Here is a 144,179-nt window from a genome sequence, read left to right as displayed (position 1 = left end):
TTAGCATATGGTATTTGTTTTTCTCTTTCCGACTTACTTCACTCTGTATGACAGACTCTAGGTCCATCCACCTCACTACAAATAACTCAATTTCATTTCTTTTTATGGCTGAGTAATATTCCATTGTATATATGTGCCACATCTTCTTTATCCATTCATCTGTTGATGGACACTTAGGATGTACCACATCTTCTTTATCTGTTTGTCTGATGGGCATTTAGGTTGCTTCCATGACCTGGCTATTGTAAATAGAGCTGCAATGAACATTGTGGTACATGACTCTTTTTGAATTATGGTTTACTCAGGGTATATGCCCAGTAGTGGGACTGCTGGGTCATATGGTAATTCTATTTTTAGTTTTTTAAGGAACCTCCATACTGTTCTCCATAGTGGCTGTATCAATTTACATTCCCACCAACAGTGCAAGAGAGTTCTCTTTTCTCCACACCCTCTCCAGCATTTGTTGTTTGTAGATTTTCTGATGACGCCCATTCTAACAGATGTGAGGTGATACCTCATTGTAGTTTTGATTTGCATTTCTCTAATAATTAGTGATGTTGAGCAGCTTTTCACGTGCTTCTTGACCATCTGTATGTCTTCTTTGGAGAAATGTCTATTTAGGTCTTCTGCCCATTTTTTGATTGGGTTTTTTAAAATATTGAGCTGCATGAGCTGTTTATATATTTTGGAGCTTAATCCTTTGTCTGTTGATTTGTTTGCGAATATTTTCTCCCATTCTGAGGGCTGTCTTTTCATTACACCTAGATTTTTGACCTGAGTGATTTTGTGAGTGGTTGTGCTGCTGTTTATGGAGATGCAAAAGACTGGGGAAGAGTAAGTTTAGGGGTCAAATCAAGAGTTCTGTATTGTTCAACATCTGGAAAAGGAATAGGTAGCACTATTGAATTGTAGGTCATTCATCCACTACTAGGTTGTCAACTAGCGCACTAGCTTTCTGTGGCTTTCATGATCTTTTATGCTCCTCCTGTCTTTTTTTTCTCTTCCTTTTGGGTCACACCACACGGGATCTTTAGTTCCCTGACCAGGGATCGAACAAGTACCCACTGCAGTGGAAGCACGGAGTCTTAACCACTGGACCACCAGGGAAGTCCAATGCTCCTCCTGTCTTAAAGCTACCTCTGGAAGGCATGGCCATGCGCAGCTCAGATGCCCCTTCAAGAAAGGGCTAGCTGCCCAGATGCAAGGAGTGTGCTTAGCTGACCAGCTCCAGCTTTTTCTCCTTCAGGGTCCATCTCAGTTTTCCAGCTGAGGTCATGCTCTCTTCAGGGCAGCTCCCAGCCCATGACTGACCAGGGCACTCTCTTTCCTGGGCAGTCCCATGTCAATGACGGGGTCAGGGGGCAGCTTGAGGGCCTAGCCATTTCCCCTGGCGCAGGACTTCTTTATGAAGCAGTCTTTGCTCTGGAGCTCCCTGCTGGGCCAGCAGAGATTTTGCCAGGTCTGCACTTCTGCCCTGTTGTCTGATGGCTCCCCCTCACATGTGTTATTCTTTTTTTAAAAAAAATATTTTATTTATTTATTTGGTTGCGCCAGGTCTTAGTTGAGGCCAGCGGGCTCCTTAGTCGTGGCATGTGAACTCTGAGTTGCGGCATGCATGTGGGATCTAGTCCCTGACCAGGGACTGAACCCCAGTGCCCTGCATTGGGAGCTGAGTCTAAACCACTGCACCACCAGGGAAGAACCCCTCACCGGTGTTATTTTTCAGTAAATCTGTACTCCTAACTCCGTCTTAGCATCTGCTTCTTGGAGAACCCAACCTGTAATACTATTTGAGACCAAAATACAGTCTCAGTTTTCGGCTCTGTGCCATGTATTAGGAAGATCACATGAAAGCTTAACTCGCGGTATGTATTAATCAGATATTGACACAATAATGCTGTGTAACAAACAACCAGAGAAGCTTGGCAGTATAAACAACAAGCATTTATTTCTTGCCTACACATGTGAGAGTTAGCTAGGGCAGCTCTGTTTCACGTGTCTCATTCTGGGATCTGGGCTGAAATTATAACAGGGAAGCTCTTTTCATGGCAGAATACCAGAGTGTAAGAGAGCAATCCCAAATGCCCATGCACAAGCACATTTCATGCCTTTGCTCACATCACGTTCACTAGCATTGACCAAAGCTAGGTCACGTGGCCAAATCCAAAATGAAAGGGTAAAGGAAAACCTGACCGCCCTGAGGTCACGGCAGAGGGTTTGGATGTATACTCCTCCTCCTCCAGAAGACCAATAATTCACTTACTGCCAATAATAGTCATATCAAGTCAGTATAAGACTTGACATAACCATACATAGTCAGCTCATACTTCCAGGTTACACACCCTTTCTGTAAGACTGTTAGTGTTCACTTGCAGGGTTTTCTTGGCTTTAAGGATAACTGAGGATTTCTGAGGGAGTTCTGAAGATTATTCAGATTAAAATGGCTTTCTGAGTATGCAAAGGCAAAATCTAATGCTTCTTTATTACCAATGTCATATAAAGATTGATAATGCTTCTTGGTTCACTGAACTCCGATTAACATGCTTGGTGGAATGTATTCTGTGAATCTGTCTTGCTGTTAAGTAGCTCTTTCAGAAATATATATATACAGGCAGACCTCAGAGGTATTGTGGGTTTGGTTCCAGACCACCGCAATAAAGCAACTATTGCAATAAAGCTAGTCACACGAATTGTTTTATTTCCTAGGGCATATAAAAGTTATATTTACACTATCTTATAGTCTATTAAGTGTCCAGTAAATAGCATTATGTCTAAGAAATGTACACACCTTAATTTAAAAATACTTTATTTCTAAAACACACTAACCATCATCTGAGCCTTTAGGGAGTCATGGTAGTCACATCAAAGATCACTGATCACAGATAATAACAAATAATAATGAAAAAGTTTGAAATATTGAAAGGATTAGCAAAATGTGACACAGAGACACAAAGTGAGCAAATGTTGTTAGAAAAATGGCATGGATAGACTTGCTGGATGCAGGGTTGCCACAAACCTTCGATTTGTAAAAAAAAAATGCTGTATCTGTGAAGCACAGTAAAGCAAAGCTCAATAAAATGAGGGTGTGTGTGCGTGTACTTAAACCACTTTACCGAGGTATGTTTGACGTAGAGAATGCTGTACTTATTGAACGGGTACAACTTGATGCTTGTTTCAGGATGTTGATGGTAGGCCTGATCTACTGTCAGTATGAAAATGTAGACCTCTAAGCTCTCATCTTCTGATGTTCCTGAATCTGATCTCCTGCACAGATCACAAACACCTATCTTGAATCCTGGATTTCCAACTTTATGGAACAGGGTTATTAGAGTATAGCAGAATTCTCAGAACTTGTTACTGCTTTCATAGTTCTTATTATAACCTAAAATTATTTTTAATTTTTTCAAAGTAATATATAGTTTAAAAATAAAATTGTGGGGACGTCCCTGGTGGCACAGTGGTTAAGAATCTGCCTGCCAATGCAGGGGACACGGGTTTGAGCCCTGGTCCGGGAAGATCCCACGTGCTGTGGAGCAACTAAGCCCGTGCGCCACAACTACTGAGCCTGCGCTCTAGAGCCCGTGAGCCACAACTACTGAGCCCGCATGCCACAACTACTGAAGCCCGTGTGCCTAGAGCCCGTGCTCCACAACAAGAGAAGCCACCACAATGAGAAGCCCACACACACCGCAACGAAGAGTAGCCCCTGCTCGCCGCAACTAGAGAAAGCCCGCGTGCAGCAACGAAGACCCAATGCAGCCAAAAACAAATAAATTAATAAATAAACATAAAATTGTGAACTTATTTACAAAACAGAAGCAGATTTATAGCTATTAAAAACAAACTTATGAAACCAAAATTCAAAAAGAGTCAATTACCAAAATGTTCATTGCAGCTCTATTTACAATAGCCCGGAGATGGAAACAACCTAAGTGCCCATCATCGGATGAATGGATAAAGAAGATGTGGCACATATATACAATGGAATATTACTCAGCCATAAAAAGAAACGAAATTGTAATGAGGTGGATAGACCTAGAGTCTGTCATACAGAGTGAAGTAAGTCAGAAAGAAAAAGACAAATACCGTATGCTAACACATATATATGGAATTTAAGAAAAAAAAATGTCATGAAGAACCTAGGGGTAAGACAGGAATAAAGACGCAGACCTACTGGAGAACGGACTTGAGGATATGGGGAGGGGGAAGGGGCAGCTGTGACAGGGCGAGAGAGAGTCATGGGCATATACACACTAACAAACGTAGTAAGGTAGATAGCTAGTGGGAAGCAGCCGCATGGCACAGGGATATTGGCTCGGTGCTTTGTGACAGCCTGGAGGGGTGGGATAGGGAGGGTGGGAGGGAGGGAGACGCAAGAGGGAAGACATATGGGAACATACGTATATGTATAACTGATTCACTTTGTTATAAAGCAGAAACTAACACACCATTGTAAAGCAATTATACCCCAATAAAGATGTTAAAAAAAAAACAAAAAAAAAACTTATGGTTACCAAAGGGGAAACATCGGGGGCAGGGATAAATCAGGAGCTTGGGATGAACACATGCACACTACTATATATAAGCTAGATGACCAACGGGGAACTACTGCATAGCACAGAGAACTCTACCCAATATTCTGTGATAACCTATATGAGAAAAGAATCTAAAAAAGAATGAATATATGTATATGTATAACTGAATCACTTTGCTGTACACATGAAACTAACACAACATTGTAAATCAACTATACTCCAATAACATTAAAATATTTTTTAAAGTAAGGTAAAATTGTTCTAGAAAGCTCATAATGAAAAGGAGCAGCCCTCGTTCTACCACTCCTCTTTCCTCTACGCTGCTACACACAGGCAACCCCTTTCAACTCTTTTAGCAGGTTCCAAATAGTCCTATTGCAGCTACTTAAAAAATTACCAATAGATACTACTGACCTTCTGTTATGATAGATGAAGATTTACCTCTTTTATTACCACTAACCCTAGCTTCTGCTTCCCCATCTTCTCATTATAGTTTACGATAAATTTTGGTTAAATCAATAATCAGTGTTTATATTTTTAAGGATATGTAAAAATAGTTCAACGATGAGCCAGAAGGGTATCATTACATGCCTCCCTCCCCACCCCTTTATTTTTTGGCCACGCCATGCAGCATGCAGTATCTTGGTCCCCCACCAGGAATCGAACGTGTGCCCCCTGCATTGAAAGTGTGGGGCCTTAACCACTGGACCACCAGGGAAGTCCCCTCCCTCCCCTTTTTGATAACTTCTAGTTATTCTGCTAATGATTGCCTTGTATTTACATTTACACTGTTTTGGTTTTTTAAAAAAATTTTTTTCCTAAATTCTCCAACAGATACTTCAAATACCTATCAATATAATATTTTCAAACCACTTAAATGCAGTGGGTCAACTATTAATTTCCTGGCATCCTCCTTCCCACAACCTCGTATCCTTCTGCTCCAACCTAGCCCTGCCACACATTCTGGGAATTCCTTTCCTACTTTCCTGGGCTAGAATCCTTGCTTCTTAGATCACGTGTCTTCCTCTTTCTTGGTGTAGCCCCTAGTTTTGCAGAAGCACATTCTCCAGGGACGTGGCAAACGCTAGTGAGGATGCTGGTGGGAGTGTCAGCCGGCGCAGCTGTTCTGGACGGCCATCTGGAAGTGTCAATCAAAGGAAGAATATGTGAACCCTGTGACCCAGCCATCTTGCTCCCCAGCACTCCTCCAAGGGAAATGGTCACGTGGGCCCATAAGAGGATACACGTGAGGATGCTCACTGTAATGCCTTTGTGTATTTGTGCGTATGAAGTTTTCTGACCTCTGTAGATAATTTATATCCTATCACTTCACTGAATTCACTTAATAGCAGTTTTTTAGCTGATTCTCTTGGGTTTTCTAAGTATTTGATCATATTATCAACAAAGAGTAAATGTTTTACTTCCTCTTTTCTAATTTTTTTTTTTTTTTTTTTTGGCGGTACGCGGGCTTCTCACTGTTGTGGCCTCTCCCGTTGCTGAGCACAGGCTCCGGACGCGCAGGCTCAGCGGCCATGGCTCACGGGCCCAGCCGCTCCACGGCATGTGGGATCTTCCCGGACCGGGGCACGAACCCATGTCCCCTGCATCGGCAGGCGGACTCTCAACCACTGCGCCACCAGGGAAGCCCCCTCTTTTCTAATTTTTATACATCTGATTTCTTCCTCTTGTCTGATTGCTTTTGCTAATATCTTCAGTACAATGGTAATGGTAGTAGAGTCAATGGCCATTCTTGTCTTGCCCTGACTTTAATATGTTTTATTTATTTTATTTTTATTAGACAATTGGATTTCTTTACTTTTTTTTTATTAAAGTAAACTTACATAAAGTGCTCAAATCCTAAGTGTAGAGCTTGATAAAGTTTTTCAAATGTACACACCCAGATAAAAATATAGAATTTCCAGCACCCCAGAAGGGTCCCTGTATCCTCTCTCAATCATTATCTCCCTCAAAGATAACCACTATTCTGATACTATTCATGAGTTTTGTCTGTTTTGTCTGTTTGTTTTAAATTTTATATTATTTGTTTTGGTTGCACCGGCTCTTAGCTGCGGAAGGTAGGTTCCCTAGTTGTGGCTCACTGGCTCCTTTAGTTACGATATGTGCTCCTTAGTTGTGGCACGTGTGCTTCTTCGTTATGGCACACGAACTCTTAGTTGCAGCATGCACGTAGGATCCAGTTCCCTGACCAGGGATCGAACCCACATCCCCTGCATTGGAAGGCAGATTCTTAACCACTGTGCCACCAGGGAAGTCCCGAGTTTGGTTTGTTTTTGAACCTCATATAAATGGAATTATATAGTATGTACTCTTATGCTGGGTACTTCCACTCAACATGTGGGATTCACCCATGTTGTGTGTGTAACAGTAGTTATTTTTTCATTTGTGCGTGGTATTCCACAGAAATATATGAATATACCACAACCCGTTTAACCATTCTACTGCTGATAGACTTTGGGTTATTTCCAGTTTGGGCTATTATAAATAAAGCTACTTTAAAAATGTTTGTATACATTTTTTTGTTGAACATAGTATGCATCTCAATTAGGTCTAAACCCAGGAGAGGAATTGCTAGGTCATAGGACATGTGTGTTTTAGCTCATGCTTGCGCTTAGTTTAGTAGATGTTGCAGAACCATCTTCCAAAGTGGTTGTAACCAGTTTACACTTTCAGTTGTTCCATTTCCTCACCAACAGTTGGTTTTTCAGTCCTTTTAATTTTAGCCATTCTGTTGCGAGTGCAAGGGTATTACTGTGCCTTTATTTCGTATTTCCCTGATGAGTGATGACGTTTAGCACCTTTTCATATGATTATTGGCCATTGGAATGTTATCTTTTGTGAAGTGTCTGTTCAAGTCTTTGGCTTATTTAAAAAATTGAGTTGTCTTTCTCTTGTTGATTTGCTCTGTAGATTTAAATTTTTCATAGATAATGTAAAATTATACTCCAAAAAGTTTAGATCAATTTACATTCCTATCGAAATTTATGAAGATGCTAGTTTTGCCACACACTCTCCAATGTTGGATATTATCAAACTTTTTCATGTTTGCCAATATGGTAAGGGTCAAATGGTATTTCATTATTACTCTATTTTTTTTTTTTGCTGTACGCGGGCCTCTCATTGTTGTGGCCTCTCCCATTGTGGACCACAGGCTCCGGACGCGCAGGCTCAGCAGCCATGCTCATGGGTCCAGCCGCTCTGCAGCATGTGGGATCTTCCCGGACCGGGGCATGAACCTGTGTCCCCTGCATCGGCAGGTGGACTCTCAACCACTGCGCCACCAGGGAAGCCCTATTACTCTATTTTTAACTTTTTTAAATTGTGGGATGATTCATACATGCATATATACATACAAAAGTGTGCATGTGTGTTTAAAAGAATAAGAATAAAACCAATCAATACCACTGCACCCATCACTCAGGTTAAAAACCAGAATATTTTTGGATCTTAGAAGCTCTCTGTGTGCCTCTCCCTGAGGTAGCTACCACCTTGTCTTTTGTGTTATCATTTTGTATTAATTGGGGGATGGAGAGGATAAAGTGCTGAAATAAAGATATTCAACATTGCATTAGGAAATAAAGAAGTTCTGGGGACTTCCCTGGTGGTACAGTGGGTAAGACTCCATGCTCCCAATGCAGGGGGCCCAGGTTCGATCCCTGGTTGGGGAACTAGATCCTGCATGCAGGCTGCAACTAAGAAGCCGCAACTAAAAAAAAAAAAAAAACAAGAAAGATCCCGCAGGCCGCAATGAAGATTCCGCATCCCGCAACTAAGACCTGGCGCAGCCCGAATAAATAAATAAATAAATATTTTTTTTAAAAGAGTTTTTCCCATGCCAGTCCGATGTGCACAGTTCAGGCTGGTGGGGCAGCTCTTATTTTATGTGGTCATTCTGGGAACCTCATTCCTTACACCTTTGTTTTCCGCTATCACTAGGGCATTTCACCATCTGTATGGTTGAAGCTGTCACTGGCACTTGTAGGCACCAGCGGCAGGAATGGTAAAAAAGATGGGGGCGGGGCGCCCGAAAGTCTAGACCCAGACCCAGGAGCAGCACGTCACTTCTACCAGGCCCCATAAGCAAGACCGTAGTCACATACTTAGCACCTCAGAAATGCAGTCCACCTGGACAGCCCTGTGCCCAATCACAGCTCTGTTACCAGGGGAGAAGGGGAGAATACGTTTTGAGATTTTATCACCTGGGTGTATACCTTGCAACAATATCTTTCAGTAAATAAAACAAAGAGAAAACTAAATGGCAAGAAGATACCTAGCTGTGTAAAGAAAGGACAATGTTACCGTGATCCAATGGAAGGTTTCCAGGAAAATATAAACTAAAGAGAGGTTCTAAGTCATAGCCTGGCTTCAGCTTCCGGAATTGTTTACAGGAGCCCCTTTTGGGTAAGATCAGTGGGCAGTTATGCAGAAAAGAGTTCACAGAGCAGGCCTGAGACTGCTTTCCTTAGAAAGAAAGGTTGGCCCTTGCAACGTTGGCCCTTGGCTGGCATCTGGGAACTTGGATTTCAGGAGGGTTTCCACCCGTTCCTAAGCGATAAGTGTGGTTCGTGTGCGTAAACTATTTATGCAAACAATATGGCTTGTGTTGAACACCAGCTTTCCTTCTGGGACTCTGGAAGTTTGGTGTGTGCTAGGTGGAGGGTGACTCCAATCAAAAGTCTGGGTACTAAGTCTCTGATGAGCTGCCATGGTTGACATGCTTCACATGCGCTGTCACAATTTGATGCTGGAGGAATTAAGGTAGCCTCTGTGACTCCACTTGGAGAGGACTCTTGGCTCATGCCTGGTTTCCTCTGGACTATGCCCATTCCTTTTTTCTTTTGCTGATTCTGCTTTGTATCCTTTTGCTGTAATAAATCACAGCCTCGAGTACGACACTATGCTGAGCCCTGTGAGTCCTCCTAGTGAAACCCCAAACATGCGGGTGGTCTTGGGGAAGCTGACACAGTAGGGTTATGAAAGTATGCTGGGAAACCCAAGTGTCACTGAGGTTGGAGCATTTGACTGGACTATAGGGTGGGTCAGTTTCAGGATGTCTCTCGTGACCAATGTCAAGATGAATGGGCTTTGCTGTATTTTTCTGCTTCTTAGTTCGTCTTGGCCGACCTCCAACTCTCAGGAGTAGTTCAGAGAAGAGTATTTCTACGGAGCGAAATGAATGCTCTCAGTTCATTCAGGTGGCAGGGGATGGGAGGGAGGGCGAGAACTTCATCAGTGCATGGTCCAGGCAGCTAAGTACAGATAAGAGTCTGGGTCAAGATAACCAGAGCACTTTGTTCTCAGGCAAAATGGTACTACAATGTTGGTGGGCATCTCGGAGGCTGCTCCCATCTGAACTGGTTGTCCTTTACATCAGATGCAGAGCTATTCATCCTGGGATCTCTTTTCATGTCTTCCTAGGGGCTTCTCATGTCTCTCCCCCAGCGTTAGGTCTCCTATTTCCCGTACTGTTTGCCTTTCTATGGTTACTCTCTTCTTTTGGCGGACATATCCTCTCGTTGCTTCCTGAGAGAGGGCACAGGGAGGGTAAATCCCATGTCCAAAAATGTCTTTATTCTGCTCTCATACTTGATTGATATTTGGCGTGGGTTTAGTTACAGGCTGGAAGAAGTATTTCCTCAGAATTTTGAAAGTATTTCTCCACTGTTCTCCTTCATTCAACACATTTATTTTCCCAAATATTTATTTATTTATCTAGGCTGCACTGGGTCTCAGTTGCAGCATGCAGGATCTTTTAGTTGTGGCATGCGGACTCTTAGTTGTGGCATGCATGCGCGATCTAGTTCCCTGACCAGGGATGAACCCAGGCCCCCTGCCTTGGGAGCGTAGAGTCTTAAGCACTGGACCACCAGGAAAGTCCCAAAACATTTTTTTTTAAATAAATTTATTTCTTTTATTTCTTTTATTTTTGGCTGCCTTGGGTCTTCATTTCAGGCTTCACTGCAGGCTTTCTCTAGTTGCAGCGAGCAGGGGCTACTCTTCGCTGTGGTGCGTGGGCTTCTCATCATGGTGGCTTCTCTTGTTGCGGAGCATGGGCTCTAGGCGCGTGGGCTTCAGTAGTTGTGGCACGAGGATTCAGTAGTTGTGGCTCGCGGGCTCTAGAGCGCAGGCTCAGTCGTTGTGGTGCAAGGGCTTAGTTGCCCCGCGACATGTGGGATCTTAGTTCCCTGACCAAGCGTCTAACCCCCATGCCCTGCATTGCAAGGCAGATCCTTTACCATTGGACCACCAGGGAAGTCCCTTATTTTCTGAAGTTTCTTACAAAAAAAGGTCATCCTGGTTTTGATTCATGGATACAGTATCTATTTACCTAAGAATACTAGCATTTGTTTTCAAATTTCATCTCTTTGCATGACCTGTTTTCTCCAACAATGCTTCTTTTAGTTCATTTGTTTCTCGGATGTACGGATAATCCTTGGTGGTCTGTTTACGATTAAGAGACGGAGATTAAAAAGCTGGTAGGTCTGAGCACATGGTCTTTAGGACTTTCAGAGTTTGGGGTTCACTGCAGGATAATCGGCATGGGCCATTTCTTGGGGGAAGCTTTTATGCCTGTATCTCGGGAACTGCCAGGTTCTCCAGAAAAGAATCCTCTAAAATTTCTGTATTGAGAGTAAAGGCTTGGTGGCCCATATCCTGGGAGCCTAGTGGGGAGAAGGAGGGTTCAGCATCCTCAGTGGTCACACGCTCACTTAATCCTCATATTCAAGACACTACTTGGGACCTTAATTTGGCTTAGAATCCCCTGTACAGAAACTCTTTGTTTTGCCTTTTCCAGAGAATAAACTTTCAGATTTCTGCTAGGAGGGGGAATCTAGATTTGCACGGGTATACGTAGGATAAACTCCAAGAAGTGGGATTGCTGGATTGAAGAGTACATAAGTTTTAGATTTGTATTAGTCATTGCCAAATTATTCTCTATTGAGCTTGTACCAATTTACACCACAACCAGCAAGATATGAGAGCATCTGTTTCTTCAGACCTTGTAAACAGCAAACTTTTTCACTTTGAAAACAGATGGAAAATATTTTATCTATGCTATTTATTTTATTTTATTTTTGTGGTACGCGGGCCTCTCACTGTTGTGGCCTCTCCCGTTGCGGAGCACAGGCTCCGGACGTGCAGGCTCAGCGGCCATGGCTCACGGGTCCAGCCGCTCCGCGGCATGTGGGATCTTCCCGGACCGGGGCACGAACCCGTGTCCCCTGCATCGGCAGGCGGACTCTCAAACACTGCGCCACCAGGGAAGCCCTATCTATGCTATTTTAATTTACATTTTTCTTAAGTCTGAGATTATCTTTTCATGCTTGAGACGTACTTCCATTTTGTTTCCTCTTAAATGTTTGCTCACATCCTTTTGCCCACTGGATTGTTAGCCTTTCTTTGACTTCTAGGAGCTCTTTACTTTTTCCAGTTTCTTGTTTGTTGATTTTGCTTACAGTGGTTTATCAAAAGGAAAACTTTTTTTTTTTAAATAAAGCAAACACTTTTCTCTGCAAAGGTGATTCAGAGAATTCATATAAAGGCAGGAGAGGGGCAGCTGACCGGGAAGTTTCTGGTGCAGCTTGCGTGATACAGCCGTGGGATCAGGCGCACCTGCTGGGCCTTCTGTTTTCCCTGGTGGGAGTGGCCGACTGGATGGGCAACCTCAGTCTCCACCGTGCCTGCCCTTCCCTAGGTGCCCAGTTAGCAGGGCTTTGGGCCTAGCCTGAGCTCTATCTATCACATCTGAGTTTGGGGGTATTAGATACAGGGGGAGAAGAAGAAAACTGCCTGTGCTGAATCATGTCTTTCCTTGTTTTTTTTTTCCGTTTATTTTGTTTTGGAGGGAAAGGTCCCTGCAAGTCCCCTTCCTGGGCTGGGAAGGGACCAAAATGCCATAATAGCAGTAGGGATGACAGCGTCCACCACAGATGAACTTTAAAGAACGCAGGTCTGAATTGGGCCGGTCCACTTATGAGATTTTTTTTTCAATAAATACCTACTACAGTACTACACAATCCGTGGTTGGTTGAATCCAAGGATGCAGATCTGGCAATACAGAGGGCCAACTGTAGAGTTATACTGAATTTTTGACTGTGCAGAGGGTCAGCAAACCCCTGAATTGTTTAAGCGTCAACTGTATTGAGGGGGGAAAGCATTTTTTAATGTGGTCAAATTTCTTCTATGGCTTCCAAGTCTTGTGTCATATTGAGAAAGATTTTCTACTTCTGAGATTAAAATTGCCTCCCCTCATTGCTTCTATTATTTTTTCTTTCTTTTGGCCACACCCCACGGCATGTGGGATCTTAGTCTCCCAACCAGGGATCAAACCTGCGCCCCCTGCATTGGAAGCATGGAGTCTTAACCCCTGGACCTCCAGGGAAGTCCCTATTTTTTCTTTTTTATATTTTAATTTTTCATCTATTTGGACTTTTTTCTCCCAGATGGCTACCCAGTTGTCCTAATTCTCTTTATCAAACATTCATCTTTTACTTACAGATTTTAAATATTTTTTAAAAAAACATACAAAATTTTTACGTGTATTTATTTCTGGAATTCTTGTTCTGCTCCGTTGATCATGTGCCTTGCTACATTATTTTATTATAGTTTTATCAAACTTTTAATATTTGATAAGGCTGATTCCCCATTTATTCTTTCTTTTAGAACTTTCATGGGTCTCCTTGTTTGGTTTTTTACTTTTTCCACTTGAACGGTGAAATCATCTTGTCTAGTTTCCAAATACAGTTTGGAATTTTGGAATCACATTAAATTTATAGATTAATTTAGGAAGAACGAATACCCTTATCACGTCGAGTCTTTCTGTTCAAGAACATTGTGTGCCTTTCCACTTGTTCACTTGTTCTTTGGAGTCCTTCTGTAGCATTTTAAAGTTTCTACCATAAAGATCTTGCAGTTCTCATTAAGTATATTTCTAGGTGTTTTATCTTATTCATAACTATTGTAAATAAAGCCGTTTATATCTCTGCTAACTGGTGTGGCTTGCGTACATAATGACTTCTGTACAGCAATTCTGTACCTAGCTACCTTACTGAAATTGCTTACTGTTTGTAATGGTTTCTCCATTCATTTTCTTGCATTTTCCAAACAAATATCATTTGTAAATAATGATAACTTTACCTTTTTCCCTAATTTGTGAGTTTTTCATATCTGAAATTCACTTGTTTTTAGATATCCTGATTACCTCTAGCATCTGTATTCGTCTCTTACGGCTGCTGCAACAAAGTACCACCAACTGGGTGACTTAAACCATTTATTGTCTCACAGTTGTGGAAGCTAGAAGTTTCAAATCAAGGTACAGGCAGGGCCATGCTCTCTCTGAAACTCGCAGGGGAGAATCCTTCCTGCCTCTTCCAACCTTTTGGGGTTTGCTGGCAATCCTGGGGTTCCTTGAATTGCAGCTGCAGCACTTTGCTCACTGCCTGTCTCACGCGGTGTTCTCCCTCCCCTGACTCTGTCTCTTCTTCTCATGAGGACAGCAGTCATTTTGGATCTGGGCCCACCCTAACAGTGTCATCTTAATTTAAGTACATTTGCAAAGGCTGTATTTCCAAGAAAGATCATATCCACAAGCACCGAGGGCTAGAACTTTAACATCTCTTTAGGGAGGACACGAGTCAACCCATAACAGCATTGAAATGTTTTCCTCCTTTTTTTTTTTATAAATGCATTTATCTTATTTATTTTGGGCTGCGTTGGGCTTCCACTAGTTGCGGCGAGTGGGCTTCCTCTAGTTGTGGCGAGTGGGGCTACTCTTTGTTGCAGTGCACCAGCTTCTCATTGTGGTGGCTTCTCTTGTTGCGGAGCATGGGCTCTAGGCACGCGGGCTCAGTAATTGTGGTGCAAGGGCTTAGTTGCTCTGCAGCACGTGGGATCTTCCCGGACCAGGGCTCGAACCCGTGTCCCCTGAATCGGCAGGCGGATTCTTAACCACTGCGCCACAAGGGAAGTCCTATGTATTTGTTTTTTAACAGCTGCTATGTATGGCATTTCCATATTTTATTTATCTAATTCCTTACTGATGGCTATTTAGGGAATTTCCAATTTTTCACTATTAAGAACAATGCTTCAGTGAAAATCCTAATATAAACTTTGCACATTTGTGCAGGTAAATTCCTAAAATTGGAGTTGTTGAGTCAAATCTCATAACTACAACAGATATTTTGATAGTGATTAACAAACTGTCCCCCAGATAATAGCAATCTACATTCCTACCAACGGGGACTGTAAGTGCCTTTTTCTTAATACTCTTGCCAACACAAAAACCTGTGGCAACACTATTATCAAGTTTTTATTGATAATTTGTATTTTCCAATGTGACAGTAAAGAAATTTTTGTTTTAATTTGCATTTCTTTCATTATTAGAAAAGGTGAGCCTCTTGGAGCAGGGAAGTTCTTTCTAGGCATGACAGGAAACTCAGAAGTCATAAACAAAAACTCTGATAAATGCAACTTTTGTGAATTGCTTACTTATGTCCCTTGCCTATTTTTTAAACTGTGTTATTTTTCCTTTCTCATTGACTTAAAGAAGCATTTTTATTTTTAGGGACATTATCCCCTTGCCATATGTGTTACAAATATTTTTTCCCAAGTTCGTTATCTTTTTAAGTGGTGTTTTGCGCCATGCAAAATATAGAATAAAAATAGACTAAGACTTGTGAGTTTGGGCTGATGTTCAGACAAGACTCCCCTATTTCACGGTTACCAATATATTTATTGAAGTAGTTTCCTTCTGGACTCGTGGTTAATTTTTATATTTAAATCTTTGATCCATCTGGAGCTTATTTTGGATTGAGGAAGGAATTAGGAATCCATATTTATTTCATTATAAATGGCTAGTTGGTTGTTCCAGTACCTTTTATTAAATTAACCCTGACAACTCTATTATATGTCTTTTTTGTTGTTGTTGTGTTGGGTCTGCGTTGCTTCATGCGGGCTTTCTCTAGTTGCAGGAGCAGGGGCTACTCTTCGTTGTGGTGCGCGGGCTTCTTGTTGCAGTGGCTTCTCTTGTTGCGGAGCACGGGCTCTAGGCGTGCGGGCTTCAGTAGATGTGGCACGCAGGCTCAGTAGCTGTGGCTTGTAGGCTCTAGAGCACAGGCTCAGTATTTGTGGCGCACGGGCTTAGTTGCTCCGCAGCATGTGGGATCTTCCCGGACCAGGGCTCGAACCGGTGTCCCCTGCATTGGCAGGCGGATTCTTAACCACCGCACCACCAGGGTAAGCCCCAAAACAGATTTTTAACTTAACAAATGCATCTTACTTCCTATCACAGGCCCCCAACCACTGTTCTACAGAAGCCTATGGCTAGAAATCACTCAACTTTACTGGCTGCTTCTCAACAGCCCAGTAATATTACCCCAGAGAGTAGCTGAGAAGTTCTACTAATCACGTATAAGCAGCTTGTTAATTTTTTCTTTACATACAGCATACCAACTCTTTTGTTTTCAATCTCCTTCTCTCTCTTTCCTGTTTAAGGTTCTCAGACAACAAGTTAGAAATTGTTACTGAGGCTATTAAGCTTGAAGGTCCTCACTCTAATCTCTAAAGAGATAAAACCCACAAAGTTCATTGGGCTGCTTGGACAGGCTGTCATTGAATCTGTAACTGGAGGAGGTTCACAATGAAAAACAAAGCTAGCTCAAGTTCTAGCCATGAAAAGCGATGTCTTAATTTGGGTGAAGTTCTAAGAATACTCTAAGAAATAATTCAACTGGTTCTGTGTCTGTGAGCGACAGAATGTCACAGCCTTGTGACGACTGATTCTCTCATTCTCTTCCTATATTTTTTCCTTCATTACTATGGTTTGGAGCCCACATTTCTGTCTTCTCTCTAGAGTCTAAGATAATTAAAACAGCACACATGGAATTGTATTTATATGAGGTGGGGGAGACAGCTGTGAGTCTTTTAAGGCTGGGAGTAGAGAGACTGGGCAATAGATAGAGGTGTTTCGTTTTTAAGTGGAGAAAAAGAGCACTTCTGTTGACTAGCATTCCTTGCTTAGCACATTTGCACTGCATGGAAGGAAGCAGTGGAGCAGCAATGTGGGAACTTGTCTAGGAGACAGGGAACATCACTGCTGAAGCATGCTGTCCTGGAGTGCACAAGAGGGACTCACTACCAGAGCATGGTGGAGAAATTTGTTTTGAAAAGAAGAGATGCCTCTTCCCTTGATTCTTGAAGAAAAGAGTAAGAATGCGTTCAGAGAGAGATAAAAATGCAGGTACAACTTGGAAATTGAGGGAGGTTCATGCCTCATGGCAGATTCCCAAACTTTCTTGTTTCTCAGAGCCCTTAGCGTCTCAGTAATTTCTTCACCTCACCCTTAGACCAAAAGAACACCTAACAGTTCTGTTTATTGTTTATTAGGTGTGTCCAAACAACCCAATACGTATTTATTCCTAATAATTTAGTGGCTGTTCGAAAAATAAACTGGGCCCTGTGTAGTTTGCTCTAGTTTTGATTTAATAGCACATACAACCTACTCATTTAAAGTGTAAAGGGACTTCCCTGGTGGCGCAGTGGTTAAGAATCCGCCTGCCAATGCAGGGGGCACAGGTTCGAGCCCTGGTCCGGGAAGATCCCACATGCTGTGGAGCAACTAAGCCTGTGCGCTACAACTACTGAGCCTGCGCTCTAGAGCCCGCAAGCCACAACTACCAAGCCTGCATGCCACAACTACTGAAGCCCGCGCACCTAGAGCCCATGCTCCGCAACAAGAGAAGCCACCGCAATGAGAAGCCTACACACCACAGCGAAGAGTAGCCCCCACTTGCTGCAACTATTGAAAGCCCGCGCACAGCAATGAAGATCCAATGCAGCCAAAAATAAAATAATTAAAGTGTATAAAATTCAGTGGTTTTTAGTATATTCAGAATTGTATGGGACTTCCCTGGTGGTCCATTGGTTAAGAATCCACCTCCGATGCAGGGGACACAGGTTCGATCTCTGGTCAGGGAACTAAGATCCCACATGCCCTGGGGCAACTAAGCCCATGCGCCATAACTAATGAGCCCATGTGGCATAATTAGAGAGCCCACGCACTGCAACTAAGATCCCACATGCAGCAACCAAGACCCGATGCAGCCAAATAAATAATTAAAAAAAAAAAGAATCGTGCAACGATTGCAATCAATGTTAGAACATTTCTGTCACTTTAAAAAGAAAGCCTGTACCCATTAACAGTCAGTCCTCCTTCCCCCTCACCCTTCCAGCTCTAGGCAACGACTAACCTATTTTCTGTCTCTATAGATTTGCCTGTTCCTGACATTTCATATAAATGGAATCACATGATATGCAGCCTTTTGTGTCAGCCTTCTTTCACTCGGCATGTTTTCAAGGTTTATCCATGTCGTAGCATGCATTGGTACTTCATTCCTTTTTATGGCTGAATAATATTCGACTGTGTGGATAGACCACATTTTGTTTATTAATTTATCAGTCAGTGGACATCTGGACTGTTTCTACTTTTTGGCTATTATGACTAATGCTGCTATGAACATTCGTGTACAAGTTTTTGTGTGGACATGTTTTTACCTCTCTTGGGTATAATATACCTAAGAGTGTAATTGCTAGGTCATTGGTAACTGTTTAAACTTTTGAGGAATACCAGACTATTTTCCAAAGTGGCTGCACTGTTTCACATTCCCACCAGCAGATATGAGGGTTTGAATTTCTCCACATATTCATCACTTGGTATTATCTTTTTTTTTTTTTTTTGCGGTATGTGGGCCTCTCACTGCTGTGGCCTCTCCCGTTGCGGAGCACAGGCTCCGGACGCGCAGGCCCAGTGGCTATGGCTCACGGGCCCAGCCGCTCTGCGGCATGTGGGATCCTCCCGGACCGGGACACGAACCCGTGTCCCCCGCATCGGCAGGCGGACCCTCAACCACTGCGCCACCAGGGAAGCCCTATCTGTCTTTTTGATTATAGCCATCCTAGTGGGTGTAAAGTGGGATCTCATTGTGGTTTTGATTTGCATTTCTCTGATGACAATGATGCTGAGCGTCTTTTCATGTGCTTACTGGCCATTTGTATATCTTCTTGGAGAAATGTCTATTCAAGTCCTTTGCCCGTTTAAAAGCTAGGTTGTTTTTCGAGTTGTAGGAGCTGTCTATACATTCTACATACAAGTATCTTATCAGATATATGATTCGCAAACATTTTCTCCCATTCTCTGGGTTGTGTTTTCTAGTTTTGAATTTTTTAAAAAGAAAACCTTTGAATTTAAAAAAATACGTTTGCTAGAGAACAGACTTGTGGTTGCCAAGGGGGAGAGGGGTGGGGGAGAGATGGAGTGGGAGGTTAGGGTTAGCAGATGTAAGCTACTATATATAGAATGGATAAACAACAACGTCCTACTGTATAGCACAGGGAACTATATTCACTATCCTGTGATAAACCATAATGGAAAAGAATATAAAAAAGAATGCATATAGAGGTATAACTGAATCACTTTGCTGTACAGCAGAAATTAACACATTGTAAATAAACTATACTTCAAAAAAATTTTTTTAATTTAAAAATACATGTTTGAGGGGCTTCCCTGGTGGCGCAGTGGTTGAGAGTCCGCCTGCTGATGCAGGGGACACGGGTTCGTGCCCTGGTCTGGGAAGATCCTACATGCTGCGGAGTGGCTAGGCCCATGAGCCATGGCCGCTGAGTCTGTGCGTCCGGAGCCTGTGCTCTGCAACGGGAGAGGCCACAACAGTGAGAGGCCCGCGTACTGCAAAAAAAAAACAAAAAAACGTGTTTGCTTCATCTGAATTGCTATTCTTCCCCTTTTAATAATGTATAGTTTAAAAATCAGCATATTGGAAAAAAAAAAAAGAGCATATTGGGACTTCCCTGGTGGCGCAGTGGTTAAGAATCCACCTGACAATGCACGGGACATGGGTTTGAGCCCTGGTCCGGGAAGATCCCACATGCCACGGAGCAACTAAACCTGTGTGCCACAACTACTGAGCCTGCGCTCCAGAGCCCACGAGCCACAACTACTGAGACCTCATGCCACAACTACTGAAGCCCTCGCGCCAACAGCCCGCGCACCACAACAGAGTGGCCCCCGCTCGCTGCAACTAGAGAATGCCCGGGCACAGCAACGAAGACCCAATGCAGCCAAATTAATTCATTAATTAATTTTAAAAAACAGTATATTCTGTTACTTTACTCCAACAAGTTTCTCTTTTGAGACCTGAATTCGAATTTTGTTTCTGCTAATAGCTAACTCTAGGGTAGTAACTTGGACAAGTCACTTCATCACTCTCTTTTCTCAAGTGTGGACAGGAGATAAGGGTACCTCCTTCACTAGCTTGTGCATGAAGACCAGAGGCTGCGTGAGCACTCGGCATAATGCCCATATAGTAGGCGCTCCCCAAACGAGCTGTATTGGAAAACCCTAAACGAGCTCTTTAAAAAGCACTTTTATTGCAAGACGTGTGAAATATTAAGTATTGCATCCACTTAATAATGATTAAGAAAGAATAAGATGCTTTATGCAAGATCATTTTGTACATACCATAACTGAACAATCCCAGTGGTGTGTCAGTTTAACCATTCTGCAAATCTGAAGCAGAAAGCTGGAGCGCTCTATTAAGGACACTATATTATGCGATGTTTTCCAAATTTGTTTTCAAGTCTCACAACGCTGTTATAAGGAAGTACCAAGTCATTATGTACTAATAGAATAAACTCATCCACCAAGATAAATCTGGGAGATTGGTTGCTGTACATAATGAGTCAGTAAAGAAGTCGAATGTGGTTCCTAAAGACACCCGTCTATGCCCGTTTCTCTTTATAAGGTCACTGTGGCAAACACTATTTCTCTTCAAGGTTACAAAAAAAAAAAGCTTTTCAGCATCTTAATGAATTAATCTCTGAATCAGAAAAACAGTAAGTTTGGTCTAAAGTGAATACTCCGTATGTACTAAGCTGCAAAAAAATCGTATTTTTTCATCAACAAATATTCCTCCTCTTCTCCTCCACCTCCTGGATTGTCCCACTGTTCCCACTTGCTCCCTTGGTGACCAGATCCAGGCTTTAGAGACCATCAGCTAAGGTCTGCCAAATACATGCCGGCGGGCCAGACTTCTCTCCAGACCCGAATATTCAACTGCCTCCCGGACATCTCCTGTAAATGCCTAATAGACACTCCACACCCAACGCGCTCAACACTGAACTCCTGGTCCTCCTTTCAAGACCTACTCTTCTCCAGCCTTTTCATCTCAGTTCACGGCACTTCTATCCTCCAGCTGCTCATGCGTATTGCGGAGTCATTCTTGACTCCCCCATTTCTCCCACGAGGTCTGCTGGGAAATACCATTGGCTTTGGCTTTACCTTCAGAAAACGATTCTCTAGCCCTTTTTCTGGGGGCGGCGGGGGGGGCGCCCTGCACTGTGTGGCTTGTGAGATTTTAGTTCCCCGACCAGGGATCGAACCTGGCAGTGAAGCTCGGAGTCCTAACCACTGGACGGCCAGGGAATTCCTTCTTTAGACTTTCTTATTCTCAACTGCTACCACTCCCTGAGCAAGCCTCCATCGCCCTTGGCCTGGGTGAACACCGCTAACCTCTGAAGTGGATTCCCCATCCACTCTTGCCTCCTTTAGTCTACACTCAAGCCAGCAAACAAATGGATTCTTTTTTATTTTATTTTTTTATTCTTGGCTTCGTTGGGTCTCCGTTGCTGCGCGCGGGCCTTCTCTAGTTGCGGTGAGGGGGGGCTACTCTTCGTTGCGGTGCGCGGGCTTCTCATTGCTGTGGCTTCTCTTGTTGTGGAGCACGGGCTCTAGGTGTGTGGGCCTCAGTAGTTGTGGCACACAGGCTCAGTAGTTGTGGTGCATGGGCTTAGTTGCTCCGCAGCTTGTGGGATCTTCCCGGACCAGGGCTCGAACCCGTATTCCCTGGATTGGCAGGAGGATTCTTAACCACTGCGCCACCAGGGAAGTCCACAAATGGATTCTTAAACCCTGCAATGGCTTCCCTGCTCACTCTGCTCTAGCCACACTGGCTGTCTCGCGATTCCTTAACATGCTATGCACACTCCTGCCTTGGGGGCCCTGGAGGGCTTTTTCCTCTGCTTGGTCAGCTCTTTCCCCAGATCTTCCCATGGCCCACTCCATCACCTCTTTCAAGTCTTTGCTGAAATGTCACCTCTCAAGGAGACTTATATTGGCCACCACATTTTAAACTGCGAGCTAGTCAGCACACTCCCAACCCCCTTATCTCGCTCTACTTCTTTTTCCTAGCACAATCATGGCATGATTTACTTATTCATGTTGATTGTTTATCTTCTGTCTTCTCCTTACAAGAATATAAACTCCATGAGTGAGGGATTTATGTTTTCTGATGTATCCCGAAGGCTACAACAGAGTGGCATATGTAGGCGCTCAAATACATATTTGAGGAGACAAAGAATTTTAACAAGGTCCCTCATATGTTTGAGTGTGCATAACAATCTTGCTGAAAGGCAGCAGTGCATCCTAAAAGATAAACATCAATACAAGACAATTAGCATATGTTGATAAGTACCAAAAGAAAATAACATTTCAGTATAGTACACAGGACAAATGAAAGCTCAGAGAAATGCCAAAGAAGTTTAGAGTGGTAATTTTTAAATTTGGGAGGAAGGTGGTCACACCTCTTTGAAAATCTGATGAAAGCTATAGACTCCGATGATATAATGAATATGTACACAAAATTTTGAATACTATTACAAGAGGTTCAAACACTCCCTGATGCTATGAATCCTGAATGGAGAACCCTTGGTTTCAAGGATTGTTTTATCACCCAGGGCTTGGGAAAGGCTTGGTGAAGATGGGACTCAAACTAGTTCTTAAAGAATAGGCTATGAAGAGGAAACGAGGAGGGTCTTTTCAAGCAAGAGAAAGGGCTAAGGATGATGGCAGAACAGTCTGACTGGAATGGAGGATTCATGCAAAACGTAAGGACAGGCTGAGAATTGCTTGGTGTATGACTTAAATAACATGGATAGTCAAAGTCTTTGAGAGTGTTTGGGCAAAAGAATGTAATGTCTAAAGCATTGTTTTAAGAAAATTAATTTGGTAGTTGTTTATAGGATGAAAGTTGAGAGAAAAAAGTGAAATTAAGGAAATACTCATGAAGCTATAATGATTCAACTTTGAAGATGTGGAAAGGGAACTGATAAGGTTTAGAGGCGGATGAATTTGAGGCACGAATCCATGTAGAAATGCCTGGTTTGAAACTGAAAATCAGAAATAAACTTTAGGTCAGGCCCAGTTATATAAATTTGGTGTTATTTATTGAATCTATGAGTGTGGGGGGGAAAATGACAAGAGAAAAAGTATTAAGAACAGAGATTATTCAAAGGCTTTGGATAGGACGAAGTGAACAGCCTATTATTACTGTGATCTCAGTAAAATGTTAAATTTATGTAGAATAAAACCTTAAGAGAAGACTAAGGTATACAGGTATTATGGGTAATTGAAAGTTGGTAGTTAATTTGAGGGCTGCTAATATAATTTTTATATTTTTGCGGTACGTGGGCCTCTCACTGTTGTGGCCTCTCCCGTTGCGGAGCACAGGCTCCGGACGCGCAGGCTCCGGACGCGCAGGCTCAGCGGTCATGGCTCACAGGCCCAGCCGCTCCGCGGCATGTGGGATCTTCCCGGACCGGGGCACGAACCCGTGTACCCTGCGTCGGCAGGCGGACTCTCAACCACTGTGCCACCAGGGAAGCCCTAATTTTTATGTTTTAATTTTTGCTTGCTGAGTTTTTTTTTTCCCTCCAAAATGTATTATTACGCTTTTTTCTCCTTGATAACTAGGGAACACAGCTGACTTACTTTTAGATGATTCAGGATGTCACTATCCCTCAAGGAGAGTATACACATTTCCAATGTAAAATAACATGGTTATAGGAAATTTGAATAAATCCATGGGACCGCAGAATACATCCTGGTCATTTTAAAAGGCTTCTGATATCTTTTTGACCTTTAGCAGAAGACAGATAACATCAAAACAACTGTAACACAAAATTTTAGGTGTTTTAGGTATCTATTCTTTTTTAAAAGTTTACTTATGTATTAATTTTGGCTGCGTTGGGTCTTCGTTGATGCGCACAGGCTTTCTCTAGTTGCGGGCGGGGCTCCTCTTCGTTGCGGTGAGCGGTCTGATTATTGCGGTGGTTTCCTTGTTGCGGAGCACAGGCTCTAGGCGCACAGGCTAAGTAGTTGTGGGGCACGGGCTTAGCTGATCGCGGTGGTTTCCTTGTTGCAGAGCACAGGCTCTAGGCGCGCGGGCTCAGTAGTTGTGGTGCACAAGCTTAACTGCTCTGTGGCACGTGGGATCTTCCCAGACCAGGGCTTGAACCCGTATCCCCTAGCACTGGCAGGCGGATTCTTAACAACTGCGCCACCAGGGAAGCCCATAGGTATCTATTCTTTAAGTAGGATTTACTCCACTGCTTTTTTGCCAGCATGTACAAAGGATACAGAATTTTACTGTCAAATGCATTATTACATCATTGGCACAGTTTCCACTGTCATTACCTGCTTATGTATATAAGATGTTTAGGATTCGGACTCCTCTTTAGAACCTACCGCCCTCTACTTCTTTTGTGACCCTCCAGCTATGATTTGTACTTAGAGGGATAAATCATTCTTGGTGTAACAGATGTTGGCTCCCCACCACCCCCACCTGAAATTCTATCAGGATGTTTCTGTCACTTTAGAAACTTTCGTATTCTACTGCAACATGCCAAGAAACCCAGCTACAAAACGGTGATTGTTTAATCTGCAACACGTGTGCCGGCCTTAAATTTGTTTTTCTGCCTTACAATCTAGACCTAGTACAGTATATCCACACAACTATGCCTAGTAAACAATTCTGCAGATTCCACTTGAGCCTTAAAAAAAAAAAAATCAACAGCCTCAAACTTCACTAAGAACTCTTCATAAACTGTTGAGCAAGAGAAGTGAATCATGCTTAGATTCAGCCTCTGGTTCCCAAAGCCATTTCCCGACCTGACCCGACCCTCCCTTCTCTAAATACCTGGTGGAGACAAACTTAAGAAACAGAAGCGCCAACACAACCTGCTTTCCTTAAAATTAGCCAATGCTCACTACAGATAGGTATTCAGATATTTGACTTGCAAACACAGATGCTGTGTAATCTATACGCTCCTCTCCCCCTGCACCCTACCTTAAAAACAAAACAAAACAAAACATGGTGAAGCGGAAAACTGAGGTCCTTCAGTACCTTCTCGGAAAATGACTCGGGGAGGTGCACAGGGGTTTCCTGACCCGGGCATCCAGACGACTGTGCGGGGTGGCCGAGGGGAGACCCCAGAACAGGGGGACCGGCCCTCTCCCGGACTCGGGGCTCCCCCGCACCCTCCTGCGGGTGTAACACTGGGGCTTGAGCGCTCGGTTCACGGCACCCCACGTGCTGACCCAGAATCTGCGTTGTTAGAGGCGGCTCTCTCCTCCGCTCCTCAGGGTCCCGGGACCTTTCAGGACAGGGCACGAGGCAGCCGAGGAGGCCGCCGCGAGCTCCCTTCAGCGGCGCGGACCGCAGCCCGCTGCGGCTTCCCCTTGCCGGCTCAGCCCGCCGGGCGGCGGAGTAGGCGGCACTACTAGGCAGCCCTCGGACCCCGGACAGCAACACCTGCGCCGCAGCGGGGTGGCCCGGAGGCCCCGCCCGCGGGAGGAGCCTGCGGACACCCTGCAGCGTGGAGCGCGCCAGGTGAGCACGCCTGCGCAGTCGGGCCGTAAACAAGCCCGCCCCTTCTCCTCGCCGGCCTCCGCGGGGCCGGCTCACGGGTGGGAGGGGCCAGGAGGAAGGGGCGGGGGGAGGGCGAGAGCCCGGGACGGCGCCTGCGCGGTGGGCGTGATCCGGGCACTTAGGGCAGGATGAACGCTGCTTTCCAAGATGGCGACGGAGGGAGGAGGGAAGGAGATGAACGAGATTAAGACCCAATTCACCACCCGGGAAGGTCTGTACAAGCTGCTGCCGCACTCGGAGTACAGCCGGCCCAACCGGGTGCCCTTCAACTCGCAGGGATCCAACCCTGTCCGCGTCTCCTTCGTAAACCTCAACGACCAGTCTGGCAACGGCGACCGCCTCTGCTTCAATGTGGGCCGGGAGCTCTACTTCTATATCTACAAGGGGGTCCGCAAGGTACCGACCCGGGCGTCACCGGGGCTCGCCAGCGGCGTGAGCAGAGGCCAGGAGCAGGGCGGTGACAGCGGGGGCCAGGGTGACCGATGGGCTGGCCGTCGCTCTTACTTTTGAGTGGGCCGGTAACTCCACTGGAGTGCTCCTGAGGAAGGGGGATTCGGGAGTGAGGAGGGTGGTGGCGGTGGTGTTTCGGGGGGAGGCGGTGGAACGGGACCGCGGGGCGCGGGGCTCCGGCTGGGAGGCCCCAGAAAGGGCCGGCTGCCGCCCCTGCGGGTCCGTCAGGCTCTGACACGGCCCGGGAGCGGGCCTGCGAGTCCCCGGAAGAGGTGGGGTGGCCGTCTGGTCTGCTGAGACCGCCTCGCCTCCCAGGAGGGTGGAGAGTCTCGCTCTGGGTTAGAGACCAGGGGCGCGGGGCGGCTTGGGAAAATCTGTAAGGCGGAACCGGGTCTGGGAAGCGGAGGACTTGAGACTAGGTCAGAAAGGACCTGCTCGGCACGAAGGGCTACTCCACCTGCTGCCACACTGACACTTCCTAGGAGCCTCTCCTTCTGGTGTTAACACTTTGTTTCCGAAAACATCCGAGGGAGGACGGCTGTCACTGCCTCCTCGAAGGGAACCTTCTCCTGAGAGGATGTTAAAGAGGGTCCTTCTGTCCCTTATAGGTATGGGAAGGGCTGAGTACTACTACAGTTAAGAGGTCCAAACGATGTTTCCAGTGGACTGGGCTGGTTCATAGGGGTTGTGTGTGAGCGTGCCCAGATCAGTCTTGTCCAACAAGTCAGACTGTGTCACAAACAGGGAGGGATATGCCTTAAAAGCTACTTCACAAGAACCATTATTCTTGGCGGGCGATTTAACAGGAATGCTGTCAAGCATGTAATCATCCTTTAAAAATATCTCTTTAAAAGAAGCAACTTATTAGAGCTGTTCTTTCATTGGCTACATAACTTTGTTCTCATTGAGAACTGCTTACTTCTGAGATATGTGGTCTTTGAGTTGACTCTTGAAAGAGTGAGGAGATTAATGCCCTCCACAGTACCTGGACGTGGGAGAAGGTGATAACAGATTAATTTATAAATAGTTAGTTAGTGTGAAAATAAATTGTGTATATTGAAAAGTGGACATTTTCCAGGATTTACTATATCCAGAAGCAGTAGGTTTTTGCTTGGTTACAAGAACTAGGGACGTGACGGTGGTATCTAAATGTAACAAGTTGTCTCATTTGTTCGAGGTGAGTCTTTTTGTTAGTGTTTATAAGTGTACTACTGTGTTTGAGGTATCTTGATATAAATTACTGAAAGTAAATCTCTTGACTTTACTTTTTCGGAATTGGAAAAGTGTGAAGTAATTAGTAGTCTAGGAGCTGAAGTTTTAGTCCTATCCCCAACTTTGTCACTGACTTGTTCTGTGACCTTGGAGGAGTTGCTTAACTTCTATCTGCAGCTCTTTAGAAAGAGAATATTGGGATGCACCCGTTGTGATTAATAGCATAATGACTGTAATGAACTTTAAAGCCCCGAAACACTCAGTAGATGTAAAATATAGTTAAAATAGTCATTAAGAGCATCTGTCAAACAGGAGCTGCTATCTTGACATTGATACAAGGACTGAAAGGATCAGCTTTTTCTCTGGTGACAAGTTTAAAATTTTAAGTTATTAAATGGATTTACATACAAATTTAAAAGTGCATAAAAACTAAATATATTAATGATTACTAGTGTAGGTGTTACCTTTTTAAACAAGTTTTCTTTTAAAGTATATTATTTCTGAAGCATTCTAGTGGCAAACCTTATCTGGATCTGGTAGCTCTGGTTTGCATCATAAAAACACGTCTCTTGCCTGGAAGTATCATAATAGTGTCCTCTTTTAGTGGGATACTATTGAATGAAGAATAAACTAGGAGAGCTTTTCAAAGCTACAGCAAAAAATTATTTTAAACAAGACAAATCTTAAACATGGAGATTTGCCTTCAGCTGCATAATTTACTTGAGCACATTAACTTTTTTGTAAAGTTTCATGGTAGTATCTTGTAGATATATTTGCATTATATGGTGGACATTTCAACTGTCTCCTAGCCACTGTAATTTTTTAAAAAATTCGTTTTCCATGAATGAGTTTGCATTTATTTTTTGTTATTTCTGAATACAAGTGATTGTTTTTGTGACCTTTTTTCTGATTTTAAAACAGAGCAGATACTTTTCCTTAATCAAAAAACCAAATTTTACTTTTTGGGGTTAGGAGTTATAAATCCGTTTTTGACATTTGGTCGTTTTGACTCTTTAAAATTTTTTTTTCTTTGGGGCATATAAAGTTTTACAACAATTAATCAGATTATTTAGAACATTCAGAAGGTTTAAATTGGATGAATACATTCAACTTAAATCTGCATGTGAAATCAGTGGAAACTAGGTCTTTTTATTCTTTTATTAAAGTATAGTTGATTTACAATATGATATTAGTTTCAGGTGTACAGCATGATGATTCAGTATTTTTACAGATTATACTCCATTAAATGTATAAGATAATGGCTATAATTCCCCATTTTATGCAATATATCCTTGTTGCTTGTCTATCTTATACATAATAGTTTGTATCTCTTAATCCCAGATTTAGGAGATAGTCTAAAATCTAAGCTAAGGAGTGTAATCTTCGTCCCTTTAAAATACTTACAGGTCAGTTTCTAGAGCTAGAAGGCACCTTCAGTTTATGGAGTCTCACCCTTCAGAGAAAGCCAAGGCTAGAGAGCGTGTGCAAACCTGTGATGCAGTTTCTTTCTCATGGTAAAGAATTCATTGTAAAGAAGCACAACTGAATCTAAAGAACTGTCTTAGAAGAGAGTAATCTAGCTTTTTGGTTACACAGATAACCGTATACTCCAAGCACTTCAGAATTTACCCCAGCGTTTTACCCTATGTTATCTCATTGAATCTTGCAATCCTGTGAGGTAGATGAAAGCATCTTCTTTTCTTTTTCTTTTTTTTTTTTAATTTAATTTTATTTATTTTTTTATACAGCAGGTTCTTATTAGTTATCCATTTTATACATATTAGTGTATATATATGTCAATCCCAGTCTCCCAATTCATCACGCATCTTCTTTTCAAAACTGAAGTTCGGAGTAGGGTTTCTTGTGTGAGGACATCTAGCTTTGTGAATTTGTTTTGCTGAGCTAAAAATAATATGAACATTGATTTAATATGGAGGTGAACTCAGCATTTCAGCAAAGATTTGAGTGACTACCAAGGGGATGTGGGGTAACCAAAGATGAGTGAGACACTGCCCCTCCTCCCAAAGAACTTTCAGCTACTAGCTTTCAGATCTCTTTATAGCATACTTTGCTTTCCTCTTTTTAAAAAAGAGGTGGTTTTAGGATAAAGATGCCAAAGGTGCTGGGCTTATTGTACCAACCCTTTCATTTTATGGAGATCTGTTTTTACGTAAATGCAAATGGCTACCATTCAGATCTAAGTTTAAACATCACTTCCTCAGTATGTCCTTCTTTGAATTCGCAGGCTGGATCAGTTTTCCCTGTTACACGTTTTTATAGCATCCTGTACTTTGCCTTTCTAGCACTTTTCTCAATTTGTAATTCTCTGTCTCTTCTGTAAACAAAGCTCCCTTAGAATAGGATGTCTTTTCTGCTTTCTCTGTCTTCCTGGTGCCCAGCACAGCATCCAGCATAGAGTAGACCCCTACTGTTAATTTGTTGAGTGAATGACTGGATAAAGCATCTCTGTCCATCTATGTCTTACTTTAAAAAGATCTTTAGGAGCTAAAAATCTGTTCAATTTTGGGCCCAAAAGTAACAGGTATTTTTAGTAGCTCACATCTTTTAAAAGACATTTTTATTTAATTAAAAAAAAATTTTTTTTGGCTGCGCTGCATGGCTTGTGGGATCTTAGTTCCCCAACCAGGGATTGAACCCAGGCCCCTGGCAGTGAAAGCACCAAGTCCTAACCACTGGACTGCCAAGGAATTCACAAAAGACATTTAAAATTATTGGTAACAAATTTAGCTTCTTATAACTGGGAAATTATGTAGCAAGAGACAGTGAAGTAGTGGAAAGTAGGCAAATGGTGCGGATTACTTTTGATCTACTTCTGTCAAACCATGTTACCTACCAGATCTGTGTACTGTCAAACAACTTTTCAAATTAAAAGAAATTGTTTTATTGAAGTATAGTTGATTTATAATGCATTCGTTTCTGGTGTACAGCAAAGTAATTCAGTTATACATATATATATATATACACATATCCTTTTCATATTCTTTCCCATTATGGTTTATTACAGGATACTGAATACAGTTCTTGTGCTATACAGTAGGACCTTGTTGTTTATCTATTGTATATATAGTAGTTTGTATCTGCTAATCCCAAACTCCTAATTTAACCCTCCATGACCCCACCTTTTTTTTAATTGAATCAAGAAACTTTTTAAAGCTATACTCAGAATTACTTAACATTCAAATCAAAGAGCCTTTACTTTTTTCCCCCCCATCTTAACATTCTAGGCCACAAATACACTGTCCAGAGATTGAAGCAATTCCTACAATAGATGAAAGGTAGAATTGGATGGTGTCCAGGGCCTTTTCAACCCTTAAGGTTGTATAATTCTGTGCTCAGTAATTTTTAAATGAAAATGCATCTTTGTACTGGGGAGATGTCTTCATGTCTTGGATTCTTTGCCTACTTCTCTGAATGGGAATTGGGAAGAGTGAGGTGTGTTGTGAAAGCAAGTTGAACACATAGTGACTCTAGGTCTTTGTGCTAGAAAAAGCTTGGGTACTCACCAGGCTGAGATGAAGCTGGGGCCAGAAGTCCAGTTAAGAATAACAGCTAAAGGGCCTTCCCTGGCGGTCCAGTGGAAGCAGACTCCGTGCTTCCACTGCAGGGGGTGCGGGTTCAATCCCTGGTCCGGAAACTAAGATCCCACATGCCGCAAGATGCGGCCAAGAAGTAAATAAATAAAAATTAAAAAAAAAATAGCAGCTAGAATATTTTTAGAGCTGGAGTTATCCAGGAGGGTAATGGGTTGACTTGAGAGAGAATGAGCATTCCATATAGGAAATATTCTGTCTCTTTATCAAAGACTGCAGGACTACCTGTTGGTGACTGAGGGATTCATGCTTTGTGTGGGAGGGTGAACTTAAATGCCTTTTAAAGGTTTTTACCCACAGACTAGTTTTAGATACTGGATTGCTCCAGAGAGGATCATGTTCGCACCCTTCTGCCCATTTGTTATTTTCACATCTCTCTGCTCTCCATTTATTATTTAGAAAAAGGCTTAGAAGTCTAGAATTTTTTATATCAAATTCACTTTAAGAAATTTTGTACCTAATTTAGTCGGGCATATGTGGAATTGGATGGGAATCTGTTTTGTTTTGGTTTTGTTTTCCCCATTAAGGGCCACTTAATGACTTCTGAAGTACTGATATAAAGATTTAGTTATTTGACTATAGCATCTTCTATACTGAGGGAAAAGCATGTTAATTTATCCCTTAAAGCAGGCTTGAGAAACTTTCATATGATACCTTGGTTCTCTTGACCTTGAAGAGGAGGATGGTGATGAGATTTTGAGAGACTCCATGGGTGGATGTAAGCAATGGTAAACTCCCAGAGTGTGTCAGTGAGATCCATGAGCTAGTCATGAATGTCATTTTTTCAGCAAATATTTGTGGGGCACACCTACCAGATATGAGGTACTAGATATGTTTTAGATGCTTGGTATAGACAAAGTCTTGCCCTCAAGAGACTTGTCATCTATATTTATTAACATTCAGTTAATCATCTCGTGCCTTTATTTGTTTATTGTGCTCTGGTAGAAAACTTGAGCAAGAATCAAAACATAGTTAGTGGATTTTGTCATTGAGTACTTTGGCTATATGCCTAAAGAACCTTATTTTAAAATTAATGTAGGGCTTCCCTGGTGGTGCAGTGATTAAGAATCCGCCTCCCAATGCAGGGGACACGGGTTCAAGCCCTGGTCCGGGAAGATCCCACATGCTGCAGGGCAACTAAGCCCTTGCACCACAGCTACTGAGCCTGCGCTCTGGAGTCCGCGTGCCACAACTACTGAAGCCCGCGTGCCTAGAGCCGGTGCTCCGCAACGAGAGAAGCCCGTGCACCGCAATGAAGAGTAGCCCCCAGTCGCTGCAACTACAGAAAGCCCGTGCGCAGCAACGAAGACCCAGTGTGGCCAAAAATATATAAATAAATTGAAAAACAAATTTTTTAATAAAAGTAAATGTAAAGATTTTTGTAGTTTGATATTTGATGTCTTAGAGAACAGTTTTATTTGTATTTCAGCTAGGTTAGTTTGTGCAGAAATATCAAATGTCTTATTTGTTTATTCAGGAATAGATATCAAAAACAGAAATAAATTGGCAGACATTCTCAGTTTTAATTTTCAGGACATTTAAAATTCAGAATATCAATGACAAGTTATCCTCTGAACATTTGGCATCTACTTTTCATAATAGAGTGCAAGATGCGTCTTGCTTTGAAAAAAGTAATCCTCATTCATCAAGTGTTTATTGCTGAATTGTTACATGCAAGTTACTACTGTCTGCTGTGGGTGATGTGAGGGTAAATTAAGACACTACTTGTCTGTAAGGAGCTTGTATTTTTGTCTTGATAATTGTAAGGTAAAGTAGGTGTGTGCTCAGCACATGGCATAAGCAGTATAGGCATCAGGTGGAATTAAGGAGTAAAGGTGAAATGAAGAGGTATTTCTCTGCCTAGTGGAAGAATTTTGGGTTGGATTTCAACTAGATGATTTGTCCCAAAATGTTGTGTACAGATCACATTTTTGTAAATTTCCAAATGGGTAGCCTTGTATTTTTCTTCTTTTTTTAAATAGATTTATTTATTTATTCAGTTAGGTAGTTAGTTTTGGCAGCGTCGGGTCTTCGTTGCTGCCCGTGGGCCTTCTCTAGCTGCAGCGAGCGGGGGCTGCTCTTCGTTGCGGTGCGCGGGCCTCTCACTGCGGTGGCCTCTCTTGTTGCCGAGCACGGGCTTTAGGCACGCGGGCTTCAACAGTTGCAGCGCGTGGGCTCAGTAGTTGTGGCTCGTGGGCTCCAGAGCACAGGCTAAGTAGTTGTGGCACGCGGGCTTAGTTGCTCCACAGCACATGGGATCTTCCTGGACCAGGGCTCGAACCCGTGTCCCCTGCATTGGCAGGCGTATTCTTAACCACTGCACCACCAGGGAAGCCCAGCCTTGTATTTCTAATTTCAGAAATGTTTTATCTTCATTTCTGATTAAGCCTTACTTGGCAGTTACTCTTACCTTTCCCCACTTTCCATTTATTTATGTATTTATATTGGACTGTAGTTGATTTACAATGTTATGTTAGTTTCAGGTATGTAGCTAAGTGAGTCTGTTATACACATATCCACCTTTTTTAGATTCTTTTCCCATCTAGGCCATTACAGAGTATTGAGTAGAGTTCCCTGTGCTATACAGTACGTCCTTATTAGTTATCTTTTTTTTAAATTAATTTATTTTTGGCTGTGTTGGGTCTTCATTGCTGCGCGCAGGCTTTCTCTAATTGCGGTGAGCCGGGGTTACCCTTCGTTGCAGTGCGCAGGCTGCTCATTGCGGTGGCTTCTCTTGTTGCGCAGCACGGGCTCTAGGTGCGCAGGCTTCAATAGTTGTGACTCGTGGGCTCGGTAGTTGTGGGTCATGGGCTCTAGAGCGCAGGCTCAGTAGTTGTGGCGCTTGGGCTTTGTTGCTCCGCAGCATGTGGGATCTTCCCGGACCAGGGCTCCAACCCATGTCCCCTGCATTGGCAGGCAGATTCTTAACCACTGTGCCAACAGGGAAGTCCTATTCTACGTATAGTAGTGTGGTATATGTCAGTCCCAATCTTCCAATTTATCCCTCCCCCCCACTCTTATAGCATTTTTCTCAACTTCACAGCTTCTCTTCCAATTGGTAATTTGTGAACTGAGTAATGTTTTGCATTGTCAATTCTATTTGGTAGTATGGAATTTTTAAAAGTAGGGTATATTGTACTAAAAACAGGCCAAATAAGTCTGTGCTACATTTTATCTTGTTTTGTAGCAGTAGGAAAATGTACTTGAAACTATAGAATTTATGAGAAAGAAGCAAGAACCATTCACGAGGAAGGAATTTTTAAGGTTTTTGTATTTTAAAGTAAGAATAGGAATATTTTAATATATTTTCAAGTAACCAAATTGTAGGTTATCCCTGTGACCTTAAGCTGTTTTTCCTTTGGTTGGTTCACAGCCAGCTCACTGTTGGGCTGTGTGTGTTTTTTGTTTTCCTGCTGCAGCAAAACTGGTACAGGTGCTCATTCTCTACTTACTTTGATCTTCGTTTCAGAGGCTCTGTCATGTCTTAATGCTTCATTTAATAGATATTTGAGTGGTTTTATGTGAAAAGCAGTATACTAGACTATGGGAAATCAAAGAAGTATAAGACATCCCTGACCTTAAGAGGATATCTTCTAACCAAGGAGGCAAGATATCCACACACTCATTTATTCTACAAGATTCAAGTGCCTGCTCTATATTGTTGTTGAGACAGAATCTCAGCCATCAGGGAGTTCACAGTCCAGTAGAATAATAAATGGCTTGTCCATCCACCTAACATTTATTGGACCTATAGGCCAATAAATGGCCTATATATAGACAAATAAGACAGTCCCTGGCCTAAGGTGACTACAATCTAGTGGGAAGATGGATGAGTAAATAGTGGTGAGATGTACGGTGTCTGCTATTTTAGACAGTATTCATTTCTTAGGGCTTTTTTTTTTTTTTTTTTTTGCCACACCATGCGGCTTGTGGGATCTTAGTTCCTTGACCAGGGATTGAACCCGGGCCCTCCACAGTGAGAGCACCGAGTCCTAACCACTGGACTGCCGGGAATTCCCTAGGGCTTCTTAATCTGATTAGAATTTAGGAGGTATGTCAACCTAGATGGAAAGAAATACTTTACATCCTTATTTTTAACTGAACTTCTAACTGAATTTTAACATGTTCTTCAATTATGAATATAGGCAACAAATCACAGTAGTAACAGACCTGTGACTTTATCACCAGTGAAAATCACAGATGTTTGCATATCACATTATGGTTGTTGCAGACATATCAAATATCATTTGTACTCATCACTGCTTTGAAATTACAGTAGTTAGTGGATCTGCTGCTAGAGCCTTTCAGTGTGAAATAAACTTTTAAAAATCCTAAATTTGTTTAATGTAGTACAACTGTATTTTAATATAATTGATCTCCTTTGTAATCTTTTGTATTTAAAAACATCATTTTGAGAAGGAGTCCACGCACAGAAAGTTTCAGCACCCTGGTTAGATGTCTTGGCTTACCTTCTTTAGTGTCATGTGTGTGATTGAATGCGAGGAGGGTAACTGGTTTCTTCTGTCAGGTGAAACTTTTAGCTCTGTGGAGAGGTCTTTGTGGTGCTTGTGGTGGTGTAATGTTTTACAAAGCAGTTGAATATGTAGAATTCTGAGTTGGTTGTGCCATGTGCTTCCTTTCGTTTTCCTCCTCATCATTCTTTGCCCATGCCGTGCTAAATAGAGGGAGAAATACAAGAACTGCTCTACCAGATTGACTCTGTGTTCCTTTTGGTTCAGATGATTGATTACATTGTAATGTTTGTTTGTCTCAAACGCAGTGGGAACTTAGGTTTTAACAAGGTGACCTTTGAACTGAATTCTTATGGGTGGGTGCACTGAAGGGGGAGAGGATTCTGAACTAGGGAACTAGAAGCCCAAGGCCTAAGGTTGTGGCATTTGATGGCTCCTCCTGAAAGTCGTGAGCCGCTCTGTGAGGGTTGAAGCTTGTGCAGGTCTTGGGAGGATAAGATTGTCTTCCTTGGGGCTTCCCTGGTGGCGCAGTGGTTGGGAGTCCGCCTGCCGATGCAGGGGACACGGGTTCGTGCCCTGGTCCGGGAGGATCCTACATGCCGCAGAGCGGCTGGGCCCGTGAGCCGTGGCCGCTGAGCCTGCGTGTCCGGAGCCTGTGCTCCGCAACGGGAGAGGCCACAACAGTGAGAGGCCTGCGTACCGCAAAAAAAAAAAAAAAAAGATTATCTTCGTTAGTGGTGATCGTTTAAGTATTGGCTATATCCTAGCTTCTAAAACTTTCAGTATGATTTTTTTAAAGATATTTTTAAATGTATTTTCTTTCTTTTGGTACTACTTCTGAGGTGATGTACTATGTTAGTGTATTATCCTCCTTCAGGATTCCTAGTGTATTATCCTCTTTCAGGACTCAGCCTATTAGACTGTGTCACCACCACCTGTCATTGGACCCTCATCACTTTCCTTCAGTTCTCCTGCCACCCACTGCTGTCTCCAGCACACTCCTATCTTAAATGCTGTGGCTAATCACTTTAACTTCCTTTGCACACACTCTCTGTTCTAGCCCTGACTGAATCAAATTTTACAGCAATCATGTTGTTATTCCCTCCATCTTAAGAAAGGAAGGGAGAACCCTTTTCTGGCCCCCACCCACTCCCTACAGGTCCTTTGTCTGGGGTAGCTACTGCCCCATTTCTCAGCAGCTGCTTAGAGCAAAGCTCCTCTAGTTGTCTGGACCCTTCGAAGTGTGGTCCACAGACAAGCACCATCAGCGTCGTCACCTGGGAGCTTGTTGGAAGTTCAGAACTGGGCCCCACTCCAGACTTACTGAATCCAAATCCACCTTCTAGGAGGGTCCCCAGCTGACTCATGTGCTCACTAAAGTTGGAGAGGCGGTGGTCTTTACAGCTTTCTCTCTTTTACTGCCTCTTCAGACTTAATCCAGTCAAATTATTGTACCTTCCTGCCCTCTATTGTAAGTGTCCAATTCTTTTTTTTTTTTTTTAGTAAATTTACCAAGTCGTGCAACTGTTACTGTAATCCAGTTTTAGTATGTGAGAGATCTTTTTAGAGTTTAATTTTGTGTAAGTTCAGTTATGCTAGATGCATGAATTCTAGAGATCTGCTGTATAGCATAGTGCCTGTAGTTAGCAGTACAGTATGTGTACATCACAATTTGTTAAGAGGGTAGATCTCATTAAGTGTTCTTACTACAAAAAACAAAAATGAAGGGACACAAGGGAACTTTGAGAGGTGTTAGGTATGTCTGTTACCTTGATTGTGGTTATGGTGTCATGGGTGCTTGCATATGTCCAGGCTCATCACATCGTACACATTCAACATGTGCAGTTCTTTGTATATCATTATACCTTTATAAAGCTGTCAAAAATACATTTTTTGTGTGTTTTAATTATGTAAAACATTTATGTGGCTCTAACATCGGAAATATAAAACAAGGTGATATTCAGAGACCTCAAGTTTCCATTTCTGTCCGACCCCTCACTCAGTTCCCTTCCTCTCCCTGTAGTCATTTTATTTGTTTCTGACTCATCCTTCTCTTATTATAAGAATAAGATGATATTTGAGCACAGATTTGAAGGAATTGAAGGAGCATACTGTGTATGGTATTTTGCATCTTCTTTTCTTCTGCTTAATGGTATATACTGAAGATCTTTCCATATTAGTAAATAGAGAGCTTCTTCACTCTTTCTTATAATTGCTTTATACTCCATGCTGTGCATGTACCATAATTTATTTAACCAGATGACTCTCGACTTAATATTTTTTAAATTACAAATAATGCTGCAGTGAATAGCTTTGCGTGTATATTATTTTGCACAGCAGCAGGTATGTCTGTAGTATGTATTTCCAGAGGAGATACTGCTGAGTCAAAGGGTAAATGTGTATATGTTTTAAATAGATATCATCAAACTGCCCTCCACAGGGAGGGGTTATACTAATTTGTGTTGCATCACAGCCACAGCCTCACCAACAGTGTGTCACCAGACTTTTGCATTTGATCTGGTAGGTGAGAAATTAGTGTAAGTTTGGTTTTTTCCTTGTACCAAATGAGGTTGCGCATCTTTCTATATATTAAGAGTGAAACATACTTCTTTTTCTATGAACTCTTTCGTATCCCTTACCCATTTTTCTGTTGGGTTTTTGGACATCTTGGGTGGGTTTTTTTGTTTTTAAGGAGCTCTTTATACATTAGGGAGATGAGTCCTTTGTGACAATGAATGAACAGATTTTTTCCTTCTCAGTTTGTCCCCTGTCTTGTAACTGTGCTCAGGGCTGTGCACGTGTAGGTATGTTTGTGCTTGCTTGTTTTTGCTATGAAGAAGTTTCATATTTTTATAGTTAAGTTTATAAATTTGTAAATTTCCTTTTATAATTTTTTTATAATTTTGAGCCACAGTTTTATTATTTAGGTGTTAACCAGTTGCCCTTCTCCAAGGTTTAAATAAGAGGGAAAAGATTTACATTTTAAAATTTAGCCTTAACAGACTTTTCTGGAAGCAAGAGATGAACATTAGAATGTGCTATACAGCAGCTGGTGGGCAGTGATTCACTAGTGGTTTGGGGGTTTAGCACACCTTGAATATATTATAATGTTAGGTATGTTTTGGTTTGCAAGTAACAGGAAACCCAACTCAAACAAGTTTAAACTTTATAGGGGATGCGTTGACTTATGATATTGAAAATTCCGGAGGTAAGGTGAGCTTCAGATGTGGATTGATTGTGACACCAGCTCTGTTTTGCTGAGAGTCTCCGGGTTTTGCTTTCTACTGTGTATCAACCTGTCTTCGGTGGCAGAATAGTGGTGGGGTGCTAGGCTTCACATTTCTGTGCCACTGGACCACATTGAGAGCCAGTACCCAGGATGAGGATGAACAGTTCTTCTAATCACTTTCTCAGAAGAATAAAGAAGATTGTTTCATAGAAGCCCCCAGCAAACCTCCTTTGACTCATTGCCCCAAACTGGATTACCAGCCCATTCTTGTGGCCAAGGAAATTTGCAGTGTTTGACCGGGAGTCTTGGCTAACCCACACCTTTAGCATGGGGATTGGATTATCTGATATCCTGATTGCTCTGGAGCTCATGCTGGAGCTGCAGTGTGGGTAGATACCAGCCAGGAGAATAGATCTGTAGATCAATACTGGGTGGGCAACCAAGAGATGCAAACTACACCGAAGGTCTTACACTGTGTTAGGTATTGGGGATCCAGACATAGTAGACACAGCTCTTTCCTCAAGAGAAGAGCTCATGGTGAGATGAATCAGTAAAGCAAGGAAGGAATACAACCCACTGCAGCTGCACACGGAGCACAGCTTGGGCTGTGTGGTGCTTCTGCGTGGTTTAGAAACCTCTCTTTCCCTTGCTCTTGCTGTTGGACTATTATGAATGTCCTCCCACCTTTTCACAGTGTTGGAATTTTTTGTTTGAATCTTTGTCTCCTCCACAAAACGGTGAATCTTGAGGGCAGAAATCATCTTATTCATGTTATATCCATTGCAGTGCCTGTGCATGGTAGGCATATTGTGTTTGATTTTAAATGAATGAGTTGGTTGCACTTAGAATCCCCTAAGGATTTACTGGAGTAAATTCAGTAATCTCTCAAAATCCCTGTCACAAGACAAACATGGTTAGTGTTTGTTACTAAAGCTCATAGAGCTAGGCTTGCCAGCCCCTTTTCACTGGTTGAGAGGCTCTTAGAAGTTAGTCACAGCCTCGAATCTTGTGCTGTTAGAGTTCTTCTGGGCAACCCAGGAGGCAGCTTCATCTGGTGTCTTGATTGCCTGGTGCTAGCCTTGTTCAGAAGCGACATCTTCCTTTTCCTGGTGTCCTGGAAAAAAGTGCTCAAACTCTCCCTCCCAGTCCCTTCTTACTTCCCACTTAATTCTAGGAATTGTACAACTCCTTACATCTTTCCCCCCTCTGGATTTTGGAATAGGTGTACATGTAGCTAGCAAGACTGAGGGCGATATTAGCTCAGCTAATTAAAAATTGGTAGGTGTTACGCTCAGGACTTTACTTGTTTGCAGTCCCACAGTTTGCTGTCCCAGAGAGCTCAGAGGGCGGGGTGCGTGCGGGCTGCGCTGGAAAGGCTCCGCCAAGTCCTGACTACTGCGCTGCACCGTGCACAACAGTAGACGAGGAGTAGGTCCACTTGCCACTGCTCCTGGCGTCTCTCTGGAGCCTCTGCCCTTAGACTCGTGCCACCTTTCTCTTTCTTCCTCACGGCCATGAGCCGACTTCCTAGCCGCCTCTGCTCATTGAACACCTTGGTCCCTGCCTCACAGCCTTCCTTTCCACTCCAGTTCCTGCCACCATCCTGGGTGGTTTCCTATCCACTGCATAACCCATCAGACACCTTGGCATCTCGATTTCTTGTCCTCCACGTCCACCCCAAGTGACCTCCTGTAGTCCACATCTGGCGCTCTCTTCTCTGGTGACACTCTGGGTCTTGTCATCAGCTGACATGGCTTCAGCTCCACAATTACTAATTCAGATGGAAACAGTTGTCCCCCCGCTCCAGTGTGTCCTTGGCCCCCACTGCTCTAATTTCTTCAGGATACAGGTCACTCAGTGTCACGCTGCCGGATCCATTGGACACCATGCAGCCCACAGCTTCCTTGACCTCTCAGCAGCATTTGACACAGGTGATCATCTTCTCTTTATTGAAACCCTCCTTGTCGTGACACTTTAACCTTGACTTCCTTTCTCCCTCTCTGGTCCACGTGCCTCTGGCCACTCTCTACTTCACCTCTGTCCGTTCCTTCTGCTCTACCTAGTCTGTAACTGGATTTCCCTATGGCTCAGTCCTATTCCCTTTTCTTTTCTTACTCCCATTATATGGAGTACAGATACTCCTCTGTATCTGTATCTTTTGTACCTAAAATTGTTTGCTTGTGCCTTTTCTCACCGCCCCAAAGGAAAAAGTATTTATTGCAGCAAATTAATCCAGCGGGTATTCCCCTGAAAGCACACATCCGTTTGTTAGGGCAATTAAAACTCACACTACATGCGCTCCAGCAAAGCTCCGTCTCTGTCACTGTCAGCTCTAGAGCTTCCTTCTTGATAGTGACTTTTGCCAGTTCCTTCTTCTGCTCCTGTTGTCTTTTGCTTTCTGGGGCATCTGTCAGCCATCATGTATGTGGCCATCTCTGGGTTGGAACTGTGGCCCCCTCTGCAGAGGGACCTGCTGTGGAGTCACTGGGACACTCATGTTTCTGCCATTCTTAGGCAGCTACTGGCCTTAGTCACCAGCTTGAGCTTCACCCCTCATTCATATTTTAATTTTTTCTTGAACAGACTTGTAAGAATTTGTCAATTAAAATTTTGTTTCACAGAATCAGCTGTTTCTTTCTTTTCTGTTTTGTAATATCTGTTATCTTTACTTCCTTTGTTTTCTTTAGATTTACTCTATTCTTTTAATAGCTTTCTGAATTGAAAACATAGGTTATTAGACTTTCTTGCTTTTTTTTTTTTTTTTTTTTCTGTACGCGGGCCTCTCACTGTTGTGGCCTCTCCCGTTGCGGAGACGCGCAGGCTCAGCGGCCATGGCTCACGGGCCCAGCTGCTCCGCGGCATGTGGGATCTTCCTGGACCGGGGCACAAACCCATGTCCCCTGCATCGGCAGGCGGACTCTTAACCACTGCGCCACCAGGGAAGCCCGACTTTCTTGCTTTTTAATGCTGTGCTCAAGGCTGTAGAAATCCCTCTTATGTATTGCCTTAACAGTCACCCATATGTTACACATGTGGTAATATCATTGTCATGAAGAGCTAAATATTTTGTAATTTCCATTTTTTTCCCTCTTTAACCCTGAATTTCTAAACAAGCATTTTTTTTTTTTTGTTTCTATTCATGGTGTTTAGTTTTGTTATTAACTTATTCACATGGTATGGTCATAGAGTATGTTTTTTTGATACCAGTTACTTGAAACGTAATGATCTTTTTCCTTGTAACCTAGTTAAAATGTTCCATGTGTTTTTTTTAAAAAAAATTATTATTTATTTATTGAGCCACACTTTCATTTATTTATTTATTTTAATTAATTAATTTTTGGCCACATTGGGTCTTTGTTGCTGAGTGCAGGCTTTCTCTAGGTGTTGTGATCAGGGGCTACTCTTCACTAAGTGCGCGGGCTTCTCATTGCGGTGGCTTCTCTTGTTGCGGAGAACGGGCTCTAGGTGCCAGGGCTTCAGTAGTTGTGGCACGCAGGTTCAGTAGTTGTGGCATGCAGGTTCAGTAGTTGTGGCACACAGGCTTAGTAGTTGTGGTGCACGGGCTTAGTTGCTCCGTGGCATGTGGGATCTTCCTGGGCCGGGGCTTGAACTGGTGTTCCCTGCGTTGGCAGGTGGATTCTTAACCAGTGCGCCACCAGGGAAGTCCTATTTATTTAATTTTTGGCCGCATGGCATGTGGGATCTTAGTTCCCCGACCAGGGATCAAATCTGTGCTCCCTGCATTGGAAGAGCGCAGTCTTAACCACTGGACAGCCAGGGAACGCAACGGTGAGAGGTCCGCGTACCGCAAAAAAAAAAAAAAGGTTTTCTTAGAAGGAGAGTCTGCCGATCATTCAAATTACTAAGCTTGCCCTGTAGGAATTTTTCCTTCATTGGCAGCAGTAAAAAGGAGAGATTTTTTTCCTCCTTAAAGTTAAAAGTAAGTTATGTTTATGGTAGAAAATTTGGAAAATTCAAGGAAGAAAAAAACCTGTATGCCACAGCTATTAATATTTTGGTGTTTTTCCTCCCAATCCTTTTATGGTGCTCAGTTATATAATTTAGGTCTCTAGTACCTAATACTCTGCCTGGCACAGTGTAAATGCTCATTAAGTATTTAGAGAATGGACCCAGGTGTATGTTCTATTTAGTATGTAGATAAGCATTGCTTTTTGTTGATGGTATTTATAACCCATTTTAGAGTAGCTGAGCTTTGTATGAAGGTGTGACTTTTTTTTTTTAAATGAACCTATTAGATCATTGTAAAAAGTTGCTTGGGTAAATACTTTGGAGTCACCTTTGACTTCTTTCTTTTTCTTAGTCTACTTGCAACCGTTCAGTAAAGCCTGTTGGCCCTGCCTTAAATTATATCCAGAACCTGATCACTTCCCACCTCCACCCACTACCTTGCTAGTTTGAGGAAGCACCATCTCTCACTTGGATTGTTACAGTGAGCTCCATGGGCTCCCTTCGTCTACCCTTGCCTCTTACGGTCTCTTCTCCTGATGGCAGCCAGAGGGATCTTTTAAATAATACAGGTCACAACACATTTCTCCACTGTTTAAAAACTTCTAGGGACTTCCCTGGTGGCACAGTGGTTAAGACTCCACACTCCCAATGCAGGGGACACGGGTTCAATCCCTGGCCAGGGAACTAGATCCCACATGCATGCCACAACTAAGAGTTTGCATGCCACAACTAAGGAGCCCACATGCCGCAACTAAAGGAGTCCGCCTGCTGCAACTAAGACCCGGTGCAACCAAATAAATAAATATTTTTAAAAAAATTTCTAATGCTTTTCCATATCACTTAGAATAAGACCTAAATTCCTTATTATGATCTGGTACCTCCCGCCCGCCCCCAGTGAGATTTTCTGCCACGCTCTCTCTCACTCCCTCCGTTCTCCTCCTTGAAGGGGAGTACATCCCACCCTCAGTGCCATTATGTGTGCTGTTGCATGCATTATGCATTCCTTCTGACAAGAATCCTTTCCCTAGGCAGCCAACAGGTCTGGCTCCCTCACTGCTTCATATTTCTGCTGAAGTGTGTCCCTGTCAAAGAAGCTTTCCGACACCTCTACCCAGAAAGGCTCTATAATCACCCTTCCACCTCAGTCCCACAACTCCCTTTTCCTGACTGAATTTTCTTCATAGCCCTTTCCACTCTGATGCTCAGTTGATTATTTGTTTACTGGCTGCATCCCTCCTAAGTCCACGAGAGGAGGGTATATCTGTCTTCCCTGCTGGGATGCATTGCCTACAACAGTGCTTGGCACACGTAGAACTCAATAAGTATTGAGTGAGTAGTGAAAGGAACTTATTATCTTAGGTAACCTAGTGAGAAAATCTTCATTTAGAACATAGGTATTATCACCCCAAAGTTCATAGCAGCACTATTCACAATAACCAAGACCTGGAAGCAACCTAAATGTCTGTCGACAGATGAATGGGTAAAGAAGATGTGGTACATATATACAATGGAATAGTACTCAGCCATAAAAAAGAATGAAATAATGCCATTTACAGCAACATGGATGGACCTAGAGATTATCATACTAAGTGAAGTAAGTTGGAAAGAGAAAGGCAAGTATCATATTATGATATCACTTATATGTGGAATCTAAAAAAATGATACAAATGAACTTATTTAAAAACCAGAAACAGACTCACAGACTTAGAAAACAAAGTTATGCTTACCAAAGGGGAAGGGGGGAGTGGGGGTGGATAAATTAGGGGTTTGGGGTTAACATATATACACTACTATATATAAAATAGATAATCAACAAGGACCTACTGTATGGCACAGGGAACTCTATTCAGTACTCTGTAATAACCTAAATGGGCAGAGAATCTGAAAAAGAGTAGATATATGTATATACATATAAACTGAATCTCTTTGCTGTACACGTGAAACTAACACAACATTGGAAATCAACTATACTCCACTATAAAGTAAAAATTTAAAAAAGAGCATAGGTATTCTGACTTCTCATAGGCATATTGTATTTTTTAAGTAGGTAATACATGCATGTGGTTCAAAGTTCAAATGGCATGCAGTGAAACGTCTCTCATACCCTGTCCCCTAGCCACCCTGTAACCAGGGTTATGTTCATGTGTATATTTCCAGAGACAGGCTATGGTTCTACACATAAAATCACAGATATATTCCTCCCTCCTTTAAAAAAAAATGTAAGTTTTAGCATCTGTTCTGTTTTGTACCTTATTTCTGTTTTGTTTTATAAAATATATTTTGGAGATTATTCTTTGTCAGTGTGTAAAGAGCTCTTTATTTTGTGAATAGCTGCACAATATCCCATTGTATGACTGTACGATAGTTCCTTCTTTGATGAACATTGAAGTTGTTTCCAGTCTTTAGCTGTTACGGACTATGCTGCAGTAAATAACATTGTACATATATCACTTTGCCCTGTTGCTAGTATATCTGAGGAATAAATTCCTGTGAGTGGAATTGCTGCGTCAAAGGGACGTGCGTTTGTACTTTTGATAGACGCAGATTATCTTACACGGGTTGTACCGATTTATACTTCTGGCACAGTGTGCTATTAGTTGATCTTTGCCACTTTGATAAATGATAAGTGATATAAGCATCATTTCATATATTTAAGAGCCATTTATATTTTCTGTGCGTTGTCAATATCCTGTGCACATTTTTCTACTAGGATTTTGGTCTTTCTTTCTTTCTTTCTTTCTTTTTTTTTTTACTTGTAGGAGCTCTCCTTTATGTAAATTAGCCCTTAATTTGTGATCTGAGTTGCAGACATTCGGTTCCATTTGTCACTTGTTTTCTGATTTTGCTCGTGGTGGTTTTTCCTAGGTAGAAATTTTATTTTTTAGAGGAAAACGTATTAGTCTTTTCCCTTTTGGCTGTGGGTTTGGGGTCATACTTATTAGCCCTTCTAATTTTTTTTTTTAAATCCTCATGGTTTCTTCTTGTACTTCTGAAGTTTCATTAGTTACATTTGACATCTCTTTGATACTGCTGAGATTTATTCGGGAATAAGATGTGAGATGGAGTTTCAACCCCCCCTTATTATTATTATTTTTTACAACAGTCTTAGCATTTTTTTATTTCTTATGTCTTACGTGGAAAATAATCTGTCAGCAGTTTTCTGCTGAACTCTGAGTAGATCATGATGTCCTGTGTATTTTTTCATTATAAGTTATAGTTATCTTTTTTTTCTTTTTTTTTTTGTGGCACTGCGTGGCTTACAGGATCTTAGTTCCCCAACCAGGGATTAAACCTGGGCCATGGCAGTGAAAGCACCAAGTCCTAAGCACTGGACCACCAGGGAATTCCCAAGTTGTAGTTATCTTTATCTTACCAATGTTGACTTAAAAATAATGATTGAAGTATAGTCTATTGGTGAGCATTGTTTTGAGATAAATTTTGTAGGATTTTCAGTTGGTAAATTAAGATTAGTTGGACATATATACACTACCAAATGTAAAATAGCTAGCTAGTGGGAAGCAGCCGCATAGCACAGGGAGATCAGCTCGGTGCCTTGTGTTCCCCTAGAGGGTGGGATGGAGATGCAAGAGGGAGGAGATATGGGAATATATGTATATGTATAGCTGATTCACTTTGTTATGCAGCAGAAACTAACACACGATTGTAAAGCAATTATACTCCAATAAAGATGTTTAAAAAAAAAGATTAGTAATAATAGGTATAATGATAGCTAATTAATATCATGTACTACACTAAAGGAACACGTTTAGTAAATGATATAAAACTAAAGAAGTAAGAGATTTTACCCTCTCATTTGAGTGAGTCGTGGTTGAGGTCTCTTGGCTTCCTTCATTAATGCATGGCTGTGCTACGTTAATAAATAGGGTTTACTGGGGCTTGATTCTCATGTCTGGTAGGCTCCCTTTATGGGTGATCATCTCGCAGACTGAAGGCTCTGAAGGTCCTGGCTGTAAGTGAAGGAGGATGCTTTGGGATCACCTGCATAGACTCAATGGTGGTCCTTCACTACTGTTGCTCTTTTCTTCCTATTTCTATGCCACCTTGCCTGGCCTTATCTATTGTTGCATCTCTGCTTGAAGTTGCCTTTTTCACCATGTGGTTAACTTTTTCAAGGTTTGTAAATGGCTCACTTTACTAAACTATCAAAAATCCAAGCTGAGCCTAGTAAGAAATTTAGCCTACCAATGGCCTCTTCAAAATCTTTCTGACAGTTCTCGTAATGAGATACTTAACTGGCCAAGCTGACACCTTGTTGTCCCTGTACATTTGTTTTGTCTGTCTGTCTGTCTTGGTCTTTTCTCAAGTGCCATCCCACACCTTTTTGCTCAGCTATACCATTGCCTAAATATCTGACCTGTCACATTTTCAAAAACAGAAGGGTTCCTCTTCTCTCTTCCCTTACATCAGAGGTTCTCTTACATGTGGTCCTCAACTAGCATCAGCATCTCCTCAGAACTTGTGGAAATGCAGATCTCTGCCCTCCCCCTTGACCAACTGAATCAGATACTCTAGGGGTGGGGCCCAGCTCTCTGTTTAACTAGCAGGTGATTCTGATGTGCTAGTTTTGTTTTTTAAAAAAATAATTAATTAACTTGGCTGCATCGGGTCTTAGTTACAGCATGCGGAAACTTCGTTGTGGCGCGCAGCTTCTCTCTAGTTGAGGTGCGCAGGCTCAGTAGTTGTGGTGCGTGGGCTTAGTTGCCCCAGGGCATGTGGGATCTTAGTTCCCCGACCTGGGATTGAACCCGCGTCCCCTGCATTGGAAGGTAGATAGATTCTTAACCACTGGACCGCCAGGGAAGTCCCTGATGCACTAAAGTTTGAGAACCACTGCCTTATGGGATCTAATTCAGGGCTCTCCTCATAGCTTTAACACTCAGTTAAAGCTTATTGGCCATTTAATTTGTGGAGTATATTAATAGCCATTGATTAATTTGTTTATCATCACAGTTATCATTTATTGAACACCTACTCAGTGCTGGGCACTAAACTAGGTGCTTTCACATACATTGTCTCATCCTCACAAACACTTTGCAAAATAGGGAGTGGTGTTTCCCACTTTATATATGGATGAGAAAGGGGAGGCTCTGAGGAATGCAGTAACTTGCCAAGGCGGCTGGCTACGCGGCTGGTAAGCGACAGCGTGAGGTTTCAGTGGGTCTGTCAGACTCCTAAGCCTGTGTCCTTTCTGGCACATCACGCTGCCTTTCATATAAAACCTTGTTCCCAGAGAGTACATGTGAGTCTGTGGCTGTCATGTCATATGAAAAATGGTTGTAATGCACATGATTCTGGACTTCTCCCCTCACATTCTTTTTTTTTTTATATAACTTTATTTATTTATTTTTGGCTGCGTTGGGTCTTCGTTGCTGCATGCGGGCTTTCTCTAGTTGTGGAGAGCTTTCTCTAGTTGTGTTCGTTGCAGTGCGCAGGCTCCTCATTGCAGTGGCTTCTCTTGTTGTGGAGCACGGGCTCTAGGTGCGCAGGCTTCAGTAGTTGTGACACGGGTTCTACAGCGCAGGCTCAATAGTTGCGGCGCGTGGGCTTAGTTACTCTGCAGCATGTGGGATCCTCCCGGACCAGGGCCCAAACCTGTGTCCCCTGCATTGGCAGGCGGACTCCCAACCACTGCGCCGCCAGGGAAGCCCTCCCCTCACATTCTTAACCTGATCTACTAAGCAACAACCTTCTAGCTTTTTTTTTTTTTTTTTTTTTGCGGTATGCGGGCCTCTCACTGTTGTGGCCTCTCCCGTTGCGGAGCACAGGCTCCGGACGCGCAGGCTCAGCGGCCATGGCTCACGGGCCCAGCCGTTCCTTAGCATGTGGGATCTTCCCGGACCGGGGCACGAACCTGTGTCCCCTGAAGCGGCAGGCAGACTCTCAACCACTGCACCACCAGGGAAGCCCTAGCTTTTTTTTTTTTTTTAGTAGAAACACAGACTTCTATTTCCTTTTCTTAATATTCATTTACTTAACAGTATATCAGAGAATTGGGAGGTAAAAGAGACTTTGAGATCATAGTCCAGCCTCTATGTTTTCACACATCTAGTCATTACATTATATGTGCTACTCAGTATTTTTGTCTCAGAAATCAACTTGTATTTTTGTTGAGGTATAAATTGGTATACGACACAACTCTGGCCTGTGCACTTGTATTATTTTTGCAACTTAAAAAAATATGTTACATTGAACTTAGAAAAATTTTAATTGGTTGGGAAAAGTAATTTTGCTGGCTTTGCTTTAGTCCAGCTGTGTTATGAAAGTGAAGTGAACACGTGTTAGCAGATTGAGCACCTCTTTGACCCAGGAGACAGCTGCCGTCTCTGGTGAGGGGAGAGGCCTTGTTATTTAGGCTGTTTGCTCCTCTCACCTCTTTGACCTTCGCTCCCTCACTTCCAAACCCCCACCCCTCCAAACACATTTTTGGACAGGCAGTTGAATAGAAAAATACATTTATTTTTAAAATTCCTACAAGGAGTTAAGTGCTTATTTCCAAGCTTACTCACTGTACTTTTTGGTTTGAATGCATTTATCAAATGTGAATTGATATTATTTACTTAATAATGATAATAGCTAATACTTGGGTAGCTTTTTGAGTGAGCACTATTCCAGTCGCTTTACATATTTTAACTCCCTAATCCTCAAACATTGTATATAGTAGGAACTATTGTATTATCCCCATTTCCCCATTTTGTGGAAACAGTAGTGTGGAAAACTAAATAACTTGTCCAAGCTCACAGCGCTAGGAATGGCAGAACCCAAATCAAACCCAGGCATCCTAGCTCCACAGTCTGCGCTCCTAATCACTCCTCAAAGTGTAGTGTAGGTTTTCAGCCAGAGCTTTCTCAGTAACATGTCACTTTACATTTTTGAAATGGTACCCTATTCAGTGTTTTTGTTTTCCTGCATTAGGACCTGTGTGGAGGATGGGATTGATGTGTGAGCTTCCATAGAGAAATAATTTAGGCCCTTCAAAAATGTCAAATAATTGAGGTGTTTGCTAGGGACACAGGCTGTGCTGAAGGCAGGTGGCCTTCTGGAGTGGGACACACCAGGCTTGAAAACAGTCTCCCAGTGCCTTTCTCAGCCTTGTCCTGCACCAGGACGGGCCCTGGCTGGCTCTCTGTGCTTTGCCATGCTCTCCCTCCTTTGGGGTCTTGAGTGTGCCGTGGTTTTTCACCGCCCGACGAGCATGTATGTGCTTGAGGTCTGAGAATTTTGTGAGAACAGCACAAGTACTCAGACTTGCTGTGGACAACAAGAAAATTTGGGGATGTCATGTTACTGTGTGTCTCTTCTAATTTAAAGACAAATCTAGCGGCAGTACTCTACATGGAGGAGAGATGAGGTCTTTCCATACCACCCTGAAGACTGCCTTTTAGTTTATGGTCACTTATAAACTTATAAATGCTGCTTATTGGACCTGCTGGTATTTGGAGCCTCAGCCTTTGTCATAACCATGGGTACCACCAAGCTGAGCTCCTGGCCTGCATTTCTTAGCTTTCAGTGTCTATGCAGCCTAGCTTAAAATTGCTGCCTATTTCTGCCATCCTTCTTGTATTTGCATACAAAATTTGGGTACATCCCTGCTGGCCAGAATTTTATTAGTGGGCATTTGACCTGGCTGCAGAGGGAAGATTTTCTGGAAGACAGTCAGGGGCTTTGGAAAGAGCTGTGGGAGTGGGTATTGGCCTTAGTTGCTCAGGACACAGCAGCTCCAGAGCTTTGACTTATCAAGAGGCAAGCAGCTCCCTTTCTCCCTCCTCCCTTCTCAGCCTGGAGAAGGCTCGCAGCAGTTGGAACTTGGTGCCAACTAAATGAGCGTCATTTGGTTATGCTAAGCTTAATGAGTTTTGAGAAGTCTTGTGTATTTCTTCACTCTATGTTATAAATAATGTAATTTCAAGTTCTGACAGCTAGTTATTACGTCTGATGTAGAAGCAAGAAGACCACAGGTGAAAGGAAAGGAGACGGAAATGAGGGCGTTGGGTTAGGCTACTCTAGTGCTTTTCCTGAGTTATAGAGCTCCACGTTCAGCTGCGGTATGAATTGATTTTGTGATTTTAGACAATTTACTTCCTCGGTCTTAAGTTGTAACATCTTGAGAGCAAATGTGACTTTTTTAAAGCTCCGCTCCCGCTGTTTGTCTGTTTTCTGATTCCGTGAATGTGAGACTTAGGTTACCTATGTTCGCATAAGACCACTGTCTATAGAGATATGTTACAGAATTATTCATGCTGGGAAATAAATGAGTTGCTTCTTCAGTCCACTTCTTTGTGAATAGCTTCATATTTAACTTTTTAAGCTAGTAGTTGCAAGTTTTAAATTATGTATGTTTTATTATGTGAGATGATGAATGATAAGTGCTTAGAGTGAAGCAGATGTGCGATTGTCGCCAAGTGCTACCTTTTGGATTATGGTTGATTTCAGGCTTCAGTTTGAAACTGCTTATTCAGCTGGTTGGCCTGCTAACCTACATTTAAAATGCAGTACTGTCCCCATGGAGAGTACAAATACAATACTGTCCCTCTTGAGCCTAATATTTTTATTTCAGGCCTCCAGATTTTAAATGTTAAAATATTGCCGAATACCAAAGGAGAAATTCTACTGTGTAACCCTTTTAGCTATTTCTTCTGGATTGAGGATAATTTAGGGCCTAGAATCTCTAGAAAATCATGGGATTGATGATAAATTTGCAGCTCAATTCTTGTGAGAAAGATGGGGATTCAACTTTAGACCTACATTGGAGGCAAAATTGGGAAGTAAACTTGGAACAGATTGAATTTCCCAAACAGGACTCTGGGAAAAGTTATCTGTATTTGCCACTGTAGCAAATTAGGAGCACACAGTGAATGCTTCTCACACTGTAGTACTATTTGAAGAGTGAAACAATAGAACCAGCCACCGCCTCCTTATCTGTCCCCTGAATGGTTGGCTTCTTTAAAGAATTTTCCTGTCCTGTCTCATCTCATTGAGTGACATCACTGGTGCCACAGAAATATTATTAACAGACACCAGCAGTCGTAATTGGTGTGAAACTTATGATTTGGCCAGTTCAAAATATATCATCACCTCTTGGCGATATATCATCCCTGCTCATACATTTACTTCGTGTAACCGTAGGCTTCATTTTATGGTGAATTTTACTGTTTGTTCACAAGGCATGTATTTTCCTGTGACTCTCTGCTAGGCCATGACATGCTTTTAAACTACCAGAATAATTTTCAAATAGTTTCAGTTGGTTTTTTGGCCTGTGTTTTCTTCTTTTTCTATTTAAAAAATTACACAAGTAATATATAATTATTGAGGAAAAGTTAGAAATTAAGATAGGCAAAAAATGGTCATCTAAGTACTACCCTCCCCTTTAGTAACCACTTTTAATACTTTACTGAATATCTTTTCAAATTATTCTCTTTGCAAACATATACATCTCAAACGGAATGAAACTTTTTTAATTACGGAAAATTTACTTACACAGAAGTAGAGAGAATGTCTCCCGGCTTCACCAGTTGTCGACATATGGCTAGTCTCATTTCATCTATTATCTCACCCTTACTGCATTATTTTAAAGCAAACCCCGAACATCATCTGTTTTCTTCTGTACTTTTTCTACAATTCATAGACTGGAGAAATAAAACCATATTTTCACATGTAAAAAATTTACATTCGATCAAAGTCTGTTCTTTGACAGATTCATAAATATTTTTTACAGTTGGTTTCTTGATACATAAGGATCTTTTAATTATTTTATTTATTTTTTAATTTGAAATAAAGATTCATGGGAACTGGCAAAAAATGTGCAAGGAGGTCCCATGTACCCGTCACCTAGTTTCCCCCAGAAGGTAATAGTTTGCATAACTATAGTATAATATCAAAACCAGGAAATTGACATTGGTGAAGTCTGCAGAGCGCATTTGGATTTCACTAGGATCGTGTGTGTGTGTGTGTGTGTGTGTCTGTGTATATTCCATGTGGTGTTATCCCACGTGTAGATTCATGTAACCACTGCCACAAATAAGTGTTGTTTCATAATCAGTTTATTCAAATTAATTTTGTAATTGGTTTGTTTAAATTTGTTTCCAAGCAAGGACCACACATTGCAGTTAGTGTCCATGCCTCTTAAATCTCTTTTTAATAAAAAATTAGTTGGTTGTAATTTCACTTACAGAAAATGACAATCATAGTACAAAGAACCCTCAGATGGACTAATTATTTAAAATTTGCCTATTTTATCATTTGTGTTTTCCCTCCCCCTCTTCTCCTCCATTCCTCCTCCCTTCCCTCCATGTGTATGTATGTACATATATAATACAAATCATTTGAGAGTAATTTGTAGACATCATGTCCATTTATTCATATAAACCTCCGTTTCTATTTCCCAAGAACAAGATTTTCTCTTACATAACCCCAGTACTGTACATTTATCAGAATCTAAATATAACTGATCTGATCTGCAGTTCACATTAAAATTTCACTAGTTACCTCCATGCTGTCCTTTAAGAACCATTTTCCCCTGGTTTGGGAGCCAGTCCAGGTTCACAGACTACAGGTAGTTGCAGGCTCTTTAGTCTCATTCAGTGTTCAGTAGTTTCTTCTTTGTTTTCACGACCTTGACGTCTTGAAGAGTTCAGACCAGGTATTTTGTAGAATCTCTCAGTTTAGATTTGTCTGATATTTTTGTGATTAGATTCATAGTCTACAGTTGGGGGGGCACCACAGAACCACTGTTGTGTCTTTCTTGGAGCAGCAGGTCAGGAGACACAGGACGCTGCTTTGTTCTGGTCACAGTGGTGATGTGAACATTGACTAAGGTTGTGTTTGCTAAATTAATCCATGGTCAAGTTCCACTTTTCTCTTTGTAATTGGTATGTAATTTGTGAAGGGATACTTTGGGACTACATAAATACCGTTTTTCTCCTCAGACCTTTATCCACTAGTTTTAGCATCCATTGATGATTTTTGGCTGAATTGGTTATTACTGTATTACTGTGATGGTTATAAAATGGTGATTTTCAAACTCTTATTTTTTCCTTCTACATTTGTTAGGTGTTAGTCTACTGTAGGGGAAAGCTTTTTTTTCTCCCCATTTATTGATATTAGTGTGAACTCAGATTCTTATTTTATTCCATGATAATTCTGTAGTATTGTTTTTATGTGTAAATTGTCCCATCATTGACCAATGATAGTCCCTCTGCTTTGCCCCCTGAGTCTTTTTTTTTGGCCACACTGTGCGGCATGTGGGATCTTCCCCGACCAGGGATCGAACTAACGCCCCCTGCAGTAGAAGCGCAGAGTCTTAACCACTGCACCACCAGGGAAGTCCAGCCCCTGAATCTTTTGGACACAACTTCAGTAGTCTTTGATAGCTTTCTTGCTCAGCGGTATAGAAAGATGTTCCAGATTCATCTTGTGCACTTCCTGCCCCATACCTGGTATCAAGTATATAGGAGCCTTGATGACTTTGAAAAATAGCATTCGTGACACAGTCTGGGCACTAGGATTTCCTCTTGTCATTTGGTCATTGCTTCTATACATTTAATACATCTTATGTGGAAAATCTGAATTCCTAATGACATTCACATAATTGATTTTTTGTTTTATTCTACAAGACATTGAGAATGACAATATACTGGGACTTCCCTGATGGTGCAGTGGTTAAGACTCTATGCTCCCAGTGCAGCGGGCACGGGTTCGATCCCTGGGCAGGGAACTGAGATCCTGCATGCCGCACGGCACAGCCAAAATAAAAGAGTAACAATGTACTCTTATTGCTAACAATATGATTACAGTATGAATACAGTTTTAAGATTTCTTTATAACTCTTTTAATCTTTTGAATCCTATTTTTTTATTGTTGCATTTTTCACTTAATGCTATACCATATAACATCCTTCTTTGCTGGTAAGTAAATGTCTTCATTTTAAATGGCTGCATGATATATTCACCCATTTCATTTTTCAAACACATAAGATGTTAATAATGTTTTGTTAGAAACAAAGCTGAGTTGACTGTCTTTGTATGTGTGTTTGATCATTAAAATTATTTATTTATTTATTTATTTTTTGCGGTACGTGGGCCTCTCACTGTTGTGGCTTCTCCCGTTGCGGAGCACAGGCTCCGGACGCGCAGGCTCAGCGGCCATGGCTCACGGGCCCAGCCGCTCCGCGGCATGTGGGATCCTCCCGGACCGGGACATGAACTCGTGTCCCCTGCATCGGCAGGCGGACTCTCAACCACTGCGCCACCAGGGAAGCCCAAAATTATTTTTTAACTTAAGGATAGCATCCAAACAGAAATGTGTATAAATGTAAAGTTCTATTAGTTTTTCACAAAGTAGAACCAACCCCAGGTTAAGAAATAGCATTCCTAGCCACCTGGAGCCTCCCTGTGACCCCTTCCCACACTCCTGAAGGGGTAGCCACCGTCCTCACTTCCAGCATCACATGAATTTTCCTTATTTTTGAACTTTATATAAGTACAATTATTTAGTATATGCTATGCTTCTTTTATATCTGGCTTCTTTCACTCAAGATTATTTTTTGAGGTTTGTCCATGTTTTTTCTCAGTGCATGTCTTCCATGGGTAGTATTCCATGTATAGCCTGCTATTCACCTAGCCTACTGTGGATGGGCATTTGTGTTGGGCCAGCTCTGGGCTATTACAGATAGATTACACACTTGGAAAATATTTTCTAAGGACAGATTCCTAGGAGTTGAATTTGTGTTTAAAGGAAAGGAGGCTTTTGCTCCGTGCTGGCGAATTGCTCTGCATGAAGGCTGGCCAGTTCACACTCCCGTCACAGTTAGGTGAGGCCTGCCCCTCCACATCCGTGTGTGTGCTAGTCTTAACTGGCTGCTATTGCATTACTAGTGCTGTACCAGTGCATGGTACATTTCAGGTGCCTCAAAAGGCGTTTTTAATCTGGTAGGGGAAGAAACATCAGAAATGTCTGAGTGGCTGTCATTGAGGTAGCCTATAAGACAGTTATGTCCCCCCAAAATTTAGCTGGGGAGATAAGACATGACAAACAGCAGAAGTGCCAAGTGAACAGTAGTTCCAGTGATACTATAAAACTTTAGATGAAGGAAAGAGCAAAGCTTTTCTGCATAGTAGTATTTAGAAATCGGTCAGCTCTCTGTAACTGTCATTGAATTGAGTCTGCTTTCTTCACCTGAGGCCTGGCTGGATCAGAAAATAACTATTTGAATTACAGAGGCCAAATCCAGTGTTTTGGCCGTCGATTTTAGTGGCTGGTCTCCTTTCATTGTAAGATAAGTTTGATGTGCTCTCTGGCTCTCTTGCTTCCTATTTGAAAACCCAGCAATGTACTGGTTCCAAAGTACTGTCATTTGGTGCAAAATTACTGGTACACATCAGTGCCGTGTTTTGAAATTTCATATATTACAGATTCAGTAGTTCATTGTTCCACTTGAAGTTGGGTGATTGAAAAGGTAGCAACTTGATGTGACTGAAAGCACAGTTCTAAGGTCTGTGCAACCTTGGGCAGATCACCACCCCTCCCTGGGCCTCAGTTTCAATGTAGGGTAAGGAAATGAGTGTCAGAATATTGCAGGGCCTCTACACAATTGGAGATTTAGGGCATTTCCCCCTTCGAACGGGATCTCCTCTGCAGAGCGCTGCTTGTGTTGCTCAGCACCTTGATTGAGAAAATTGAAAAATCATCTGTGTGCCGTGCCAAACATACGAAGCTCATGGGCATATAAATGCCAGGAAGGCAGTGGGATAGCAGCTAAGCAGCATACAGGAACTACTCACTGTCTTGGAGTGGTCTTTACTTTACCAGTGTTGTCACAGCACTTTTAGAAGGTCACAGAATTTCTCCCCACCCCCACCCCTTTTAGGGGAAACTTTAAAAATACCTATTTTCTAAGAATTTGAAATGAGTATCTTTTGCAGAAACAAAAGCCTCTTGCCTTTTCTTCCACTTGAGATGTTGGTATTCCCTTGGGAATAGGGAATAGGGAATATGTCTATGCATATTTAACAGAAGGGTTTAATAAAAATAGGTCATTTGAATATGTCAGCATTTTAATGGGGTGAGATCTGGTGTTAGAATGTGTGCAAATTGATTTTATCTAATTTTTATTCATAGTTTTTCTTTAATGAAGAAATCAGTATTTCATTAGCCTAAATGAAGCACCAGGACAACCATTTGTAGCGTTTCGCATTGTGATAAGAGCCTTAACCTGAATGTGGAGTGCAACATAAGAAAACGAAGAGATGGCGAAGATGTTGCAGTTTAGTAGCTTATCAAGTTCATTTTTGAAAAATCACTCTGGGGGAAGAGGAGTAGAGTTTACATAGCTAACAGTTTTTAAGTGACAGACTGCCCTGGGAAAAAATGGCATGTGATAACAACAGAAGTTTATTATTTCAGCAGACACTTGACTGACAGTGCTGGGCCAGGGGAGAAGAAGACGCTTCACATAATCTCAGCCCTGCTTCCTCTGGGTGGCTGCTCCCACCCCGCCCCAAACAGAGTTCCAAAGGAGGAGCCTTCTCTGGCTCCTGTGAGAAGTATTTCTTTGGTGAACAGTATGCAATTCCACAGATCGTTGCTGTGAATGAACACATTTTATGCATTTTGTGACTATGCATCTCTTCCCATTTTGGAATGACCTAAAGGTGGCGCCCCTCGCATTTTGCGTCTTGTTATTTGCCTGTATTCTGATGGTGGATGGCATTGTTCGTCCCTTCTCTCTCCTTGCATGGAGTTCCCTGCCCCACTTCTCATGGCCTCGCTGCTGCTGTCGTGCACAGGAGAGGAGCTCTGGAATGTGAGCGCTGGGTGCTCATTCGGGGGTCAGGACTGGCAGAAGACTGCTGGCAGACGACGGACAGTTGTTCTCAGTAAAGGGAGTGGGTGTGGTCTGCCAGGGCAAGTGTGGGCGCGTGCTAGTATGTGTGACAATGAAGGAGGAATAGAGACTAGGGGAGGGAGGGCACTGTCTTGTTTTGGAAAATTATATTGGAAGGAAAACATGCTCTCAACTTGGCTTCTGCTGTTTTTCTCCAGGAAATTTAGGGCAGAAAGAAATATCCCTGCTTTTCCTTATTTAGATTTCTTTGAAAGTATTAACGAATGATGAGGATTTTCAAAGCCTCTCTGATAAGCAGCAAGTCCTTAAGTATTCAAAAGGAGAAATGTGAGTTTTCACTAACTTTTCTAAAGTGCCTTTTAAGTGTCAGGTATTATGCTTGGGATTATCTCCATTTTAAGAAAACGGCCCTGCGAGGCAAATGCGTTGAGAAGGTGGGTCTGGAATCTGGGCCACACTGAGCAAGGCTGGAATATTCGATTGCCACTTCAGCAAGCATAGGAGCCTGGAGTCACACAGTAATAGAATTTTAGACTAAGTGCTACCTCTGGTGTTATCTTGTCAACTTCCTGTCATAGCACCATGATGCAGTAGAAGGAGCACAGGGGCTGGAATGTAGAGGCCTCAGCTCCACCACTTGCTGCTGCTTGACAGCTGATTCTGTTTCTCTGTTTATAAAATGGGAGTGGCCATAGTTCTTATGTGCACAGGTTCGTAATGATGGTCAGAAGAATTGATGCTTGAGGGTGCACCCTCTTGAGGGTGCTCTGTAAACCGTCAAGTGACTTTCCGGTATTTGCTAAGGGAGGTTGTTTTCTTTCATAGATGGGCGCCCAAGAAGGCATTAGTTGTTAGTTAGGCTTTTGGTCAGCAGAAGGATTATATATTTGCTTTTATATATATGTCTGGCTCTGAGTTTCTTCTGGTTCCCATCACTTTACTTTTCTTTCCTGTTTTCGGAATTGTTTCATTTCTACGGCAGATACTTAACAACGTCTTCTGTGTGTCGGGAGCTTTAGTAGGCATTGGAGGTAGAGTGGAGAGTAAGACAGACATGCTTCTGGCCTTTTTGAAACGCTGGAATGGTACAGTTGAGTGACCTTTTTTTTTCCTACTGGGATAAGTTATCCCAAACCTGACTTCCTAATACCCCGATATCTCTTTTTTTAATGTGTTAGACTCTAAATACCATTAATGCCAATTATGCAGATATCTTGAATGTAACTATTGAACTGAAGAAACTCTGAGAAAGATGAGTTATGGGGCTATTTCACAAGATTAGCCTGGTTTTGTGTCTACTTCAAGGGCAGGTGGCTTGGACTGTGGAATCAGCATCTGTGCAGTGCCTTACAACTGACTCTTACCTGAGTTTTAAACTGCTCACCTGGGCAGTGAAGATGTTTGAAAATCACTGTTTGGTATTTTGGTCATTACAGTCCCAGGTTATTTTCCACTGTGCTGAAGAATATTTGTATTAAATAGTACATTGATCTTTGTTCACAAAGCAAATATAACAGCTCAGAGTGGTCTGAGTCTCATTTCATTCACTCTTGTGACCGGGAGGCGTTTCCCCAGGATGACCAGCTAGGTGTGGTCCAGCCCCAGGCTGTGGACAAATCCCTCGCAGGCATTAGAAACCCCAAGCCTGACTAGGTTAAAAGTCTCCCCCAGGAAAAACTGTGGAACAGTCTTTATAATGTGGTTTGGTTTGGATCCCAGGTCTTGAGATAGGACTCCAGGTGTTCCTCCTCTTTCCAACTCGGTGATCTTCTGGGGCACTGGGAAGTAATCCCCTGTCCACTTCTGGCTCCTGTTTTGGTTGTCTGAGATGTGGTCAAAAGGAATGGTAATAGAAAGCACTACAGCAGTTCTCTTTTGATTTTCAAATGGCATAATGGAGACCTTTGATGCCACTGGAGCTGCTCCTGCTATTTTGGGTTAATCCATTCAGGCAGTCAGTGACTGAGCAGCCTCCTGACTTTTTTGTTGTTTCTGAAAGGCCTTTCACAATATATGGAGTACAGTTCACATATTACCGCTAATAAATGTGGCACATGGGGATAGGCACTCAGTGGAGGCCCAGTGAAAGCCTGCCTCCCGAGGTGAGATCAGGAGGAAATGACACTGGCGCTGCAGTGAGCAGCATTTGTGTGATGGAGGGGGGAGGGGGAAGGGAGTATTATAAGTGAAGGGGGAAATGTAAGGAAAGGCAGGAAGGTGCAAAGAGCGCAGGCAGCGTGTGAACACGTGCTGCCCTTGCGGGTAGTGTGTGTGAAGGGGCAGGGGATGGTGAGGCCTGTAAGAGGAAGGCCTGTGGATGCCAACTAAGCAGTTTAGCCGTCGGTACGGCCGGCAGAGCCGAGGAGGCTTGGAGTGGGAGAGTGACCTGAGTCTCTATGAGGATTAATCTGGCAAGTGTGGGGGAAGAGCGGCAGGTGTGTAGAAATGGGTGGAAGGAGCCTGGTGCTAAACCCGTAATCTGCCCCTAGGCTAGGAGGGGGCCTGGAGGAGGACAGGCTGCTGGCAGGGCTCTGAGCTGGCATGGGGGGCACCAGGCGGGGGACCCAGCCAAGGCGACAGGCTTAAAGCTCGGGAGAGGGGCTGCGGAGGGAAGAGAGTGATTTCTGGTGTAGACGGGGTGAGCTTCTGGTCTGGGTGGACATTGGGCAGCTTTTAGCTAGACCAGTAAAAGGAGTCTCTTCTGGCAAGTTCTGTGAGACGGTTCTCTCTGAGGTGATTCTCTAAAGGGGAGGGAGAATGTGACATTTAGGGAAAATAAAGCCCCCCTTTAGTACCTACATGCTTCCCACATACCATCATCTGGCATACATTTTTCAGAAGAGGTCTTTCTGAGATTATTTTCCACATCACATCAAATGCTTCTGGGCACTCAAGAGTATCAAGAAGCAGGTTCCCATGACAAGGGCTCGGCCCGGGCCCACCGTGTGCCTTCTCTGAGCTCCTGGAATGGCTGTGACAGGGCGCCTGTGGGAGCCCATTCCCTGCTGGTTCAGTCCCTCCTCCATGTTCCTGTCGGCTCCCCAGCATTCCCTGGGGCCGGGCAGGGATCTGGGGTGAAGGTGTGGGCTGCAGCAGCTTGGTTTCTTTTGCAGACCTTTGTGATAAATGTTCGTTAATTCCATGCTAAACCCACCGAGCTGACTTCATGTCTTGACAGTATTGTCATGAAGAGAATTCCAGGGATTTTAAGGATCAAAAGTCCAAGGAAAAAAGAAACATGACTTTTTGAAGTTTGTACTTATTGACAGGATTTTGGTTAACCAGCTCTGTTTCTGTAGTAGGAATTTTTAAACCATCATTTAAATTTTTTCTGTTGAGAATGAGACACTGACAAATTAATTGTAATCATAACTCCTTATGCAGAAACTAATGAGCATAATGATGAAATTTAATTGAAAAATTGAAAAGTTTGGAACAATCGCAGTTTCATTTGTTAAACAGATATTGAGCATTTGTGACAAACTGGATACTCTGTTGGGGCTGAATAACCAGATATTCTTACTAGTTCTTAAAATTCTTGTCAATTCTTAAAATTGGTAAGACTTTTAAATAAATTGGTTCTGCTATAAATTCACATTTAAGAATTTAGATAATTGGCAATAATTAGGATGCAAAAGCACTAAAAAAATACCATAGTATCTGTAGCCTGTCTATGCAGGATTTACCAGAAAGCTGAGAAACAGAAGTAGTTTTGTGGAATAACAATAGTAACTGCCTAATAAAGACGTTCTGCTTTTTAAGGAAGTTTCTGTTGTAATTTTAGTCGTAATTCTAATTGATGATAACAGACATAAAACAATACTGTGATCACGTAAGTGATTAAATACTAAATTTTGTGCAACGAACTAAGTACTTGAGAATTGTGATAAAGGAGCCAGCTCAGGAAACGGTAGTTGGGAAAATGCTTGCTGGAGGTGGCGGGACTTGAACTGATGGGTAATACTCCTGGGAACAGGGGCAGAGGAGACTCTCCCAACCAAGGGGGCGACTTAATGAAGCCAGGAAGAGAGGACGTCTGCCTGCACCAGACTCAACACACCTGGTTGGGGGCGAGGACGGGTGGGACGGTAGAACAAGGTGGAGTGGTGAGACATGGCCCTCGACCCCTTAACTCCTTCCCAGGTTCCTCAGCCGTAAAACATGGATGGTATTAGTGCCGACTCTGAGGGGCGGACTGTGAGATTAAACGAGATGGTAAGTGTGAACGTCCTGGTGCATAGAAAGTGTTCAGCGGACAGAAGTTGCTGTTGCTGTTGCTGTTGGGGAGACGGATGGGGCCCAGCCACGAAGGGCAGGACTGCTTGGGAGTTGTCCTGTTCTGATGTGATGGAAATTAGGAAGCCACTGAGACATTTGCCCCCAGGTAGGATGTGACAGGGATAAATTAATAATGGTAGCTCCCGTTAGAGTGCTGATGCGTGCTCTGTGCTTTATATCCATTACCTGCGGGCCTTTCCGTGACCCTGCAGTGGAGCTAGGGGACTTTGTTCTCTGCGGCTCTGGGAGAGGTGACAAGCACCTTGGCCAAGGCCACCTAGCTACCAAGAGGGAAGGCGAGGTTTGAACCCAGGCCTGCCTGGTTCCAAAGTCTGGGCTCTTTCTCCTCCTACCAGACTGCCTTGACCTGGGAAGCCATCTGTCAGGGGGCTGACGACCCCACGGGGAAGGAGTGGCTGGCTCAGGTCGTTGTTACAGCTACTGAAAGGGGGGTGGGTTCAGGATTCCCAGTGGCACACCCCCACCCCACCTCCTAGGAAAATAGGAGGAGGAGGAAGAGGAAAGAAGACAGCGGCACAGCAATGGAAAAAGAGACAGGACTCGGTGATTGGCTGTAAGAGGAAAGAGGACGAGATGAGCTGGAGGTGACGGTGCTGTTAGAAATGAAGGCAGGCACTGGTGGACCCACCTTTCCCTGCACCTGGGGTCGGGCTCCAAAAAGCCCAGGCACCGCTGGGGGAGTCCCCAGTCTTCTCGGAAGAATAACTTCCTGTGGGTACACCCCTCGCAGTCACTACAGGGCTCACAGTAGGTCTTGCTGGGTGTAAGTGGCATGTTGCTTGGCTAACGTTCTGCTCTTGTAGTGCCATCAGGGCCATTGGGGGTTTGCGGGGGAAGGAGTGACCTTAGGTAAGAGATATTTTTGTGTTCCTTGGGCCTAGGTCTACTTTTATGCCTTCTAGGACAGTGTTTCTCCCACCAGTACTGAAAGACCAATTCTTAAAATTTCCAGTCTATCTGGGCTGATACTTTTGTAAAATAAAAGAAGGATTACTAGAAAACCTGAAAAAGACATGGAGAATGCAAACTTGAATTTTTTATTATTGGATTCAACAGGTATAAAATCACTCTGTCACATTGCCGTAAAAGTTTCTAAATGTGTGTTCTCAATCTGTGTACTTAGTGTGTGTGTGCGTGTGTGTGTGTGTACTTAATTTTGACTGCAGGCTAGCAGACTGTTCATGGTCTGGTACACCTTGAGAGCAATGATCTAGGGAGAAACTTTGTTAAGCAAATTAGTAACAGGACGTTTTTGGAATAGATACATGATTCAAGAGTAAAAATTGTCTTTCAGTTGGCATTTAAAATACTTTAGATGTGTGTTCCTGTGTGATCCAATGACATCTGTGACAAATGACGTCTTTTCAGTAAAGTTCCATATTAGGGGGCAGGAATGTGAGAGAAATATACCAAGAACGGAGGCTAACATTGTTATTGTAAGGGATCCATAAGTTTAAAACTAGTAGCAATACTTGGAAAAATTGGTGCTTTAAACTTTCTCTGTTGTTCTGAGAATCATTGTATTTCTTTTGCTCATTTAAGTTATATTTGTTCTCTCTATTAATGTTTGGTTTGCCTTTGAATTGATTTTTATATTTTGGTGCATAATTTTATGTATATTCTTTCACAGGGTAGTTTCTTTTTTTAATATAAATTTATTATTATTGTTTTTGGCTGCGTTGGGTCTTCGTTGCTGCGCGTGGTCTTTCTCTAGTTGCGGTGAGCGGGGGCTAGTCTTGGTTGCAGTGTGCGGGCTTCTCATAGCGGTGGCTTCTCTTGTTGTGGAGCACAGGCTCTAGGTGCATGGGCTTCAGTATTTGTGGCACACAGGCTCAGTAGTTGTGGCTTACGGGCTCTAGAGCGCAGGCTCAGTAGTTGTGGCGCCACATGTGGGATCTTCCTGGACCAGGGTTCGAACCCGTGTCCCCTGCATTGGCAGGTGGATTCTTAGCCACTGCACCACCAGGGAAGTCCACGGGGTAGTTGCTTAAGCAAACTAAAGAGAAAAAGTCTCGAGTTAACATATGCCGATATAGAGATCATATAATGATTTAGTTGTTCATATTTCAAATTTGATTTTTGACTCTATCTTATATTTTGAGCATTTTTACTTTCGCTGCTGTTTCCTTGCACTGAGATCATTTGCTGTGTTGTTCCCTTAGCCTAGACTTCTCTTTCCCTGCCCTTAGGGCCCAGCCCAGGAGCTGCTTCCCTCCAGGCAGACTGTCAGCAGTGAAGGGGCTCCTGTCTCTGGCATCCGACTTCTGCTGAGCACCCACTTCCTTGCCCACTGTCCCTTTTCTCCTTGCTCCAAAGTCAGGACTTCCTTTTGTTTTGCATCATACTATATATTACACTTTTCAAGGCTCTTTCGTGTATATGTTCTCTTATTTCATCCTCCAGACAGTACCATGAGGTTGGTAGAATGGATTCTCATCCCCATTTTAACTGAGGTGAGGCAGGGAGAGTGTCCACATGGCATGAATCTTCATTCCTTTGCCAGGGCTCCCAGGGTCACTTGTGCCACTCAGGTCCAGACTGCCAAATGCTCAGATTTTGAGCCTGTCATTTTGAGGTCCTCTTTTTTTTTTTTGGCGGTACGCGGGCCTCTCACTGTTGTGGCCTCTCCCGTTGCGGAGCACAGGCTCCGGACGCGCAGGCTCAGCGGCCATGGCTCACAGGCCCAGCCGCTCCACGGCATGTGGTACCTTCCCTGACCGGGGCACGAACCCGTGTCCCCTGCATCGGCAGGTGGACTCTCAACCACTGCGCCACCAGAGAAGCCCTTGAGGTCCTCTTTTTTTACACTGTATTTGTTATCTGAAAAATCTAGAATTCTCAGTGCAGTGTCACAGGTCTCTTTGGAAGAAAAAAATCTTCAGAACCTAACCCTGGGGATGGTCCGTAGAGAACCAGAGCTGTGAACCCAGGAACTGCACGCAGGGCCAAAGTGGGTGTTTTAAAGGATGTGTTCAATTGTCTCCACCTGTGATTTTCAAATGACAGTGGGAGGGGTTGGGTTTCCTTTATTTCAACAATAACAGCCCAGCATTTTGGATTGCACAGAAGGTTTCTCATGAAGAGAAGATCCTACTTTAAAAGGGGTGAGGCACTTTGAAAAATCACATTTAGCCCAAGTCAGGAGTCAGAATTTGGAGTGTGTGTGGTGTGTTTCCTCCCCATCCCCTTTATGGTAAAACTGACTTGTGTTCCAAATCCAGCCCTTCCACTTACTAGGTAGGTATGGTGACCTCGGCTGAGTTATTTAACTTCCCTAAACTTGTTTTCTCATCTGTAAAATGGGGGAAATACTATCTATTTTGAAGGATCATTGTAAGGATTAAAGATGATGCATGTACCAGACTTGGGGTACGGGCTCGACGAGTGAGAGTTACTTGGAAGCTGATGCAGAAGAGAGAATGTGACCCAGTACAGGAGTCACTGCCTGTGTACAACTGGCCATAGTAGTGGTTCTCAGCCTGGGTAGGTGTCAGAATCACCTGGAAGACTGTTTTAACTACAGTTTGCTGGGTCCACCCTGCCTGTCCCCTGTAGTTTGATTCATTTGGTGTGGTGTGGGCCTTGAGAATTTGCATCTCTTGAGTTTCCAGGTGATGCTGCTGCTGCTACCGCTGGTCTGGGGACCACGCTTTGAGAATGACTGGGCTGCAGGTGAACTCACCGATGAGCATTTAGGTGCTGTAGCTGTATTTGAAAGCCGAGCTTTTATGTGGTTAAAGTTAACTTTGTTAGAAAGCGCTCGGAATGCATTTCGCAAATACTGAATTTGGTATCTCAAGGATTTTTCCTCCTGAAGTCCAGGAGTCTTTGTTAAATATACTTGAAGAAGAATAAGTTACGAGAGTAACAGTATAAACATATTATGGGTAGTCAAACAATATCAGATTGGCCGAGGTATGTGAAAGTGCTTTTATAAAATGCTAAAAACCGCAAAAATATTTTAATACTTTTTATTTTTAAGATTGAACATCATAATGGAGTATAAAATAGTGTAACTTAGATTTCTCATCTCAATGTGCTGTTTACCTTGTGTATTTTTCTCTTTCTCCTCCAGGCTGCTGACTTGAGTAAACCAATAGATAAAAGGATATACAAAGGAACACAGCCTACTTGTCATGACTTCAACCACCTAACAGCCACAGCAGAAAGTGTCTCTCTCCTAGTGGGCTTTTCCGCAGGCCAAGTCCAGCTTATAGACCCAATCAAAAAAGAAACTAGCAAACTATTTAATGAGGAAGTAAGTAGCACCCTGTCGTAGCTGTTAAGAATCCCTTTAAGAATGTATACGTTCTTACCGAGGGTAGTGGGCCTTATTTTACACTGTGAGCGAAGCCCGTTTTCCATTCTCAGATGTCCTACCTAGTATTACCCAAGTTTAAATGTGGTGCGTTACCTTGTTGACTTTTACCTGTTCTTCCTTGGGCTAACTGTTCTGTGCATTTTTTATGGAGATGCTCAGGTGTCTATAGCAGGTGCTTTAAAAATTTTTTTATAATGGAGATAGGGATGAGACTTGTAGCTTGATATTTATAATTTAAATAAGAAAATAAAGAATTTATTCACATCACCAGAAAATTTCATGCAGATCAAAGAACTTGATAATATTTCCTTAGGTTACTTAAGTTGTAGCTAAAATTTGGTGTGTATGTTTGACAGGCGTTTGACTGAGAATTTGTTCTCTTGCTCTTGTAAATGTTTGCTATTAAATCACCTTTGACATGGTTAGAAATCCTGGCACTTAAAATTGGATCCTATGACATAGCTTTTGCCAGTGTTGTAGCATGTGCTGGGGTTTCTAGTGTCTTCAGTTTCATTCTGGCAGGAGCCTGAGATATCTGAGCTGTCCATTCAGGAACACGTCAACCATTAAACATAGTAGATGTAAGTTGCCAAACAGATTATATTTTTATAAGCGATTGAAGTGGCTTTTCAGCCCCAAGTATTGCCATTACATATTTGACGTACTTCCTCCTCTGTGTCTGTATGACTTTCCTAGTAAATGGAAAAGATGAGGCAGTCTTGCTGAGTTAGAAGCCCTGGATTGCAGTCTGCTTGTGGCCTCAGCCCTGGTGTGACAGGGGCCGGGTCACATGGATTCCTCTCAGGAAGGGCGAGTGGTTTTGATTGTTGCATGGTTTTAAAGTCATTAACTTGGAACAGAAGTGCATTATAAATTCTGATTTTTAAGAAATAATTTTGCTTGGGGAAGAATACTCCACAAATTGCAGTTAAAATTCTGACTCTTTTTGCAGTCCCCGTGGTATATGCTGTCCATGCATATCCAGTCTCCAGCCACGGTGCTTCTGGTTGGCATTGCCAGTGGATTTGGTGAAATCCTTTGAACCATGCCATCTCTTCTTCTAGTTTCATCTGGGTTGACTGGAAACAAAACTTGCCGTCTGGATTGACAGAAGTATTTAAACCCATTTTCTGTTAAAAAAAAAAATCTTAAGCAGAAAATTATTCTATTTACCTAAACATTTTATTAACATCATTTGACGGAGTGACTTCTAAGTAGCTGGATGATCTTTTTGGGGGGTAGTGGTGGGGAGAGTGAGGGCACAAAACTAGACTGCTCTGCATTCTTAATAGAAATTGTGAATTTGGTGTCACTGTGGGGTTTTATTTGTGTTTAGGTAGGGGACGTGTTTTTGAGGGGGAAGGGATTGGAGCCATGTAAAGGGCTGTTGGTAAACAAGGTCGGGAGGCTGATCGGCTGAGGATGGCACAGAATGCCACTTAGGGAACAAGAGGGTTTGTGTGTCATCGCTGGGGGAGGGTGCAGCAGAGACCACAGGGCCCTGAGAGCACTCGGACGCATCAGCTAGACCCATTCCTTACTCAGGACAGCTGGGAGTCACGGGCTGGAGAGCAGCTCCTCACTCTTAATGAGTGAAGCATGAGTTACCTCCTACTCTTTTACATTTTATTTGAAAAATGGCTGTTCAAAGTTCTAGAATTGTGTATGGCTTAATACCAACTTGGCATTTGCAACTTGAGGCAGACATTGATTGCCCTTCGCAGCAAGGACATTCTTTGGCTTGTATGGGTAACATTCTCATCAGATTTTGCTCAGGATGTCTAAGAGAAAGGGTCATCAGGGGTTTGTTTCTCAGAGAGTGCCAGGGATGGTGGTCGAAGCTGTCGTAGGCTGTGCTTTGCATTGGTATGGGACGTGGAGGTTTCAAAGTGTTTTGTCTCTTTCCTCGGCTTGGGAGGGTGGGTTGCTGTCTCCACTGTGCGCAGATGAGGAAATAGTCAAAGAGAAGGTAAGTGAATTGTCCACATCAGGTAACAATTTGATGATAGAGCTGGATCCAGAAATTAATTCCACGAGCTCTTATTGGTCATAGATTGTAAGCCCCACCATGTGTGGTTGCCAGATGGGCTCTTGCCTCCCCAGGAGCTCACAGTTTAGTGAGATGGACCGAAAGGATAGTGGAACGTGTGTTATCCCAGTGTTATGGACAAAGTACCAAGGAATAATGTATTAATTGCATTCCTCAGTATGTATCAAATATCATAAAATAAAAACAAAAGTTAAGTTCAGTGGGGACAGTTCGAGAAAGCTTCCAGAAGGTGACATTTGACCTGGGTTTGAAAGATGCATAGGAGTTGGAGGAGGATGAGAAAGGCCTTCAAAGCTGGAGAAAACAGCTTAGCATGTGGAGGCCAAGGGTGGCCACACCACAGCACGTGGGTCTTGGAGTGGCAGAAGTTAAAGCCAGACAGATGAGCTGGAACCAGATTGTAACAGCCCTTTGATTACATGCTGGGAGATTTGGACCTGACACTGGATGCTGTGGGGGACCTTTGGGCTTTTATTTAATCAAGGGAGTGACAGGATCAAATGTGTTTTTTTAGAACTCTTGTCAGCACTTGTGGAAGGTGGATTGGAATGAAGAAAGAGAGAATGAAGGTAGCAAGACCAGTGAGGAGGCTCTAGTAACTGTCCAGGTGAGAGCTGAGGACTTGAACTAGGGTTGTGGCCATTTTCTCATCCATTTGACGGACCTTGATAGCCTACCACGTGCCCAGCACTGGGTCTGCAGCGGCAGATAACAGCTGCCCTGTGTTTCCCCTCCAGAGAGAGGGGAGAGAAGTGTGAACAGCACCACACACACACATACACACAATTACGGCAGATGGTGGTGACTTGTTGTGATGTCAGAGGAGATAGAGGGCCTGAAGGAGAGACAGACGTGGAGGCCTGCTTTACGGGGACGTGGGGAGCGTCTGTCTCTCGGAGGAAGTGAAGTGCTTTGAGCTGAGCCTCGCCTGAGGAGGCCCCCAGGTAAGGAGCTGGAGGCAGAGCGCCCCTGCAGAGGGAGAGCCGGTGAAGGCCCCTGGAGGGAAGAGCTTGGGGCCAAGAGACCTGAGAGAGGACGGTGGACCTGGGAGGGCGTTGTGAAGTGAGAGGGCATGAGTCTGGAGGCCCTGCCACTCAGGGCCTGACCCGGGTTTGCTTCTTCGAGCTGTGGGATCTCACAGACGGGAGCAAGAGGTGGTCAGATCGATGTTTTTGAAAATAACCCTGGCTGCTTCTTGGAGACGGAACTGGAGAGACGAGGGAACAGATCTTGAGATTGTGGCCCACTTACTGCACTGGGGAAGGCGGGGCAGGAGCAGGTGCTGGGAACAGAGTTCCGTTCTGTACTTGTTAAGCTCGAGAGGCCAGTAGGTGGTTGCATACCTGGATAGGAGCACAAAACTGGAGGTGAATGTTGGGGGCTGTCAGCATATAAATAGTAATCATGTCCCTGAGATTAGATGGCAGGTCTGTGGAGAAGGCACAGTAGAGCAAAGATGAGTCTTTGCTAAGTCCTAGACATGTCTGGGGCTGAGCCCTGTTTATACTCCAAGATTCTGGTCATCTGCTCATGGCCCGCAGAGGAGCACTTACAACCGTCAGTGTATTACCATGAAATTTACAGACTCACAGCCCAGTGGCTAAGAACATAGACCCTTGAACCCGAATGCCTAGAGCTCAGACACCCTTCTGCCACTTACTGCCTGCAGGATGTGGGTCTTTACTTCATCTCTTCTCCTCAGCCAGAAGGTGGATAAGAGCGGTCCCTGCCTGGAGGCGTGCTGAGGATGAGATGTTAGCAGAGGGCCTGGAGAGCAAGCCCTGGGGAGAAAAGTTCCAGGTGGAGGGGAAACTCAGAGGGTTTCTTTCACTAGAGGTTGGAGGAAAGGCTTCTTGGGAGGTGAGATACCAGCAGTTTTGAAGGAGAGGCACAAATGATTTTCCAGGACAAGAAGGTAAGAGCAGGGCAACCCAGACAGAGAAGCAACATGAGTAAGGCAGACGATGGGGACTGTTTATCATGACTGTTTGGCGTCTGTCTGTCTTACTCACCAGAGAGCTCCTCAGCCTCCCATTACACAATGCACGTGTGCGTGCACACACTCCACTATTGATTACTCTGACTTTTGCTCCTTTCTGGAGGTGTCTGGTGCATGAAAGTATAGTAAATGGATGGATGGATAGGTGGGTAGGTGAATGGAAAAGAAATTATAAGTTCCAGAAATCCACACTAGACCAAAGATAGGTGAAAATTTCTATCTGGGAATAGAGTGTATCTTAAAAGGTGATTTTTCCCCCCATTGATTAAAAAACTTAAAATACTTGTTTATAGAAAAAATTGGGACATAGAGAAGTACAAAGAAGATGGGAAAACATCACCTAGAAATCCCATTGCTCACTGTTAACTTTATTGTCTTTGTAATTTTTTATGTTTTTAATGAGGCAGAACTGTCAGATTCACACCTTCCATTAGAGCTGCTGGCAACCTTCACCTCCTGGTCTGGCCCTCAGTCCATCCAGTTCATGTCAGATAGCAGAGGCAAGCCCTGCTCCCCAGGCCGTCCCAGTCATACCGAGACCCTGGCCGCTGCACCAGTTCAGCCCCGGAGGAAGGCTGGTCCTTGCTGGCGTCCCTTGGGGAATGATAGCCTAGATCCCCTGAGACACTGCTTTCTCTCAAGCCTTAGAGTAGACTTGAGGTCTCTGTGTGTAGTGTTCTGTATGTTTTATGCCCTTGATGGTATCTAACGGCACATCTGATGAGCTCCCAGACCGTGGAGCCTACCTTCATGGTAAGGGTCACCAGGGAGGGAGAGGTACCCTGGTCAGCGCCCGGAAGGGGTGAGGGGTCCACTTTTCATCACTAACGGTTACGATGTACCGTAGTCATAAAGGGGCAGTTTCTGTGTGGGAATGAACTCAGCCTTGTTTGCCTTTGTAAAAATTCTGATTATATCTGGGTTGTATCCAGAGAACAGTAACTTCAAATGATTTTTAAGTATGTTTGGTTATTGGGTGGATGTAAAATCTAAGAAGAACTTATCATTTCGGCTTCTTCATCCCTGGCGTGTAATGAGCCCCCCTGTTCTTGACTTTCTCCTCTCTCGCAGGTTGTGAGGCCAGGGCAGCGCACTGGGTAGGCTGTAGGCTCCTTGTGGACGCCTGTCCCTGCTGCTGCCTGAGGCTGTGTCTGCTCTTTCATCCCAGGCTGCAGGCTCCCTCTGCACACAGCGCCCCCAGGAGTGGGGAGGAGAGGAGGCCCAGCTTCGCAATATTCTGTCTAGTCCTCTAACGAGAGAGTGGCTCTGGGCATCTTGTTAGTTTTGTTTTTGTTGTTGCTTTTTTTAATCAAAGGAAGGAAATGAGCACTTAATGATCTACTCCTTAAAGTTTTGACATTGATAAAAATGACATCTGATCCTCTTTCACAGGGCTTTGAAATACCTTTTCCTAATACTTCCTGAGGGAAGAAGCAGCTGTCTTTAAATGCCTTTACAGAATCAAAGCCCTTAGTCACCGTTTTTGCTTGTGGCTACATTACTTTGTGGCTACATTACGGCTTTTCCAGCAGCTGCTGTGGTTTTGGAATTGTTTGTTTTTAGTACTTCTGTTATAAATTAATATCTGCATTGTAAAATGCATACCCAGCAACCCCCCAAGAATTTTTTCCTGCTTATCATGTTGATAGCAGTGAAAAAAAGAAAATTAAAAAGTATGTGCTTTGGAAAGCTTCATTTTAGCAGTGGTGCTTTAATGTGGTTACGGATTTGTTTTTATTCTTGCTTCCTCTAAACTAGTTTAGTATAGTTAGAAAGTCTTGTTTGTGAATGCCATTAAGGACGGTAGTTTTGGTGTTTGTTGGACTTTGACTGGATTGATGTTAGAAATGAGGCAGTGTCTTCTGCATTCAGAAGGGGGAATGTGGGAGCCGTGGGTGATTACCAGGGAGAGAAGTGGGTGTGGGAGCCCGCTTCCTGGGTAGGTGGCTTGACGTACAGACCTGGCATAGTAATACCCAGATTTTGGTTTTGGTTTTTATGGAAGTGATTTTAAAAGTAGGCCTTTGAGCGTTGTGGAATTTCCCTCCTTAATGGAAAGCTCAGTGGTCCTGCCAGATGACCTGAGCGCCTGTCTTTCCCTGAGACCTGCCCCGCTCTCCTCTCCTTGCCCTTCCTGCCAGGGCGGCCTCACCTCAGCCTCGGAGCAAGGGGCTTTCTTCTCCTGGACCCCCGCCCAGCTCCCTCACTGCCTCCCCTCCTGGCCTGTAGCACAGAGCCGCCCCCAGAGACCCTGTGACGGGATGGAGGGAATCGTGATGCAGGGAGCAGAGCCCCTGGCCTGTCAGACATTCACTCAGTGTCAGTTCCTTCCTCTCCTCATGGGACTTCTGGCTGGTTTTCTCGGCTTTCCTTCTGCTTTCCTGACTTTTGTCCTGCTCCCCTATAAGTAGTCTTTTCCCAAAGTTGCACACTCTCCTCCTCTTCCTTGTACACCTTCTGCCTTGGAGAGCTCAGGATGTCACAGATCTGGCTCTTACTGTTCACAGCCCATTTCCTCATCTTCCACAGTCATTCTCATCAGCTGCCTGCTCGATGAGGACACTTGAACTTCTCCCCAGCATGGTCACCCCCCTTCCCAGTCACTCAGGCTCAAAACCTAGTAGTCTGTTCACACGCCTCCTTCACCCCCACCCCACCTCCTACTCCATCCAGCCTAGCCCACTGTTAAACAGTCCATCCTGCCACACCACCGCTGGTCAAGTTTAAGACCTTTTTGTCCACGGACAATTGTCATAGCTTCCTAACCGGTCTGTCTTCACCCGCACCATTCTGTACCTGCTGACGGGAGACTTCACTTCATTCTGTTGCTTCCCTTTTCAGAAATCTTCAGTGCCCCTACTGTCTGCAGCAGTACAGCCAGCAGAAATATATTGTGAGCCACAAATTCAATTTAAAATGTCTAATAGCCACATTACATCAATTTAAAAATAGGTGAAGTTAAGATACTTTATCTTGGGACTTCCCTGGTGGCGCAGTGGTTAAGAATCCGCCTGCCAGTGCAGGGGACACGGGTTCAATCCCTCGTCCAGGAAGATCCCACATGCCGCAGAGTAACTAAGCCCGAGCGCCACAACTACTGAGCCCTCGTGCCACAACTCCTGAAGCCCATGCGCCGCAACTACTGAGCCTATGCGCTGTAACTGCTGAAGCCCGCGTGCCTAGAGCCGATGCTCCGCAGCAAGAGAAGCCACCACAATGAGAAGCCCGCGCACCGCAACAAAGAGTAGCCCCCGCTCGCCGCATCTAGACAGAGCCCACGCGCAGCAACGAGGACCCAACGCAGCCAAAAAAAAAATGTATTACTTTATCTAATACATCCAAACATTATTTCAACATATAATCAATATAAAATTATGAATGAGATACTTTCCATAATTTTTCAAGTCTTCAGGATCTAGTGTGTAATTTACACTCACAGCATGTCTCACTTTGGACCAGTCACTTTCAAGTGCTTGGGGCTGTGGGATTGGTCAGCACAGGGATTCAAGGTCACAGCCCAGACCCCTTAGCCTGGTACTGCATGTCCTTGAGTCCCAGCTCGCGATTCCAGACCTAATTTCCTGCCCCTGCTCAGGTGCTCCAGCCAAAACGGTTACCGTGCACATCCGCAGACCCAGCTGCACTGTGCTGAGCCTTGATCTGGCCGCCCGCCCCAAGCACAGGCCCGGCCCCACCTGTACTCGGGAGCTCCTCAGGGGACCTGGGCTTTTGCCAAGGGTGTTTTTTCAACATACTCAAACGCATCATCCAGATCACGGCCCCGCTGACACTGGAGAAGTCAAGCCCGGCGGGGAAATCCTGTTAGTTAGCTCTGAGAACTGACCAAGATGCCTTACTTTTTTTATTAGACATTTTCTGGAACAAAAATATACCCTTATGGTGCAGAAAGTGGGTTGCATTCTTTATATTTATTGAATAAGATGTTCTAGGTATTTGTTTTTTAATTTCTGTTCTCTAACTTTTTTGCTAAACCCAAACCAAGTGATAGCCCAGGGCAGTTTACTTCAGTGACTCCGAGCTAGCCCTGAAGTTGTGCCTCCCACTGCCCGGGGTCTGCAGGGGGGGGCGCCCTGGTTTATTGACGTTTGTCAGTGGCACAGAAGGCGCCAGCCCCACTTTGGGGCTGACGGGCCTGTGCCGGGTGTCATCTTACCCGCTCCATCCCCCTTGCACCAGCGCCTTCCGTGTCTCTAGGATGAAGAGTGCTTGGTTTGCTCCCCCATCAGCGCCCCCACCATTGTCCCCTCTGTGAGGATGCTCTGACCTGCTTCCTCCCAGCCCGCTTCTTCTGCTGCCCCTTTACCTCTTTGCTCAGCGCGCCCTCATCCCAGAGATAGAGGCCTTTCTAGGCCTTCCTCCTTGAGACTGGAATCACTCTAATCCTCCTGCCCTTTGTCTTCTTTCCCTGGTTGGGTTTTGCTCACAGTACAGCACTCCTTACCGTCAGATCCTGTCAATTTCACTACCTTTTCATCCCACTTGAACATCAGTTCCACTCAGGAAGGGATGTCTGTCTGTTGGTGCTGTCAGTGCCTGGCGTGTAGTGTACATTCAGTAAAGGATGGAAGGAGGAATGAACGAAACATGAGTGAGTGGTGAGCGGGAGGGACCACAGGCGAGTTTGCGGACCTCTCTGATCCTGTTTCTCGGTGGGTAACACAGCAATAGCACCTACCTTCCTATGGGGAAATGAGCACTCATACTTACACTGCTGGTGGGAATATAAATTGTTACATCCTGTATGGGAGGTAATTTGGCGATATCTGTAAAAAATTATAAATGTATGTACCTCCTGAACCAGCTATTCCAGTGGGAATTTATCCTGCAAGTATATATTTATACATGTGAAAATTGCCATATGTGCAGGTTATTCTTTGCTATACAAATGTCCTTCAGTGGGGGACTTCTCAAATAAACCACAGTATATCCATGTAATTGAGTACTCTGCAGCTGTAGAAAAGAATGAGGAAGCTGTCTTCGTACCAGTACAGAGAGACGCACGTGTGTGACTGCATGAGAAAACAGAGGCGCAGACAGTGGAAAAAAAGGAGTGTGGATAAACTTGTATCTGTGTTTGTCTTGTCCACACAGGAAGACACTTGCAGAGATAAACAAGAAGCTAATGACAGTAATTCTGGGGGCAAGGGATCTGGGATGGAGGAGAGGGATGTGAGTGAGGCTTTCTACTGGATACTTTTATTAATATATATGAATTATGACTGTATTACCTATTAAAAAAATAAAAGCTTACGTTGCGGGGTTATTTTGAGGATGAAACAGCATGTGTGCAGAGCCACTGCTCAGTGCTTGGCCCCAGAGTAGATCCTCAGGTTGGAAGCTAGCACGGCTGTCCTGATATGCCTGCCACGCACCCCACGATGAAGCAGACGTTTTCCCTGCACTTGAGCACACAATCTGGTAGGGAAAACTGATGGTGTAGAACAACTGAGAAAGCCTTCCCACGTTAGAGTTGGTATGTGGTCCGTTAATGGTTTTGGTTTGCAGTTGCTTAAGCCGCTGTGCCTGCTTCCCACGTGCTGAGGTGTGGCGTGTCTGCGTGGGTGCCCCAGCAGGGGCACAGAAGGTGGGCTCAGGTGTTTGTCCGTAAGTTACATCCACGTGTCTACTTACAGCAGGCTCAATGCACCTTTTTAACGTGGAGTAAAGTCTTTAAATGTGTCTCGTCACCCCAGTAACATGTATTTTAATAATGGTGCTATGATTATTTATCTCCATTCCTCACAGTTGCAGGGAAATACCGTTTTTACTTGACAGTATTCCAGTTTTGAGTTCTAATGGAATTATTTTTGTTTTGCCTTTTTAAGCCAAAAATAAAATTTTTCTCCTAACCATAGTGCTAGAAGTTTTTATGTCCATCCTTAAAATTTTCCACACATGATAGAGTAATGGTGGAGAGCTGTTGGGAAAATTGAGATTAGATTTGGTTGTGGTGAAATGTGAGGTGCAGGGGTTGAGAGCCACACACCGTGCCAGGGCACAGCCAGCAGCCTGGCTTCTCAGCCGGAGGTCGCTTCTGTAGCTGCCCAGTGAGGCCACCAATGGGGGTGAACCGGCACCACCCTTGGACACTAGGCCAGCAGACCAGTCCTGGTTAAGGGATCAGGAGTGCTGGGGCAGCCTGAGCCCGGTGGGTACAGCAAGGTCTGCTGGGTGGGGGTAGGCTCCCCCAAGACCAAAGCCCTGACCTGGCCTCGTAAGGTGCCTCTGACCTCTGTGGAAGAAATGGTGACGGTCTCGTGGAAACCCTGACAGGGCAGCACTGGGCTTCCAGGTTGTTGGCGTTAGCATAGGTCAGCGGTCGTATACAGGAAGGTCACCGGGCAGGAGAGGAAAGAGGCAGGGGGTGACAGTGCGGCTGTGACACTGCAGAGCGACAGCAGTGACCCCTGCTGCTCAGTAACCCTTGCCGGGCCTGCTAGCCCCGGGCCCTCATGCCAGGCAGGGTCAGGCCTCTCCACTCTTCCCTGGCTGGGACCATTGTTGGCCCCCTCCCTTCCAGGGCCTAATTTTCTGCAGCAGTTTGCATGGTTCATTAGTCTTTTTGAAGAAACCAAGTGTTTTCATTTTCTGTGACTTTCTGTAAAGATGCAGCACACACAGCAGACACACAGTGCAAGGCCGACAAGGCAGGAGGCCCTGTGTCCCGGTGGGCTTCCCGTCCCTGTGGCCCGCGGCCCTCTGAGGCTCGAGTCGGGGAACCCCAAGCACGTGAGGGAAGTGGGAGCGTGTAGCTCACCGAAGCCCGCCGGGCTCCCGAGGCACCCGGTTGCCAGGCTGGCAGTGGAGAGCGTCTGGCAGCAGGACTTGCTGAGAACTCAGGGGTCTTGGGAACTCCCAGATGTTTCTGGTGCTGTGATTTGGGGACCAGGCAGCCTCGTGGAAGCCGCTGTGCCAGTGAGCCCCACGGAAGGTCTGCAAGCAGGGAAGCGACTCGGGGGGTGGTCGTCCCTTTTGGGGGGTTTCTCCTTTTGCCTTTTGTTCTTTTAAAGGCAAGACTCCCGACCTGTGCCTGTTAAACAGTTGGTCAGTGGATCAAAAATAAACGTGGAGTAGAGTGGCAGTGAGTAGGCACATCCTCCTGAGTGTTTATCTAAACACCGCCTTGTTCAAAGAAGATGGAGGAATGGCTCCTAAAGATACACACGTGACAGCGACTGTGAGGGAGGAAGCTGCGGTGCATCAGGGCCGAGGCAGAGCCCAGGGAGGGGTGCGTTGCTGTCCTGGGTGCTGCTGGCTGCACGTGGACTAACCACCCCCACCCCCGCCCAGCAGCCGGAAGAGGCAGGGGTAGTCAGCACGGGGCACGCGGGGCTGATGCAGTGCAGAGCGCCCCTGGGGGCCCAGGGCTCCCGGCCGTGGGGACTGCGAGACTTTCCCGGGGACATGGTAGTGAGGACCCTGTGCAGGTGCAGGAGTCACAGGCCCAGCCGCTCCTGGCGTGAGACGTGCGAAGTGCCCGGGGCTGTCCCTCTCCCCAGTGTGTCCCGGCGCCTGGTATAGTATCTGTCGGGCACATACTAGGCTCTCAACAGTGTTTGCTGAATGACTGACTCGGTGAAACCCAGTGGCCTGACACCCAGGTGCAGTTCTAGACGGTAATTCCACAAGGGGCCAAAATGCCTTCGCTGGCCTGACCGCGGGATAGGACATGGAGTGCCTGGATGGACGCGTCCCTTCTCACCGAGAAGCAGACAAGTTTTCTTGCTGGAAAAGTAGACCTTTAAAACTTCTCCATTGTGATAACTTGTTCTCCTTTGTCTTCACAGAGACTAATAGACAAGTCACGAGTAACCTGTGTCAAATGGGTTCCTGGTTCGGAAAGCCTTTTCCTAGTAGCCCATTCAAGTGGGAACATGTACTTGTATAATGTGGAGCACGCTTGTGGCACCACAGCCCCCCACTACCAGCTTCTGAAGCAGGGAGAGAGCTTTGCCGTGCACACTTGCAAGAGCAAATCCACGAGGAACCCTCTCCTCAAGTGGACGGTGGGCGAGGGGGCCCTCAACGAGTTTGCTTTCTCCCCAGATGGCAAGTTCTTGGCGTGCGTGAGCCAGGACGGCTTCCTGCGGGTGTTCAACTTTGACTCAGTGGAGCTGCACGGCACCATGAAAAGCTACTTTGGAGGCTTGCTGTGCGTGTGCTGGAGCCCGGACGGCAAGTACGTCGTGACGGGCGGAGAGGACGACCTTGTGACCGTCTGGTCCTTTGGAGACTGCCGCGTGATCGCGCGGGGCCACGGGCACAAATCCTGGGTCAGCGTGGTGGCGTTTGACCCCTACACCACTAGCGTGGAAGAGAGCGACCCTATGGAGTTAAGTGGCAGCGACGAGGACTTCCAGGACCTTCTTCACTTTGGGAGAGACCGAGCAAACAGTACCCAGTCGCGGCTGTCCAAGCGGAACTCGACCGAGAGCCGCCCCGTCAGTGTCACGTATCGGTTCGGCTCCGTGGGCCAGGACACGCAGCTCTGCTTATGGGACCTCACGGAAGACATCCTTTTCCCCCACCAGCCCCTCTCCAGAGCAAGGACGCACACGAACGTCATGAACGCCACGAGTCCTCCTGCCGGAAGCACTGGCAACAGCGTCACGACCCCCGGCAACTCGGCGCCCCCTCCCCTGCCGCGGTCCAACAGCCTCCCGCATTCCGCCGTCTCCAGCACCGGCAGCAAGGGCAGCATCGCGGACGGGGCCATCGCTTCCGGGGTCAGCAAATTCGCGACGCTCTCACTACACGACCGGAAGGACAGGCACCATGAGAAAGATCACAAACGAAACCATAGCATGGGACACATCTCTAGCAAGAGCAGCGACAAACTGAACCTAGTTACTAAAACCAAAACGGACCCAGCTAAAACTTTGGGGACGCCCCTGTGTCCTCGGATGGAAGACGTTCCCTTGTTAGAGCCGCTCATCTGTAAAAAGATAGCACATGAAAGACTGACTGTATTAATTTTTCTTGAAGACTGTATAGTCACTGCTTGTCAGGAGGGATTTATTTGCACATGGGGAAGGCCTGGTAAAGTGGTAAGTTTTAATCCTTAATGCTGCACCAGATCTAGAACTTGAATAGGTAGTGATTTTTTTCTTGCGGGAGGGGCGGGGTGTACAATGAATGTGAATGACACTTCTTATTCTTAATGTAAATCTAAATGCATCAGAGCCATAATTTTGGATACTGCATGCCATGTAATTCTGAATCATTTGATAATTCACCTTAGAACGTTTAAAAACTATAATCAAACTAATGGCCAGCCAAGTCAGTCACCCTCCTGGGGGTATATAGAGTCCCAAGGTTAGCGCTCCTGTATTAGACTATTTCGATTTTAGGAAAATCATGACAGTGTGGGGAAACAATGACTTTAAAATGCTAAAATTAAAATTTCTGCTTTAACTGGAATATTTTTGCTTAACTACTCAATTAGAATATTGTACACCTGATCAGAGTGTGTATTCAATACGAACGGCCATTAATTGTCATTTATAGTCCAACTTTTTATCTTAATCATCAAATGTTTAGGAATCTATGAAATTTAACTTTAGGAACAAAGTGTTCAGCAGGGTTGATTGATATTATTTTTACATCGTTCTGGCAATCCACAGAAAGAGAAGAGCCTTAATTTTTAAAACCCATTTTAGTCATTTTATGACAATTAAAATTGTTTAATAAACATCTTTTTTCAAAGAAGCAGTTTGTAGCACTTTGATTGAGACTCTGTGCACTAAATAAAATACCCATGTTTCTCAGAGCCTGGACAGTTACCGCGAGCTGCGGGCTGAGGGCGCCAGCAGTGTTGTCAGAAGTGCCTCTTGCCACACAAGCCAAGATCTTTTATGGTGGATGTGATTTGCTTACGCTTTTTCCAACAAGGGGAAGGAGCTTTTCTTTTCTTTTCCTTTTTTTTATTTTTTGGTGTGGGTTTTTGTTTTTTGGTCAAAAAGGCACATGACCGTAGGCCCTAGGCAGACTCCTCAGCCTTGTTTGTGAAGACTGATAGGCCCCCAAGGTTCAGAGAACTTGAAATTTTTCCCGCGTTTGGGTTTTGTGTTCCCACCAGAGGGGAAGGGCAGGTGCAGGTTGCTCCTTCTCCTTGGAGGGCAGTCGTGGTCCCGGATCTTCCGGATCATTCTCGGGATGCCCTCGGCCTCTGTCTCAGGGACGCCATCCCCTACCCCAGGGCCTGCCCCTGGGGGCCTGTGGCTGCTGGGGGCAGGGCTGGCTCTCCCTCAGCCCCGACAGCTGCGACTCTAATTCCTTCAGATCCTTATCAGCTGTCAGACGAGTCGCTTTTCAAATTCTAGTTTTCACAGTGGATGAGAGAGCTCTTTGACCCATATGTTTCGTGTCAAGATGATAATGATCTCATTTGTTAGCTCACTTCCGTCACTTAGGTTTGTTTTTCTGTTGTGCACGCCTTTGTAATTAAATATAGAGATACTGATAATTTATACTGGTTTGAGTAGTGAACGCGATTCAGCAAAGTGCCGACCGGGAGGCTCCAGTGTGTCGGGTGCGAGGCTCTGGTTGATGGGGCAGCTCCGTGCTCTTAGAGCCGCCCTCCCGGGAAGGCCAGGCCGGCTCCCCACTCCACACGCGTCCGGGCCGAGCCGTTCACTCTGTGTCCCCCGTGCTCATTAGTGTGGTGGTTTCTGCGACCTGTGACAGCGGGGGTGTGGCCTGTGACAGTTCATGCATCAGGGTCCATGGGGATGTTAGTGTCCTGTCTGCCTTTAAGATATGGTCCTTTGTTCCTAAATGTTAACTGATCTGAGGTAGCAAAGACAGCCGTGCTTGTGGACTCTTTCAGCTTTGGAGGCTAGGAAATTGGGCTGCCAGGTGGAGAGCAGGAACCAGCACTCCATGTGCAATTTTGTGTACCTGCATAGTTTTAGAAATTCAGTTTCAAATGCTTCTGAGGCATTGAGTATGCAGTTTCAAAATTCAGGACTTTGTAATTGGCCCAAGTGGCTGAATCCCAGGTAAGTAGCCTTTACGGGGGAGTGTGTCGCGCACAACCTTCCAATTCCGAGCGCTGTGCTCCTTCAGTGCGGGCAGGAAAGCCACGGGTGGGGCCCGTGTAGCTGATGCTTGTGCGACGGGGGCCCTTTCTGGTTCTTTCTGTCCTTCAGCGTCCGCTGGGGCAGCTTACCCAGGGCGCGGTCTGTGGGTGGGAGCGGGGGTGGGAGAGGCAAGAGGAGGGTGTTACTGGCCCCTTAAAAAACAAGCCCCGCAACGCGCTCGTAGAAGCCGGGCTCCATCTCCTCCACGCCGCCCCCACATTAAACCACCGTGGTCCCTGCACAGTTTGGGGTTTGGGGCTTGGTCGCAGTCTCGGTCTTCCAGCTGCTGCTGGTGAGTGTATCCTTGATGTCTGGCTGGGGCCCTGGCTGAGTGTCAGGTGCCGGGGAGGGGCTGCTTGGCCCGGCCCGGCCCGGCCCGGCTCGGACACGGCAGGGCAACGCTGCTTCCGCCCACTCTGCCTCTCTGATGCCTCCGCCCTTCTGTGACAGCCAGCAGCACCGTTCTCCTGCAGTCAGGAGGGCAGAGCGCGAGGTGCTCTCCAAGACCAGGACTAAAGTCGCCGGCAGCTTGAGGAGAGGGGGCACGGGAGGGAGGGGGCGGGCGGGCCCCTCCCCTCCACCCTCGGGTTTGTTTCGGGGCGCCAGGGCTCCTGCAGACCGGGGTCAGGAGGGGGGGTTGCTTCGAGGGGTTCCAGGGTGCCAGTCGCAGGTATATAAGGCGCCGTGGCCACTAAGGGAAATCTGGGGAGTGTGTTTTTGTAGTTTTCTCCCCACATTTTGAGCTTCCTCATTGAAACTTTTCAGTTTTTCAGCTTAAACGTTATCCTGAGCAAGAGTATCTTTTCTAACCTAACCTCTGGAATAAAACAGCTTGTGGCCACAAGAGGTTATTCCTACTCGCTCAGCACGATTTTTCCACCATGCACTGAGACGCATCGATGAAAAGCAGAGAAATAAAGTGCTCAGGGTAGCACGTGAGCCGAGCTGCTCCCCCCCCAACAAGAGGTGGCTCTGCCCGCCTGTGGCGACAGGACCCCTCGGAGGGCATTAGCCAGGCTGTGGGGTCTTCTCTGCCTGCCCTGCCCTGGCTCGCCCCTTAAAGCTTCTGGCAATTCCAGAGCTGGGTTTGTGTTGTGACCTGGGCGATGCAGGCTTCTGAATCCACTGGCTGCCCCAGCCCCAGCCCTTCTCTGTTTCTCCTCCGCTGCGAGAGCTGGGGTGGGAAGCCTTTGGAAAACCTGGCCTCTTAGTTTATTTTTATTTTTATTTTTGGCCTTCTTTTAAAGGCAAATGTGGAAAAGGGAGTAGGCAGACTCTTTAAAAATAACCAGTAGCTTTGGGTTCTAAATTGATTTAAATAGTGGTAAAGAATCTTAATTTTGTTTTTTGTGCTGACTGGACCTTCTCACATTTTTGAAGAGTTCTCCTGTGAGCCGTTGACTTGGGACTAAGGATAAATGCCTTAATGGAAGAAAAAGAGAGGAGTGGAAATACAGGGATAAGCTATGACAGTGATTATTGCCTCAGACATCCAGAAACGATGAGGGACAAAAGGCCCTGAAGCTTTCTCAGTTTTTACAGGCGTGTAACACGCGTGCCCCCAGTATTCTGTTCTACCGCTGGGCTCCACAGCCAAGTGCAAGTGCAGGCTGGCAGGTGGCCCGGCAGCCGCTTCTCCCCGATTCCTCCACTTCCTGTGGTACATCCTGAATTTTTAAGAGATTGTCAAGTATTGAACTTGTGCCGAAGTTGGTGAAGCAGCTTTATCGATGTCCGCACCCGTGTACAAGGTTCTCGTTACCTCCTGCTTGGGAGGGAGAGCTTTGATTTCCTGGTTGAGGAAGCTCAAAGTGTGAGGGGAGAGCCAAAGGGCCAGGGAGCACCGCGGAAGGAATCCTTTGAAAACCCGAAGGCCACGTTCGTGGACCTGTCTGTCCGAGGAGGAACTAGAAGCAGAGGTCGACCGTGGTTTCCCGGGAAAAACACACGGCGCGCCGCGTCCCGTTCTCTGCGGGAGGGCTTGGCCCAGGGTGACTGGCTGCGGCCCCTGCGCGTAGGGGAACGAGGGGCAGCGGTTGGCCTCCTGTGCGGGTCATCCCGCTGTGCCGGGCGTGTCCACTCCTGGGGCTTCCTTCCTCCGCATTCACGTGTAGGCCTGCTAAGTGACCCGGAGGAGATGTCCCCCTCGGGCACCACGGCAGGGAACAATGGGCAAAGGCTCCCTCCTTGTCCAGAGCACACCTGTCACGCTGGGCTGCTTGGGACTGTCACCTGTTCAGGTAGTCAGGGGGCTCAGCCCCACCACCCCAGTGCTGGCCAGTGAGAGGGGCGGTCTGGGAGGGTGGAGTCCAGGGCTCCTCTTGCAAGGCACTTGTAGCCAGCTGTTCCCTTTGAAACTCAGAGCCAAGTTCAAAGCTGTGTGTAGAAGCGCCTCCGGGAGAGGGAAGCTCTTCCACTGGTACTTTCTAGTCATTGCTGCCTCTGTTACGTGGACTGTGTGTCATGGTCACATCGCTGTTGCGCGAGTTAAATATGTAGAAGAAAACTTCTCTGCATTTTTGATTTCTGTATACCTAAGTTTATTAAAGGTTACTGTGTTAGGTGACACTGTATAAAATTGTATGAATATTTACCCTTAATGAAAATCAAAACTCATATGTATTTCCTTTTTTACATTCTCATCTAATTTCTTGAAAACTTGAATAAATTTCATAAAGAGCCTTCCTAACATGAAATGTTGGTAAATTAAGTTCTTAACTGTTGCAATAATTAACGAAGCTTTAATACCAGTATTGTTACTTTATAATTTTAAGAAAATCGTGTTTCTGTTTCACCGCCTTGGTTTTTAGCTGTTCCCTTGTCACTGTCACAGCTAGAGACTTACTACATACTTGATATTCTGAAGAACTTTGGGGTTGTCCTCTGTATAATGACGTTAAATAAATGCGTGAATGAACTGTAAACGTAGATAAATTTTCAGTAGTCACTTTCACATCAGAGCTTTAAAAAAATCTCAGTGAACCGAAAAAGAAAAGCTTCTAAATGCTGTAAAATCAAGGGCCTTGTTAATGTTTATAGAACGAAGAGCCCCAGGAATTGCTACCTCTTATTACTGATGCTGAGTTTTTCCGAATTAGAAGCTTTCTAAGTGAGATGTTTGTTCTGAGCACGGGAGGTATTCCCTGTTTTCTGTGACCTTCCTCTGAGCCAAGTCCCATGTGGGGAAGGACCGTGGGTTGGCTTTGCGGCCGAGCTGGTGCCGGTTCTGTGTGGAGCGCGCGCTGAGTTCCCAGGCGGCGGGCAGGCGACGCTGTAGCAGCTCTTCTCCTGAGGAGGGTTTGTCATTTTCCGTTTGCCGGAGGCGTTGTCATCGCCGTGGAGGTGGTCCTGCCTCGCGCCCGGGCCCCGAGGCTCCGGTGCAGGACGAGCCCCGTGAGCAGGGCAGTGGGAGCCGGTCCTCCCGGGGCGGGAAGCAGAAGCGATGTGCACTGGCCTGCTCTGGACCGCCCCTCGCTCTCGGCAGCGCCGGCACCTCCGGCCCCGAAAGAACCTTCATGGCAAGAGTTCCAGGCCTCGGCCCGCACGCTCAGCCTGGGGCTCGTGGGGGCAGCAGTGAGCTGCCCGGGTCAGAGGCCTCGTCAGGCCCTGGGGCTCCCACTCAGCCGCTGCGTCCCTGCCGTTTCGTGAGCCTGCCGTTTCGTGAGCCGCCTGGGCCTGGAGCTCGGGGCTGGCAAAGCCCCTGGAAGCCGCCTGTCCTTCTCGGTGGACTCCAGAATCTTCCTGGTCCTCCTGAGCCGCCCGTGCTGCAGGGTGTTGGGCTCTTGCCTTTGACACGAAGCTTCCAGAGCAGAAGAGACGGTCCGATGCTCCGCCCTCAGAGGGACCTGCTTGGACTTCACTACCACAGGAGCTGCACGTTGTCTCCTTAGCGCGCGAGGGGATTTTAAGCCCTGAACGCTAGTAGGTTGACAGGAAGTCTAAAAAGACGCACACAGGCACAGCATTTTGATCTTTTAAAGATAACTAGTTTGTACACCTTGAAAACATAAGTCCATTCTCCCACGTGTGGCTGCCTTTTGAAACAGTCGGTTCTGGACCAGCAGATCTCTTGAAAGGGACAGAAAATCTAGGGGTGCTCAGCCCCACCCCCTCTGGTGTCGGTAACCTCTAAACCAGCCTTCACGTGGACGCCCCATGACGGGACTCAAGCTAGAAGACACTGGAGGTCCCGGCCTGCAGAGAGGATGTCAGAGCCTCAGCGGGTCACCCGGCGGGAGGGCCTGTAGGCCGTGGGCGAGGCTCTCTTCCCCAGCACGGTTCTCGCAGGAGCCCTTGACTGGTTGTGCCCTAAGAAAGCCTTTTCGCAGGTGTCTGAAAACACCACGATCGTTTTCCCTGGGCGACTTTTCCCAGGTTGAGTGGCCTCTTTGGGGAAATGTGTCACCGCCAGTGTGGCCAGTCACCGGGCAGGTCAGGGCCGGCCAAGGGGCAGCTGCCTAGTGGAGCCAAGGTCCCAGGCCGCCGTGAACAGTGGGTCTGGGGCAGGGAGGGGTCCAGATGCTCAGAGAATGGCTCAGAGGACACGCCGGTGGAGTGGGCCCCCCCCAGCCCGCACCCACTTCCTAAACTTGGCTCACTGAGTCTGGGCCTCACGCCCCTTGGAATGAAATGGGAGGTCCTCTGTCCAGCTCTTCTATGGTTCTTTTATGTAGCGGCCTGGGCAGTGTGAGTGGCGGGATTCTTGTGGATGAAATAAGGAGAATGTATCCATAGCTAGAAGCGGCCCTGAGGAAGTTAGCCGGGTGACGGTTCTCATCGTTTGTGTACCGTCTCTAAAAGGGCCTCACTTAGCAAATATTTACCTCTTAGTCTCCGAGTGAAGTGAGATAATTCGGGGGAGCTCCTGGCAGGTTGCCTGGAACCGGAGCCTCCAGGGTTAAGTGCTCTGTGGCAGGTGCAGGGCCACCCCTCCAGGTGAGGCTGACCTGGCCGAGGGCCGCAGCAGCGCTGAGCTCCTCCCGTAGCACTTCTCTGCCGGTCTCGAGAGGCTGCTAGTCTGCAGCAAGACCTGTCCCGGGGCCAGTGTGCACGTCACTTTCGTCTGGGGTGAAGAGGGTGATTCTGGGAGTCGACTGACCAGGCTTTGAACAGCGCCGGATGCCCATCCCACGACCACTCTCTCGAGGGTCTGCGGTCTCACACGTTTCCAGATGAGTCCATGGTAGCCGGAGTCGGATGGGGAGGCCTCCCGTGGGCCCAGCGGGACTTCAGGACGAGGCCGTTCTCTGACGAGGGCCTCTGAGACCCTCACGGTCTTTTCTTGCTGTCAGGGTCTCTGATCTCGGCAGCACCCACGAACAAAGACATGTTCCTTTGTTGTAAATTGTTTTTTAGCCGAAATATTACTTTTTCTATATATACATTCTTATGAAACAAGGTTTAATTCTGTTAGCTTAGTATTATAAATTATAATCAAACCCAAACTAAGAGCTGGGGTAGTTTATCAATTTTCACATGAAATCTCTAGCAGGAATAAAATGGCAACTCTGGTGAGAACAGAACAACCTATTAAATGTTAGATCCAAGAGCTGCCACTATTTCTGTGATAGGCTTCCTTCCTGGAGGGGTAACGGGACATTAAGCAGGTTCTTGGCTGGAGAAATCTTTTGCTTGAGTGATACATGTAAAGCCCTCGTTTGCCAGCTGTCCGGCGTCAGGTGGAGAGACCAGCAGCTACCATGCTGCCTGGACAGCTGGAAGCTAGCAGGGTCGCTGAGGCCAGGCGCTTGATCCTCCCTGAGGAAGTCATCAGGGAGGATGCAGTCAGAGGGCAGGCCGCCCTCACGGGCAGCCACAGCGGGGCAGACGGCGGCGGGTCCTCCTCGCTGAAAAACCTGCCCCAAACTGTGCCCTTAGGTTAACGTGTCCAGCCAGGCTTCCCCCTAAGAGTGTTCTGGAGTCTTCGATGGAGGCCTGCAAGTGTGTCTTCCATCTTCCTTATCATCACCCAGCAACTTCGAAACTAAAGCACAGGCTTCCAGAAATAAGGTTACTCTTCACATTTTCTTTCGAATAGTGGTGTTTCCCCCGATGCCTCCACGGTGTGTCTGTCCTGCAGAACAATTCCATCTCTGGGAAGAGGACAGGGGTCAGGCCTCGCCCCCCTACAGGCTGCTGGCCTGCGTGCCGGGCACCGAGCAGATCCTGAGGCCTTGCTCTGCTCACCCCGGGGAGCTTAGTCCCGGGCCGCCCTCTCCTTGCCTGTGGCTGACCCGCGAAGGTCAGAGTCCCCTTGCTTCAGACACCTTAGACCGGATGAGGTCATCTGTGATGTTACAGGCTTCTTCCCTCCAGACTGTCCGCGATGGACAGGGATTTGGGCCTGGCGGCCTCACTGCAGCTCAGTTCAGACTCGGGGGGAGCGTTTCTCATCACTTGGCCAAAGGTTCCCTTCATCACCGAGGCGGTAAACCAGCCGTCCTCAGCTCTGTGGACTGGGCCGGGATGGGCACAGTGTCCAAAAGAGCTCCTCCCTCCCGTTGGGCCGGCCAGAGCTTTACCTCTTCTGTCAGGCTCCATCCACGCTGTCTTGAGGGGTTTGAGTGAGAAGCTGCCCGTCGCCGTGGAGATCAGACAGGGCTGTGTGCCTTTCCGGCAGTAACTCCAAGGTCAAGGAAAAGCACTCCTGTAGATTCTGAGCGGGGGCGAGTTGCTAAGTTCCGTTCGCCCCTGCTTCCTGATCTTGCCTAGATGAACGGATTTCGGGTTTAAGGTGAGAAACGAGATAAAGTGACCTGGAGCGGGACCACGTGCTTCCCGGCTTCCCTCCAACAAGGCGTGGGCGAAGCTGAGGGTCAGTTTCAGATCGTCACCCTTCATCTGTGCCAGCCGGAGGCCAGGTGTGAAAACGCAGCCATGTTTGCTTAAAGGCGTGTCCTGTGTGCAGCGTTTTGGGGGACAGCTTAAGGATGCTTGTGTTCCCAGAACTGAAAATTTGTAGCTTCAGTGTTGCAATACTGTAACCTTAAAATTATTCTTAATAAATGAATGCCAGACTGTGCTGGAACTACGTGCATCCCAGCAAATGCAGGGAGATGTAAGTGCTCTTTGCTGTACAAGAGGTAAAAACCCTTTCAGGGTTACCTAAGCTCACGCCTGTATTGCAAGAGATCCGTGACAGCCTCCTGCCTCTCCGTAGGAGCCAGCCCAGAGGGACAGACACCACCCCTTACTGGTGCAGAGAGTCCCCAGATCCACTGCAGCCGAGCGGCAGCCTTTGTCCTGAGCCGCCCCACCCACGTGACTGGATCCTGCTTTCTCTACCTGCTGGGCCCGGTGGGCTGGCGCTAATGCCAGAGGGGCACCACCATCACACCACCCATCAGAGAGAGCAAAGAAAACGCCTCTTCAAAAATGTCACTAGACTCTGTCCTTGGCGGCCACCCCGGCCCTTGGGGGACTGGGCGTGCAGCTGTCTGGCCTCACTGGGCGAGCTGGCCTCGGAGCCGGGGGGACCCCTCTGTGGCCCGGAGCTGCAGCCCTTGGGGAGGGCAGTGAACAGCCCCCCTGGGAGGTGCCCCTGGCCTTTGGGCAGTGATGCTGCAAGGAACCCTGGCCCTGAGAGACCACTCTTTCCCCCAGGCCAGCCCCGCCCAAAGCGTGCCACCCGAGGTGTGGGGGCGGGGCAGGCTCAGGATTCCGATGAGTTAGGAATTAAGTAGATGGACACGGAGGGGCTGTTAAAACCCTGGCTTCCAAACCAACAGAAAGCTAATTGTGCTCCTGTGAAACTGCTGGAAAGGATGAGCGACTGTGACTTTCTTCGCGGCCCCGTGTTCTGCTGGATTAATGTAAACTGCTTTGTTTGCAGGGTTTAATGTCAGCCCCAAACCAGGCCAGTTCTCCAGGTGGGACTATAGTGTAGCGAGCCCGCTCCCGCTCGGAGGTTCTCACCCCGGACCGGGTCTTGAGGGAGCGACGACGGAGCCCAGGGCCGCACGTGAGCCGCGTGGGCGTCAGGCCCCGGCCGCAGGCAGGCATCGCCCGCGTGGAGAGCAGCGCGGAAGAGGAAAGCGGGGCTCGGCGCCGCTCACCCAAAGAAGCTGTTTCCATTTTTAAATCGTTCTCTTGGGGCTGCAGTAAAAAATAAGAAATGAGATTTTCTTGCTTTTTACTCTAAAACTCAATGTAATAAAAATGTTATATATATTTATGTAATATATACATATATACATAGTGTGAAATAAAATGTTTCTTGGACAAGAAATCCCCTTAAATCCAACTGTTAAAAATAGTACTTCACTCTATTTTTGCTGATTTTCTTTTTAACACCTTAGGTGTCAGAAGACAACCTGGAATGCACTCATCAAGAAAGTTGTTACTTTCTGGCTTAAATATGTAATTCAGGAAGACGGATGCTGCGCGCAAAGGTTTTTAAAAATTGTTTGCACTTGAAATAGTTTAATGCTGTTAAAAAATAACTTTGAGGGCTTCCCTGGTGGCTCAGTGGTTGAGAGTCCGCCTGCCGATGCAGGGGACACGGGTTTGTGCCCCGGTCCGGGAGGATCCCACATGCCGCGGAGCGGCTGGGCCCGTGAGCCATGGCCGCTGAACCTGCGCGTCCGGAGCCTGTGCTCCACAACGGGAGAGGCCACAACAGTGAGAGGCCCGCGTACCGCAAAAAAAATAAAAATAATAATAACTTTGAGTATGGGTGTAGTGGGCCTCCAAGGTGTGGCGTGAAGATGCCCTTTTTAATCTGTTAACATTTAACACTCTTGTTCCAATGCAATCGGCTCTGTATTATATGTATAAATAATGTCATTCTGCAGTTGGGGAAATGGTTGCTTCAGTAGTACTTTTCATCTTCTAAGAGTGATATTTCTAATTCACAAAAAAATTAAAACTTGCTTGAATATACCATTTGTTTATCTTCTGTTAAATTGGCTCAACTTTTACTGTATTGTTTTTGTTGAATTAAATGTTTACACCATGTCCTTTGCAGCCCTGATGTGAGGCAGGCTCTTCAAGACCGTGGCTCGTCCGGAGAGCCCTGCGGTTCTCTGGCCCCTTCTTGCTGTCTCCCCATCTTCAGCCTTTGTGGGCAGCTGCCCATGCATGCGGACTGCGGTCTCAGGGAACAGTTTTCTCCTTACAGCTTCAAGTCCACGAGTCCACCTTCTGTTGTTGGAAGATCACACACGACTCTGTACGGTGAGTGTGAAAGTGCTTTGTTAAGGATGCAGAGAAAAAAAGGCTGATGACAATTACATGGGATTTTTATCTGGCTGAAGCCAGCTGGTGAGCATCTTGGTCATGCCCACGCCTACTTGTAGGCACTACAGGGGACTAGAATCATGACAGTGTAGCTGCCAAGTACAGGAACTTTTCTCAGTTGAAAAAAATCATACACAGTTGAACCCTTTGAAGGCCTTTTTATGTGGTCAGACTCTAAACCACGAAGTGCCTAAAACACATTTCTCTAAGTGATCCCAATGAACTGGGGGCGCGTCTGAGTGATTTTAGGCTAGAAGAGATGTGTCCACGCTCCATTGCCATCATTTCTGTGAACGTAGCAACAGGATAATGTTACTGTTGCAGAAAAATTCTCATCAGCCTGGGTCTTGGCTTCCTTCTCAGAGGAGAGGAGGGTCAGGGAGCCAGTTCTTCACCAGCCGCCGGCCCAGGAGGGCTGCGCCACGGGGAGACTCCGTCACAGGGCCGGGGAGCCTTCGAGAACGGTGGAAACCACCACACACCAGGACACCCTCTCGCTGTAAGTGAAAGAAGCAGGATTTATATGTTGGACACATTCAGAATGCCCTTCCTATGAAAACATCAGCACGTTTTAGATAGTTTGGTATTTGTCATCCTAGTCAAAGCACTGGTCACTAAGTGCTGTCCATCACACTGAAGGCCTACGAGGAAGCCACGCGTATTTCTGGAGATCAGAAAAGGCCGCCTTGGAACTCGAGTCCAGAATCCTGAGCCTTGCGGTTCTTCTGGGTCGACTCCTTTGCCTGTGAACTTCCTGCTTGTTTGTAGGAAGTGACGGGTGGGTACCTGGCGGCCCCAGGACAACAGCAGTGTGAAAAGTCCGAGGACCCAGGGCGCGGCCCAGCTCTCGGCGCCCCGAGGCTGACGTCGCTCCGGCCCTATTAGCTCCGCCCACCGCCCTCCGTGCGACTCTGCGGTGCAGTTTGCGAGATGCATCCGTGCTGGGAACGCATCTTTTTCTTTTTTCGGCTGGTCCCTGGCCAAGTGCTCCAAGATGGCTTCCAAAATCGGCCGGCCTCCTACCCGCCCCCGCCCGCCCCGCCAGCACGCGCCCCGCGGCCGCAGGCCCAGGGCAGAGGGTCCCCAGGCCGGCCCCCACCCCTCCTCTCGGAAGCCACGGAGGGTCGGCTTGGCGCACCCGGTACGCTTCGTCGGCTCTTACTGCTCGCCTGGAGCGCCCTCATCCCTCGGCAGCGTCGCCCCTGCTCTGTCTTCTCGGGAGCAGGTTTACATCAACAGCCGGCAGGGCCGGGCTCCTTGGACTGGGGTGTCCGCCTGCGGCCTCTGCCCCCAACCTCGGCCCCAACCGCGTCTCAAACGTGGACGAGGGCGTCGGTCGGGGTGGTGATGAGGGAGCTCCCTTGCTCGGGTCTGTGGAGACGGGCCCTCCAGTGGCCCCGGGGAGGCTGAGATGGCCCAGCCGCCCGGCCTCGCAACCGGTCAGGTTTGGGGTGCACGGAGACCCACCAGCGCTCTGGCAGCAGGGCCCGGCGGCCTCCTGTGCCCCCAGAGCCTGGCCAGCGCCCGCCCGTCGCCAGGCCCACAGGGCACAGAGACCTAGTGGACGCAGGGGCCCCTGGGGAAACCGGACCCACCCCCTGAAACCGAGGCGGAGGCCCACGGGGCCCAGGGCACCACGCCCGCAGGGAGGAGGGTTCCTTCACAAAAAGGTTCAGCTCCGAAGAACTTTAGAGAGGCCCTTCGCGTTTATATACTTAAAGGGGGGGACGATTTCCCTAAATTGTCCTTGCACCTGCCCTCACTTGGAGCCGCGCTCAGAGCGCGGGCCTGTCCGTGGCCTCTCCCGAGTTCGCCGAGCCCGCAGCGCCCCCGGGACGCGGCGCTCCCAGCCCTCTGCCCGCCCCGCCCCGACGCCACTTCCACCCGGGACGTCCCCGAAGCCCCCCAGGTCTCCCCACGTGAACCGGCTCTGCCCGCCCTGGGCCCGCACGCTCCCGCGCCCATGGCTCCCCCTCTCCCGGGCACCGGGAAATGCTGGCCACGGCCTGCCCTCCCCCGCCCCCCCCCGGTCCACCTCCCCCAGCCCCTCGCCCTGTCCCTCCTGGCCCCTTGCCCTGCCCCTTCCGGCGCCACCAATGCTCTGCCACCTCCCCTCCCTCCCCCACGGGAAACAGGTTTCTTCTTGTACCCGCTTATTGCTGGCACCCCAGAAACGAAGCTGGGCGCGCCCGCAGGCCATCGGGAAGCAGCGGCCTCTACTCACGGAGGAAGCTGGGCCTTGGGAGCTGGACCGGCGACCTGCCCGCGGCTCGCACCCGGGGGCTCCGAGGGCCGAGCGCCAGCCCGTGTCGTTCCTCAGTGGACGGTCAAGTGAACAGTGAAGCTGTACCGAAGTGTCCCAACAAAGTCAATGCCCCTGATACGCCCACGAAAGTCACAATAAAGGAATGGCTAATCAGGACACATGTTTAACTCAAGATATATTAAGATGCAACACTGTAATGACAGCTTATTGTTTAATAAAAATCAGGGTCTCCAAGGTATAATCTGGAAGCCAAACGTGCTAGGACACTGCTGGTGGATGCACTAAGGAAGGCACCGTGTGCAGAGCCTCGGTGAAACCGGGCCTAAATAATCCATAACGAAGTATAATTTCTGTTTTGATTCATATAAAAAATTACAAAATATTCCCTGCCCCAAATTCTTACGTTACGGAAAGGAACCGAAACCCTAGAATGAGGTGGTTTTACAAAGGTCTGAGACTGGAACCTACAGTACGGCTGCCTTTAGGACGCAAGCAGCCTCGGGCCGGCAGGCTCCAAGCCGAGGTGCTGGTGCTGGTCTGGGGGCAGCTCTCCCGGGACGCTCGCTGGGGCCCGGCCGGGTGGGAGTCGCCCCGAGCAGGGGAGCCGCAGCGCCACTCAGTAGCCTCCACCTCTCCGCTCTACTGTGGGCCGGCGGTACTGTTTCAGGTTAGGCTGGATGTCCTTCTGTGTGTCTGTCTGTTAAAGAAAGTGACAGACACTCAGCAGAGGCCGGGATGGGCGCGAGCGCGGCGCCAGGGGAACCGGTGGGACGCCCACCTTCTGGTTCGGGCCAACACACTTCGGGGGTCTCAGCACCGGGACCTTCCGGGTCGCTCCGGGGGCAACCACTGACTGCAGCGCTGGGCTGTAGTACAAGGGCTGCTTGGTCACTCCCGATAGCTTGAGCTTGGGCAGTGCCATCACGTAGGCTGGTCCGTGTCTCCTGGGATGGTCCTCCTCTTGCTTTAGGGGCTGTTTCTAGAAATAAAGCAAAGGTCAGATGAACATACAATGCTTTCCACTTTGTGGGAATTGGGAAAAGCAAAGGGGGCTCTTTTGTACTACTTTTGCCTCATACAATTTCTTGACCGTGAGGTGTGACGGTGTGGTGACTGGACAACACGTACCGCGTCCCAGCCCCCTAGATGTGCGGTGGCCGCTCCCTGGGCCGGGGCCAGGGTGGACAGCGGGGGAGGCCGTGCAGACGCACGTGCAGCTCCAAGGGCCGAGGCCACGGTGACGCTTCCCGCTCGGATTCCCTGAGGTCGGCCAAAGCGGCCTGCAGCCAGCTTCTGTGTGGCCAGTGCGCTAAGAATGGATTTCACATCTTCTAATAGTTGGAGAAAATTTCACGGCACGTGATTATGAGACTCCAGTTTCAGGGTCCACAGTTTTATTGAAACCCATCCCCACCATTCGTTTTTTTTTTTTTTGCGGTCCGCGGGCCTCTCACTGCTGTGGCCTCTCCCGTTGCGGAGCACAGGCTCCGGACGCTCAGGCTCAGCGGCCACGGCTCACGGGCCCAGCCGCTCCGCGGCATGTGGGATCCTCCCGGACCGGGGCACGAAGCCGTGTCCCCTGCATCGGCAGGCGGACTCTCAACCACTGCGCCACCAGGGAAGCCCCCCCACCATTCGTTTACGTATGGTCCGCGGCGCCACCGGCCAGAAGAGTGGGCAGTCGCGCCAGACGTTATGGCCGGCACAGCCTGAACCCTCACTCCGGGGCCCTGGCAGACAGCGTGCGCCTCGGCTCTGCCGCGGGGCGGGTGCCAACTGCTGACCAAGAGGGAGAGGAGGCCCGGCAGGGAGGGCAGTTAGGGGCAAAGTGAGGGAGGCTCAGCGGGGGGGCGGGGGGGCGCTTCGTCCCCGGTTGGCGGCCTGAGCAGCTGAAGGGGAGCCGCCTTCACCCGCCCTTGGAGGGAAGGCACGGGGACAGAGGCAGGTCTGGGGGAAGAGACAGGAGATCGGGTTTGAACAAACCGATCTGGGTTTGAACAAACCGATCGGGTTTGAACAAACCGTCTGGACACGGGGGTCCGGATTTCTGGAAAGCAGCCTGGCTGCAGGTATACCTGCGTCCTCGGCTCCCAGCGCAGAGTGACACTCAACAGATGCTGGGCTGAGTGAGAAACGATGGAAGGCCACGGTTACCACAGAGCTCGGTGCCAGCCCACAACTGTAAAGCTGGGGGAGCCGAGCAAAGGGGGCCCCGCCGCACATGAGAGAAAGGGGGAGCTATCGCGGGATGCAGCTCTGCTTTCTACACCAAGAAGCGCGCAAGGCCACCTCTGTGCCAGGCGCAGCGCTCCTCTGGGGCTGCTGCTCTCGCAGGGGCTCAGCGGCCGAGTAGGGACGGTCACCTGGGCCAGTGTTGGCTTCCTGTGCCCCGGCTAGGGTCCTCTGCGGGCACAACGTGCTTGGGCACCGGCCTGGCCCTGCGGCTGGGAGGATCCCAGCCCGCGACACTGTGGACCTTAGCTGGGGGCGCAGAAAGGCCGGGGGCGCAGAGGTACCACCTGGCGTGGCGGCAGGTCGCTGACGGGCGCACTTTGCAGGCAGATGTGGCACCTCCCCAGGTGGCATCTGCGTCAGAGAGACACGGGCCCCTGAGGGTGTCCAGTCCCAGCTCAGACGGCCTGATCGCTCAGTACCTGCTTGCTGCCCTCCTGTGCCGGCTGCCAGTTGTTACTGAGTAGTTCCGGTGCCACCGGCCGCTTGGGGCAGAGAGCGGAGGCCTTCCTCCTGGGCCTGGCTGGAGCCTGCTTCTCAGCTGCCCTACAGGACGGAAGGGGCAAGGGGCGCCTCTGCTGAGAACCTGGCCGCCACAGGGCTTGTCGGCCTCCTCTGTCCCCAGTGTGGGCTTGTGCCTGTCGCCCCTCCTCTCACCCGAGGAGCTTATCTTTTCCTTTCCTGTCTCAGCCTGACAGCCTCTGGGCTCCGGAGCCGTGGGCCCAGCCCTGCCCAGTGACTCGAGGTTCGGGTCAGACGTCACCCCCACGTCACACACGCACGAGGGGACAGAGGGGTGGAGTCCGAAGCCCTCAGGGCAGGTACTTCCAATGGCAGGTGTCGCCCAACACACACGCCCTGGAACCTCACAGCGAGCGAGCTCAGCCCGCTCCCCCCGCTGTGTGCCACGTGACCCTCCAGGGCTCAACACCACAGCCTTGGCATCAACCGCAAAGCGGCCACAGGCCCTCCCTCCACCCTGCCGTGATGCCACTAATCGCCTCCTTTCGGGGGAAGATACCAGAAAGGAGCAAGGTGCGGGTTCCCAGAGGGACCGGCACTGTTCCCGGGAAGCAGCCACCCATCCGCGTGGCCCACGGGAACCCAGCAGGGCGCCTACCTCTGTTCCTGGAAGTAGGGGTGCTGCAGGGCCTGGTGGGCAGTGATTCTCTCATCGGGATCATAGGCCACCATTGCGTGCAGGAGGGAGAGGCATTGCGGGGACAAACTGGCTGTCAGTAGAGGTATTCCTGATCCCTTTTTAAAAGTAAAATCAAAACTCATAGCTCTCGACCTGTATTGAAAGCCCAATGATAATAAACGATCACGCCGTCATTTAGAGCACGTGGCCAGTCCAGCATCACGACCCTACAGGGACCTGCACTGAAGGTAACAGCTTACAATCTAAAGAGGGCAGGGGGCAGGGGGGCATAAAGCCCATAGAATACAAGATCCTCGTGGAAACCGTGGACTTTGGGTGAGAATGACGTGTCAGCACAGGTTTGATGATAGCAGACATGCCACCCCGGGGCCGGTGCTGGTGGCCGGGAGGCTGTGCACTGCGTGGGGCCGGGCGGTAGATGGGAAATCTTTGTACCTTCTGCTCAGTTCTTCTGTGAACCTAAAACTGCTCTAAAAAAATTAAGTCTGTTTTTTTAAAAAGGGTGGGAGGTCGTGAAATCTGTTACGCTGTAAGTGTAAGAAAACTTTTTCTTGAGAAGACTAATACCACATTCCCACCAGAAAAGAATGAAATAAAGTTTTAAAAAAGAAAAAGAAGGGCTTCCCTGGTGGCTCAGTGGTTGAGAGTCCGCCTGCCAATGCAGGGGACACGGGTTCGTGTCCCGGTCTGGGAAGATCCCACATGCCACGGAGCGGCTGGGCCCATGAGCCATGGCCACTGAGCCTGCGCGTCCGGAGCCTGTGCTCCGCAACGGAAGAGGCCACAACAGTGAGAGGCCCGCGTACTGGAAAGAAAAAGAAAAAGAAAAAAATCCAGCATGGCTGTCATCTCCTTACCTCCCTAGGGTTCTGGGAGCTGCTGGGTGCTGCCCACGCCCCCGAGTCCCCCTTGAGGGGTCAGGGTGGCCAAGCTGCCGGCTCTGCAGGGTCTGTGCGTGCAGCCTGTGCTGGGGAGCCTTTCCCACCCAAAGACCTCTGTGGCCTGAGTGAACATTCCCGGGACAAAACCCACGTGCCGGGCTCGTGGGGCTGTGAAGAGGCCCCTGGGGGCGACAGAGGCAGGGCGGGTCCGCGGTGGTGGGGCGGCCTGTGGGCTGCACTTACCGTTTGAACTTGGTGATGGTCTTCCCAGTAGGTGTGCCAATGACGTCGTGGATCCTCGAGATCTGGTCCAACTCGTTGGCTCCGGGGAAGAGGGGCTGCAGGCTGGGCGGGCGGCCAGGGCTGTGGTCAGGGCGGCGGCCTCCCAGCAGAGGGACCTCCAGCCCCCCCGCCCATGCTTGGGCCTTCCTCCTCCTACTGTCCCTACGGGTCGGTGTCTTTCTAAGGGACAGGGCCACACTCCCGTATCTGCACAGCAGGTGCCTCTGCCGGCTGAGAGATGAAAGCCCCCAGAGCCTCCTTACCGGCCCGGGGAGTTTAATTGACAAAAATTCAGGCTGGGTCAGGTCGGGCTGTGTAGACAAATGAGGTCCAAGGAGCGTTTTGGTTTTGGAGCAGTCACGGATTTGGGAATTGTGGATAAAAGATTTTAGACCCATACACATTACAGGCCACAAAGAAGAGTTTAAAAACGTAGCTCTGGGCTTCCCTGGTGGCGCAGTGGTTGAGAGTCCGCCTGCCGATGCAGGGGACACGGGTTCGTGCCCCGGTCGGTCCGGGAAGATCCCACATGCCGCGGAGCGGCTGGGCCCGTGAGCCACGGCCGCTGAGCCTGCGTGTCCAGAGCTTGTGCTCCGCAACGGGAGAGGCCACAGTGGTGAGAGGCCCGTGTACCGCAAAAAAAAAACAAACAAAAAAAACGTAGCTCTGACGGTAAGATGACTTCTATTCAGGGAAAACGGCAGGAGCTCAGGCCGCAGGGGAGAATAGGAAACGCAGAGGAGCTGGACGCCTCTGAGGTGCGGCAGGCCGGGCACAGAGTGCAGTCAGCGAGGCTCAGCGTAGGCTGCCCAATGCCCTGAGTGGATGCCGCCAGCACCAGCGCCTCTGACATCCCTCCAAACTGACTCAGGGATTTTAGCACGGGAGAAAAGATCATTTGTTGGTACTTTAGTATCAGTGAAATCACCACTCTCCTTTCCAAAAATAACAGTCACTTATCAATACGAATGATCTAGAATCAGAAGGCGTGTCCCGAAGGGCCCAAACGTCTGTATTTATCAAGGGGTCAGTTGAGCAGGCGGGACTGGACGACCCGGGTCCTGCCTGCGCTGGGCTGTACCATCCTGACGTGCATCACCCCAAGGTTAAACCCACCCACCCGTCCTGCATGACCCACTACGAGCAGGTGCCGCCCCACCTCCTCCCGGGGCTTCTTCCACCCAGTGCCCCCGCCGCCGGTGGACGGAACAGGCCCTCCTCCCTTCCCGGGCCTCTGCCCTGGCCCTGCTGCGCCCAGCGGTAAAGCACAAAGGCTGGGGGAGGGGAGGACGGTTAGGGCTGGGGCTTCCTGGACTCCATCCAGCTCGCCCTCACTCCCGGGGCCAGAGCACCCCACCCGAGCGACTGCACTCTGAGGGTAGACCGGGGGGCACCGCTCGCACCCCGCCCCCATGGCAGGCCCCACGAGGTGGCAGTAAGCACGCCTCGACTCTTCCTTCATTTGTCTTCATCAATCCCGTCGCTGATGGGGCCAATTGGAGAGGCCCACCGACCCAGGGCTGGGGCGGGCCAGTGGGAAAGAAGTAACTGACAGTGTTCTTTCCTCCACACCCAGAAAGCAAGGACAAGCGCTTGACACCTTTCCTGTCGAGTTAAAAAACCACCATGACACCAGGACTGTAAACTCGGCACCGCAGAGGGAGGGACTGGCATGAAGCCACCGGACGGCCGAGCCCCGCGTGGACCGGCCTCAGGACCCTGACGCAGCCCCCCAGCCCAGCAGCAGCTGCAACTCGGGCACCACCTGGCCATCTCATAGAGCACGCAGCCCGCGCTCCACAGGTCCATCTTGTAGGTATAGAAGCCATCAGTGAGGAGACACTCTGGGGCCCGGTACCAGCGGGTGGAGATGTATTCCGTGTACGGCTGCTTAGAATAGATACTCCGGCAGGACCCAAAGTCCCCTAATTTCAGGACATCCTGCTGCAAGGGGGGAGAGAAGCAGGGACAAATAACATCTCATCAAGCAGCGACTGTAATACAAACCATTTCAAATATTTATGCACCAACGGGAAAATTCCTAGCACATAAACTAGCTTGTAGAACATAAAGTACTGGCTTTATAAGCACCTGAAGTAGCCTGTAGCAGGTGAGGAAGCGGTATTTCTCTTCAGTGGAACACATTTACGAATATTCTGGCTATGTTTAACAGACATTTCAAAACGTCTACAGGTTGTGGAAATTTTTAAGTCGCAGCGTAAGTCTACAGATGAACTCTACACCCCGGTCACATGCCCTGTTATGCCTCAAACTCCCCACCGCGTCCAGTGCTTCTGGAAGCTTGGTTCCCATTCGGGGGAGGCTGGGGGCCTGGCCTACACCACGTGGGATCCTTGAAGGAAGTCAGACAGCCCAGGGAAACAGGTTTCAAGGTGTTTCTTCCATCTTCTCTACCTCTCACATTCAAGTAATAAAATTCATGCCGTCGATCAATTTGAGGCCTCTGGCACCTACAGCCAGAGCAAACATTAAGCAGCAGTTCTCTTAGCCAGATTACCAAGAAACCTACCCTAACAGCCTTTTACCTCTGTTCCCATTCCCCAATAGGTTCAACAAAAATTACAAGGCATATTAAAAGGCAAGAAAAAACAGTCTGAAGAGACAAAGCATGCATCAAAACCAGACTCAGATACGGCGCAGGTTTTAGAATTTTAGAATTCCCAGACAGGAAATTTATAATAACTATGGTTAATTTGTTAAGGGCTCTAATGGAAAAAGAAGACAGCGTGAAAGTTCAGATGGGAAACGTAAGCAGAGAGATGGAAACCCTAAGAAAACATCAAAAGGAAACACTGTAACAGGGACTTGCCTGGTGGCACAGCGGTTAAGAATCCACCTGCCAATGCAGGGGACATGGGTTCAGGCCCTGATCCAGGAAGATCCCACATGCCGTGGAGCAACTAAGCCCGTGAGCCACAACTGCTGAGCCCACGTGCCTAGAGCCCGTGCTCCGCAACAAGAGAAGCCACCGCAATGAGAAGCCCGCGCACCGCAACGAAGAGTAGACCCCACTCGCCGCAGCTAGAGGAAGCCCGTGTACAGCAACAAAGACCCAACACAGCCAAAAATAAGTAAATTAATTTATTTAAAAAAAAAGAAGACACCACAATGAGAAGCCCGCGCACCACAACGAAGAGTAGCCCCCGCTCGCCACAACTGGAAAAAGCTGGCATGCAGCAACAAAGACCCAACGCAGCAAAAAATTTAAAAAATTAAAAACAAACAAACAAAAAACACTGTAACAAAAATTTTAAAAGACTTTGATAGACTCAACACAGCCAAGGAAAGAATCAGTGAGCTTGAAGATATGCCAATAGAAACTTCCCAAACCGAAATGCCAAGCAATAGAGGAACGTCAAAAACAAAACCGAACATCCAAGAACTGTGGGACAATTTCAAAAGGCGTGGCACACACACTACAATGTGGTTGAACCTCAACATAACGATGCTGAGTGAAACAGACCAAGGAAGAGTATATGCTATGTAATTCCATTTATAGAACGTTCTAGCTCGTCTTTGCCTGGGGACAAGGGACAGGGGGCAAGGATTACCAAAGGGCAAGAGGGGGCTTTCAGGGGTTTTGGATTTGTTTGTGAAGTTGACTGGGATGATGGATTCGTGGGTGTACGCATATGCCCAAACGGAGCAAATTGTACACAGGCATAGTTGAAGGGCTTTCAAGTGAGACGTATCAGAGCTCAAATCCTGCCTCTCCCACTTTTATCTTTAGAATGTTTAGCATGATGATTTGAGCGGAGTTTATTTTGTATATAGTATAAGGAGGGCGCCTTCTTCCAGATGCACAGTTATGCTGATGGCATTTACTAAATTAACCATTTGTTCCCAAACTGGAAGGAAAGAACCAAACATGTTATAACAAACATGGTATCCACTGGGATTGAAAACATATCCAGGGAAAAGTTTTTATATTCTACCTTTCTTCTGATATCAATTTTTCATATAAAAGTTCTTACCTTTATTAATATATTTTCTGGTTTTACATCTCTGTGAAATATTCCATTTCTGCATTCAATATAAAAGGAAGGACAATTAATTGTGCCTCGTTCATTCCAATTCTTTTATACTATATTCTTAATGAACGGTAATACATTTTATTAACTTGAAAGCTGCCAGGTCTCCAAGTGCCTACCTGTGCATGTGATCAAGGGATTTACACAACTGGTACATATAGTGCATAATTTTTTTTTCCGATAATGGGTGTCTTCTCCCTGTGCAGTCAAGGAAATAGCCAGATATGGTTACCAATGATCCGTATCCGCTTTTTCGAAACGAAAGATGGAATCCATTTTTATTTAGCAATGTGTGAAAATCTAACTTCCTCAGTGAAAATAACCCGGAGTAGTTCTAGGAAGTATGGAGTCTACCTACAAAATATGCCATTTAGAATCCTACATGCTGGCATGATTTCATTTAAAATCACAGAGCGCCAGGCCTTCTGACTGCAGTCAGGACAGTGCTGAGCGGATCACCGCAAGGGCAGCTCGGTATGGAGGTCCTAACACAGCCTCGGGTGGGCCTCCAGGGCACCCTCCTTCTCGCTGATTATGAGCTCAAATCCAGGGTTTTCCTCGGCTTCCTGGCTACGTGGAGATCTCCGTCTTTAAGGGGATGGATTACGTTTTCTTAACCCAAGAAGACCAATGGCTGCTCTCACTTGCACAGCCGCACGTTCCTCTCTCACAGAAGGAAGCAGTCACTGGGCGCCGGCTGACAGCGCCCTGCAGCAGCCTGTAAGCTACACCTTCTCCCCTCCTGCAGCTTTCAGGATGCTCCAAAGCTCTTAATACCACACTCCAGCGTCAGAGCTGCCCTTGCTCTCGAAGGTGTCACATTTTACTTGATTTTAATATCAGAGGTATGTGTTTCTAAGCCATTAGGTTTTAAATCTGCAAAATACCCACTCTCACCTAACAACTCAGAAAACCACTTTCCCCTCCCTCCGTGAGCACATATCCCTCTAGACATTTTTCATCCTAAGCTTGCAATTTCTGTCGAAAAATTAATGTATTCTTTTTCTCGCATAACAAGACTGTTTATGTTAATAATAGAAAGTAATTTAAATTACAAAGCGTCTAAGTGCAATGAATTCTTTCCATGACATACTATAATCCTTTTATTCTGTTTCACGTAATTTATCATCAGTTTTCCAGAATTTAAATTGGAAGAATTAAAACTAAGACTTTGTCAGCTTCCCCCCACTTGAGGAATTTTATCAAATTATTATCTACATAAAGGTGAAAAGAAAGTAAAATTTCTACTCTCTGTCTACTCTGCGAGTAGACCCCACTCGCCGCAGCTAGAGGAAGCCCGTGTACAGCAACAAAGACCCAACACAGCCAAAAATAAGTAAATTAATTTATTTAAAAAAAAAGAAGACACCACAATGAGAAGCCCGCGCACCACAACGAAGAGTAGCCCCCGCTCGCCACAACTGGAAAAAGCGAGGCTGGACGAACCTTCGTGAGGCTCGGCCCTCTTCGGGCAGGGGGTCTCGCTGCCCACTGACTAGCCCGGCTCTCCAGACACCCCTTGGCAGACTCCCTCCCAGCACAGGGCTCTCAGGACCCAGGAGCCCCCGAGTCCCCGGGGCTTGTGAAGATACAGAATGCCCCATCATCAGCCCTGGCACTCCTGGTTCAGTAGGTCTGCGGTGGGGCCCCAGAAGCTGCCTTTCCAGCAAGTTCTCAGAATGGGCCACCAGGCCTGGTCCCTCCCCTTAGGAACTGCACCCCATCACATCCTGCTTGTTTATAGAAGGCTCCAGCCACATTCACTCAGGGACATTTCTGCGCGCCCCCAAAGCTCTCCTGCTGCATCCTGTACTCACGCTGCTCTGTTCCTAGAAGCACTCTTCCCAGCCATGTCCACACGTCCACATCTTATAGCGTACAACTGCCGTTACAGTCATCTGAACTTGAACTCAGAAAAGGTGGACTCTTTTAGGAAAGGTCTAATCCATCCAACCTTCATAAGCACCTAGGGAGCTTTGAAAAAGTAGATTCCAAGGCCCAAACCTAGACCCAGTGAATCACAAATCCAGGCAGGTGGGCCAGGAATCTGCATTTTTGGCTGCCTTCAGTCCCCAGTGGCGGAGGACTCTTGGGATGCCTGCCCTTCCTTTCCTCCTGGGCCTCCCCTGCTCCCCCCATTCACAGCCGTGGGACAAGGCCACGACTCCCTCCCCTGTCCTCCGTGAGAGCGCCTGCCTGCACACGGGGGCTCCAGGTGGACAGAGGGGCCCTCATGAGCCATGTGGGCCACTGGTCTGAACCATCGGAGTCCACACCCTTGACAAGGAGGGGACTGACCGCGGACTTTCACACTATTTTCCCAAAACAAGATCCTAACTCGCCAGGTTCCCACCAGATGCTTGCTCACAAACATCTTGAAACAAACACACATAGTGCAATTAATAAACCACTCTGAAGCTCCTGGTATGACCCTTTACTGAATGCCAGCTGACTGCAAACAGTATTTCTCTCTTTTGGCTCTCCCGACCAAATTAATTCTCCCAAGTTAATTTTTACCCAATATTCTCATTAAGAAGGTACTAAAAAATGTCATATACAATACCAGCAATGTAAAAAGTCTGAAGTGAACACAGTGATCAACTATGGCACTGGCTGTCAGTACCAACAGAAGGAAGAGGGCCTCCAGTGCAGCCAGCACTGCAATAGAATACCCAGCACACTGCCTTCTCCCAGGAGACCCTGCACCCAGGCCCGCGCCTGGCTTTCCTGGTCAGGCTTGGGGGTGCATTCTGGGTCCACCATGCACAGCCAAATGCCCACAGTCTACACTATGCCCTGCGGCGCCGGGTGAGCGCGTGCTTGCCATCGGCGTTTCCCGAAGGGGAGCCTTGCCTGCTGGCAGGCTGTCCGGAGAGAAGTTACAGGGTAGCAGGTGGGGCGCCAGGCGCAGCATGGAGCTGGAGCCGCCACCAGCACCCCTCTCTCAACAAGACAAACTTCCAGGAGGCGTCCTCCCAGTTCTGCTCTTGGAAGCTGGCTCGTCTCAGGCAAGTGCTCTAAGTTCTTGGAAGTTCAATTGCCGCACCTCTATAATGGAGTTGAGCTCACAGAAATGGGAAGAGCAAATGCAGGGACACAGAGCAAGCACACTATAAACTGTAAAGTCATTACGATGATGATGGTAACGACAGCAGCTGACCTTGACTGAAGGCTACACAAGCCAGCACTGTGCCAAACACCTCACACATATTATTACTCCTCACAACAACCCTAAGAGTCAGACACTATGATTATCCCCATTTGATAGACAAGGACTAAGGCTCAAAGGGCCTAACCAGGACCGACCATCATGAAATGCACACGGCACTGCGCGTGCTCTACCCAGTGTGTTGACGTGGGACATCCAAGCTGCGTCAACACAGCCAAACTGGAGCGGCCCTTCCCAGAAGCACCTGCATTAAAAGTAACAGGATGGGCTTCCCTGGTAGCACAGCGGTTAAGAATCCTCCTGCCAAGGCAGGGGACACGGGTTCGAGCCCTGGTCTGGGAAGATCCCACATGCCGCGGAGCAACTAAGCCCATGAGCCACAACTACTGAGCCTGCGCGTTGCAACTACTGAAGCCCGCACGCCTAGAGCTCATGCTCCGCAACAAGAGAAGCCACCGCACTGAGAAGCCCGCGCACCGCAGCGAAGAGCAGCCCCCGCTCGCCTCAACTAGAGAAAGCCCGTGCGCAGCAATGGAGACCCAACGCAGCCAAAAATAAATAAATAAAATAAATTTATTTTTTTAAAAAAAAGAGAGAAAGGAAATGAATGAGCACTCTGCAATACAGGGGACTTCATAAGAATGCGAACAGAAGGAAGTTCCCTCTCAGAGGGATTATCTGAGCAGGGAGCCCTGCCTCATTCTGAAGCATAGAGTAGAATGTCGAGCAGCAGAGCCGGGAAAGATGCTAGAAGGGGACAGGCTTGAGGAAGGGCTGAGCCGCCGCCGCCCTCTGCGCCCTCCTCACCACGTCACCCAGCCGGCCTGAACGCCTCGTGGCTTTGCTCGTTTGCAGCTGAGTTCTGAGCAGACAAGACTGCCAGAAAAACACCTCCCATGAGTACTGTACGTGTACAGCCCAGTACTGTATATTTAGATGAAACTACTGCACAAATGATTTTGAGAACTAAAACAAATATATGGGAACTACAAGCTCTAAAAGACCTTAGATTGGCTTTGAAATTATTCTACGTACCTCGTATTAGTTCATAAATATTCATGTCCATAAGTTCACATATTAGTGCAAGAGAACCAGATTTTCTGTCACTGAAGAAAAAAGCAGGTTTTTAAAATGTTTTCTTTTTCTTGTCTTCATCAGAAAAAATAACCAAATATTTAATTCATTTGTAAACACTTCTGATAAACACAAAGCACTCCTATATCAGACAAAGATTAAAGTGTAATGATTGAAACAGCAGAAGTTTTGATTTTTAATCAATGTTTCAGGCAAAAATAATTTAAATAATAGTAAAACTCTACTTCAGGCAAAAATTCTAAAAGCCCCCCTCCCCACAATTTTTAAAGAGAAGTGTCTTGAAAATCGAAAAGTTAACTATCAGCAGAAAGAAGAAATGAGGTTTGAGGAGTTGTAGAAGCAAAACAAAGAAAGCAGGATTTGATTCATGCTCTGTGGCTGCAAATGTAGTTTTAATTTGCCTAAATTACTTCCATGTGATTGGGATACATCCCAGTGCAGGGAGCAAAACCAAAAATCCAGCCGAGGCAAAAAGGAGGAAGATGAGTCACATCACACCCCTGCAGTGTCACCCCCGGACCCTGCTCCAGGCGCCTCTGGTGGGGCTGGAAGGGGTCCCCGCTGTCACTCAGGACAGTCAGGAGGCCCACGTGCAACCGTGCACAGAAGTGCTTTGCAAAGTGCACATAAAGCACCCACAGCACAGGCAGTGCTGTGACCGTCACATGCAGACTGCGGTTTCTGGATCTGGCCCCAACTAATGGCTCAGAGCACGCGGGCCAGGACGCCACACAGCCATGACAAGACATTGCATTTTGAGTTTAGAACTGTTCACCTCCTGAACAGTTAAAATCTCCTGCACTTTAAGGGTCAGAGGCTGCGGTTTCTTGGCTGGCTGTACAGGCCAGGCTTCCTGCTGAGGGGTGCCTTCTCAGAGCTCCAGGCCAGGACCCCAGCCCCAGCCCCTGGCAGACAAGCCCCTCCAGACAAGCTGTGCTCTGCCTTCTTGATCAACAGGTAAACCTTACGGAAGCTACTCTATAATTAGAAGAGAAATTAAAAGTCCCCTGAAAGTATGTCAATTGTAGTAAGAAAGGCTGCATGAGACCACACAGAGATGGCAAGTGGCAGCAATAAAGTGCAGCTCCTGAAGGAGGACAACAGGGCCTTTCCCAGTAGGTCACAACTCACACTCGGATGCCCAGGGCCACCACCGTCTACACAGAAGCCCAACTGCTACAGGAGAGGAACCATTTGAATGTTGTTTGCTTTTATGAGGTGGAGTCACTGAAATGAAGGCCTTTCCACGTTAGGACTCAGATACAGACACTGGTCCAAATAAGTAAGTGACTTAAGATAAAATAAAAATTATTATTCTCTGAGCTACAAAGCAAATATTTAAAATGCCTACCATGGTTTTCTTTCTTAAAAAGAGATTTAATAATTATCATCAATTTTAGATAATGTTTAAAGCCCCATATATACTTACAAAACCACTTCGTGCAAGGTAAGAATGTTTGGGTGTGGATTCAGGTGCCTCAGTGCTTGTATCTCTCGTAGATTGTTCACTTGCTCAATACTATGGTGTAGGTAAAAATAAAAAACTAATTTATAATTCAGTCAACTTCAGGTCAACTTCAAGCCCCCCTGGTGAATTATTTTAAACATTTAAGAAAGAAACACTCAGGCTTCCCTGGTGGCGCAGTGGTTAGGAATCCACCTGCCAATGCAAGGGACACGGGTTCGAGCCCTGGTCCGGGAAGATCCCACATGCCATGGAGCAACTAAGCCCGTGAGCCACAACTACTGAAGCCACGCGCCTAGAGCCTGTGCTCCACGATGAGAGAAGCCACCACAATGAGAAGCCCATGCACCACAATGAAGAGTAGCCCCTGCTCGCCGCAACTACAGAAAGCCCGTGTGCAGCAACAAAGACCCAACACAGCCAAAAATAAATAAAATAAATTTTAAAAAATGAAAATATATAACCACAAGAAGTCTAGTGTAAAGTTATACAGCAGATTTATTCAGAGCAGTCCAAAACCAGAAACCCAAAAGTTCCTCAACAGGAGACCAGATAAACAAGTTGTTTTGTAGTCATAGATTGGAATGAATACTACTCAGCAGTAAAAAGGTATGAACTACTGGTACGACAGTATGGATGAATCTCAAGGACTTTATGCTGTGCTGAAGGAGCTGGACACAAGAGCACAGACTGTGAGATTCCATTTAATATGAATTTCTAGGGACTTCTCTGGTGGTACAGTGGGTAAGACCCCGCGCTCCCAGTGCCAGTGGCCTGGGTTCGATCCTGGTCAGAGAACTAGATCCCACATGCATGCCGCAACTAAGAGTCTGCATGCTGCAATGAAGATCCCGTGTGCCGCAACAAAGACCCGGTGCAGCCAAAATAAAAAAAATAAATATATATATTTAAAATGTAGACATTTGAATTTCTAGAAGAGGATACAGGGAAACAAAACAAAACCCAGAACAGTGGCTACCTGCGATGGGGATGGAGAACTGAGTAAAAAGGAATATGAAGGAATTTTTGAGGGTGACAGAAATGTTCTATGTCTTGATTACATGGAGATATCTACTTGGCAAAATTATACAGTTAAAAAACTTGCATCTCCAGGCTTCCCTGGTGGTACAGTGGTTGAGAGTCCGCCTGCCGATGCAGGGGACACGGGTTCGTGCCCCGGTCCGGGAGGATCCCACATGCTGTGGAGCGGCTGGGCCTGTGAGCCATGGCTGCTGAGCCTGCGCGTCCGGAGCCTGTGCTCCGCAACGGGAGAGGCCACAGCAGTGAGAGGCCCGCTTAACGCAAAAAAAAAAAAAAAAAAAAAAAAAAAGTGCATCTCAACATATGCAAATTTTGCCTTTAAAAAAAAAAAAAAATTTGGGACTTCCCTGGTGGTCCAGTGGCTAAGACTCTGCACTCCCAATGCAGGGGGCCTGGGGTTTGATTCCTCGGCAGGGAGCTAGATCCCACATGCCAACTAAAAAATCCTGCACACTGCAACGAAGATCCTGCGTGCCGCCAACTAAGACCCGGTGCAGCCAAATACATAAATAAATATTTTAAAAAAAGAATTGTATAATAATAACCAAGTGGGGAAGGAGACTGGGTGGAGGTATAGATCAAATAAAAATCACAGGGGCTTCCCTGGTGGCGCAGTGGTTAAGAATCCACCTGTCAATGCAGGGGACACGGGTTCAATCCCTGGTCCAGGAAGATCCCACATGCCACGGAGCAACTAAGCCCGTGAGCCACAACTACTGAGCCTGCGCTCTAGAGCCCGCAAGCCACAGCTAGTGGAGCCCACATGCCACAACTACTGAAGCCCGTGCGCCTAGAGCCAGTGCTATGCAACAAGAGAAGCCACCGCAATGAGAAGCCCGCCCACTGCAACGATGAGTAGCCCCCACTCACTGCAACTAGACAAAGCCTGCACATAGCAATGAAGACCCAACGCAGCCAAAATATAAAGAAAGAAAAAGAGAAATTTATTAAAAAAAAAAAAAAAACAAGAAAGACAACTTGGTCATGTTGCAGACCTTACACAAGTAACTAACTTCATTATCTCCAAACTAAGACTTTGAGCCACTGAGGAAAACGGTCCTCAGGAGCTGAAAGCACGCCTCCTGACACAGTACTAATGCACTGGTTTATTATACCTTACCCGGACTTCATATGAGCAAAGATTACTGCAAAAGCCATCAATTTCTGGGAGGAGGTGGGGTCAAAGGCTCCAAAACCAAGCTCCTCCGGCCTGTGTGACTCAGCGTGCTTTTCCCGTTACTGACTCTTGTTTCTCACATCACCCACACAGCGGCACGAGGTGACTGAGGGTTCAGTTAGGCAACGATAAGCAGAGCAGAAATGGATTTTTAAAGGAACCTAAAATTATTCTTCAAGTGAATAAGATTAAACTGTTTTATAATGATGATAGATACTCTGGAACTCTAAAAGCTAGAGATATTATTTTCACAGTTGAAAAACAAAAATAAAACCAAAGAACAGCATAAAACTTGTGGATCAAGGATTAGTGACACTGGACCATCCAATAAATTATTAGCAATAATATTCCTAGAAATGACACCAAAAGCAGTTGTCTTTCTTCTAGAACCTTCTTCTAGAAACTATAAAGTCATTTCTTCCTGTAAATCAGAAATAACAGAAATACCCTTTTCAACGTTAGAAGCTATGTGCAATATGACTCATTCCGGACCCTCTATGGTCATTTTCTGTTTGTTATTTTTATATAAGTTTATTTATTTATTTTTGGCTGCGTTGGGTCTTCGTTGCTGTGTGCGGGCTTTCTCTAGTTGCGGCGAGTGGGGCTATTCTTTGTTGTGGTGCGCGGGCTTGTCATTGTAGTGGCTTCTCTTGTTGCGGAGCACAGGCTCTAGGCACGCAGGCTCAGTAGTTGTGGTTCACGGGCTCAAGAGCGCAGGCTCAGTAGTTGTGGCGCACGGGCTTAGTTGCTCCGCGGCATGTGGGATCTTCCCAGACCAGGGCTCGAACCCGTGTCCCCTGAATTAGCAGGGCTCAAACCCATGTCCCCTGAATTAGCAGATTCTTAACCACTGTGCAACCAGGGAAGTCCTGTTTTGATTTGTTTTTTACTTTTAATTTTGAAATTATTTTAGACTAACAGAAGAGTTGCAACAATAGTAAAGGAAGTCCCCTTCACCTAGCTTCCCCTAATGTTAACATCTTACATAACATTTATCAAAACTAAAAATTAACATTGGTACAAATCTATTAACTACACTAGACACTTTATTTGGATTTCCCCGGTTCTTCCATTAATGTCTTTTTCTCTTCCAGGATCCAGGAGACCACACTGCAATTAAGATGTCATGTCCCCTCAGTCACCTCCACTCTGCAACAGCTCCACAGTCTGTCTTTGCTTTTCGTTATCTTCACAGTTTTGAGGAGTACTGGGCAGGTATTTTGTAGACTGCCCCTCAATTTGGTCTCTTCTGATGTATTCTCATAATTCAGCCGAGATTATGGATCCGTGGGAAAGAACACCATGGAGGCGACATGCTCTTCCCGTGCTGCTTTATCAGAAGGTACATGATATCAATATGTCTTATTACTGATGATGTTAATCTTAATCATTTAGTTAAGCTGGCATCTACCAGGTCTCTCATTGTAAAGTTACTATCTTTCCCTTTCTATTTTCTATTCTTTATCAGCAAGTTAGCAAGTCCAGCCCACAGTCAAATGGAAGGAAATTAAGCCCCACCTCCTGGAAGAAGGAATATCAAACAATTTGTGGATATAAGTTAAAACCACCACAGTGATTAATAAATATTTGGGAGGAGATCACTCGAGGCTGTGCAGAAATTCCGTTCTATTTATTTATTTAAACTTTTTTGGCCATACCACAGGGCATGCAGGATCTCAGCTCCCTGACCAGGGATCGAACCCGTGGCCCCTGCAGTGGAAGATCAGAGTCTTAACCACCGGACCACCAGGGAAGTCCCAGAAATCCTGTTCTCTTTAAAGTTTCACCTTACTAATTTTAGCATTCATCAGTTTATCTTGCCTGCAGAAATTATTACTACGTATTCTAATGATGATTTTCCATTTCCCTCATTCCTCTGTATTTATGAATTAGAATTCTTCTGTAAGGAAGAATTTTCCCCTCATCCCAATTTGTTTATTCATTCGGCCATTTATTTACATCAGTATGCACTCATGGTTATTTGAATGAAGAGGGAGAGAGAGAGGTGCACACATGGGTTAGTATACATACACACTAGCTCTGTCTGCTCAGAGGACCCAGACGTGCTGACATTGCAGGAGCAATGAGCATACCTGGTGCCAAGGTCTGATTTTCTGAATACCTTTCTCTGATAAAAGGGACCAAAACTCCTTTGAGAAATGGAGGATTCTAGGGGCAGGGAAAATACAAGATGAGCTTAGAGAATCTTGTAGTACCAAAAAGTAAAGAAGTGTTAAAAAAAAAAAAAGAAAATGCTGGGTGATGTCAAAGGAACATAGGAGCCAACGTGAAAGTGCTCCCCACGGCCAGAGCGGAACAATTCTCAAATAATGATGGCACTGGATTATAATCGCCTACAGTTTTGGACATGTGTATCAGGAGCAAGTGAGAACTCACAAGAGGAAACCCAAAATCCAGTTCCCCGTGGGTTTAGATTACACAGGCTAGCAGACACCTATCAGAACCAAGCTGGAGACTCTGTCCCTGATTCTGGACATCAAAGGGCCACAGGCCACCACCAGCTCAAAGTGCATTTCCTTTTAAGTAAAGGAAATACGTGACAATGGTTGACAATAACTCCCCCCCCAACACACACACACACAGACTTTGAAAAAAAAAAGTAAAGTATCACTGATACTTATCAGTGATTCTGTCTGCTCTGTGGATATGGGATCATCAGAACACTGTGCATCGAATTCTCTACCACGAGTAGTTTAAAGGTAAAGACGGAGTGTGGGTGGGGGGAGGCGGGAGATAAAGAAATACAAAGAATTCAGAATACACAGAGGAAGCCATGATAGAAGAGAGGAAAAGCAGAAGCCCCAGTGACTTCAGAGTCTTGGCAGTGGTAGGTAAACACCATATGCTTTGGCCTGGCTCTGCCCACCTAGTGACCTAGAGTGACAGCTCTCTAGTAACTTCACATCACTAACCACCTTTCCTCACGTGATTACGCCTACCGTCTGGGGATGTCACGAGGTTGACATTACTGTTCTCCATACTCCCTGACACGGTTAACTGGCCTATACTCCTTCCTGATCTGAAAAACTATCTTTCATACTAAGAGTTTGAAATCAAGGTCTATACCCCAAAACACTTCGGAAGGCTCTACATCAATGTAGGGCAATTACTGTGTTTTTTAAAAACTTTGCTTTAGATATTTAGAGGCTTCAATTCCTTTGAGATTAAAAAAAAAAACATGAAACCAGAGTTTCAAACCTTTTTTTTTTTTTCCCCATTTTTTTTTTTTTTTTTTTTGCAGTACACGGGCCTCTCACTGCTGTGGCCTCTTCCGTTGCGGAGCCCAGGCTCCGAACACGCAGGCTTAGCGGCCATGGCTCACGGGCCCAGCCGCTCCGCGGCATGTGGGATCTTCCCGGACCGGGGCACGAACCCATGTCCCCTGCCTCGGCAGGCGGACTCTCAACCACTGCGCCACCAGGGAATCCCCAAACCTTTTTATTGAAAAGTTTAACAGTTGCAGTGAAGCCATTGTTTACTTCATTATTCTGACAGTTTCCTAAACACATCTGGTCTTGGACTCCTTAGTGTAACACATGTGAAGAAGCTGTAAGCTCAAGCACGTTAGGAGGCTGCTCTGTGGGAGAAGCCCCAGCAGTCTCCAAGGGGCTGATCTAGAACCGGAGAGTTGCCCTCTCCACAAACTGCAACTGGTCACTCCCAGGGAATACATTTCTCTAACCCTATCTGAAACTTATTTTTCAATATATTCAATAGTAACTGATTTACAACTAATTAAATCACAAGGACCTCTAATATCTTTCTTTTTAACTTTTTTTTTTTTTTGACCACATGGCATGTGGGATCCTAGTTCCCCGACCAGGGATCGAACCCGCGCCCCCTGCATTGGAAGGGCAGAGTCCTAACCACTGGGCTACCAGGGAAGTCCCCGGACCTCCAATGTCTGAAATCTAAGGTTTCAATTATAAAAATCCAACATATACACAACCCTTAGGAACATATAAACTGTTTAAAGTGAGGCATACTTCTACCACTTAAATTCTTTGTGAATATCAATCACTGATATTGTAGTAAACTTGGACATGAACAAACTCCAGTAGGATAATATAAAATTAGCCTATAATCCTCACTGCCCAAAGAACTCTGATATGACATGTTATCACATGAATACAATTTCCCCATTAAGTTGCTCTCATCGATTTAAACCTGTGTCTGCAGATGTAGAGAACAAACGTATGGATGCCAAGGGGGGAAAGTGGCAGGGGTGGTGGTGGTGGTGGGATGAACTGGGAGATTGGGATTGATATGTATAAAATGGATAACTAATAAGAACCTGCTATATAAAAAAATAAATAAAATAAAATTCAAAAAAACCAAAAACCAAAACCTGTGTCTGTATTTAGTCTCAAATAGGTCTCACGTTGCCTACCTTCCAAAGTGCTGTTTCATTTGTTTACATGCATAATAGTTTCCATCTCTCAGGTTCTGCATCTTCACAACTTCAGAAAACGTTCCCTCTCCTATTTTGCCAATTGCTTTATAGTCTATAAATGAAAACAATTATAAAAATAAAAGTTTATTTATGCATCTGTTTTGTACTCACTTCCAGATAGCAGACGTCTTTATCTGTAAAATAATCCAATGGCAATATATTGAGGATACTTTGCCTATGTTTTCTAAGGTTCAGTGTTTCCCTCATTTCAAGAGAGACTGGGTTGTATGTTGGCAACACGCAGTCTCTGCTCCCTCTCGTGCAGCGGGGAACCACATGACTTGAATCCTGACCAGCGAGGAAAGGCTCAGCTCCCCTACGAGATGCTCGCAGACCAAGCATCCACTGAGCCTGTCGGCCCAGGGAAAGTGGCGGGAAGAGTCAGAATGACAATGCGTTGAACACTACTGACTGCCTGGGCAAGAGATCTCAGGAAAAAAGTGAGCTCAGGAGAAAACAGCTACTTTCCAAGCAGAAATGGAAGCAATGAGAGAAGCCCAGAAAGCAAAAGTCTCTTTGGGTTGGAAAAGCTTCCGCAGCCCAAATAATAGGAGGATAAAACCAAAAAAATCTTGACAGAAAGCAGCTGTGAGACTTGACAAACAACCTAGTCAGCCTTGCACCAAGGTCACGGGAAGGCAGCCACTCCCCACCCAACCCAGGCGCTTGCCTCAGAGAGGAAGGAGACTCCTGCAGATTGAGACGGAGAAGCAAAGCAGCAAGGCCCCAAAGAAATAAGACAGGCTTGAGAAGAATGTTTAGAAAAGAACCTTGAGTGTGGAACTGACCAGAAGCAAACAGATCAGAAACCTATTAAACAAACTTGGACCAAAAGGAGCCCATCACCTTTGGGTCCCAAACCGACATCAACACAGACCAGGCTTTTAAAACTGTCCCCGCTCCAAAGGAGGGCCTCCCCTTCAACACCTCTTTTAGACAACACCTCTTTTAGACAGAGCACATTTTTAACACCTTGTGTGAATTCTGATTTGAACAAACCAACAGAAAAAAGGCACAACTGTTTTTAGAATAACGTTTTTTAGAAATGATATGTTTAAAGATTTTTAAAGTTCTTTTCTGTTAGCAAGAAGTACTAAACTGTTTTAGGATGAAATGATATTATGTTTAGATTTGCTTTAAAAGTCTATACATTCCCATTCACTTCTGCTGGAAGTATAAACTGGTATAGTCATTTTGGAGGGCAGTTTGACAATATCTATTAAATATTTTAGATGTGTATATCCTTTGACCCAGCAATTCGAATTCTACAACTTATCCTGCAAAACATACTTGCTCAAGTATATGTGAGATGAGAATATTAGCGTAACATTACTTAATAGGGAAAAACTAATGCCCCCAAACAGAAAACTGTATAAACTAAATACGGTTTATCTATATAATGGGATGTATTGAACATATTTGAAAGAATGACACAGATACACAGATCCTTAAAAATAATGTCCTTAAAGGCAATACACATACACACACACACACACACACACACACGCACGCACGCACGCACACACACACGCACACACCAGTTTGTGGCTGCTCTGAGGGATAAGGTTGCAGGTATTTCACTATCTAAGTCAGGTATATTCCATAATGAAAGTACTATTTTATTTAAAAAACAACAATAAAAAATAAAGACTCCAGGAAAAAAAAGTGATGGGGGTAAAAATGACAAAATGTTGATCACTGTTGAAACTAGGTAACAGATACACAAGAGCATTCACTCTACTAATTTCTCTACTTCTGGCATGCTTGAAAGTTTCCATGATGAAAAGTTAAAAGAAAAGGGCAAAACCTCCTCCAGGATCCTCCCTGTCAATGCCCCCTTGTGACTAGCCAGAATAGAAACGACCTCCAGGAGACCTTGGGAGCCATGACATAAAGATGGTGCCAGGAAAGACTCTCAACCAGGAATACCCATGTAGGACATTCATACGAACAAGAGAAATACCTTTCTGGTATAAAGGCCATGAGAATTGTGGGTTTAACCATTACAGCACCTAGTAAGCATTATCCTAACATACTAATATATAAATAAATGTCATAATTTACAAAACATATAGAACAGTAGACTTTTCAGAATTTGTATTTGCAAGATTTCACTTGTTTATATTTGTCTGAGATTTTATCCCACTTGTAAGTTACTATCTTAGCCTGCCACTGTTTCATGGATGCTGGCAGAAGACACAGCCTCTTGGGTCAGAGACAAAGGACTTCATTTCTCATGGTACAGCAACATATATGAGCATCAGCATATTAGCATTGGTTCCCGTTGCCCCGAAGTCCCACAGGGGTGACAGGATGGGCCAGGTGACACCTGCACACGCAGTGGATTGCTTTACAGGAGAGGAATCTAGGGCCAATGGCCCAGCACGTTTTCAACAAGCAGTAAACAAGATGCATAGCCCTTGCCGTCTGGCACACCCAGCGAGAACACGCAGGGAAGCTCAGGGCCTGAGGCAAATTGTTTTCCCAATGGTTCATTACAGCTTAATACCTACATTAACCAGTTTTGCTGATACAGGGTACTTGGTATGGTATTACTCTTATAAAAATTCATATATAGGTAATATTGATTTTAATGCTGCTTTTTTTTTTTTCTTCTTTTTTGGCTGTGTTGGGTCTTCGTTGCTGCGTGCAGGCTTTCTCTAGTTGCGGCGAGCAGGGGCTACGCTTTGTTGTAGTGCGCGGGCTTCTCATTGCGGTGGTTTCTCTTGTTGCACAGCACGGGCTCTAGAGCGCAGGCTCAGTAGTTGTGGCGCACGGCCTTAGTTGCTCCGCGGTATGTGGGATCTTCCCGGACCAGGGCTCGAACCCGTGTCCCCTGCATTGGCAGGCAGATTCTTAACCACTGAGCCACCAGGGAAGTCCCTAATGCCAATTTTTTTTTCTTTTTTTTAGCAGATATTCATTTTTAATTATTATTTATTTATTTATTTTTGGCTGTGTTGGGTCTTCGTTTCTGTGCAAGGGCTTTCTCCAGTTGTGGCAAGCGGGGGCCACTCTTCATCGCAGTGCGCAGGCCTCTCACTATCGTGGCCTCTCTTGTTGTGGAGCACAGGCTCTGGACGCGCAGGCTTAGTAGTTGTGGCCCATGGGCCCAGTCGCTCCACGGCATGTGGGATCTTCCCAGACCAGGGCTCGAACCTGTGTCCCCTGCATCAGCAGGCAGACTCTCAACCACTGCGCCACCAGGGAAGCCTCCTAATGCCGCTTTTTAATCTTACTAAAAAATAACAATTTCAGTGTACATTTTCGTATATACTAGCTTCAGGCCATGCAAAATAAGAAAATCCTATTTGTAATCACATATTTGTAGAAATTGGAAAAACTACTTTTCCCCAAAAACAGCATCTAACCATGTTATTACCATTCAAAATACCGTATACCACTACCAGTCTGTAGTAACTGTCACAGGAAGAAAGAAGAACCTGTAACTGCTGTGCATATGGTAGATGCCCAACAACTCCTGAAGAGAAGGTTTGAAGAAAATAATTCTTAAAGCTTTACACAGGGCTTCCCTGGTTGCACAGTGGTTGAGAGTCCGCCTGCCGATGCAGGGGACACGGGTTCGTGCCCCGGTCCGGGAAGATCCCACATGCCGCAGAGCGGCTGGGCCCGTGAGCCATGGCCGCTGAGCCTGCGCGTCCGGAGCCTGTGCTCCGCAACGGGAGAGGCCACAGCGGTGAGAGGCCCGCGTACCACAAAAAAAAAAAAAAAAAAAAAAAAAAAAGGCTTTACACAAAAATTTATTTTCCAAAGATGATTTCTAGGGAGGAAAATAAAAGCACTGAGAGTGTGAAGTGTGTTGAATGGTGGTCCCCAAAATGACATGTCCTCGTCCTAAGCCCCAGTACCTGTGAATGTGACCTTATTTGGAAATAAGGTCTTTGCAGGTGTGATTAAGTTAAGGCGCTTGAAACGAGAACGTCCTAGACTCTCTGGGTGGGTCCTAAGTCCAATGGCAAGGGTCCTTATAAGAGACACACAGAGAAAGTAGAACGGTGGCTCCAGGGGCTGGTGGGAAGGGGAAATGGGGAGTTGTTACTGAATGGGTACCGAGTTTCAGTCATGCAAGATAAAAAAGTTGTACAGATCTGTAGTACAACAATGTGCACACAGTTAACGATACTATCCACTTAAAAATTTATTAAGAGGGTAGATCTCACGTTATGTGATTTTTACGACAACAAAATAAGAGAGACACACACATGCAGACATAGAAGAGGCGCCTGTGTGAACACAGGGGCAGAGACTGGAGGGACGTGGCCACAAGCCAAGGGACGTCCGGAGCCACGGGGGGTGGGGGTGGGGGGTGGGAGGAGGGGTCCTGCCCTGGCGGCCTCGGAGGGCGCGTGGCCCCGCCCACACCTTGATTTCAGGCTTCTGCCTCCAGAACTGGAGAGAAGAAATTTCTGTGGTATTAAGCCACCAAACTTGTGACAAAGTGTTGCAGCAGCCCCAGAAATTTAACATAGAATGTAACGGATATCTTTTTTAATCTAAGGAAAACATTCATTTTTTTCACTAAAGGAAAAAGCCTTTCTAAGCATAACGAGGTAGGAAGTCACTCGGAAGAGGCTGATTTATTTGACGACGTAAAATTAAAAAGTCTAGCACCTCAAGAAACACCCGAAAAATGGTTAACTAAATTATGAAAAAGCCATACAAAGGACTATTATATGGCAGATAAAGAGGGGTAAGGCAGCTCTTCAGCTTCTGACAGGGAACATCCTTTCAAGATATAGTATTAAATGAAAAAGACAAACGAAAGAACGGTGTGTAAACCGTGTTAACATTGCTTTCAAAACAGTTTACACACTGTGTCAGGCAGTATGACGGCGCCCAACAATGTCCATGTTCTAATCCCTGGAGCCTGTGAATGTCAGGCTGCACAGCAAGAGAGAGTTAACGGCTAAGCCTGCTGAGGAGCCGGCCTTAAAACAAGGGTATGATCTTGGATTTACTGGGTGGGCGCAATGCGTCAGCCACAGGGAGCTCATCAGTGGCAGAAGGAGACAGAGGAAACAGAATCAGAGACAGATGGGAAGACATGACGCTTTGCAGACGGAGGACAGACGGGAAGATGTGACGCTTTGCAGACAGAGGAGAGGCTACAAGTCAAGGAGCACAGGTGGCCTCTGGAAGCTGGACAAGACCAGGAAACAGATTCTCCCCTGGAGCCCCCAGAAGGGACGCCACCTGCTAGCAACTTGATCTCAGTCCAGGGAGAGTCGTTTAAGTTGTGTGGTTCTAAGCTGCTGAGTTTGTGACAATTTGTTATAGCAGCAATAAAAAACTTATACACACAACACTCACACATTTCTGCTAACCTATACACAGAAGGAACACAAGGAAGTGCCACAGTGGTTACCTTGCGGGGGAGGGTCTAGATGGGTGGGAGGGCAGGAACGGAAGAGAGACTCACTTTTCACTATATATAAATCTGTGCTTCTTTTTGTGTTACACTTTGTATATGGATTAATTTTTTATTTTTTTAATTTTTATTTTATTTTATTTTATTTTTTTTGCGGTACGCGGGTCTCTCACTGTTGTGGCCTCTCCCATTGCAGAGCACAGGCTCTGGACGCGCAGGCTCAGCGGCCATGGCTCACGGGCCCAGCCGCTCCGCGGCATGTGGGATCTTCCCGGACCGGGGCACGAACCCACATCCCCTGCATCGGCAGGCGGACTCTCAACCACTGCGTCACCAGGGAAGCCCATGTATTAATTTTTTAAAGTAATTAAAAACAATTTTTAAAGGGTGATTTTCTTTGTGATTCCTTTAAGGAAAATGGCATTTGAGATTAAAAGCTAAGTATATTTATTTTTATATAATATCATCGTAAAGAAAGTGGCAATTTATGAAATATAAAATAATTGACAAGAAAATTAAAAACAACAAAAACATAAGACACCACTTCACACCCACTAGAATGGCTAGACTCAAAAAGATAGATAATAACAAGTATTGCTGAGGATATGGATAAGTGAGAACTCTCATACATTGCTGGTGGAAATGCAAAATGGTGCAGCCACTGTGGAAAACAGTTTAGCAGTTCAAGATATTAAATGGAGTCCCACATGACTCAGAATTCCACTCCTAGGTATATACTCAAGAAAAATGAAAACATATGTCCAAACAATAACCTGTACACATATGTTCACGGAAGCATTATTCATAATAGCCAAAGGTGGAAACAACACAAATGTCCATCAGCTAATGAACGGATAAACAAAATATGGTCTATCCATACAATGGACTGTTATTCAGCCACAGACACATGGATGAACCCTGAAAACGTTATGCTAAGTAAAAGAAGCCAAGCGCAAAAGGCCATTTACATGAAATGTCCAGAATAGGCAAATCCCCGGACACGGAAGTAGATTAGTGGTTGCCTAGGGTGGGTGGGGTCTGGGGGAAACGGGGAATCAATGCTAATTTCTTTTGGGGATGATGAAAGTGTTTTAACAGACGATGATGATGGTTGCACCACTCAGTAAAAATACCTAAAATCACTGCATTGTATACTTTAACTGGGTGAACTTTACAGTATGTAAATTGTATCTCAATAAAGCTGTTAAAACAAACAAATCCGTGGTGCCTGAGTCAGAGCAGCGGTTACCCTGGGGATTTCCAGGACACGGGTAACGCTCTGTTCCTTGATCTTGGAGCAGGTTACACAAGCAGGTTCACTTTCTGAAAATTCACCAACCTGTACTTGTAATTCGTGCAGTTTTCTGGATGTATGTTATACTCCAATATTTAAAAATCGGAAGAAAAACAGCAAGCCAAAGTTAGGAATAAGCAGGAAGTATGAGGAACAGAAAAGATATAAAATAAAGAGTATATTCAAGGAAAGGCCCAAAGAAAAACAGATTCAGATCATATTAGTGTCGGAATAACCACATCCACAAATTCCCACTGCTGAGACCCAACAAGGAGGTGCTTTCACCACGGTTCTGGTTCCCAGGAGGGCCAGGTCTTCCTGCTCTAGAGTGTTCCTGTTCTCAAGCTCACCCTTAATTGACTGTTATAATTATAATACGCTTCCATATTGGGAACTGTAGTCTGACTTACTGGTCTTCACAACTGAAGCAGACTAAAACAACCTCTTGAATGAGAACAAAGTTTAGGGGCCATGTATATTCTTCAACAGACCCCCCCCCCCAACAGGGAGACTGGTTATCCTCTGCCATGGTTAGCTTCAGAGAGCCTCTTCTGGTTCCCTGCAACAGGTCTCCATCCTATTTCCCAGGTGGCTCCTTTGTCCTAAGTGAAAACCCTCTGGGAAGGACTGCCAGCCCCAGCACTAACATTTCTTAGTCCTGGCAACTAACAAGAGTTGGAGATAAACTACATTGCACCAAGACAAAGAAACACATAAAAACAACAGCAGAAACAAAGAATGCTTGGGGCGATGGAGTATGATTTTAGTACTAAGACCATTCCATTCATAACTAAGGAAATCTGTACACTACAAGCCACAGCCCTCAGCAAACACTGCGATGGAAGCCAAGCCTGTGCTTTGTGTGAGAAGAGGGTGGGCCATCACACCGGGAGGGGCCTCCCTGCACGTCATCAGCAGGGAAAACCACCTGAGGGTGCTGAACCTCTAGACTAGCATTTTCTGAATTGAGTTCCTCAAAACACTAGTACCCCCCAAACACTAATGGGTATTCCACAAAAGGGGGTTCTATGAGCAAATAAATCTAGGAAATGCAGGGCTAAATAAAGAGAAACACGTTTGACTACAGACCTCAGTACTTCTCTCTGAAAAGGCAGTGTCTCCAGGGCACCAAGCAGCACACAGGAGGGGTGTGCTGTGTGCAAGCAGACATGTCTCCCAAGAATACCAGTTAATACCCCAACGCTGCTCTATGCCCGCAAACTGAAGACCTTTAAACTAAGCTAGCAGAATCCCTCTTAACCACGTCTTCCCTGAATAAAAAACTAACTGGTCTAGTTCCCAGCAAGGCAGGATTCAGAGCTATTCTGCCAGTTTTACAGTCCTCCCCGCTCGCCCTCTAAGAGAAGTTGGCTAGAGCAAGGCAGGGCTCAGCCCTGGTGGAGTCTTCAGGACTGAAGTGTCAGATCCCTGCTGATAAAACTCAGAAGCTGTAACTTGCTTGACAACCACAGCTTAAACTGAATCCCAGAGCCTCTCTAAAACAGGTAACCTGCGCAGTAAGTCCTGGAAACAAGACATGTAAGATTCTTGGGTGAATCTCCCGAAAAGCTTCTTCAAAACAAACTGAACAAAATACAGGCCCTGTGGCTTACCGCTAATCTGTCCAGTTTGGAACTTTATAAAACAACTTTGACCAATTTCTCAAGGAGCCTCAAAACTTGAAATTCTGTGGGAAAATTCAACTAGCTGGACCCTTTTACTGAGTCATACATCCTCCTGCCCTCGAGAAGACCCACCCTGAGCTGCCTAACCCCACTCTCACTCGTCAAGCAATAGCCAGGGAATAGCTGCTGCTTGTTAAAACAACACCAACCCTTTCCCTTCTCTTGGATGGACTAGACTAGAATGCCCAGAAATTTCCCTGAAAGGAGACACAGTCTATTACTGTGCAGAAAAGAGCTCACATGGCAGGCCTAAGACCGCTCTCCGTCTGCTTGCAAGGTTGGCCCTTGGGCAGGGTTTCCACCAGCCCCTGCACAATAAGAGTGACTCACTCCGACGCACACCGTCGGAGCGAGCAATGGGGTTTACGCTGAATCTGCTTTCCTCCTGCGAGCTGGGATTTGCTATGTTCTGGGCAGAGGGTGCCTACGTTATCAGCGTCCAATAAAAATCCTGGGCACTGGGGCTCTAATGAGCTTCCTTATAGAAAATATTTCACACGTGTTGTCACAGTTTGCTGTTGGAAGAACTAAGCGCGTCCGCCCCGTGTGACTCCGCTGGGAGAGGACTCTTGGCAGCTTGCGACGCGCTTCCTCCAGACTTTGCCCCATGTCCCTTTCTCTGCGCATCTCGCTCTGTACCCTCTCACTGGAGTACGTCGCAGCCATGAGTATGAGCATATCCTGAGTCCTGTGAGTCCTCTGAGCAAATCATGGAACCAACGGGTCATCTTGGGACCCGCTCCCCCCCCAACACAATTTATGCTGTACTTCAGCCTAAATGAATTAAACATCCCTGGTGGTATGACTACATCGTTGTGGGTGTCAATAAAGATTTATTAGCATCAGCTATGCACTGTGCCATGCACTGAAGACACAAAGATCAGTAAGACACAATCCCTCACACTGAGGACTTAGAGTGTGTTCCCAGGCCCCCAGAGAGGCACGGGAGGGGCTTCCCTGGTCGCGCAGTGGTTGAGAATCCGCCTGCCAATGCAGGGGACATGGGTTCGAGCCCTGGTCTGGGAAGATCCCATATGCCGCGGAGCAACTAGGCCCGTGAGCCACAACTACTGAGCCTGCGCGTCTGGAGCCTGTGCTCTGCAACGAGAGGCCGTGATAGTGAGAGGCCCACACACCACAATGAAGAGTGGCCCCCGCTTGCTGCAAGTAGAGAAAGCCCTTGCACAGAAACAAAGACCCAACACAGCCAAAAATAAGTAAATAAATAAATAAATATTTTTTAAAAAAAGAGAGAGGCAGGGGAGAGAGCCACGCTCCTGTTTAGATAATATTAAAGGCCAAATTAATGAGTACACGGTGTCCAAAATTGAGTACCTGGTGCTGTAGATTCTAAACCCCCAGGACCAACCCGGTAGGTAGGCGTTAGAGCAGATGTTTTTCCACCTTCTGTACGTACCCTGTCCTCTGTCACAGACCTGCTCGTGGTCCGCTTTGCACCTTCTCTCCATAGGGCCATAAGCCTCTTAAAGGCAAAGCCTACTATCTATTCTCTTTCGTGCCCTGTACATACTCAACAAATGAATCAAAGAGGAAATGTCAGGTCACATGCCCCATAATCTAATATTCCTATAATACCCCGTACATATACTGCAGGGGGAACTTTGCTGATAACTGAATCACAAAATTATTACTATTGACTAATTGGCAACCAACACTTTTTTATTCATCTGTCTTTAAATATTGGGTATTTCTGATCACAGTGAGAGAGAACTCTTGTTCCTTAGGTTACCTCCTTTCCCAGGTCAGACCAGCCACACAAATGCAACAGTGAGATTAGAAGGGTAAGAAGAATAAAATGACTGGAAGGATGCTATTTAAATTAACTTCATAGTCCTGCAATCAAACTGTCTTTTATAAATTTATTTATTTATTTTTGGCTGCGTTGGATCTTCGTTGCTGCGCGCGGGCTTTTCTCTAGTTGCAGCGAGCGGGGGCTACTCTTTCGTTGCGGTGCGCAGGCTTCTCACTGCAGTGGCTTCTCTTGCTGTGAAGCACGGGCTCTAGGTGCACGGGCTTCAGTAGTTGTGGCTCACGGGCTCTAGAGGGCAGGCTCAGTAGTTGTGGCGCATGGGCTTAGTTGCTCTGCGGCATGTGGGATCTTCCCGGACCAGGGCTCGAACCCGTGTCCCCTGCATTGGCAGGCGGATTCTTAACCACTGCGCCACAAGGGAAGTCTCCAAACTGTCTTTAGGATATGTTTTCATTAATATTAGTATCGCTCCATGGATATTTATTTTATACTTCGGGATAATCTAATACTACTTTATCTTGTTGCTTCAACTTGTTCCAGCTTTGGCCTTAGGGAGCGCTTTCAGTTGGCTCCTTTGTCCCTTTGACATGCTCCCATCAATAAGGGGTTTGTTTCTTTCAGTGCTTTCTTACTTTCTAGCACTACAAAATCTTATGCATTTCCTGCTTCCGTCCTAGGATAAGCCGCTTCACCAAGGAGCCCTCGCTCCTTCTATCGGAAAAAGATATTTATTAAACACCAAGATCTGAACACTAGGTACCAGGCACCATTTTTCACTTAATCATCTCAAAAATCCCATGCAGTAGGTATCCCATTAATCCATCTTACAAATGAGGAACTAAGGCACTGAGAGGTTAGGTAGCCTGCCCAAGGTCACATCAATAAGCAGTAGGCTTTAAACACAGGGAGTCTGACCCCAGAAGCATTTCCCAACCACGCTGCCACTGCTGTCTTCCCTGAGCAGAACACTGCCCAGGAGACACAGATAAAGTCACACAAATGTACTTATAAGAGCAGTGACCACGGTAACAGATCCTTTCCAAAGTAACTGGCTCAGCTGACAAGGTCCATGACAAAAGCAGAACCTGGGAACCCCACTGCCAATGACATAGGGACACATTCTTTGGTGTGAGGAGCAGAGAAGCACAGCTCCAGCTGGGAGTGGAATAATGATCTCTGGAGTCAGGAGTAGGGAAAGGGGGCTGACTGCAAAGGAGCACAAGACAACTTCTGGGGGTGACAGAAAGGTTCTATATCTTGTTTTTGTTTTTCTGGGTTTTTTTTTGGCCACACGATGCAGCTTGCTAGATCTCAGGTCCCTGATCAGGATTTGAACCTGGGCCCTCGGCAGTGAAAGCACAGAGCCCTAACCACTGGACCGCCAGGGAATTCCCAAAGGTTCTATATCTTGACTGTGGAGACACTACTGTCTATATTTGCCAAATTTCATCAAACTATACTCTTAAAATAGGTGAATTTTATTGGGTGCAAATTATACCTCAATAAAGCTGATTAATCTGGAGATTTCACATTTAAAAATTCAAGTTAGATCCTTATTCCACAATACACTTAAAAATTGGTAAATGAGAATTCCCTGGTGGTCCAGTGGTTAAGACTCCATGCTCCCAAGGCAGGGGGCCCAGGTTCGATCCCTGGTCAGGGATGCTGCCTGCCGCAACTAAAAGATCCCTCATGCCGCAACTAAAAGATCCCGCATGCCACAACTAAGACTCGGAGCAGCCAAATAAATAGACTAAATAAATAAATATTTAAAATAATAATAATAATAAATGTTGGAGAGGGTGTGGAGAAAAAGGAACCCTCCTACACTGCTGGTGGGAATGTAAGTTGGTGCAGCCACTACGGAGAACAGTTTGGAGGTTCCTCAAAGAACTAAAAATAGAGTTACCATGTGATCCAGTAATCCCACTCCCATGCATATATCTGGGGAAAACGTTAACTCGAAAATATACATGCACCCCTATGTTCATAGCAGCACTATTCACAATAGCCAAGACATGGAAACAACCTAAATGTCCATCGACAGATGAATGGATAAAGAAGACGTGGTACCTATAAACAATGGAATACTACTCAGCCATAAAAAAGAACGAAATAATGCCATTTGCAGCAAATGGATGGACCTAGAGATTATCATACTAAGTGAAGTAAGTCAGAAAGGGAAATACAAATACCATATGATTTCACTTATATGTGGAATCTAAAATATGACACAATGAAATTATCTATAAAAAAAAAAAAAGGCTCGGGCTTCCCTGGTGGCGCAGTGGTTGAGAATCTGCCTGCTAATGCAGGGGATGCGGGTTCAAGCCCTGGTCTGGGAGGATCCCACGTGCTGCAGAGCAACTGGGCCCGTGAGCCACAACTACTGAGCCTGCGCGTCTGGAGCCTATGCTCCGCAACAAGAAAGGCCGCGATAGTGAGAGGCCCGCGCACCGCAATGAAGAGTGGCCCCCACTTGCCACAACTAGAGAAAGCCCTCGCACAGAAACGAAGACCCAACACAGCCAAAAAAAATAAATAAGTAAATTAATAAATTCCTACCCCCAACATCTTAAAAAAAAAACAAACCTGCAGCTACTCTAACAATTTCTCATACTCTCTAAAAAAAAAAAAAAAAAAGGCTCACAGACATAGGAAACAGATTTGTGGTTACCAAGGGGAGGGGGTGGGGGACAGATGGATGGGGAATTTGGGATTAGCAAGGTTCTACTGTATAGCACAGGGAACTATATTCAATATCCTGTGATAAACCATAATGGTAAAGAATATGAAAAAGAATATACATGGGGGCTTCCCTGGTGGCGCAGTGGTTGAGAGTCCGCCTGCCGATGCAGGGGACGTGGGTTCATGCCCCGGTCCGGGAAGATCCCACATGCCGCGGAGCGGCTGGGCCCGTGAGCCATGGCCGCTGAGCCTGTGCGTCCAGAGCCTGTGCTCCACAATGGAAGAGGCCACAACAGTGAGAGGCCCGCGCACCGCCCCCCCCCAAAAAAAAGAATATACATGTATAACTGAATCACTTTGCTGTACAGTAAAAATTAACACAACATTGTAAATCAACTATACTTCAATAAAATAAATTTTTTTAATGATGCTTTCAAATAACATTTAACAATATAAGAAATTGTTCATCCATAATTTAATACTAAGTGAAAAAAGGACGGCAGTGATCATACGAATACATATACATGCAGACTTGCTTTAAAAAAAAAGTCAACTCTGCACTTTATTTATTTATTTAGGCCAAGCCCCACAGCTTGCAGGATCTTAGTCACCGACCAGGGATTGAACCCGGGCCACAGCAGTGAAAGTGCCGAGTCCTGACCACTGGACCACCAGGGAATTCCCCACTCTGCATTTTAAAGTGGTTTAAGTACAAACTCCAGGTGTGTGCCAGGATTCCAAGCTGGCTGCAGACCATCATGGCCAGCCAGCAATCAATGGATCCATGGCCCTGGAGAGGGCCGCGGGGGGAGAAAGAATTACTTGTTTCCTCCATGGCTCTTCCAATAGACAAAGGGTCTGGGTGTAACAGGGATGAAAGGCAGGGGAGAGAAAAAGAGAAACACCCCTATGAGAAAACACTTACTTAGGAAAAGTACCTTCCTATTCTCTCCAACAGGATGTCGCATATTTTCACAGGCCTTTACTGTTAGATAAGAAACATTAAGATGAACACAAAGCACAACACAAAGCTGTGAAGGATATAGAGCTATGCTAGCAAAAAAACCCTGCCCCACATTAATGGGAATAGAGAGAGTAAACAATCACTAAAAAACAAACCAACCAGGGGTGGGATGGGGAGGGTGGGAGGGAGGGAGACGCAACAGGGAAGACATATGGGAACATATGTTTATGTATGACTGATTCACTTTGTTATAAAGCAGAAACTAACACACCATTGTAAAGCAATTATACCCCAATAAAGATGTAAAAAAAGAAAAAAACAAAACAAAACAAAACAAAAAAACAAACCAACCAAAAAAGCACCCAGTCTCAAGGACAAAGAAAAGTGCAAATAACATAGCTATATGACAAGGGTAGAGCGGGACTTCCCTTGTGGTCCAGTGGTTAAGACTCCGTGCTCCCAATGCAAGGCGCCCAGGTTCAATCTCTGGTTAGGGAACTAGATCCCGCATGCCGCAACTAAGACCCAGTGTGGCCAAACAAGTAAATATTAAAAAATAATAATAAAAGACAAACTCAAGGGTCAAGACTTAATAAAATTAATACTTTTTAAAACAGGGTAGATAGAACAAGGAGGATAAATAAGTCCGTTCATATTAATTAAGATTCTATTCATTTTTACCAAACCAAGGCTTGTTTAAGTGGAATTTAAGCCTTATTTAAAGCGTGAAAATGGAGTTCAGATTCATTTTTTGTGAAATTCTAAACCTGTCACACCCAAATCGAAATATTTGTATTCAAACACTGCTTCTAAAGATTTTAACCAAGGCAGGTGATAAGCATCAGAACGATGGGGCTTCACCAGTGGAGGGGTGAAAAGAATTGAGGGAGGTTAATTAGTGAGTATAGCCCTCAACTAGAGCTTAAAAGGAAGAGGTTTCAGCTTGTAATTCCCACTCTCCCTGAGAGATTAAGTAATTCAAACCAAATCACTAAAACAAGGTCAGGAACCTTCAATAAAGAAGGCTGTGCCCAATTAATGACTTGCTGTAGTGTGGAAAATTGTGACCTGAATTACCAAACATAGTGAAAACACAAAAGGACGTAAAAGTATTCATAAACTCATAAAAATGGTGATCATTTTGTAATGTGCAGAAACACTGAATCACTATGCTGAGCATCTGGAACTAGCATAGTGTTGTAGGTCAATTATACTTAAAAAAAAAAAAAACCTAGACTTTAAAATTTAAACTGCACCCTTTAACCCAATCAATGTATGCCACTGATAAACATGAATTACTCAAAGATCTATATTCAAACACCTTCATTGAAGCATCATCCTAACAGGCTACAGTACAACATATTTAATATAATCACATCTAATTTTAGAACAAATACCTACACACACACACACACACACACACACACACACACACACAATATGCACAGAAAATTTACGGACGTACATCTAAGAAAATGTTAACCAGGACGGACTCTGCCCAGTAGGGAAGGGTCCTGAGACTAATTTAAAACCTTTCACTGCTTGAATTTATCACAAAGCTACGATTATTTTTCCTTAATTTTGTTTTATTTAAAGAGAAAAAGTTGCTAGTTGATGCATCTATTTATAAAACAGAAGGTGATATGCACACTAGGAAGGAGAGCATGGAACAACATTATGTGAAGTACCTTGCAACTTTGATTCTATAAAAATACTGACATAAATTGTTACCGAACCAAACTTGGGTCCGCTCGCCAGTTCGCAGTAAAGCCAGTCTATTGACACCAGGTTGTGGTGAAGGAAAGCGCAGCATTTATTGTAGGGCGCTAGATAAGGAGTCCAGGAGAGCTAGTGCTTAAAATACCCGAACTCCCCAATGGGTTTAAATGCATAGCAAATCATTTAAAAAAATTTTTTTTTTTAATTTCTATATATATATTTATTTATTTATTTTGATTTGTCTGCACCGGGTCTTAGTTGCAGCATGTGGGATCTTCCTTGCCATGTGTGGTATTTTTAGTTGCGGCATGCAGGCTCTTAGTTGCAGCATGTGGGATCTAGTTCCCTTCAGGGATAAAACCTGAGCCCCCTGCATTGGGAGCGTGGAGTCCCAACCACTGGACCACCAGGAAAGTCCCTCAGCAAAGCATTTTTAAAGGCCCAGTGAGGGAGAGGCGTCCCAGGGTATGTGATCAGCTCATGCACAATTCTGATTGGTTGATGGTGATGTAACAGGGTGATGTCACAGGGGTTAACATTATCAATCCTTAGGCGCCAGGAGGTCTGGGAGCTATTTGTTTATGGTCATCAAGCAGTTCATTTCTCCCATTTGGTGGTGGTTTTAGCACCTGTAAAACAACTCAGGAAATGTGCATCAGATACTATTATCTGGGTACTTCAGAGCGGAGCTACAGCAGAGAACATGGGGGAGGGGTCTGTTCTGGGAAGGCCCCATAGGGTCCTGCTCAGTTACATCATGAGGGACAGAAAGCTTAAACCTCACTGCAATTACAACAGATGATTTTTAAAACTCTCTCTGTGATATAATAGCAAACTGTTACTGCCTTCAGAATATGTAGTTTTTTCTCTTTTTATAGATACATTTTGAATAATCCATTAAAAAATACAGACAGGAAATAATTGATACTCGCATTAGATTAGGTAAGGGTAAATTTTTTCAAAGTAAGGATCTGACTGATGTTTGCCATTCTTTCCCCTTTTACATCCTTGCCTGCCATCCACTGGGATAGCAAATGATAACTCATTCACATTTTACCATGTACCAGACACTATGCTGTAAGTTTTACGTAGATTATCTCATTTAACTTTGAAACAATCCTATAAAATAAGCATTATTATGCCTGTTTAAAGATGAGTGTGGAAGGTTTTATTTTCCAAAGATGGCAGCCTCTAGATATCCCATCCCACATGCTCATCTTACTATGTGTCTTTGTCACTCCTCCATCAAGAGGTGGGATCTATGTTCTCTCCTCTCAAATCTGAGGGATGCAGAAGTAACATTATGCCACTTCTGAGGCTAGATCAGAGAACGTAATGCTGCTTCCACCTCAAACTCTCGGGATGCTTATTCGCAGAACCTAGCTGCCATATTGTGAGGAGGCCCAAGACACGTGGAGATTCTGAGTGTTATGTTCTGGCTGACAGCCCATGCTGAGGTCCCAGCTGACAGCTAGCATCAACCACCAGACACTTGAGTGAGGAAACTTTTGAGATGACTCCAGCTCCAGCCACCATCTAACTGCAACCACATGAGAGACTCCAAGTGAAACCTGCCTCGTTGGGTCCAGGCAACTCACAGAACCATAGGAGAGAATAATGATTGTTATTGTAAGCCACCAAGTTGGGGTAATTTGTTACACAGCAGCAGAAAACCGGAATGATGAAGAAAAACCAGCATAAGAAAAGAAAGGTCGGTAACCTGCCAGAGGATACCTTGTCTGCCTGGCTCCAAAGCCCACACTCTTAGCAACTAAGCTGTGTTACTCCTTGGTCCCTACTACTGAAAATGATGCAAAGCAAAAAGGAGGTGGTCAGGAATAATCCACAGAATGATCAATATATCCCCAAGCACTTGGTCATTGCCTGGAAAACAAATAAGAAAATACATCTAGGGGCTTCCCTGGTGATGCAGTGGTTAAGAATCCACCTGCCAATGCAGGGGACACAGGTTTGAGCCATGGTCTGGGAAGATCCCACATGCCGTGGGGCAACTAAGCCCATGCAGCACAACTACTGAGCCTGTGCTCTAGAGCCCACGAGCCCCAACTACTGAGCCCATGTGCCACAACTACTGAAGCCCGTGCGCCTACAGCCTATGCTCCACAACAAGAGAAGCCACTGCAATGAGAAGCCCGTGCAACACGACGAAGAGTAGCCCCTGCTCTCCACAACTAGAGAAAAACCCGTGTGCAGCAACAAAGACCCAACACAGTGAAAAAAATAAATAAAATTAAAATTTAAAAAAAAGAAAATACATCTAGAAAACTGCAAAGTAAAGACCAGCATGATAATCTAGCACTCCCAGTCCTGCTCAAAGACCTCAAGCTACAAGTCCAATTTCACCATTACACACTCTTCCTGTTCATTCTAATTCCAAGACTCTGTGTCTGTGACTTTCTGTTCTGGAATATTCTCTCCACTGTTAACTATTTGTTCAGTATTTAATGATCAGGACTTAAACCTGAAGGACAATAGGTTACACCAGTTCTCAGACTGGATTTTAAGGTAGAAAGAAGGGAGAATAAAGATGCACCACTAAACCAAGTAATTAAAACCACCAAAATGGCCACATCTCAAATAACATATCAAACAACACCTAATATAGATTTGTAAAACCCCAGAAGTTTAAAGGATATAAATCATAAAATGCAAATGTTAACATATATATCAATGTGTATATATATAAATGCTAACATCAGTATTTTTAAAAGAGGCTAGATACACAATAATTTACGCATACATACATATATATAGACGCACAGGAAACTGGTAAGAGTGGTTGACTCTAGGAAGAGAAGCACGAAGGTCTAAGAGGCAAAGGTGAATAAACGGAACGATCAAATGATCAAACCTAGCTTCAACAAAACTAAGACACTCTGACATCGGACACTCTAGATGAGACACAGTGACAGGGACACGACTTCATCTCTGACATATTCCTGACAAAAATATTTAAGCTAAAGCTAATCATGAGGTTTAGAACACTGGAAGTGCCCATGGCTGTCGTGCAAACCTTGTCCTCTGAGCCTAGCACGAGTCACAACCACTAGCTGTTTGCTTCCTAGGGCACAAGGACCGTCGCTGCTACCTTCAAACATCTGCCTTATTAACATGCTTGTGAGATCCTGGTTCCCAGGCCAGACATCAGGCCTGAGCTCCTGTGGTGGGACCTCCAAGTCCAAACCGCTGGACTAACAGAGAACCTCAGACCCCAGGGAATGTTCATCAGAGTGAGGCCTCCGGAGGTCCTCATCTCAGCACCAAGCCCTGGCTCTAACCAACTGCCTGCAAACTCCAGTGCTGGACGTCTCAGGGCAAACAACCAATAAGACAGGAAGAGAATGCCACCCATCAAAAAGTGAAGAAAAATAAAATGAAATGACAAAAAAAATACGTTACAAACGAAGGAGCAAGGTAAAAACCTACAAGACCAAATAAATGAAAATGAAATAGGCAACCTACCTGAAAAAGAATTCAGAGTACTGATAGTAAAGATGATCCAAAATCTCGGAAACAGAATGGAGAAAATACAAGAAACATTTAACAAGGATCTAGAAGAACTAAAGAGCAAACAATGATGAACAACACAATTACTGAAATTAAAAATACTCTAGAAGGAATCAATAGCAGAATAACTCAGGCAGAAGAACGGATAAGTGACCTGGAAGACAGAACGGTGGAATTCACTGCTGTGGAACAGAATAAAGAAAAAATAATGAAAAGAAATGAAGACAGCCTAAGAGACCTCTGGGACAACATTAAATGCACCAACATTTGAATTATAGGGGTCCCAGAAGAAGAAAAGAAAAAGAAAGGGACTGAGAAACTATTTGAAGGGATTATAGTTGAAAACTTCCCTAACATGGAAAAGGAAATAGTCAATCAAGTCCACGATGCACAGAGAGTACCATACAGGATAAGCCCAAAGAGAAACACACTGAGACACATATTAATAAAACTATCAAAAATTAAATGCAAAGAAAAAATATTAAAAGCAGCAAGGGAAAAGCAAAAAATAACATACAAGGGAAGCCCCATAAGGTTAACAGCTGATTTTTCAGCAGAAACTCTGCAAGCCAGAAGGGAGTGGCAGGACATATTTAAAGTGATGAAAGGGAAAAACATACAACCAAGATTACTCTACCCAGCAAGGATCTTATTCAGATTCAATGGAGAAATTAAAACCTTTACAGATATGCAAAAGTTAAGAGAACTTGGCACCACCAAACCAGCTTTACAACAAATGCTAAAGGAACTTCTCTAGGCAGGAAACACAAGAGAAGGAAAAGACCTACAATAACAAACCCAAAACAATTAAGAAAGTGGTAATAGGAACATACGTATCGATAATTAACTTAAATGTAAATGGATTAAATGCTCCAACCAAAAGACACAGACTGGCTGAATGGATACAAAAACAAGACCCGTACATATGCTGTCTACAAGAGACTCACTTCAGACCTAGGGCACATACAGACTGAAAGTGAGGGGATGGAAAAAGATATTCCATGCAAATGGAAATCAAAAGAAAGCTGGAGTAGCAAGCCTCGTATCAGACAAAATAGACTTTAAAACAAAGACTAGGGCTTCCCTGGTGGCACAGTGGTTGAGAGTCCGCCTGCCAATGCAGGGGACACGGGTTCGTGCCCCAGTCTGGGAAGATCCCACATGCCGCGGATCGGCTAGGCCCGTGAGCCATGGCCACTGAGTCTGCGCGTCCGGAGCCTGTGCTCTGCAACAGGAGAGGCCACAACAGTGAGAGGCCCGTGTACCGCAAAAACAAAAAAACACAAAAAACAAAAAAGACTATTACAAGAGACAAAGAAGAACACTACATAATGATCAAGGGATCAATCCAAGAAAAAGATATAACAATTGTAAATATTTATGCACTCAACACAGGAGCACCTCAACACATAAAGCAAATGCTAATAGCCATAAAAGGGGAAAGCGACAGTAACACAATAATAGTAGGGGACTTTAACACCCACTTTCACCAACGGACAGATCATCCAAAATGAAAGTAAATAAGGAAACAAAAACTTTAAATGACACATTGAACAAGATGGACTTAATTGATATTTATAGGACACTCCATCCAAAAACAACAGAGTACACCATCTTCTCAAGTGCTCATGGAACATTCTCCAGGATAGACCATATTTTGGGTCACAAAGCAAGCCTTCATAAATTTAAGAAAATTGAAATCATATCAAGTATCTTTTCTGACCACAACACTATGAGACTAGATATCACTCACAGAAGAAAAACTGTAAAAAATACAAACACATGGAAGCTAAACAATATGCTACTAAATAATCAAGAGATCACTGCGGAAATAAAAAAATACCTAGAAACAAATGACAATGAAACCACAACGACCCAAAACCTATGGGATGCAGCAAAAGCAGTTCTAAGAGGGAAGTTTATAGCAATACAATCCTACCTCAAGAAACAAGAAAAATCTCACATAAACAACACCTAAAGCACCTAAAGCAATTAGAGAAAGAAGACCAAAAACACCCAAGGTTAGCAGAAGAAAAGAAATTATAAAGATCAGATCAGAAATAAATGAAAAAGAAATGAAGGAAAAAATAGCAAAGATCAATAAAACTAAAAGCTGGTTCTTTGAGAAGATAAACAAAATTGATAAACCATTAGCCAGACTCATCAAGAAAAAAAGGGAGAAGACTCAAATCAACAGAATTAGAAATAAAAAAGGAGAAGTAACAACTGACACTGAAGAAATACAAAGGGTCATGAGAGATTACTACAAGCAACTCTATGTCAATAAAATGGACAACCTGGAAGAAATGGACAAATTCTTAGAAAAGCACAACCTTCCGAGACTGAACCAGGAAGAAATAGAAAATATAAACAGACCAATCACAAGCACTGAAATTGAAAATGTGATTAAAAATCTTCCAACAGGGCTTCCCTGGTGGCACAGTGGTTGAGAGTCCTCCTGCCGATGCAGGGGACACGGGTTCGTGCCCCCGTCCGGGAAGACCCCACATGCCACGGAGTGGCTAGGCCCATGAGCCATGGCCGCTGAGCCTGTGCGTCCGGAGCCTGTGCTCTGCAACAGGAGAGGCCACAACAGTGAGAGGCCCCCGTACCACAAAAAAAAAAAAAAAAAAAAATCTTCCAACAAACAAAAGCCCAGGACCAGGTGGCTTCACAGGCGAATTCTATCAAACATTTAGAGAAGAGCTAACACTTATCCTTCTCAAACTCTTCCAAAATATAGCACAGGGAGGAACACTCCTAAACTCATTCTAGGAGGCCACCATCACCCTGATACCAAAACCAGACAAAGACGTCGCAAAAAAAGAAAACTACAGGCCAATATCTCTGATGAACACAGATGCAAAAATCCTCAACAAAATACTAGCAAACAGAATCCAACAGCACATTAAAAGGATCATACACCATGATCAAGTGGGGTTTATCCCAGGAATGCAAGGATTCTTCAACATACGCAAATCCATCAATGTGATACACCATATTAACAAAATGAAGGAGAAAAACCATATGGTCATCTCAATAGATGCAGAGAAAGCTTTTGACAAAATTCAACACCCATTTATGATGAAAACTCTCCAGGGACTTCCCTGGTGGCATAGTGGTGAAGAATCCGCCTGCCAACACACGGGACACGGGTTCGAGCCCTGGTCCAGGAAGATCCCACATGCCGTGGAGCAACTAAGCCCATGTGCCACAACTACTGAGCCTGCGTTTTAGAGCCCGCGAGCCACAGCTACTGAGCCTCTGTGCCACAACTACTGAAGCCTGTGCACCTAGATCCCGTGCTCTTTAATAATAGAAGCCACTGCAGTGAGAAGCCCATGCACTGTGATGAAGAGTCACCCCCACCTGCCACAACTAGAGAAAGCCCATGCCCAGCAACGAAGACCCAATGCAGCCATAAATAAATAAATAAATGTATTAAAAAAAAAAAAAAAACTCTCCAGAAAGTAGGCATAGAGGGAACCTACTTCAACATAATAAAGACCATATATGACAAACCCACAACCAACATCGTTCTCAATGGTGAAAAACGGAAGCCATTTCCTCTAAGGTCAGGAACAAGACAAGGTTGCCCACTCTCACCACTATTACTCAACATAGTTTTGGAAGTTTTAGCCACAGCAGTCAGAGAAGAAAAAGGAATAAAAGGAATCCAAATCAGAAAAGAAGAAGTAAAGCTGTCACTGTTTGCAGATGGTATGATACTATACATAGAGAATCCTGAAGATGCTACCAGAAAACTACTAGAGCTAATCAATGAATCTGGTAGAGTAGCAGGATACAAAATTAATGCATAGAAATCTCTTGCATTCCTATACATTAACGAGGAAAAATCTGAAAGAGAAATTAAGGAAACACTCCCATTTACCTCTGCAACAAAAAGAATAAAATACCTAGTAATAAACCTACCTAAGGAGATAAAAGACCTGTTAGCAGAAAACTATAAGACACTGATGAAAGAAATTAAAGATGATACAAACAGATGGAGAGATATACCATGTTCTTGGATTGGAAGAATCAACATTGTGAAAACGACTATACTACCCAAAGCAATCTACACAATCCCTATCAAACTACCAATGGCATTTTTCACAGAACTAGAACAAAAAATTTCACAATTTGTATGGAAACACAGAAGACCCCGAATAGCCAAAGCAGTCTTGAGAAAGAAAGACGGAGCTGGAGGAATCATGCGCCTGGACTTCAGACTACACTACAAAGCTACAGTAATCAAGACAGTATGGTATTGGCACAAAAACAGAAATACAGATCAGTGGAACAGGATAGAAAGCCCAGAGATAAACCCACACACAGATGGTCACCTTATCTTTGATAAAGGATGCAAGAGTATACAATGGAGGAAAGACTGCCTTTTCAATACGTGGTGCTGGGAAAACAGGACAGCTACATGTAAAAGAATGAAATTAGAACACTTCCTAACACCATACACAAAAATAAACTCAAAATAGATTAAAGACCTAAATGTAGGGCCAGACACTATAAAACTCTTAGAGGAAAACGTAGGCAGAACACTCTATGACATAAATCACAGCAAGATCCTTTTTGAACCACCTCCTAGAGAAATGGAAATAAAAACAAACAAATGGGACCTAATGAAACTTAAAAGCTTTTGCACAGCAAAGGAAACCATAAACAGGACAAAAAGACAACCTCAGAATGGGAGAAAATATTTGCAGATGAAGCAATTGACAAAGGATTAATCTCCAAAATATACAAGCAGCTCATGCAGCTCAATAACAAAAAAACAAACAACCCAATCCAAAAATAGGCAGAAGACCTAAATAGACATTTCTCCAAAGAAGATATACAGATTGCCAACAAAAACATGAAAGGATGCTCAACATCACTAATCATTAGAGAAATGCAAATCAAAACTACAATGAGGTATCACCTCACACCAGTCAGAATGGCCATCATCAAAAAATCTACAAACAATAAATGCTGGAGAGGGTGTGGAGAAAAGGGAACCCTCTTGCATTGTTGGTGGGAATGCAAATTGATACAGCCACTATGGAGAACAGTATGGAGGTTCCTTAAAAAACTAAAAATAGAACTACCATATGACCCAGAAAACCATAATTCAAAAAGAGTCATGTACCACAATGTTCACTGCAGCTCTAGTTACAATAGGCAGGACATGGAAGCAACCCAAGTGTCCATCAACAGATGAATGGATAAAGAAGATGTGGCACATATATACAATGGAATATTACTCAGCCATAAAAGGAAATGAAATTGATTTATTTGTAGTGAGGTGGATGTACCTAGAGTTTGTTATACAGAGTGAAGTAAGTCAGAAAGAGAAAAGCAAATACCGTATGCTAACACATACATATGGAATCTGAAAAAAAAAACAAAAGGGGGCTTCCCTGGTGGCGCAGTGGTTGAGTCCGCCTGCCGATGCAGGGGACATGGGTTCGTGCCCCGGTCCAGGAAGATCCCACATGCTGCGGAGCAGCTGCGCCCGTGCGCCCGTGAGCCATGGCTGGGAGGGGCCACAGCAGTGAGAGGCCCGCCTACTGCAAAAACAAAAAAAAACAAAAGGTTCTGAAGAACCTAGGGGCAGGACAGGAATAAAGACGCAGATGTAGAGAATGGACTTGAGGACATGGGGAAGGGGAAGGGTAAGCTGGGACGAAGTGAGAGAGTAACACTGACATATATACACTACCAAATGCAAAATAGATAGCTAGCGGGAAGCAGCTGCATAGCACAGGGTGATCAGCTCGGTGCTTTGCGACCACCTAGAGGAGTGGGATAAGGAGGGTGGGATGGAGACGCAAGAGGGAGGAGATATGGGGATATACGTATGCATATAGCTGATTCACTTTGTTATACAGCAGAAACTAACACAACATTGTAAAGCAATTATACTCCAGTAAAGATGTTAAAGGAAAAAAGAAAAAATAATAAAGCTAATCATGAGGAAATTATCAGACAAATCCAAATTGTGGGACATTCTGCAAAACACATGGCCTGGATTCTGGAAAAATGTTGTCATCAAAGACACAAGAGGCAAGACACTGTGCCAGCTAAAGGACACCAAAAAGCTGTGGCAACAAAGTGCAACTCGTGATGTTTGACTCTGGGATCCTGGAAAACATAAAAACACCTGTAAAGGATATTATTGGGATAACTGGGAAAACGTGAGAGATAGACTGCATATTACATAACAGCGTTGTATCAACGTGTTATTTGTACTGTGATTATGTAGGAGAATGTTCTTCTTCTTAGGGGATACTTGCTGAATTATTAGTGGTGAAATGAAATGATGTCTACAACTATTCTCAACAGGTTCAGCGCAAATAAATAAACACATAATTGAGAGACACAGAGAGAAAGAAAATGCCAGAGCACAAGTGAGATGGCACACAAACATAAGGCAAAGTGGTGCACCTAGGTGAAGGGCGTATGAATATGCAGTGTACTCTTCTTGCATCTTTTCTGTAGATTCGAAATTTTTCAAAATAAATGGTTGGGAAGGAAAAAAGGAATACCGTAAAAAATATGTGTATATAAGCCCACACTTTATGTTGGTATATGCCATATACCAACTACCAACTGACAATTAGAATGCAATGCAAATTAAACATTATAACTACACCTAACATAATGTAATCTTTTCACAGCAAGAGAGGTCGGAATTTTTCTGCACCTCTGGCTCACAAGCGTAAATGACAATTATATCTGTAAAGTAATGTAAAAAAAAAAGAAGACCATTCTAGTTGTTACACTTGGATTGTCCATAATCCACAAATCGAAGCACAGGTAAATGTCTTACCCCTACCTCATTTCACAACTTCCCAGTACACTCTTTCACTAAAGAGTTGTTTCAAAATTTCTATAAGGAAGTTCCGATAAAAACACTACTGCTTGACCCAAAAATAATAATAAAAGAAAATACACAGCCCAGCTTTCCTCTCAATTGTCCACTAAACCAATGTCAATAAAAGGCAGGAAGCCACACAGTAACCGCTCACTACATTACTGCCGAATGTTCAAGAAAAGAATCTCGGTTTCAATCCAGCCTTTTAAAAAAATAAAAAAAAATTTTTTTTCAGTCAACTCCCCAAACTCTAACATAACCTCGCATCAAAATAAGTCTCATCTGGACTCGGGTCGGCGCTGTGGGACCCCTCACGGCCCCCAGAGCAGCCCCGAACCCCTCGGGCTACCCCAGCAGGCTGGGGTTTCGAGCAGCCCGGGGAGGTTTGGGGTCCCCACCCTCGGTGCCTCCCACCGCCCTCTGAGCGGCTGCGGAAGCCGGCCCCCGTCCCGTCGCCACTCTCCCTCTCGTCCCGCCCCTCCCCAGCCTCACTCAACTCTTCATCATGGATGCGCAAGCCGGCGATAACCCCTTGCCGATAGTGGAAGGAGAAGAAAGGGACAGAAAGGGTGGCCCCTGGCTTCCACTCCTTTGGGGCAGGGTCCCGAACTAGGACCTCCGCGGTGGTCCCTAGATGGAGAGCGTTAGGATCCGGCCGCCATGTTGTATTCCTGTCACCCTAGCAACCGTCTGGCCCTGAACTCCTCGAGTCCGTTAGCCCGCGCGTGCGCAAAACGCCCTGTCCGCGCCCGCCAGCCCTACGTGTACGCGTGCGCACTGCGGCCCGCCTCCTCACTCTAGTTGCTAAGCAATCCCCGGCAGCTTCAGGCAGTTCCCTGCCTAAATTATTGTGTAGACGGCCTTCCCTGGGATCGCTCACCCCAGCGGTCCTGAGAATTTAGCGATTTGGGACCTAATGCCTGGACAACAGCCTTGAGCTTTAACTGGGCTGGGACACACTAAATAATTTTCAGTTGATACCTGTTCTTTGCAGGTATTGTTCTCATCTTACTATTGAACATCCACTAACTTTAATATATTAATATAAAATAGGTAATACATTCACATGATTCAAGATTCAAAAATAACAAAAACAGAGCCAACAAAGTGGAAATCCTCCCTCCCACCCCTCTGTCCGAAGTTCCTCTCCCCATAGGGTAGATCTCCCCAAAGATCTCATGTTATATGAGATCTTTTATTCTTTTATTCCCTTTTTCTTACACCAACGGTAGCATAGTATAGACTCTGCTCTGTTTTGTATTTTTTACTTGACCCTTTAACTTGGAGATTTTCCCCTACCAGTACCCAAAGAGCTTTATTATTTTATTTAATGGCTATACTAGTTCATGGTTGTACCATCCCTTATTTAACTTGTCCCCTACTGATGGTCATCTAGATTGCTTCTTTTTAAATTTATTAATTTAAATTTTATTTATCTTTGGCTGTGTTGGGTCTTTGTTGCTGCAAGCGGGCTTTCTCTAGTTGCGGAGAATGGGGGCTACTCTTCCTTGTGGTGCATGGGCTTCTCATTGCAGTGGCTTCTCTGGTTGCGGAGCATGGGCTCTAGGCACGCGGGCTTCAGTAGATGTGGCATCCAGGCTCAGTAGTTGTGGCTCGCTGGCTTAGCTGCTCCATGGCATGTGGGATCCTCCCTGACCAGGGCTCGAACCCGTATCCCCTGCATTGGCAGGCAGATTCTTAACCACTGCGCCACCAGGGAAGCCCTAGGTTGTTTCTAATAGCCTGATCTTTCAAACACTGCTGCAGTGACCAGCCCTGAATATGCATCATTTCCTATATGTTTATGTGTACCCATAGGAGAAATTCCTAAAGTGGAGCTGCTGAGTCAATGCATATCTACCTTGATTTTTTTTTTTTTTTACTTCTTGTGAGTCAAGGGCTTCCCTGGTGGCGCAGTGGATAAGAATCTGCCCGCCAATGCAGGGCACACGGGTTCAATCCCTGGTCCGGGAAGATCCCACATGCTGTGGAGCAACTAAGCCGTGCTCCACAACTACTGAGCTTGTGCTCTGGAGCCAGCAAGCCACAACTACTGAGCCCGTGTGCCACAACTACTGAAGCTCGCGTGCCTAGGGCCCGTGCTCTGCAACAAGAGAAGCCACCAGAATGAGAAGCCCATGCACCACAACAAAGAGTAGCCCCCGCTCGCCGCAACTTGAGAAAGCCTGCGTGCAGCAACGAAGACCCAACACAGCCAAAAATAAATAAATAAATAAATAAATAAAAATTAAAATTATAAAAAAAAAGTAAGTCAAAATTCACATAATGTAGAATCAACCATTTTAAAGTGTGACATTTAGTACATCCACAATGTTGTGGAACGATCACTTTTATCTAGCTCCAAAACACTTTCATCACCCCCAAATGAAACCCTAAACCCATTAATCAGTCTCAAAAAACATGATGCTAAGTGAAAGAAGCCAGACACTAAAGGCCACCCTATTGTATGATTTCATTTACAGGATATTCTCAGACTAGACAAATCCATAGAGACAGAAAGTAGATTAATGGCTGCCAGGGGCTGGGGGAATGGGTGTGAATGCTAACAGGTACGGGGTTTCTTTTTGTGGTGTTGACAATGTTCTGGAATTAGATAGTGGTGATAGTTGCACAACTTTGTAAGTCTACTAAAAGCCGCTGAATTGTATGTATCAAATAGTTAGAATGGTATGTTATATGAATTTTATCAAGAAAATTGAAAAAAACAAAGGGTGGTTATTGCTGGTATTATTATTGTTGATGGTACTGTCTTTGTTGGCTCTGAAAAGCCACATCTAATCTCTGCAGATCACTGCAATTTGATTTCTCTCTTCTTACCTCCTTGTGGTCTTTCCCCTTATGTGGGGACTTGTCTTTAAGTCACATTTATCTTTCTCTCACTGTCTCTTTCATGTTCCTTTCTGCCACCCAGGTAGGTTCTAAGCTCCTTGGGCAGCCCACCCACCTGTCTTTCATCTCTTCTGGAGGCAGAGCCAGTTTCTGGATATTCATTGACTACCTGTTAAACAGGCGAATGCAGTTAGCAGGTGAGCCCCTGCCTCATTGATTCCAATGTGCATTTTCTGTTCACCTTCACTGTGGACAAGTAGTAGTGAAATCCTAAAGAAGACCAGGTGGGTCCTGATCCTGAGGAGGCGTTAGAGCAAGGCGCCCCCTGTAAGTAGACGCAGCGTTGGTGTGCCTCCCCAGGTGAGCAGGGGCTAGTGGACTTCAGCCCTCAAGGGCCACGCAGACTGCACCCTGGTCCACAACTTGCACTTCGTACCTGGAGGCCCTGGGAGACGGAGCGTGGAAGGGCCTCCGGAATGGAAGATCAAAGGATACAAACAGGGACCTTAGCAGGAAGACAAAAAGGGAATTGGTGTGAGATTCTGCCCAGAGCAGTGGTTTTCAATCTTTAGCCTGCACCGAAATCACCTGCCTTCAGGGGACTCTGGATTCTGCAGGGCCCCATACCCAAAGCTTCTGAGTCTGTCATTCTGGGGTGGGGTTTGAAATTTCCCATCTCTAACAGAATCCCAGGTGATGCTGCTGCTGCACTTTTTTTTTTTTTTTTTTTTTTTTTTTGCCGCACTGAGTGGCTTGCGGGATCTTAGTTCCTCGACCAGGGATTGAACCTGGGCCACGGCAGTGAAAGCGCTGAGTCCTAATCCCTGGACCACCAAGGAATTCCCAGCCTTATTCTTTCTTTAATTCTAAATAGACTAGGAAATGTTACTTCGAAAAGCTATTGCTGAAGAAGGTCTCTCCCTGTAGTTCATAGACAGAGGGGTCAGCCTTCTCGGGTTTCAGCTGTGTGGCCTGGTTAACCTGCTTCCTTAGACCACTCATGCCCTAAATGACAAAAGAAAAAGTGACAGATGAGAAATAACAGGCTGTGAGCTCCTCCAGGGAGGGCCCCGCCCTGAGCCCCTTGCCCGCCCAGCGCACACAGTGTCAGCAGCCAGGCATATATTACGTGCTCAAAAGATGCTTGTGAAATGGAGCCAGCCTGCATCCTAGGAGCTCTGCTTTTCAAACTCTGCCTGAACACTACCTAATTATAGCCACTTGCACTTTTGACTCATTCTAAAACTGTTCCTCAGACAGTTCATCCTGTATCCTAGCATTAGCTTTTCCCTAATTTCCGATGTCAAGAGATGCAGCCATTAGGCTATGTTTAGCAGACAATCTGTTTCTGCTGAGCATCTTAATTACGTTCAAACCAGGAAATGGGCAGAAGTTAGAAAGAAAAATTAGGAAGGACAGAAATTTCAAACATGTTAACCTTGGTAAGGTGGGTAAAATGCAAATCTACCTACAGACATTAGAAATTAGATTCATTTTAGAAAATAATAGGGGGTTCTCTGGTGGCCTACTGGTTAGGATTCTGGGCTTTCACTGATGAGGCCCGGGTTCAATCCCTGGTCGGGGAACTGAGATCCCCCAAGCCACGCCACACAGCCAAAATAATAGTAATAATAATAATAAATGTATCTCAGAGGAAACTAAGCATGAGCAGGAATATGAAATAAGAGCAAGAAGAACATTAGACATTCAAATTAACACGAAGAATCGTGGTTAACCGAACACTATGAATGAGATTGTGGTCTAGTGTGGATGCAAAAGAGGCCCACTTCCCTGGTGGCGCAGTGGTTTAGAGTCCGCCTGCCGATGCAGGGGACACGGGTTTGTGCCCCGGTCCAGGAAGATCCCACATGCCGCGGAGCGGCTAGGCCCGTGAGCCATGGCTGCTGAGCCTGCATGTCCGGAGCCTGTGCTCCGCAACGGGAGAGGCCACAACAGTGAGAGGCCCGCGTACCGCAAAAAAAC

General features: G+C 45.7%; 2 protein-coding genes across 20 annotated transcripts; one reads left to right on the top strand and one right to left on the bottom strand.

Moving 5' to 3' along the window:
- Window positions 1–25,447: 25,447 nt before the first annotated feature.
- On the top strand, window positions 25,448–89,508 carry WDR20 (WD repeat domain 20). Of its 18 annotated transcripts, XM_060158131.1 has the most exons (5): window positions 25,454–25,726; window positions 65,508–65,690; window positions 68,318–68,410; window positions 77,611–78,870; window positions 88,736–89,098. In XM_060158131.1, exons 1-5 carry the CDS (start codon window positions 25,478–25,480, stop codon window positions 88,787–88,789), a joined length of 1,839 nt encoding a protein of 612 aa, XP_060014114.1. In that variant the 5' UTR covers window positions 25,454–25,477; the 3' UTR covers window positions 88,790–89,098. The 18 variants fall into 18 exon arrangements, 17 of the variants coding, with proteins under 17 accessions (XP_060013558.1, XP_060013376.1, XP_060014114.1 ...); XR_009542203.1 differs by lacking the exon at window positions 88,736–89,098 and having other exon boundaries at window positions 68,318–68,747; window positions 77,870–77,948; XM_060158320.1 differs by lacking the exon at window positions 68,318–68,410 and having other exon boundaries at window positions 88,736–89,041.
- A 3,057-nt stretch (window positions 89,509–92,565) lies between these two features.
- MOK (MOK protein kinase) lies at window positions 92,566–105,286 on the bottom strand. Of its 2 annotated transcripts, XM_060165268.1 has the most exons (7): window positions 105,221–105,286; window positions 98,730–98,908; window positions 96,926–97,027; window positions 95,760–95,933; window positions 95,062–95,185; window positions 93,186–93,386; window positions 92,566–93,104 (listed from the first exon to the last, which is right to left on the bottom strand). In XM_060165268.1, the coding sequence occupies exons 2-7, from the start codon at window positions 98,771–98,773 to the stop codon at window positions 93,024–93,026; spliced, it is 726 nt and encodes a 241-aa protein (XP_060021251.1). In that variant the 5' UTR covers window positions 98,774–98,908; window positions 105,221–105,286; the 3' UTR covers window positions 92,566–93,023. The 2 variants fall into 2 exon arrangements, with proteins under 2 accessions (XP_060021251.1, XP_060021258.1); XM_060165275.1 differs by lacking the exon at window positions 105,221–105,286 and having other exon boundaries at window positions 98,730–99,006.
- Between the last annotated feature and the right edge of the window lie 38,893 nt (window positions 105,287–144,179).

The sequence above is a fragment of the Lagenorhynchus albirostris genome, chromosome 1 (assembly GCF_949774975.1).
Source record: "Lagenorhynchus albirostris chromosome 1, mLagAlb1.1, whole genome shotgun sequence".
NCBI lineage: Eukaryota > Metazoa > Chordata > Mammalia > Artiodactyla > Delphinidae > Lagenorhynchus > Lagenorhynchus albirostris.
This window is presented reverse-complemented; position numbering and strand designations above follow the sequence as displayed.

Excerpts from the sequence above, each read along its gene's own strand:
- WDR20 (XM_060158131.1), top strand. The coding sequence starts at position 25,478 with ATGGCGACGGAGGGAGGAGGGAAGGAGATGAACGAGATTAAGACCCAA. Across the intron at positions 65,691-68,317 it reads GCAAACTATTTAATGAGGAA|AACTCTTGTCAGCACTTGTG; the intron begins GTAAGTAGCACC and ends GTGTTTTTTTAG. Across the intron at positions 78,871-88,735 it reads GGGGAAGGCCTGGTAAAGTG|GGTTTAATGTCAGCCCCAAA; the intron begins GTAAGTTTTAAT and ends CTTTGTTTGCAG.
- MOK (XM_060165268.1), bottom strand. The coding sequence starts at position 98,773 with ATGGACCTGTGGAGCGCGGGCTGCGTGCTCTATGAGATGGCCAG. Across the intron at positions 97,028-98,729 it reads GTGCTCTATGAGATGGCCAG|CCTGCAGCCCCTCTTCCCCG; the intron begins GTGGTGCCCGAG and ends CCGCCCGCCCAG. Across the intron at positions 95,934-96,925 it reads ACCATCACCAAGTTCAAACG|GTCGAGAGCTATGAGTTTTG; the intron begins GTAAGTGCAGCC and ends CTTTCAATACAG.